This window comes from Nycticebus coucang, chromosome 1 (genome assembly GCF_027406575.1).
Source record: "Nycticebus coucang isolate mNycCou1 chromosome 1, mNycCou1.pri, whole genome shotgun sequence".
Lineage (NCBI taxonomy): Eukaryota > Metazoa > Chordata > Mammalia > Primates > Lorisidae > Nycticebus > Nycticebus coucang.
In genome coordinates this window covers 157,299,992-157,444,170 of record NC_069780.1, presented here as the reverse complement: position 1 = coordinate 157,444,170, position 144,179 = coordinate 157,299,992, and the positions used below count along the sequence as shown (strand labels likewise).

The 144,179-nt window shown below is 38.7% G+C and overlaps 1 protein-coding gene and 1 pseudogene across 1 annotated transcript; both read right to left on the bottom strand.

Annotated features, from left to right (window-relative positions):
• Positions 1-38,476: 38,476 nt before the first annotated feature.
• EMB (embigin) lies at positions 38,477-115,865 on the bottom strand. The gene is made up of 9 exons (XM_053590947.1): positions 115,452-115,865; positions 104,419-104,508; positions 66,985-67,171; positions 66,669-66,757; positions 57,170-57,297; positions 48,896-49,172; positions 48,046-48,079; positions 44,723-44,777; positions 38,477-44,184 (listed from the first exon to the last, which is right to left on the bottom strand). Exons 1-9 carry the CDS (start codon positions 115,741-115,743, stop codon positions 44,167-44,169), a joined length of 1,170 nt encoding a protein of 389 aa, XP_053446922.1. The 5' UTR covers positions 115,744-115,865; the 3' UTR covers positions 38,477-44,166.
• A 3,221-nt stretch (positions 115,866-119,086) lies between these two features.
• LOC128585731 (zinc finger CCCH domain-containing protein 15-like) lies at positions 119,087-120,480 on the bottom strand (annotated as a pseudogene).
• Positions 120,481-144,179: the final 23,699 nt, after the last annotated feature.

Sequence of the window (144,179 nt, the reverse complement as noted above, 5' to 3'; positions counted from 1 at the left end):
AAAAAAAAGGGAAAAAGCCAAAGACTTTAAGCCGTTAATTAGATCTATTTTTTTTTTTTTCAAATTCCTGCCTCATTTATCTTGTTTTTATATTTATTATTTCCACTTGTGTGTTGCTTTTCATTTTTTAACTAGCTTTTTGAGCTGGGGATTACATTAATATTTAAATTTTTATTTTTATTAGTACAGTAATATGTCACGTAACAATGGGAACACATTCTGGAAAATGTGTCATGAGGGTATTGTGGCATTGTACAAACCATACAGAGGTTTGTATGGTTACAAACCTAGGTCATATAGCCTCCAGTAGCACCTAGGCTGTGTGATATAACTCCTAAGCCACAAATCTGTGCAGCATGTTACTAAACTAAATACTGTGAGCAACTGTAATGTAATCCTTACATAGAAAAGGTACAGTAAAAATACAGTATTATAATCTTCATTAGACGACCATCACATATGCAGTCTGTCAATGAAACATCATTATGTGGCTCATGATTGTATAAGCATTTAAAGCTATAAATTTTCCACTGATCATTGCTTTAAATTCATTTTGTAGATGCTGAGATGTAATAATTTTTTAAACCTTTCATCATGATATAATTATAGGTTCACATGCAATTGCAAGAAATAATACAGAGATCCAATATATCCCTTATTTAGCTTCCCCCAATGCTAACAGCTTACACAGCTATGTTATAATATCACAGCCAGGAAATTAACTTTAGCAAAATCTGTCAATCTCATTCAGATTTCACCAATTTTGTATGCATTTCTGTGTGTGGTGGTGGTGGTGGTTATTTTATGCGTCAACTTGACTTGTCAATTAAGGGATGCCTAGACAATAGGTAAAACATTTCTGGACGTGTCTGTGAGAGTTTGTCTGGACAACATCAGAATTTAAATCAGTAGACTGAGTAAGCAGGCATCGTCCAATACATTAAGGGCCCAGATAGAATTAAGAAGTAGAGTAAGGGAAAAATTACTTTTCCTTCTTGGCATGGTTCATCTGTCTTCTCCTGCCTCAGACGTCAGAATCTGGTCACAAGCCTTCAGACTCAAGGACTTAACACCTGCAACTCCCCTCACCAGGTCCTCAGGCCTAAGCCTCAGGCTGGAAGTCACACCATCAGCTCCACTGGTTCTGTGGCCTTCAGATTCAGACTGAATTACACAACCAGGTTTTCTGGTTCTCCAGTTTGCAAACAGCATACCATGGGCCCACATGTATGGAGTGAGCCAACTCCCACAAGAAATCTCCCCTTACATATGTATATATACCCTATCGATTTTGCTTCTCTGGAGAACCCTGAGTCATGTGTGGGTCTGTATATAATTCTATGCAATTTTACCACATGAATGGATTTGTGTGATTACTACCACAGTGGAACAGTTCCATTATAAGTATCCCTTGTGCTACCTTTTTCTAACCACAATAAATTACCTTTCTCCCCTTTTCCCTACTCTTTATTTGGCAACAGCAAAGTATTCCCAATCTTTATAATTTTGTCATTTCTAGAACATTATGTAAATGGAATAAGGTACTATGTAGCCTCTTGAGATTGGCTTTTTTTTTTGGCAGTTTTTGGCTGGCACTGGGTTTGGAACCCACCACCTCCAGTATATGGGCACCCTACTCCTTTGATCCACAGGCACCGCACTTGAGATTGGCTTTTTTTCTCCACTCAGCCTAATGTCATGAGATTCATCCAAGTTGTTATGTAAAAAGAGCAATTTCTTTCCACTGCCAAGTAGTATTTCAAGGTATAGATGTGCCACACTGTACTTAACCATTCTTCTACTGAAAAATCATCTGGATTCTTTCTAGTTTCTATCCATTTTTAATAAAGCTGCTTACAAACATTCACGTAGTAGATTTTGTATAGACATAGTTTTTTGTTCCCCTGGAATACAGTCCCAAGAATTAAACTGTGGAGTTATACAGCAGTTACATGGTGACTTTTATTTTTAAAAAACCTGCCGTACAACTGATCAATTGTTTCCCTCCCAATATAGTCATTAGCAAAGTTACTTTATTAACTGATATATGTTACTATATATAACTATGTATATGTATATATGATTCTTGCACTTGGTTTCCAGATTCCTCTCTTGTTCACATTGGATGTGAGATCCTGTTAAATGCCTTTGACATTCAGAAGATCACCTACCCAAAACACACATCTACACAAAACGTGTGCATGAATGTTCATTACAAATTTGTTCATAATATCAAAAAAAATGTAAGAAAGCCACAAATGTCTTTGGACAGGTGAATAGATAAACAAAATGAGGTATATCCATACAATGGAGTTTAACTCACAGTAAAACTAACACCCAACAGCATGGAAAATTTCAAAAACAAGATAGTGTGTGTTGGAAGCCAGACACACAAAAATTACATATTGTACAATTCTGTTTATATGAAATACTAGAAAACTGAAACTAATCTATAATGACAGAAAACAAGTTATAATATTACTTTCCAGGCCAGGAGTTGGGGAAGGTTTGACTGTAAAGGGTGACAACAGACAGGCAAGGGTGAAAGAAATATTTTGCATTTGGGTCGTGATAATTGTTAATGGGTAGACACGTTTGTCAAAACTCATCAGACTGTACGCTTTAAATGGGTGAACTTTATTTTATGTAAATTACACCTCCGTGAAGTTGATAATAAAAAGAAAAACTTGCCATACACTTATCCAGACTGATGGTACCACTAAATATGCCCATCAGCATATAGGAGTGATTCAGTTTCTCTGCATCTCATCAGTATTTGGTGATATAAACATTTTTAATTTTAGACTTTTTAGAAGATGTGTAGCACTAGCTCAGGGCAGTTTTAATTTTCTTTACTTTTTTTTTTATTAAATCATAGCTGTGTACATTGATATAATCATGGGGCATCATTCACTAGCTTCACAGACTGTTTACCAAGTTTAACATGTACCCTTGTAAGATGCACCGCTGGTGTAAACCCACCTCCCCCCTCCCTCCCCTCCCTTTCCCCCTTCCCCCTATTCTTAGGTTGTAACTGGGTTATACCTTTCATGTGAAAACCCTGAATTAGTTTCATAGTACGGCTGAGTACATTGGGTACATTTTCTTCCATTCTTGAGATACAGCTCCATCCATGTAAACATGAAAGAGGTAAAGTCTCCATCTTTCTTTAAGGCTGCGTAATATTCCATAGCGTACATATACCACAATTTATTTATTTATTTATTTATTTATTTTTTTTTTTGGTTTTTGGCCGGGGCTGGGTTTGAACCCGCTACCTCCGGCATATGGGACTGGCGCCCTACTCCTTGAGCCACAGGCGCCGCCCTATACCACAATTTATTCATCCATTCGTGGATCGATGGGCACTTGGGCTTCTTCCATGACTTAGCAATTATGAATTGGGCTGCAATAAACATTCTGGTACAAATATCTTTGTTATGATGTGATTTTTGGTCTTCTGGGTATATGCCCAGTAGAGGGATTACAGGATTGAATGGCAGATCTCTTTTTAGATCTCTAAGTGTTCTCCATATCTCTTTCCAAAAGGAATGTATTAATTTGTATTCCCACCAGCAGTGCAAAAGTGTTCCCTTTTCTCCACATCCGCGCCAACATCTCTGGTCTTGGGATTTTGTGATATAGGCTAGTCTCACTGGAGTTAGATGGTATCTCAAAGTAGTTTTGATTTGCATTTCTCTGATAATTAAAGATGATGAGCATTTTTTCATATGTCTGAAGGCCGCTCACTTGTCTTCTTCAGAGAAGTTTCTCTTCAAATCCCTTGCCCAGCCTGCTATGGGATCCCTTGTTCCATTCTTGCTAATGCGTTTGAGTTCTGTGTGGATTCTGGTTATTAAACTTTTGTCGGAGACATAACCTGCAAATATCTTCTCCCATTCTGAGGGCTGTTTTGCTTGCTTTACTTACTGTGTTCCTGGCTGTGCAGAAGCTTTTTAGTTTGATCAAGTCCCAGTAGTGTATTTTTGAAGCTTCTTCAATTGCCCAGGGGGTCCTCCCCATAAAATACTCACCCAGACCGATTTCTTCAAGGGTTTTCCCTGCACTCTCCTCTAGTATCTTTATAGTTTCATGTCTTAAGTTTAAATCTTTTATCCAGTGAGAGTCTATCATAGTTAATGGTGAAACGTGTGGGTCCACTTTCAGTCTTCTACAGGTTGCCAGCCAGTTCACCCAGCACCATTGGTTCAATAGGGAATCTTTTCCCCACTGAATGTTTTTAATTGGCTTGTCAAAGATCAAATAACGGTAAGTAGCTGGGTTCATCTCTTGATTCTCTATTCTGTTCCAGACATCTACTCTGTTTTTGTGCCAATACCATGCTGTTTTGATCACTATCGGTTAGTAGTATTGTCTGAGGTCTGGTAGTGTAATTCCTCCTGCTTTGTTTTTATTTTTGAGTAACGTCTTGGCTATTTGAGGTTTTTTCTGATTCCATATAAAACGAAGTATTGTTTTTTCAAGATCTTTAAAGTATGACAGTGGAGCTTTAATAGGGATTGCATTGAAATTATATATTGCTTTGGGTAGTATGGACATTTTAACAATGTTGATTCTTCCCAGCCATGAGCATGGTATGTTTTTCCATTTGTTAATATTTTCAGCTATTTCTTTTCTTAGAGTTTCATAGTTCTCTTTATAGAGATCTTTCACGTCCTTTGTTAGGTATGCTCCCAAATATTTCATCTTCTTTGACACTACTGTGAATGAGATAGAGTCCTTAACTGTTTTTTCAACTTGGCTATTGTTTGTATATATAAAGGCTACCGATTTATGAATGTTGATTTTGTAACCTGAGATGCTGCTGTATTCCTTGATCACTTCTAAGAGTTTTGTAGTAGAGTCCCTAGTGTTTTCCAGATATACTATCATATCATCTGCGAAGAGCAAAAGTTTGATCTCTTCTGACCCTATATGGATACCCTTGATCGCCTTTTCTTCCTTAATTGCAGTGGCTAAAACTTCCATTACAATGTTAAAAAGCAATGGAGACAATGGGCAGCCTTGTCTGGTTCCTGATCTGAATGGAAATGATTCCAATTTAACTCCATTCAATATGATATTGGCTGTGGGTTTGCTGTAGATGGTCTCTATCAGTTTAAGAAATGTCCCTTCTATACCAATTTTCTTAAGTGTTCTGATCATGAAGGGATGCTGGATATTATCAAAAGCTTTTTCTGCATCAATTGAGAGAATCATATGGTCTTTATTTTTTAATTTGTTTATGTGCTGGATTACATTTATAGATTTACATATATTGAACCAGCCTTGAGACCCTGGGATAAAACCAACTTGGTCATGATGTATAATTTGTTTGATGTGTTGCTGGATTCTGTTTGTTAGGATCTTGTTGAATATTTTTGCATCTATATTCATTAGTGATATTGGTCTATAATTTTCTTTTCTTGTTGGGTCTTTTCCTGGTTTGGGGATCAGGGTGATGTTTGCTTCATAGAACATGTTAGGTAGTCTTCCATCTTTTTCTACCTTTTAGAACAGGTTGAGTAATATAGGTACTAATTCCTCTTTAAAAGTTTGGTAGAATTCCGACGTGAAACCATCTGGTCCCGGGCTTTTCTTTTTAGGGAGGTTTCGTATGGTTGATGCTATTTCCGAACTTGAGATGGGCCTGTTTAACATTTCCACTTGATTCTGGCTAAGTCTTGGAAGGTGACATGCTTCCAAGTATCGGTCAATGTCCTTCAAATTTTCATATTTCTGAGAATAGAGTTTCTTGTAATATTCATTAAGGATTTTTTGGATTTCTCAGGAGTCTGTTGTTATTTCGTGTTTGTTGTTTCTGATTGATGAGATTAGAGATTTTACTCTTTTTTTCCTGATTAGGTTGGCCAAAGGTTTATCTATTTTATTGACCTTTTCGAAAAACCAGCTTTTTGATTTATTGCTCTGTTGTATTATTCTTTTGTTTTCAATTTCATTAATTCTGCTCTAATTTTGGTTATTTCTTTTCTTCTACTGGGTTTGGGGTTGGAATGTTCTTCCTTTTCCAGTTGCTTGAGATGTCCCATTAAGTTGTTAACTTCCTCTCTTTCTGTTCTCTTGAGGAAGGCTTGCAGTGCTACAAATTTCCCTCTTAGAACTGCCTTTGCCGTGTCCCAGAGGTTCTGATAGTTCGTGTCTTCATTGTTGTTTAGTTCCAAAAAGTTGGCGATTTCTTTCTTAATCTCATCTCTGACCCAGCTATCATTCAGCATAAGGTTATTTAACTTCCATGTTTTTGTATGAGTATTCAGATTCATGTTGTTACTGAGCTCAGCTGTTATTCCATGGTGGTCCGAGAAGATGCATGGAATAATTTCTATTCCTTTAAATTTACTGAGGTTAGACTTGTGACCTAAGATGTGATTGATTTTGGAGTAAGTTCCATGGGCTGATGAGAAGTACGTGTATTCAGTTTTGTTGGGATGAAATGTTCTGTAGATGTCTGCTAAATCCAAATGTTAGATGGTTAGGTTTAAATCTAAGATTTCTTAGCTCAGCTTCTTGTTGGAGGATCGATCCAACACTGCCAAAGGAATGTTGGAATCTCCGACTATTATGGAGCTGGAGGAAATCAAGTTGCTCATGTCTGTTAGAGTTTCTCTTATAAATTGAGGTGCATTCTGGTTGGGTGCATAGATATTAATAATTGAGATCTCATCATATTGAGTATTACCCTTAACAAACATGAAGTGACCATTCTTGTCCTTCCTTACTTTTGTTGGTTTAAAGCCTATTGTATCTGCAAATAAAATTGCAACACCAACACCTGCTCCAGTGTAGCTCCCTTCCGGCCAACTGTCCTCTCTCCGCTCCGATACCCCAGAGTCTGCACCGACTGGCTGCAGCCCAGCACTGTCTACACCCCTCGAGCAATTGCCCAAGAGCCTGGACCCCTGGGGGACAGGCCTCCAGACCTTGGAGCGAGAGCAGAGCGGAGCGGAGCGCAGGGAGTGCTGGGAGCCTGGGGTTGAGGGCAGAGAACACACACAGCTGTACACAGTTTTATGCCTGGCTGTATTGTCACCAAAATATGGCTGTTGCACTGTGCCTCAGGGAACTGCCACTCTGGTGTGGTCCCCTCTCCGCCAACCGGGACTGACCTCCAGACCTCAGTGTGAGTGAAGGGGAGCGCTAGGAGCTCAGAATTCCAGGTAGAGACTATATGCAGTTTATACAGTTTTATGCCTGGCAGGAGGACACCGTGGCACCCTAGTAGGGGAGGTAGGTCCAGTTTTTAGAGGGTCTGTCCTGTGGAGTGGAGTGGGAGGACCTTTGAACTCTGTCCGATTGTTTGTGGGGCACTCTGAGCTTTTCTCATGGGGGAGGGGACTCCCATCTGCTTGGTGATGGATTTTGTACCTTTTGTTTGTATCCTTGTGGTTGCAGCTTGCCTCAGCGGGGTTGACATGCGTTCTTCAACCTTCTCTCTTAGTGAAGCTCAAATCCACCAGGTTACTTGCTGAATTTTTGTCCTTTAACTCTCCTACTGGACGGGAGCTTCTGTGGAAAGCTGGCTTCAGTCAGCTATCTTGTCTCCTCCCAGCAGTTTTAATTTTCATTTCCCTAATGGTAAATGATGTTGACCATCTTCTCATGTTATTATTTTCCATCTGTATATCCTTTTCTGTGAACTCAAGCTCCACATATTTTCTCAATTTTCTAATTGGGTTTCTTTTTTTTTTTTTTTCATAGTTGGGTTTGAGAGTTTTATTTTATAAATTCTAAATATAAGCTCTTGGCTGCCTGGCTAGCTCAGGCAGGAGAGCATGAGACTCTTAAACACAAGTTTAAGATATGTGATTTGCAGATCTTTTCTCCCAATCTATAACTTTTCATTTTATGCTCTTTACAAGGTAAGGCAAGAATTTTCTGTGGAGCAAAGGTTTACAACTTTGGTGAGGTCTATTTCATCTATTTTTACTTCTATGGAATATACATTTGATGTCAAGTCTAAGAACTCTCACCAAGCTCTACATCCCAAAGATTTTCTCTTGTTTTCTCTAAAATTCTGTGGTGTTACATTTTACATTTAAATTCATAATCCACATTGATTAAATTTTGGATAAGGTGTGAGATTTTGATTGAGGTTTGTTTGTTGCCACAGATGTTCAATTGCTCCAGCACCATTTGCTGAAAAGCCTGTCTTTCCTCCACTGAATTGCTTTTACATCTTTGTCATAAATCAGTCCACAAAATTATGCATCTGTTCCTTCTAACACTGCAATCTTGATTACTTTTGCCATATAGAAGGCCTTAGTATCAGATTAAATCATTCTTTCTACTTCATTCTTTTTTTCCTAAACCTCTTTTAACTATTCTTGGATTTATTGCTTTTTCATATAAATTTTAGAACATGTTTATCTGTCTCTACAAAAAAAAAAATCCCTGGCATTTTTTTTTTTTTTATTAATAGAAATTGCATTACACCTATAGATCAGTTTGGGGAGAACTGACTTTTTTTTTTACTATAACGAAGCTTCAAATCAATTAAAGCAGTATGCTTCTTCACTTAATTAGGTCTTCCTTGATTTTTTTCATCAGGATTTTGTAATTTTTACCCAACAGATTGGGTGAAAAGTACAACAGATATTGTACTTTTAAAAATTTGTACTAAAAACAAACACAATCATATCATTTGTAAATGGGGATAATTTTTTCTTTTTTTCCACCTGTAAGCATTTAAATTATTTTGCTTACCTTATTTCACTGACTACAGTGCTATCATTATTTTTTAAACTTCTATAATCTTAGTTTGATTATCCCCTTTCACCAACATATAATCATGTCTTCTATATCGCATTTTGATGCTTTAACATCTAGAAGCTTTGCTGGACAAAAAGAGACCGCCACTCTCAGAAACTAGCTAATTCCTACACACAGCAAACAACTCACCTCTGTGCATACCTTCCATGTGCAAACCAGCCAATCCCACACTCCCATCCACTTCCTTTATTGGGCTCTCACATCTGGGCCCCACAGTCCACCTGCCCTAATCAGGGCCAAGTACCAGACAACTGGGAACTGTCACTATGTCCCAGAGCCCTCTAACATTTTTCAAACTAGCCCATCCAAAACCTGCTTACTCTGCCTTGCCCATTGCTCTCTGTGGAAACCACAAAAAAAAAACTCTTGCCCACATCTTCCCAGTGCCTCTGCCTTCCAACCATCATGATGCTTCCTTGTGCACCCCTCCTCTGGCAAGCACCCTGCTCTTCTTAAGATCTGTGTGTATAGCAAACCATCTTCTCAACATCAGTCCTTTCTTGATCTCTTAGCCTTTTTATACCTAAACAATAATGAAACCTATATTTTAAACCTGTGTTTTTAAAACCACAGAAGAGTTGTTCAGTAGAGGGTTCTTTTTTCTGTTGCAAAGACCTCTTGGTTTTTACATCCTATAACTAGTTTCTAATTTATTACACTGTTATAAAATGTTTTTTTTGTTGTTGTTGTTTTTGTTTTGCAGTTTTTGGCTGGGGCTGGGTTTGAACCCACCACCTCCGGCATATGGAGCCAGTGCCCTACTCTGTTGAGCCACAGGTGCCACCCTAAAATGTTATAAGTGTGTTCTTTTTCATCAGGATATAGAGATCAATATCTAAACTATAAGATCTGGCCTACCGGGTTTGGTTATACAGGTTTAGTACACACAACCTACTGTCATTTTAATCTGAGAGAAATACGTAAAAGCCTGTGGCTTTTAGGATGTTTCTACCAACGTCTTCTTACATCACCGTAGTGTCCATTTTATAAAGGTAGTTTTAATATTTGGTGTGTAGATATTCATACTGATTATATTTTCACTTTGAATCTTAACTTTGAAAAAAAAATGTCTTTCTTTGCCTTCTTTGATATGTTTTGACTTGAATTCTATTTGACTGACATCAGAATCACAACCCATTTGTTTAGCATACCTTTGTCCATCGCTTTGTTTTTAACCCTTATGAATACTTTTCTTCAGGTTTATTCTTATGGACATCGTACAGTTGAGTCTTGCTTTGGAAGTTAAGCTGAGAATTATTTAAGTTCTTATTAATTGTTATTTTTGCTCTCTCTGTGTGATACGCTTTCTTCACTTGTTTATTTTAAAACATAACTTTGGATTTTTGTCCTCACTGTTACCTTCACACATTTTAAGTGCTATTTTGTCCTGACAGTTACCTTTATACATTTTAAGTGCTCTTTTGTCCTGGTTTTCTTATTTAATCTTTTACTAGATGGTTTGTCACGTTGGAATGGTGTCCTTTGACTATTCTTTCTGCCTACACAGCAGTTAATGAGTTTGTCCTACTCACTGATGCGTTCTTTCTCACTCCCTTCTCCCATTTTCAGCTGTATTAGTCCTACTATCAAGAGATAGAATATTTGCATATTTAACCCTTATCTCTGTCTTTCAGTTTTAGACCTTCAATTAACAAAATTAAATGTTTACCTGCAATTCTTTTGGTCAGGTTTCCTGTAGTTACCTCTTGGTTGAACAAAGCTCATCTTCTCTTAGATTCCTCAAGAAATAAACCCTAATATCTTCAATGTTTTCCATTTTTATCCGTAGCCTTGACCCTCGAAGGAAGTTTGCCTAAGAGAAGAAGCCTTTGTTTATAGGTTCTATCTTTGAGTATCCTGAAATGTTACTCATTGTTTTTATATGTTGCTTTGTGTGTTGCTAAGAGAAAATTGATATTAGTCTAATTTTCACAAAATACAGTTATTGGTTTGCTTGCTTATTTTTTTATTTAGACCCAAGGGGGCTGGTAATATTTTTATTTCTTTTAGAAATTTAATATTTTTATTAAAATAGAATACATTTATAGTTTGATTATTCTGAATTTATTTTCATGGGTAACTTGGAAGCCCTGATGATTTATGTCTATTTCATTTCTGGAAATGTTTCTGTCTTATAAATAGTAGTTTTATTTCAGTATTTGTTTTTTGTCTTCAATAACTTCAAATTGTATTTGTGTAGACATTCCTTGCTTGTCTATTGGTTTCTCTAACCAACTTTACTTTTTTCTTGTCTCAATTTTCATTCTCTTTGATGTTTTATGTTTCTTATAAAACATAAAACATCTTATACTTTAGTTTATGTATTACATAATTTCTTTCTCTTTTTTTCTGTCTTTCCTGACATCAATCCTCTACCATTTTATTTATGTGTGGTTTTGGTACATTTTGATCTTTTTATAAATTGCTAATTTAAGGTTAATGGAGGGTTTGTTATGGCAAAATGTCTGAGACTATTTAATTTATTTCAGAATGTTGGTTACAATTTATTTCTGCCATATGCATAGGGAGGGAGATTTCATGAGCTAAAATTGTTTTATTCTCATTTTGTTGTTTTTTTTCTTATATTGTCTTTGTGGCAGTCAAAACTTGTCTTGCCTTTAATGGACAGACTGTTGGTTTAATGTGGTTTTGAGTACAGTAGAGCCTCCATAGTTGACCACCTCCCTACATTGACCTCCTCCTTAAGTTGACTTAATTTTAGAAACTGAACACGCATCACATGTACATGTCAGTACAGTAGGCCTAGTTTCTTATGTTGACCACTTCTGTATGTTGACAAGTTGATTACAGTCCCTTTGGAGGTCAACTGCATTTTTATTTTTTTATTTTATTTTTTATTTTTTTATTAAATCATAACTGTATACAATGATATGATTATGGGGCATCATACACTCACTTCATATACCATTTGACACATTTTTATCACAGTGGTTAACATAGCCTTTCCGGCGTTATCTCAGTTACTGTGCCAAAACATTTACATTCTACATTTACCAAGTTTCGCAAATACCCCTGTAATATGCACCACAGGTGTGATCCCACCGATTCCCCTCCCTCTACCCACCCCCCCCTTTCCCACTTCCCCCTATTGTTAAGTTGTAGCTGGGTTATAGCTTTCATGTGAGAGTCCCAAATTAGTTTCATAGTAGGGCTGTGTACATTGGGTATTTTTCCTTCCATTCTTGGGATACTTTACTAAGAAGAATATGTTCCAGCTCCATCCATGTAAACATGAAAGAGGTAAAGTCTCCATCTTTCTTTAAGGCTGCATAGTATTCCATGGTATACATATACCACAATTTATTAATCCATTCGTGGATCGATGGGCACTTGGGCTTTTTCCATGACTTAGCTATTATGAATTGGGCTGCAATAAACATTCTGGTACAAATATCTTTGTTATGTTGTGATTTTTGGTCTTCTGGGTATATGCCCAGCAGAGGAATTACAGGATTGAATGGCAGATCTATTTTTAGATCTCTGAGTGTTCTCCATATATCTTTCCAAAAGGAATGTATTAATTTGCATTCCCACCAGCAGTGCAGAAGTGTTCCCTTTTCTCCGCATCCACGCCAACATCTCTGGTCTTGAGATTTTGTGATATAGGCTAGTCTCATTGGAGTTAGATGATATCTCAAAGTAGTTTTGATTTGCATTTCTCTGATGATTAAAGATGATGAGCATTTTTTCATATGTCTGAAGGCCGTGCGCCTGTCTTCTTCAGAGAAGTTTCTCTTCAAATCCCTTGCCCAGCCTGCGATGGGATCCCTTGTTTTTTTCTTGCTGATGCGTTTGAGTTCTCTGTGGATTCTGGTTATTAAACCTTTGTCAGAGTTATACCCTGCAAATATCTTCTCCCATTCTGAGGGCTGTCTGCTTGCTCTGCTTACTGTGTTCTTAGCTGTGCAGAAGCTTTTTAGTTTGATCAAGTCCCAGTAGTGTATTTTTGAAGCTGCCTCAATTGCCCGGGGGGGTTCTCCTCATGAAATACTCACCCAGACCAATTTCTTCAAGGGTTTTCCCTGCATTCTCCTCTAGTATTTTTATAGTTTCATGTCTTAAGTTTAAATCTTTAATCCAATGAGAGTCTATCTTAGTTAATGGTGAAAGGTGTGGGTCCAATTTCAGTCTTCTGCAGGTTGCCAGCCAGTTCACCCAGCACCATTTGTTAAATAGGGAATCTTTACCCCACTGAATGTTTTTAATTGGCTTGTCAAAAATCAAATAGCGGTAAGTAGCTGGATTCATCTCTTGGTTCTCTATTCTGTTCCAGATATCTACTTCTCTGTTTTTGTGCCAATACCATGCTGTTTTGATCACTATCGATTTGTAGTAAAGTCTGAGGTCTGGTAGTGTGATTCCTCCTGTTTTGTTTTTATTTCTGAGTAATGTCTTGGCTATTCGAGGTTTTTTCTGATTCCATATAAAACGAAGTAATGTTTTTTCAAGATCTTGAAAATATGACAGTGGAGCTTTAATAGGGAGTGCGTTGAAATTATATATTGCTTTGGGTAGTATGGACATTTTGATAATGTTGATTCTTCCTAGCCATGAGCATGGTATGTTTTTCCATTTGTTAACATTTTCAGCTATTTCTTTTCTTAGAGTTTCATAGTTCTCTTTATAGAGATCTTTCACGTCTTTTGTTAGGTAAATTCCCAAATATTTCATCTTCTTTGGCACTACTGTGAATGGGATAGAGTCCTTAACTGCTTTTTCAATTTGACTGTTGTTGGTGTATATGAAGGCTACCGATTTATGAATGTTGATTTTGTAACCTGAGACGCTGCTGTATTCCTTGATCACTTCTAGGAGTTTTGTAGTAGAGTCCCTAGTGTTTTCCAGATACACAATCATATCATCTGCGAAGAGCGAGAGTTTGATCTCTTCTGACCCTATATGGATACCCTTGATCGCCTTTTCTTCCCTAATTGCGGTGGCTAAAACTTCCATTACAATGTTGAAAAGCAATGGAGACAATGGGCAGCCTTGTCTGGTTCCTGATCTGAGTGGAAATGATTCCAATTTAACTCCATTCAATATGATATTGCCTGTGGGTTTGCTGTAGATAGCCTCTATCAGTTTAAGAAAAGTCCCTTCTAGACCAATTTTCTTGAGTGTTCTGATCATGAAGGGATGCTGGATATTATCAAAAGTTTTTCTGCATCCATTGAGAGAATCATATGGTCTTTGTTTTTTAATTTGTTTATGTGCTGAATTACATTTATAGATTTACGTATATTGAACCAGCCTTGAGACCCTGGGATAAAACCAACTTGGTCATGATGTATAATTTGTTTGATGTGTTGCTGGATTCTGTTTGTTAGGATCTTGTTGAATATTTTTGCATCTATATTCATTAGTGATATTGGTCTATAATTTTCTTTTCTTGTTGGGTCTTTTCCTGGTTTGGGGATCAGGGTGATATTTGCTTCATAGAACGTGTTGGGTAGTCTTCCTTCTTTTTCTACATTTTGGAACAGGTTGAGTAATATAGGTACTAATTCCTCTTTAAAGGTTTGGTAGAATTCTGACGTGAAACCATCTGGTCCCGGGCTTTTCTTTTTAGGGAGGTTTTGTATAGTTGATGCTATTTCTGAACTTGATATGGGTCTGTTCAACATTTCCACTTGATTCTGGTTAAGTCTTGGAAGGTGGCGTGCTTCCAAGTATCGGTCTATTTCCTTCAGATTTTCATATTTCTGAGAATAAAGTTTCTTGTACTATTCATTAAGGATTTTTTGGATTTCTGATGAGTCTGTGGTTATTTCGTCTTTGTTGTTTCTGATTGATGATATTAGAGATTTTACTCTTTTTTTCCTGATTAGGTTGGCCAGAGGTTTATCTATTTTATTGACCTTTTCAAAAAACCAGCTTTTTGATTTATTGATCTGTTGTATTATTCTTTTGTTTTCAATTTCATTTAATTCTGCTCTAATTTTGGTTATTTCTTTTCTTCTACTGGGTTTGGGGTTGGAATGTTCTTCCTTTTGCAGTTGCGTGAGTTGTCCCATTAAGTTGTTAACTTCCTCTCTTTCCGTTCTCTTGAGGAAGGCTTGCAGTGCTATAAATTTCCCTCTTAGAACTGCCTTTGCAGTGTCCCAGAGGTTCTGATAGCTTGTGTCTTCATTGTCATTTTGTTCCAAAAAATTGGTGATTTCTTTCTTAATCTCATCTCTGACCCAGCTATCATTCATCATAAGGTTATTTAACTTCCATGTTTGTGTATGGGTATGCAGATTCCTGTTGTTACTCAATTCAAGTTTTATTCCATGATGGTCCGAGAAGATGCATGGAATAATTTCTATTCCTTTAAATTTACTGAGGTTAGACTTGTGACCTAAAATGTGATCAATTTTGGAGTAAGTTCCGTGGGCTGATGAGAAGTATGTGTATTCAGTTTTGTTGGGATGAAATGTTCTGTAGATGTCTGCTAAATCTAAATATTGGATGGTTAGGTTTAAATCTAAGATTTCTTTGCTCAGCTTCTTTCTGGAGAATCGATCCAACACTGCCAAGGGAGTGTTGAAATCTCCGACGATTATGGAGCTGGAGGAAATCAAGTTACTCATCTCTGTTAGAGTTTCTCTTATAAATTGAGGTGCATTCTGGTTGGGTGCATAGATATTAATAATTGAGATCTCGTCATATTGAGTATTACCCTTAACAAATATGAAGTGACCATTCTTGTCCTTCCTTACTTTTGATGGTTTAAAGCCTACTGTATCTGCAAATAAAATTGCAACACCTGCTTTTTTCTGATTACCATTTGCCTGAAATATGGATGACCATCCTTTCACCCTGAGTCTGTATTTGTCTTTTAAGTTGAGATGTGACTCTTGTATGCAACAAATATCTGGCTTGAGTTTTTGTATCCAGTCAGCTAACCTATGCCTCTTTAGAGGACAGTTTAAGCCATTCACATTGATGGAGAGTATTGATAAGTCTGGTGGAATTTTGGGTATCGAGTTTTTCAAAGGTCCAGTGGACATTTTTAATCCTTTCGCCAGTGTGGAAGTTGGAGTTTGATCCGAAGTTTCTGAGTGAGTTTACTTTTGTGGTATAGGATTGGGTTGGTCATTGTGGAGGATAGGTCTGAGAACATCCTGAAGAGCTGGTTTACTTATGGCAAATTTTTTCAACATATGAATGTCATTGAAGTATTTAATTTCTCCATCATAGATGAAACTCAGTTTAGCTGGATACAAGATCCTGGGTTGAAAGTTTTTTTGCTTTAGGAGATTAAAAGTTGATGACCAGCCTCTTCTTGCTTGAAAAGTTTCAGCAGAGAGATCTGCAGTTATTCTAATATTCTTACCTTTGTACGTTATAGTTTTCTTTCGCCGGGCTGCTTTGAGAATCTTCTCTTTCATGTTAACTTTAGTGAAGCTAATTATGATATGTCTGGGAGATGGCTTATTGGGGTTGAATCGTGCTGGGGTTCTGAAGCTGTCTGCTATCTGAATTTCAGATTCTCTAGGCATGTCTGGAAAATTTTCTTTCATAATTTCATGTAGAAGGGCCTCTGTGTCCTTGGCAGCCACTTCATCATTCTCCGAAATTCCTATAACCCTTATGTTGTTTTTTTTCGAATTATCTGAGAGCTCTCTGAGTGAGTGATCCGTTTTTGCTCTCCATTTCTCTTCCTCTTTGAGAGATTGGGAGCGTTCGAAGACTTTATCTTCAATGTCAGAAATCCTTTCTTCTGCTTGCTCCATTCTGTTACTGAGGGATTCTACTGTATTTTTCATATCTTTGAGGGCTGTAAGTTCTTGTTTCAGTGTGTCTAAGTCTTTGGTGGTTTTGTCTTTAAATTCGTTAAATTCTTGAGACAATTTTTGAATTTCTCCTCGAATTCCTAATTCCATTTTATTAATCTTGTCTGCAAACCAAATTCTGAATTCGACTTCTGACATCTCAGCCAGTTGTTTATGAATGGGATCTTCAATCACATCTGCCGTATCTTTTCTTGGGGGGGGTTGATCTATTCTGGTTATTCATGTTACCAGAGTTTTTCCGCTGATTCCGCCCCATGGTTTACTCCCTTTGGTTTTTCCCCTGGTGTTTTATTGAGGGCCGTACAGTGTTGTGGCGTGAGAAACTGGGGCCCTGTCTGGTGTGGTGGAGCAAAGTGGTTCTGTCTTGTTTTCAGCTGGTTTCTGTTCGATCCTATTGCAACTTCTACTCTGGCTTGAAGTCTCAGCTGTGTGGAAAAATCAGCAATTAAGTCACCCCGCCTGCCCACCTCTGGCCCCAGTTGGAAAAGGAGAATCAAACCTTCCTACAATCGCACACCCAGGGCACCGCCTGAAGAGTCCTCAGTCTATTAGCCCAGTTCAAAAGGTCCGAATCAACTGTCTCAATCGGCACTTGTCTCGGGTGGAAGGGTTCAAGAGGTCTCTGGGAACTGGATCACAGGGGCCTGGTGACTCCTCTGACACAGCTCACCCCAGTGCAGCGTGGAGTCAGGAGGAGCCACCCAGCAAACAGAGCAGTCTGGGAAGGTTGACGTCTCCTTCCCCACTTTGCCCCTCTGTCGGACCCAGTCACTGGTATCTCTGCAGATGGCTAACCTAGTTGCCTACAGTGAACAGACACTCCAGGGGTTTGCACCTGCCTGAATCGCAAGGAAGTCTGCCAGGCCCCCGCAGACTGCCGCTATCTAGCAGGAGGAGATGGGGCCTGACATCTTTGAGTGTTTGATGCAGGTGATGGGAAGGAGGTGTTCACTCAGGCTTAGCCCCGTCCCTGATGCATGCTGCTAACAGAACAGAACAGAACAGAACAGACAACTTTGTGAGGTTCTGTCTCTGTTCCTGTCGTCGCCTACAGGAGACGGGCTGTTTTGAGTTCAAACGTCTTTGCTGCTGGAGAATTGCGTCTGAACACCTCTCTGGGTCGGCCCCGCCCTGGAGGCTTCCGGGTTTGTGAGCCGTGTCACTGGTGGCCTCCTCTGGTTGCCCAGGGAGACAGGGGGTGTGGCCTCAGAATATCCAGAAGTGAGCGTTCTGCCGTTAAAGAAAAAACGGCTGTTGATCTACCTCCAGGGAACTGCTGCTCTGGTGTGGGCACTCAGGCGACCCTTTTCTCCTCTGTCCCGCACCCCAGAGCCAGCACTGAGCGGCCGCAGTTTGTGCTGGGTCCACACCCCTTAAGAGATCCCCCAAGAATCAGAACTCTTGGAGGATGGGCCCCCAGACCCCGATTGGGAGTGGGGCGGGGGGAAGCTAGAGTTTCATTCAGTTTCACGCAATACTACGGTCCGGGGAGGGCTCCTGCACTGCACCACAGGGAAGTGCCGCCAAGGCTTGATTTCCCCTCAGCAGAGTGCCCTCTCCTCGCTCACGTGTCCCAGAGTCAGCGCTGACGTGACACAGCTCAGGCACTGTGCACTCCCCTCGAGAAATCACCCAAGGAGCCGAACTCCTGGGGGATAGGCCCTCAGACCCCGAGTGAGAGTAGGGGTTCTCAGCTCTCAGCGGGGAGGCCAGAGTCTGATTCAGTCTTGGGCCCCGTATGCCCGGGGAGGGTTGCTGCACTGCACCGCAGGGAAGTGCCGCGAGGCGTGTCTCCCCCTCAGCCCGGTGCCCTCTCCTCACTCGGCGCGCCTCAGAGTCAATGCTGACCAGTCGCAACTCGGGGACTGTCCACTCCCCTTGAGAAATCACCCAAGGATCCGAAGTCCTGGGGGACAGGCCTCCAGACCTCAGTGGGCGGGAGGGGAGCGCCGGGGATTCAGGGTTGCCGGCAAAGGATTTTCAAAGTTTTATTCAGCCCTATGTCCGGCAGGAGAACGCCACGGCACCCCAGTAGGGGAGGTAGGTCCAGTTTTTAGAAGGTCTCTCCCGTGGAGTGTAGTGGGAGGGCCTTTAATTTCTGCCCGCTTGTTCAATTGTGGGGCTCTAGAGCCGGTCTCATGGGGGAGGGGGACTCCCGTCCGCTTGGTGGTGGATTTTGTACCTTTTGTTTGCGTCCTTGTGATCACAACTTGCCTCAGCGGTGTTGATGTGCGTTCTTCAGCCTTCTCTCTTGGTGGGGCTCAAGTCCACCAGGATACTTACTAAATTCCTGTCCCTTAACTCTCCTTCTGGACGGGAGCCTTTGTTGAAAGCTGGCTTCAGTCCGCCATCTTGTCTCCCACCCCTCAACTGTATTTTTAAAGAATGAGCTTCCCCCTTCTTTTTAGGGTAGGAAAATGAAATTTCTTTAATTGATGGCATTTAGGAGACAGATGGTGTGTTTTAGGTACAGAATTTTTTTTCTTTTCTTTTGTTTTTCAGTATCCTAAGTTTCTACTTGTTCCTTGTTCTCTTAACTGCACAATTTTCAAAATCCACCTCCCTCTTCTTTTTTACTATTTTCCCCAGAAGCAAAAACTTTCCAAGACTACATCCTTTAAAGTTCTTTATGAGTATCCAGTGCATTGATATACACGAGCTCTTTTTCAACATTTTAGCGCTTATCACAGACTTTCTTTTCCCTGTAGAAAATTTTTGTTTGACCTTAGGGCTCCTTTCCCTTTTGCTTCTTTCCCTTGGTTTTTCAAGACACCTGCCCCTTACTCTCTGCAAAGGTTTATGGGAACTTAAGCAATAACTCCGCTAAAAAATGATGCTTATTTTTCTACTTATATGTAATTTGAAGTGGTAATGTTCTGTTTTCTCCTTATATAGAAGACACGAGATTTGTGTGGTATTCTTTGTTGTTCCTGTTGATTTCTATGACTTCAAAAATATGTTTGGGATTTGAATTTAAGTGACCAGCATTACTCTGAATATCCAGCCTCAATGCATGTACTTTAAGAATGATATTTTGTGTTTCAAGTATAAACTTACATACAGAAGAAAATATAATCTCTGCAGGAATTCATTCAAAAGCCTTCACAATATAGCTCCAATTTATTTTTTTCAGGTTAATATGAGGGTACATATGATAAGGTTACCTTCGTAGTAACCTAGTTTACTTACTTACCTAGTTTGCCTTCGTAAAGTAATGTTTGTACTTTTACTTTTGCTGGGTGATCAAACAACACTTACTCCCAGCCCCCAATTCTATTTTCCATTTTAATGATCTATGCCACAATTTTTAACATTACTTAATTTTATCTTACAGAGGTTTTCTCACCTCTGTATCTTTACGGTGCTTTCTCCTTCCCCCAAAATGCCTCCCATTGACTTATTCACTAGTTTAAAATATTATTTGACCATTGTCTTTCCTTTTAGTTTTAATTAAATTATTACTTTATGATTATATGGAGAAAAATCAAATCAGGGGTCATTTCCCACCCTTGAGATTGGTACCACTTTGTGGGATGAATATATGCAACATACAAGCAAGGGAATGTTTTTCTGTCTTTCTTAAGATAATTTCTCTGGAAGGAATAAATTCAACTACATCAATAGTCTATGATTCATCAAAATTCAACTCCCACATAGCATCTTGGTAACGTATGGTAACCTTTTTCTTGGTAAACATTGTGATTATCAAGTTTCAATTCCTGCAATGTTTCATGTTCTTCCAAAGAGATATTTTAAAGGCACAGGACATTTTAAATTTTCAAGAGCTTGTTTTTGTTTCTTTTCACAGCATGAAAGTTTTTTTATTCTTGATTAACCACTACAGGAGATATAATTAGCAGTTTAGATGCCAATTTTAATTTTTAAATGGAGGATACGCTTTTCTATAATGGACACAATTTTATATTTTCCAATTTATGATTATAGATGTTGACCTCCACCATCAATTGTATTTATAAAGTAGAGTGTTCTTTGGATTATATATAAACATCTACAGCAGAATGAGAAGGAAATGAAACTATGGGGAAGTCTAATTTGCTGACAACCTAGTGAGACTTTATTAAGGCTGGATGTGGTGGCTCACGACTGTAATCCTACCAGTGTGGGAAACTGAGGCAAGTGGATTGCTTGAGCTGAGGAGTTTGAGACCACCCTGAGCAAGAGCAAGATGGTATGTCTACAAAAAAATCAGAAAAATTAACTGGGTGTTTTGGCATGCATCTCTAATCCAGCTACTTGGGAGGCTGAGGCAAGAGGATGGCTTGAACCCAAGAATTTGAGGTTGCTGTTGAGTTTTGACAGTACTCTACCCATGGTGAAACTCTGTCAAAAAAAAAAAAACATTATTAAGAACTTTTGAAGCAACTACTACATTTTAATTCCTAACCATTCTTACACTAGGTAAGTCTAGGTTGGCCTGATCTAAATAAATGAAATTGATGGAGCTTTAGAGATCCAACTGATAGTGTAAATTTGATGCAATTGGGGTGCTTTTTCTTTACTGAGGAACTTCCTAAAATAATTCTATTAAAATCCAAGGCACAGTAAAATGAAGATGAGACATACTGAACCATCATTATTCTTCTCAGGCTTGATATAGGCAGATACCACACTATCGACTGTATGGCCCCTTACAAAGTCGTCTCAGGAGTCTTCCTCTTTACCTGCCCCTGGCCCTCTAAGCAGTGCTTTCACAAATGAATTTTTTCAATAAAGGAGTGGAGGAAATAATCGTAATCAATAGAATTTCCCTAATACATCTTATCAGGCCATTGTGCAAATACCTGGCCTTGCAAATACCTGTGCAAATATCAAGATACTAAGCACATTAGGTCATTTTAAAAATCAAATTTAAAGCTCTTTAGCTGATGAAAAAATAATGACTTATTCTGTGGCTTCTTTTTCTTTTTCTTTTATTATTAAATCATAGCTATGTACATTAGTGCAATCAAGGGGTACAATGTGCTCGTTTCATATACAATCTGAAATAATCTCATCAAACTGTTCAAAGTAGCCTTCATGGCATTTTCTTAGTTATTGTATGTAGACATTTGTATTCTGCATTTAGTAAGTTTCACCTGTACCCATTCTAAGATGCACCATAGGTGTGGCCCCGCCTACTACCTTCCCTCATTCCAAAACTCCCCCCTCCCTTCCCTTCCTTTGGCCCTTTTTCCATATGCTTGTGCTATAGTTGAGTTATAACCTTCATGTGAAAGCTATAAATTAGCTTCATAGGAGGGCTGAGTACATTGGATACTTTTTCTTCCATTCCTGAGATACTTTCCTAAGAAGAATATATTCCAGCTCCATCCATGTAAACATGAAAGAGGTAAAGTCTCCATCTTTCTTTAAGGCTGCATAATATTCCATGGTATACATGTACCACGATTTGCTAGTCCATTCATAGGTCGATGGGCACTTGGGCTTCTTCCATGACTTAGCAATTCTGAATTGGGCTGCAATAAACATTCTGGTACAGATGTCTTTGTTATATTGTGATTTTGGGTCTTCTGGGCATATACCTAGTAAAGGAATTATAGGATCGAATGGCAGGTTTATTTTTAGATCTCTAAGTATTCTCGAAACATCCTTCCAAAAGGAATGTATTAGTGTACATTCCCACCAGCAGTGTAGAAGTGTGCCCTTTTCTCCACATCCACGCAACATCTCTGGTTTTGGGATTTTGTTATGTGGGCTGCTCTTACTGGGGTTAGGTGATATCTCAAAGTAGTTTTGATTTGCATTTCTCTGGTGATTAAGGATGATGAGCTTTTTTTCATGTGTTTGTAGATCGTGTGTCTGTCTTCTTTGGAGAAGTTTCTCTTCAAGTCCTTTGCCCACCCTGAGATGGGATCACTTGTTCTTTTCTTGCTAATACGTTTGAGTTCTCTGTAGATTCTGGTTGTTAAACCTTTATGGGAGGTATAACCTACAAATATTTTCTCCCGTTCTGAGGGCTGTCTGCTTGCTTTACTTACTATGTTCTTGGCTGTGCAGAAGCTTTTTAGTTTGATCAGGTCCCAGTAATGTATTTTTGATACTGTTTCAGTTGCCTTGGAGACCTCCTCATAAAGTATTCACCCAGGCTGATTTCTTCAAGAGTTTTTCCTGCACTTTCTTCAAGTATTTTTATAGTTTCATGTCTTAAGTTTAAATCTTGTATCCAGTGAGAGTCTATGGTGAAAGTTAATGGTGAAAGGTGTGGGTCCAGTTTCAGTCTTTTACAGATCGCCAGACAATTCAACCAGCACCAATTGTTCAATAGGGAATCTTTTCCCCACTGAATGTTTTTAATTGGCTTGTCAAAGATCAAATAACGGTAAGTGGCTGGATTCATCTCTTGGTTCTCTATTCTGTTCCAGACATCTACTTCTCTCTTTTTGTGCCAGTACCATGCTGTTTTGATCACTATCGCTTTATAGTACAGTCTCAGGTCTGGTAGCATGATTCTTCCTGCTTTGTTTTTATTGCTGAGTAATGTTTTGGCTAGTCAAGTTTTTTTCTCATTCTATATAAAAGGAAGTATTATTTTTTCAAGGTCTTTAAAATATGACAATGAAGCTTTAATAGGAATTGCATTAAAATTATATATTGCTTTGCGTAGTATAGACATTTTAACAATGTTGATTCTTCCCAGCCATGACCATGGTATGTTTTTCCATTTGTTTACATCTTCAGCTATTTCTTTTCTGAGAGTTTCATACTTCTCTTTGTAGAGATCTTTCACGTCCTTTGTTAGGTATACTCCCAAATATTTCATCTTCTTTGGCACTACTGTGAAAGGAATAGAGTCCTTGACAATTTTTTGGCTTGGTTATTGTTGGTATATATAAAGGCTACAGATTTATGAGTGTTGATTTTGTAGCCTGAGACATTGCTGTATTCCTTGATCACTTCTAAAAGTTTTATAGTAGAATCCCTAGTGTTTTCCAGATATATGATCATATCATCTGCGAAGAGTGAAAGTATGATCTCTTCTGACCCTATGTGGATACCCTTGATCACCTTTTCTTCCCTAATTGCAATGTTAAAAAGCAATGGAGACAATGGGCAACGTTGCCTGATTCCTGATCTAAGTGGAAATGATTTCAATTTAACTCCATTCAATATGATATTGGCTGTGGGTTTGCTGTAGATGGCCTCTATTAGTTTAAGAAATGTCCCTTCTATACTGATTTTCTTAAGTGTTCTGATCATGAAGGGATGCTGGATATTATCAAAAGCTTTTCTGCATCAATTGAGAGAATCATATGGTCTTTATTTCTTAGTTTGTTTATATGCTGAATTACATTTATAGATTTACGTATATTGAATCAGCCTTGAGACCTTGGGGTAAATCCCACTTGGTCATGGTGTATAATTTTTTTGATGTGTTGTTGGATTCTGTTAGGATCTTATTGAATATTTTTGCATCAATGTTCATTAGTGATATTGGTCTATAATTTTCTTTTCTTGTTGGGTCTTTCCCTGGTTTAGGGATCAAGATGATGTTTGCTTTGTAGAATGTATTGGGTAGTATTCCTTCTTTTTCTATATTTTGGAAGAGGTTTAGTAGTATAGGAACTAATTTTTTAAAGGTTTGGTAGAATTCTGACGTAAAGCCATCTGGTCCTGGGTTTTCTTTTTAGGGAGATTTTTTATAGTTGATGGTATTTCAGAACTTGATATAGGCCTGTTCAACATTTCCACTTCATTCTGGCTAAGTTTTGGTAGGTGGCGTACTTCCAGGTATTGGTCGATTTCTTCCAGATTTTCATATTTCTGAGAGTAGAGTTTTTTTGTAGTATTCGTTAAGGATTTTTTTAATTTCTGAGGGGTCTGTTGTTATTTCGTCGTTGTCATTTCTAATTGATGAGATTAGAGATTTTACTCTTTTTTTCCTGGTTAGGTTGGCCAAAGGTTTATCTGTTTTATTGATCTTTTCAAAAAAACAACTTTTGGATTTATCAATCTATTGTATTCAATTTCATTTAATTCTGCTATGATTTTAGTTATTTCTTTTCTTCTGCTGGGTTTGGGGTTGAAATGTTCTTCCTTCTCCAGTTGCTTGAGATGTCCCATTAAGTTATTAATTTCCTCGCTTTCCATTTTCGTGAGGAAGACTTGCGGTGCTATAAATTTCTTTCTTAGGACTGCCTTTGCAGTATCCCAGACGTTCTGATAATTTGTGTCTTAATTGTTGTTTTGTTTCAAAAATTTGGTGATTTCCTTCTTAGTCTTGTCTATAACCCATCTATCCTTCAGCATAAGGTCATTTAGCTTCCATGCTTTTGTATGGGTATGCAGATTCCTGTTGTTATTGAGTTTAACTTTTGTTCTATGATGGTCTGAGAAGATGCAAGGAATAATTTCTATTTTTTTTAATTTGCTGAGGTTGGATTTGTGGCCTAGTATGTGGTCAATTTTGGAGTATGTTCCGTGGGCTGATGAGAAGAATGTGTATTCAGTTTTGTTGGGATAAAATGTTCTGTAGATGTCTGTTAAGTTCAGATGTTGAATGGTTAAGTTTAAATCTAAAATTTCTTTGCTTAGCTTCTTTTTGGAGGATCTATCCAGCACTGCTAGACCGCTGTTAAAATCTCCAACTACTAAGGAACTGGAGGAAATCAAGTTGCTCATGTCTGTTAGAGTTTCTCTTATAAATTTAGATGCATTTTGGTTGGGTGCATAAATATTAATAATTGAAATCTCATCATAATTAGTATTGCCTTTAACAAATATGAAGTATCCATCCCCATCCTTCCTTATTTTGGTTGGTTTAAAGCCTATTGCATCTGTGAATAGGATTGCAACACCTGCTTTTTTCTGGTTTCCATTGGCCTGGAGTATAGATGACCATCCCTTTACCTTGAGTTTATATTTGTCTTTTAATGTAAGATGTGATTCTTGTATGCAGCAGATATCGGGCTTGAGTTTTTGTATCCAGTCAGCCAACCTGTGCCTCTTTAGAGGACAATTTAAACCATTCACATTGATTAAGAATATTGATAAGCCTTTTGAGGGTCCGGTGGACATTTTTAGTCCTTTTGTGACTGTGGAAGTTGGAATTTGATCAAAATTTTCTGGGTGGGTTTAATTTTTCTGGTGGAGGATTACACTGGTCTTTATGGAGGATAGGTCTGAGAATATCCTGGAGAGCTGGTTTAGTTATGGAAAATTTCTTCAACATGTGAATGTCGTTAAAGTATTTAATTTCTCTGTCATAAATGAAACTCAGTTTAGCTGGGTACAGGCTCCTGTGTTGAAAGTTATTTTGTTTTAGGAGATTAAAAATCGATGACCATCTTCTTCTAGCTTGCAATGTTTCAGCAGAGAGATCTGCAGTTATTCTAATATTCTTCCCCTTGTAGGTGATGGTTTTCTTTCATCTGGCTGCTTTCAGAATTTTCTCCTTCATATTAACTTTAGTGAAATTGATTATGACATGTCTGGGGAATGTCTTCTAAAAGTTGAGTCATGTTGGAGTTCTGAAACTGTCTGCTATCTGAATTTCAGAATCTCTTGGCATGTCTGGAAAGTTCTCTTTCATAATTTCATGGAGAAGAGGCTTTGTGCCTTGTGAAGCCACTTTGTTGCTTTCAGGGATCCCTATAAGAGGAATATTGATTTTCTTCAAATTATCCCAGAGCTCTCTGAGAGAGTGATCTGTTTTTGCCCTCCATTTCTCTTCCTCTTTGAGAGTTTGGGAGCATTCGAAAGCTTTGTCTTCAATGTTAGAAATCCTTTCTTCTGCTTGCTCCATTCTGTTATTGAGATCTGCGTTTCTCAGATCTTTGAGGGCTGCAACTTCTTGTCTCAATGTGTCAAAATCTTTGGTCATTTGGTCTTTGAATTTGTTGAATTCTTGAGATATCTTTCGGGTTACTGCTCAGAATACCAGTACGATCTTATTTGCTATCCAGATTCTGAATTCTATTTCTGACATCTCAGCTATTTGTTTGTGCGTGGGATCTTGTGCTGTGTCTGCCTCATTGATCCTTGGGGGAGTTGATCTACTCTGATTATTCATATTGCCAGAACTTATCCATTGATTTTGCCTCATGATTGTTTTTTCACTGTTGCCTCTAGTTGTCCTCAGATTTGGGGAGATGCTTCTCCAAGATTAGACCCCAGTAGGATCACTCTATTGTTGCTGGTTCTTTGTAAAGAGTGACCCTGTGTAGCTCCTCTGGGGCTGCCCCAGCCAGGGAGTTCTGGTTGTGGGAGCAGCTCTGGAGTGTGATATACTCGGGTCCAGCAACAGGGCATGGGTGGGTGGGTGTGCACATGGTTCTGGGAGTACCTGGGAGTGACTTTGGCTCAGCGAGCCCAAGGCTCCAGCAGTCTCTGGTCAGGAGAAGGGCTCTGCACAGAGGCAGGACGTCTCCAGAGGGCATGCAGCTACTAGAGTCCCTGGCCAGATGAGCAGGCCAGTGTGGAGGCAGGGAGTGTACAGGAGGGATGACGCAAGGTTGTGAGGCTCCCAGAGTTCCTGGTCAGGGTGTGCGTAGGCACAGTGGGCATAGCTTTTAACAGGGTGTGGGTGGGGGCAGATCACTGATCACATTGCAGCTCTTACTGAGGTCCAGGCACTGATCACTGATTGTGCACAGCTCTTACGGAGGTCCGGGCGCCAATAGCTGATTGTGCACAGCACTTATGGAGGTCTGGGCCGAGAATGAGCAAAAAGTGGTGGAGGAAAAGAAAGCTCAGTTCAATAACTATGAGTTCTGGAGTCTGAGAAGTCCAAAATCAAGGTGCTGATAGATTCAGTTTCTCATGAGGGCTCACTTTGTGATTCATAGATAACAACTTCTAGCTGTGTCCTCACATGGTGGAAGGGTCAAGGCAGCTCCTATGTCTTCTTTTTCTTACATTTTTCTCTCATTCTACCTTGCCCACAAACGTGCACAATGCCAATGACATTTTCATAGCCAACTTAGAAGATATGTCTGTTTGCAAACAAAGCATAATTTTTTTCTCTGTGGTTAAATCTGTACAATTTTAAGAACATTTGGTAGGAATGCTTAATATGAAAAATTGCAGGAAAACAGTCAAAACTCTTAAGTAACTTTGCAAGATTATCTTTCCTATTGCCATTAGTAACCCTCCATAAAAATTACTTTTTTTGTCTTTCCCTGTCTTTCTTTCTCTCTCTCTCTTTTTCTCTTTCCCTTACTTTCTTCCTTTTGTCCTTTTCTTCTTTCTTTTTTCTTTTTTTCTTTCTTCTTTCAATTATAGTCTGATTTCTCACTAGAGAGATAATTGTATTAATTGGAAATTAAGATTAAAACCATTTTGCCATGAGACTCTTCTCTTCAGTGGATAACACTAACTGCTAATGTACCAAACATGTATTAATTTGTTCCACCATAAATTTTCACCCAAGCTTTATATGTAAAATACAGATAGAATTTCCTTTCAATGGAATTTAATGAGCATTTCCTTACAGTGGTGCTACAAAAAAAAAAAAAGATTTCTATATTTTTGCTTGACTTTGTATTTTTTGAAGCAAATGTTAAATGAATGATCAAAAAAATAAAAACTGATACTTGGATTAAATCCCAAAGTAAATCTTATAATTTCAAATATATTAAACAATTATGAAGATGACTATCATCAACTTTTTAGTTGGTCTCCTTGCTTTAACTTTCTTTTTTTTTTCTTGAGACAGAGTCTCGCTTCGTTGCCCTTGGTAGAGTGCCATGGCATCATAGTTCACAGCAACCTCAAACTCTTGTGCTTAAGCGATTCTCTTGCCTCAGACTTCAAAGTATCTTGGAGTATAGGTGCATGCCACAATGCCAGGCTACTTTTAGAGATGGGGTCTCGCTCTTGTTCAGGCTAGTCTCAAACCTGTGAGCTCAGGCAGTCCACCTGCCTCAGCCTCCCAGAGTGGTTGGATTACAGGTGTGAGCCACCATGCCCAGCTCCTGCTTCAGTTATTGACTCCTCCACTCTTCATACCTAGTTGAAGGGATTATTCAATTAAATCATAAAAATCAGCTGTGTCATGCTTGTACTAAACACCATTGGATGGAGTCTTGTGTCAGAACCTTCTCAGTTTCCCCCAAGTCCTCTGTTTATTCTTTCCTGGAAATTGAACCACTAGTATGTTCATAAATGACTAGAATAAAAGCTACATTTTCTACTTTTTCTTAAACATTCACGAGCATAAAAACCAGACTTTTATACCAACAGAACAGACAGCTCAGAAATAATACTATGGATATACGATCTATTGATCCTCAACAAGGGTGCTAAGAATACATGGGGAAAGAATAGTTTCCACAACAAATACAGAAACCTGGATATCTTAATGGAGAAGAATGAAATTAGACCCTCTTCTTACACTATAAACAAAAATCAGGTCTAAGTAGATTAAAGACTTAAAACAAAAGATCCAAAACTATAAAACTCTTGTAACACATAGGGGGAAAGCTTGACATTGGGCGTGTCAATGATTTTCTTTGTATGACACAAAAAACACTGGCAATAACAACAACAAAAAAACAAGTAAAACTACATTATACTAAACTGCATCTGTATAGCAAAGGAAACAATCAACAAAGTGAAAAGACAATCTACAGAATGAGAGAAAATATTTGCAAACCATATATCCATCCAATAATGGCCCAATCTCCAAATATATTAGAAACTTCAAAAATTCATTATAAAAAAAAATAAAAATGGCAAAGAACTTGTATAAACATTTCTCCAAAAATGGCCAAAAAGTATATGGAAAAGCATTCAATATTGATCATAAGAATAAAACAAATCACCTCATACCACATATGATGGTGCTTATCAAAAAAAAAAAAAGAAGAAAGAAAAGAAAAGAAAGAAAGAAAGAAAACAGATATTGCTAAGGATTTGAAAACAATATTGTAATTATTATACACTATTCTTGAAAATAGAAAGTGTTGCTGCCCTTAAGGAAAGCAGAGTGGAAGTTCCTCAAAAAAAAAAAAAAAAAAAATTAAAAATGGAACTACCATATGATCCAGCAATCCTACTTTTGAATATATTGCTAAAAGAATTGAAATTAGGATCTATGTATTATTCACAATAGTCAAGATTTGGAAACAACCTAAATGTCCACCAATAGATGACTTGGTAAAGAAAATCTGATATAGCCATACAATGGCATATTATTCAGCTTTAGAAAAGACAAAAATCATACAATAGGTAAGAACATGGATGAACCTGAAGAATATTATGCTAGTGGAAAGATAAATACCACATGAGACTATGATTCTATTTATGTGAGACATCTGACCTCCCATAATAGTCAATCTCATAGAAACAGTATGTAGAATGGGGATTTCCAGAGTCTAGGGGGAGGCAGAAATAGAAGCTTGCTGTTCAAAAAGGACAAAGTTTCAGTTCTGAAATATGAGATAAGTCCTAAAGACATACTATGCAACATTATGTCTTAACAATCCTGTGTTGTACACTGATAAATTTAAGAAATTGTTCCTACTACAATAAAAATAAATATTAAAACTAAATAAATAAACTTCACTTTCTCTTTAGACAATCATACTTTTTTTTTATAATGTTTTAAACTACCATTTTTATATTTAGGACAAAGGTTTTCATCTGCTTTTATTCAGGAAAATTTGGAGCACGACTTAGGTAAAATTAGATTATAATTGGGTCATTGTTTGAGGAATATCAGGAGGTTTTAAAAGCATAATTTTTTTATTTGTTACATAGTAGATTAATGCTTTCTCTACTACCCACCTTGGAAAAGCAAATAGCCTGGCTCACAGTGTCATCAGACAGGAGTTGGTCTCACTTGTAAACAATACTGCTGAATGCTATTGCTAGCCCCAAACTGTCTCCTGCCATTGCAAATCATTACGAACTCTGAATAATCACTCTTATCTCCTGCTCCACATTGCAGCTACACTTATTCAACAAACAAATATATGAATAAATATAGTTAACAATAGGACGGTAACATGAATACAGATATTTACTCTAGTGTTTTGTGTACATAGATATATTTGTCCAAGTGTCCAAGGTTTTAATTCAAACTTTATAATCTATTTACAAGATAAAATTACCTTTTATCCAACATATAATGTTTATTGTAGCTGTGGGTAGATACACTGAGAGATTTAATATATAATATTTCTTTTGTAAGTAGCTGCAATAATACAGAATTAAAATGCTTATGTTCAGAGGATCTTTGTCAAATTTATACATAAATATTGTCAATCATTCCCATGAAGCGGAATTTTTAAACACATACAATTTAAATATAAATAACAAACTTATTATTTTCTTTTAACAAGCAATAAGTAGTGAAACATTATAATCTGAGCACATGGGCTTATAACTGATCCTACACTTTGTTTATTATACCAATGGTTTTAGCTGATTTTTAGGTTGATATTCTACCTGTACTAATAATAAAGAAGTAAAAAATCACAACCATATTCTTCTCTAATACTAATCATTTAATGCTTAGACTACTCAACTGATTCAAACTTTCTTAAATATTCTGTTTTTAAAAAATTACAGATTGGTAGAAAGTTGCAAAATTAATACAGAGAGGTCACATTTACCCTTAACTTAGTTTCTCCCAATGGTTGCATCTTAAGAAATTATAGCACGATCTCCAAAGAAGGAAATTGACATTGGTATAATATTTGTGTCAGTTGTTTTTTTTTTCACATAGGTAGATATACATAATCCCACCAAGATATGAAACCAAATCATTACCACAAAGATCTCCCCTTTGTAGTACATCCATTTCTGTTTCCCTTTAGCATTCCTGACCTCTGGCTACCATAAATTTGTTCTCCATTTCTGTAATTTAAACATTTCAAGAATGTAACATCATTAGGTCTGGAGGAGGGTAAACAGGTGGCAAGGAAGAGGCTAAGAGTGGAGAGCAGGAATCAAATTGTAGCTAGGAACCAAACTCCAGATAGGAACAGGTTCCCAATGGAAAGATACACAGTAAAGAGTTCCTAGTGCCCTTTAACTGACCCAGGGCTCATTAGCATCTAATTAGCATAGCATGGGTGGAGCTTTTGTGAAGGATTCTAGGGAAGACACATGTAAAAAAGGAAACTTATGCCTCTATGGCCAACCTTTTATATAACCCGTTACATAATCCCAACCTGTCAATCACCCCTGAACGCTGGAAGTGGCAACCAATCCTGCCTGGAGAAAGGCGGGAGGAGTGGTGAGCATGTGACAGACAGCTTGTACCCAGATTTTGCGGGCTTTCGTCACTGGTGGAGACCGACCGTTCCTCCCTCTCTGAAATGTATTTTCAGTTTGCCTCACTTGGAGAAGCTCCCTTGTTTGCTTTCACTTTGCAGAGTTTCATTCTTTTTCCTATAAAGAAAAAGTGATTTGGTGATCACAGTCATCAGCTCAGCTTGGTTATCAACACTCAGCCAGGCTGAGCTAGAGGACCTGCAGCCTCCTGCTTGGCCATTTTCGTGCTGGCAGCAGGCAGAGGAACCAGAGAGCTGGAGGGTAGGCAACGGGGGGGCGGGCTGACGCTCCCACCCCCACCGGAGGCTCCAATAGCCAAAGGAGTGGAACAGCTGCTGGGGAGACACAGGCACCTCAGTGTCTCCTTCCCTTTACTCTTGTGACTAAAAATGGAACCCCCATTTCCTATGCCTAGGTCAATTTCATGTAAGTTTCCTAGGCCTTAATTCCATGAATGGACTGTGTCCTTCATTAATACATTCATTCACTTCTCAGCAGCAGAAGGAACTGTGTCTATTCATTGGTACATTCATTCATCTAGACCCAGTGGAAGACTGTGTCCATTCATTTCCTGGCCAAGGAACCCGTTCACCTATATATACCACCAGATGAAGAGAGACAGAGCTTTTCTCCCGGACTTGGGTCTTCTCTCCGGGAGTTTTAGTGTTTTCGTATTCTTTTCTGTAAATAAATTCTGTCTTACCACTGATTTGTGGTCCGTGGAATTATTCCTCAAATCACCGAAACCAAGAACCTGAAATTCCAGTATCACCCATTCTTGATGCCAAGGAAGGAGAGGACCAGGGAACATTCAGACAGACCTAACTTTTGGTGCCAAAACCCAGGACCGCCTCTCACTTCTGGAACCCGGGTAAGGTAGGATGATGGAGTTACGTGTGTTTGTTAGAGGCTGCTCGTTTATGTTGCCCTACGTGACCACATTTGGTCCCCTGAGTTTTCAGAATCTCTGTGAAAGAACAGTTTTGCTGACAGGCTAACAAGAAAGATAAATTTCTAACTGGGAGCCAAAAAGTAAATTTACCCAGCCTCTGAGGTATATAATATGAATATCACTCTGCAGAGATGTTTGCCCAGCAATTAAAAGAAGCAGAGCATACAAGAAGGTATAAATCTTCAGTAACATTCCCCAGAGCTGGTAGAAGTCTCTGGAAAGGGGGGAGGAAAAGGGTAGACCATGTGAAGGACTGTCTGCAAAAATTAACAGAAAGGTCTTCTTGAATATTGTTTAAGCATCCTTGAAAAAGTTCCTGAGCAGACAGTGTAAGTATGAAGTCCCTACTTTGTTAAAAAGACACAGTACTAAATGCCTCCTACTATCAAGAAGAAAGAAGAAACTAATTTCTGTGATCAATCTGCCATGTGAGGAACAAAAAGCCAACTCAGCAGCTTCACAGCCATTTTTGTTATTAGGATGTTAAAATCAGACCAAAAAAAGGAGGGCATTTTTGCCTTTTAAAAACACCAGCTACTTTTTCTGAAATTCCCGGCACTTCCTTCTTGCTCTAGCCACTCTTTTTCCCTCTTTTTTTTTGATCTCTTCTTCTCTTTTCTCTCTTCCTTGAGAAAATAAACTTTGACAATTATTTCTCCACTCACCCTGAGCACCTACCAAATTTCTTCCCTTTCACTCTGTTTCTCCCCCTGTCTCCACCCTCAGAGTGGAAGATAAATTGTAAGCCCCTGTGTATGCCACAACTTCTCTAATAAAGCTTTTGCTCACTCCTTTTCTAGTGTTTCCACACTCTAGCCCTACTGGGAAAAGCTGTACTCTGTATGTTGCAACATTGTTTCCATGTGTTCTGGTTTTTCTTTGTTGGCCTATGGCTTTCTCAGCTCCACAAACCTTAACTTTGAAAGTTTTGGCCACTAGTGACTTTCTTTGAGGAAAAGGAAGGGTGGAAACCTTGTACTTAACTAGTTCTCTGTCAAGCTCAAGGGCTTCCCTAACCCCTGAGTCTAAAGCCTGTTCAGGGAGCCTGTGGGAGCAATACGCATCTGGGGGACTCCTCACTAGGGTACCTCCTCAGCAACGGGAATGAATAAATAAGCGTCTAAAAACAAAAAGAACTTATTTTCTTTTGTGTCTCATGACTGGAATTTGAAGAAAAATTAAATCTGTTTGTGTGATTTTTTGATAAGTAGGATTAATTTGCGGTATTGTTGGTTTGGTGAAACCTGCTACATCTTCTGAGTTATTGGTGAAAATGCTGACGTGTTTAATGTTGGGGGTTTTATTAGGGAGAACTTCTGGTTTTTATAGGCTACAGAAGAATAAATTAGACAAACATAAATACATGTTTTTATGGACAGTTTGAGTTTCCTATTTTCTAGGGGTTTTGCTGAAATTTAAAGTTCCTAAGGATGGAAAATCTGATCAATGAATGTGGTTCTGTATATGGTGTGTACCAAGGAATAGGATGTGTTGTGAAAGACACAAAAAATGTGTTCTCATTGAGAAAATATATATATATAATTTTATCTAAATCAGAGATTGTTTTAAAGTTGATTCAAAGTATGGATTTGGAGGGAAAAGACAACTGATGAGGTAGAAAGAGAAATGAGGATGGAAATTTATTTTTGATAAAAAGATTGAACAGAGAGGAATGGTTTTGTACCTGTGGTTTAAAGGAAGGAAAATGTGAGGCAAAAACAAAGTTCAAGTATGTCACTGAAGGTCTGTGTAAGTCAAGAGAAGGTTTGTAAAAGGGATTTAGAAAGAATATTGTTATGTTAGAATGGCTATAAATAAAAAGACAATTCCTGATGGAAAAAATGCTCATTCTCTCTTCTGCCTCATTTAAAGCTGCAATTGCTAAGTTGCTGTCTAAGAAAAAGGAAAAGGGATCTCAGCATCTTTTCGTGCATCCCTTTTCCTGTGGTTACTAGTAAAGGCCAGCATACAGTGGGAGGCTGTTTGAGCTTTGACCTATGAGGAGGTGAATGCTAAAGGGCATCCAGGGGCAGGGGAGCACCAGGCTCAGAGTGGAAAAAGAAGATGATGGTCACAGGCCCATGCTTGTTTAGTAAGGGCAAGTCATGCTGTCTGCAGTCCCTGAAATCTACCTTGTGGTTTCAGAGGAAAAAATATGGGACAGGAAGCTCCAGCCATGTGATATATTGTATATGACATCACAATGGGGAATTCCTTCACAATGTGTGGGAGGGACCCCTACAGGGATGGCACCACACCAGCGTGACAGGGTTGATCTGATGGAATGCGGGAAGTCCTTCAACAGGCAGTCTACTCCTCCTTTATTTTCCTATAGAAAACCATGGAGGATGGTGCTTCAATTCCTATGAATTCACCCCTAGCATGCTTGTTGAAAAATGTGAAAGCCCTTAGATTTGACAGGCTTCAAAAACAGAACATAAATTCTTTTGCAACACACCATGGCCCCAATACCAAGTGCCAGATGGAAAAACCTGGCCCATGAATTGGAGTCTTAACTACAAAAAGACCTCTTTTGTACAGAGGAGTGGAAGAGGATAAGAGGTTCCCTATGATAAATAAAAGCTGTGAATTTTGTATGGAAAAACATCAAGTCAAAGGGACAGGAAAAGATCAGAATGTGTCTTTGACTCCAGAAAGACCTCCAGCTTTAGAAAAGAAATCAGATGAAGATGAAGGGGGCTGTGGCTGTTGCTTCAGCCCCAAAGGAGCCTCAAATATATGGTTCCATCTCTCCTCTTTAACTCTTCTGAACTCTAACTTGCTTCCGATATGTCCTCTGCAGAAGTACCAGGCCCCACAGGACAGTCAGTGAGGGTCCATGCTCTATTCTCCATGGAGGATCTCAAAATCTAAAATTCCAGAAGTTGCCACTGGGACCCCAGGCAGACACAGCTCAGCTGCTGTTGGTGGCCCCCACTGTCTACAACAACCAAGATTTGGAAGTAACTCCAAGGGACTGCCAAAAGTCGAAATTATTAGGGGAAGCTGTTGCCACAGTGGCTCCCCTGAGCACTCCAAAGGGATCTGAGAATGGTGCCAGAACTTACTGCTGGTGTGGAAAACCTGGACCCTGTCAGAGGGAATGTCAGGCTGTCCCCAGAGGGATGGGGGGGGGGGGGCAGGGAAAGGCATGAAGCCCAGGAAGCCCTGTCCCAACTATAGAAATCATAGGGAGTTGAGGAGGAGCCTAAACCCTGATGGCCATGGTCATAGATAATCAAGCCTAAAGGTACCTGGGTTCAACATAGGCTCCTGCTTATACCGTCCAGATCAACGTGAAAAACCCCAGGTAACCTTGGATGTGGTCAGTAAGCAAATACATTTTTTTTTTTTTGTAGAGACAGAGTCTCACTTTATCACCCTCGGTAGAGTACCATGGCATCACACAGCTCACAGCAACCTCCAACTCCTGGGCTGAAGCGATTCTCTTGCCTCAGCCTCCCGAGTAGCTGGGACTACAGGTGCCCACCACAACGCCCAGCTATTTTTTGGTTTGCAGTTCAGCCGGGGCCGGGTTTGAACCCACTACCCTCGGTATGGGGCCAGCGCCTTACCGAAGGAGCCACAGGCGCCACCCAGCAAATACATTTTTTGATTGACATGGAGCCACCTATTCATAAAAAGCCTTGGTGAGTCTCTGTTATCCTCTGGTGTGGCTGTGGGTATTGATGGATACCCCACCAAAAGGTATAATACTCTTGCTTTATTATGAAGCTTGGAAAGAATATTAGTAACTCATCATTTTCTGCCTATCCCTAAAGTTCTAATTTATTAGGAAGAGACTTTTTAGTCAAACTGGGTCTCCAATAACAACTACATCTTCATACTATTATGTTGATATATAACCTGAGATAATTGTAAGAGGGAACAAAAATTACTTACAGGCCTAGAACATGTAGACTTGTTCTCTGGACTGACAAGAAAACAAGGGAAGGCTATGAGGGTTCTTCTAATAAAAGTGACCTTCAAATCAGAAATTTCTTTTCTCTGTAAGAGACAATATCCATTGTCCCCAAAGGTGTGACAAAGAATTATCCCAATAATACAGTTGCTGGAGGTTGGGATGTTGGTGGAATGCTCATCTCCTTATAATACTTTTACCCTGGAAAAAAACCAATGAGAAATGTCCAAGATTTAATAAACATTAATGAGTCAATAATTCCCTTCCATTGGGTGGTCCCAAATCCATATACAATTATTATCCAGATTCTACCAGCAACAGTGTCTTTTTCAGTTATACAAACTAGTCAATCCATTAAATCAGGGTAGTCGTCCTTATGTTAGCAAACATTGTTCTTGGTCACCACCTAGCTTTGGATTCCATTCTGCCAGAAAAAGGAGGTGTTTGTGCAATTAAAGGTGCCCCTTGTTGTATGTATATAAATTATTCAGGAGAAATTGAGATGAAAACTCGGATAACCTTAGATAAAGGTACCTGACTAAATAAAAATTTATTCCCTACCTCTGTAACAATTTGATACCAAATAAAGGACTACCTTTCTTCCCTGTCATGGTTACTTCCTTTTGTGGGACAATTAATTTTAATAATTCTTGTTCTAATGTTGTCTTTGTAACCTCCTGGTTAAGTCTATGTCTTCTGGACTCTCCACAATTCCATGTGGAGCTTACGTTAGCCTGAGAATTCCATCCTATTCCTGGGCAAGAACCCATAGGACTTGTCCCTCCAATGCCCTTTGAGCCACTGGACCTCACTTCACCAACTTACATCTTTGACCTTCCCATAGGAACCATAGAGCTTGAGGAATGGTGCACCCTTGTTCAGCTTGAAGCAGCTACAGAAGATGGACCTTTGCCCTTAATCTCCCCAAATTTTCAGGCTCCATGTCTCTTGGGGGAATATTTGGTTTGGCCAAGTTTAAACAGGTGGCAAAGAAGGGGTTAAGGGTGGAAAGTAGGAACCAATTTGTAGTAGAACCTAACTGTGGATAGTAACTGTTCCCTGGTGGGAACATGCACAGTAGAGCTCTCAGTGACCTTTAACTGATGTAGAATAGCTTGGAGGAGCTTTTGTGAAGGATTCTGGGAAGGACTCATGCATAGAAAGGGAAACTGGTATATGACCAACCTTTTATTTCAACTGTTTTGTAACTCTAACCCATTAATCACCCCCAAAGGCAGGAAATGATAACCAATCCTGCCAGGAGAAAGACAGAATCAACTAGTGAGCACATAAAAGGCAGTGTGTGCTCAGACTCCAGGGTCTTTCTCCACTCCCAGGAACATATTTTCACTTTGTGTCACTTTGTGTAGTTTCCTTCTTCACTTTCACTTCAGACAGCTTCTTTTCTTTTCCTATAATAATCTGTTTGTGTTGGATTCTCAGTATCTGTGACCACTCCATCATTGGCTTGATTCTATGCCAGCATTCATTCTTTACCCTGGCAACATCCAGACAGACCTAACAGTATAAATGGAGTACTATCTCTTGAGCTTTCTTCACTTAGCAGAAGAGAAGGTCTTTGAAATCCATGTTGCATATTTCAATAGTTAGTTTCTTTTATTGCTGAGTAATACTCTATGGTATGGATATAAGCACAATTTGCTAAAATATTCTAAGATACTTTGTTTGCTTCCAGGTTTGAACTTTTATATCCAAACTGCAATGAACAGTAACAGTTTTGTTGTTGTTGTTGAGAGAAAGAAAAGACAAACCACGCACTGGGAGAAAATATTTGCAAACTACATACAGATCTCACCAAGGACTCATTTAGAATACATAAAGAACTCTGAAACTCAACAGTAACAGCAAAGCAAACAATCCAACAAGAAAATGAGCAAAAGACATGAAGAGACATTACCCTACAGAGGATGCATGGATAGCAACATCACGAGCCATTAAAAAAATGGAAATTAAGATCGCAATGAGATATCACCACATATGAGAATTGCTAAAATAAAAAATAGAATACTCAACACTGATAAGGGTGCACAGAACTCATGTTTCACACATTGCTTGTGGAAATGTACAGACTCCCTGAAAGGTTGCAGTTTCATTTTTTGTTTTTGTTTTTTTCCAAGTCTATAGAACTCACACAAGTTTAGCAGTTTCTTAAAATAATAAACATGTATTTACCATATGACAAGCAATCTCACACCTGAGCATTTATCTAGATTTTTGACCTTCCACTAAAAGCCTTCCTTGGCTTCTAGTCCAATGATAGCAAAATACAATTACGTTTTTTAAATTCATTTCACATGGCTTAGAACACACACAGTTCTTTGTTAGCCATTAATAATTTTAGCACATATTTAATTGTCTTGGTTAAGTAAGAGTCAAATATAATACATAGTGAAATATTCTAGAATCTTCTCTAATTTTTTTTTTTAATTTTTCCCTTGACTGTTAGAATTGTTGAAGGAATATTGATTGTCTTCTGTATCAGCAGACGTTTACATAGAATGGAAACTTTGAAATAATTTGTAACCATTTTCATTGATGCAATCTAAAATGACACTACAAAATTTTTACAAATTTACTCAGAACAAGCAAATTTGCTCTATGCATTAATTTCATTATAAATGTCCATTTTTTTCAAGGCCAGACTGGCTTTTTTAAATGTACCAAATAAATTTTGGTACATTTTAAAAACTGCTTTATGACTGATTTCTGATTTGATGTGTCAAAATAAGTCCCAGTTCTAGATAAGTTTTTTCGTTGAACATGAGAAGGATAAATTTTTTATGAGTAAATGCAGATAAAATAATGAACTTTTTCTATCATTGAGTGTCTTTATAGTCACTTTTAAAACAGTATCAAAAGTTAAAAATTTGAGAATGTATTTTCCAATTCTTTACTTATAATTCAAAATGTAAATTTTATCGAATTTGGTTACATATTAGATATAACTTTTGAGATACACGCAACAGAAAAGTTTTTTAAAACATTTCCTATACAGACATTTTCTATGTTGCTTCCACATTACAGAAAGGCATGGATAGAAGACATGTATGCTAAAGAAGGAAAACATTACAGTCACTGGGAAATTATATGACAATAAATCTGTGGTCTTTGATTTAAAGACACACAGGTTATGGTCACATTTCTATCTTAAAAATTACAAAAGCAGTTAGTGTCATGTTTTGTTATTCTTTTATTAAATAGCATTATAGCTAATTGTATATGCAATTACTCTAACATTTTCATTTGTTTATCAAATAGACTTTAAAAAAATAAGAAATTGTGCTAAGTTATTTGCTGAAGTAAATTAAAAATTAAATAGCAAAATAAGTTGTTAGGAATAAAGTTTTTAAACATAATAACACCAAAACAATATATAGATTTTAACCAATCCTCTAAGTAGGATTCCTTAGCATTTTCTGATTGGAGCAATGAAGGAGTAATTAATGTTACAGCTTAAATATAGCTTGAAAGTAATTTTGACAATGTTATTCACTGATTTCATAAGCAAATTTCATTGTGTAAATCAAGCACACTCAAGCATTCCTGATTCATTAAGAATTGCGGACATTATGATGACATACTAATCAGAAGATATACAAGCCCACAGAATTGTTCAGTATTCTATGGGCCAGCAAAACATAACCTTCTTTGCCAGCTTCTTTTACAATTTATGAATCATACTTTTGAATGCCAGTAAATCTTAATATTAGATCATATTAGATACTTTGGGTATTAAAGTGATAAAACTTGAGGCTTCCTAATTTATCTCATTATAGGCACTTATCTGTAGTGAAAGTCATAAATAGCTATTTCCTACATTTGCTAAAAATGGCTATTTCTTGTAAAGTTTATCTGTTTATCATTCCAACTTGCTGCAGATGTCACTGCTGTGTCTAGGTTGGGCCATCCATAAAGCACTTAGTTCTTCCCATGGGCTAAAAAGTGTGATATCTGCCTGGTGTCCTGATGAAATCATACATAGCACCATCTTTTGTTTTCAGTGTTTAGATGATAAATTTTATCATCACTCTCACAATTGGTAAGTAAAACTAGAAAAAAATAAGAACATAAGAAAAAAGAGCCCTAAAACAAATGCGTATTGATTGCCCAGCACCACTGCAGGAGTGCGGAAGCATATGTCCCATTAAGCTTGAGCATAGGATAATAGACCTTATGATACAACTGACCCGCTAAAGGAATCAATTTACATAAAAAATATATTTCATAGATAATAGCCTCACTTTTTAAGAAGCTTGTGATTAGCAGGCCAAAGCTGTTCAACGTGGTGATTAAGCCTCTGCTCTGGAGCCAGACTCCTTGGATTGCAATCCCAGCTCTGAACACTTACAGACAAGAAGACTCTTGGCAGTTTACTTCATCTCTCTAAGCTTGAGTTTCCTCATCTATAAAACGGTAGATGATACCTCTTTTAGTATGGGAGGATGTGGGGTTTGAATGAGATAAAACATTTCAAAGCATTTGCACAGTGCCCATCACATGTTATGCACTCAACAAATGCCTGTCATTGTTATTTAATAATATGATATATCCTTAATGAAAAACTCCATTGGTAAATAAGACGTGTAACTGCCCTTCTAGATACAGTACAAATATATTCCTAATATCATACAAAACAATTTCTTCCCTCAACTCTAGAATCAATTTATGGTTAGTTAAAATCAAAGCAGGTACATGTATCTTAAGATTCTGAATAAGTCTTCTATTTTTCATTCATTCAGTGTTTATTTAGAGCATAGAGCAAGTAGGTCATTGTGACTTTTAATTAATATGAGAATACACACTTGAACTTATTCCCATCTAAAGATGAACAATGGCAATTCTAATTCTTTGCATAGACTTATTCATTTAGAGAAGATTTATTTTTCTATTGAGAAGTATAGTGGATTTTCAGTAATCATTTTGCATAAACCTATTTAAATGCCTCAAAGATGAAGACCCAGGGAATAAGTAAGCAGAAGTGACATTTTTTAAAAATGAATTTAGCAAAAGAAAGTGCTTCCAGTGATCAAAACAAATCAATAAAACTTTTTTAAAAATTGTATCACAATGAGTTCTAGATTTGGGCCAAATAACTAGATGCTGAGGGAAAAGAAAAAAGACTACAAAAGATTTATACTTTAGCATAAACTGAATGTGAAAGTATCTGGGAATTTTATGACATCATTAAGTCTGCTCATTATGCTGAAAAACCCTGTTAGCTGGAAAGATTAAGAGAATTTCCCAAGGTGCCTAATATATAAACTTGGAGTAATTTTCCTGCTTCAGCTTTTCTACTCCTTAGAATTTGTAGTCAATTTATAATTGGTCATTATTAGTTAATCCACTTACCATCTCCACGAGGTTAGTTAATGGAAGCAGTCTATTTTTAATTTAACAGTGGTAATTTTCCAGAAATCCTCCAGAGAGACTCTGAAAAGCCAAAACCAACTTTAATTTTGGAGTACTTTTTCCTGCTTAAAGTTACTGAAATAAATTGTCTGTGCTAGAAAAAGTAAATAGCAACAATTGCCACTTAAAAATTCAATTTACTACGTAAATATTTCAAATTATTTTACCTTTGGGCAGTAATTTTTCTTACTTGAAAACTATTTTAGTCTAACTAGTTAGTGGTGGCAAGATGGAAGGATGCGTACTGCAAATGAGCTTCCTTTTTTAGGGAGTATTTTCCACTTACCCCATTACAAACACTGCTTTGCTGTATTGACTTAGTCAAATAGCAGGTTGACTAATGTTTCACTGAATTCAAATTATTTAGATTAATTATGCTAACTGGTCACCTGCTATCATACAGCTATCACCCAAGATAATGTTATCGAAATAATAATGAATTAAACTGAAATAAATGTATAGCTCTGAGAGACAACAAAATGAAGTCTGGTGTTATGAAAGGGATATATTCTAGTTTAATAAACTTGCATGTGCATTTAATATGCTTTACAACAAAATACTGCATTCTGTGACAGCAATAGAATAATGAGCAGTTTCCAAGTCACTATCTCATATTATTTGTACTAGTAATATTGGTAAACACTAAGATGTGATATGATTTTCACTAAAAACATGTTACCTGAATTAGCCAATACATGGTCTAAAGTTCCATAAAATGTTTCTTTTGGAATCATTGAATTCCTCTTCCCCATGTTTTCATCCCTTGCCACCAAGAATCATGGGTTCCTTGCCACTGTCTCAAGCTCTTCCCTCTTTGCTTCTGACTGTTTTAACTGTTGCCCCACAAGTAGGGGGGCACTGGACCCACCAGCACCAAGGATACCCATCAGGTTTTACATAATGGCCTTTGACCTCATCTAATAACCTGTAGCATCAATTTAATTACATTCAAAGCCACCAATAATTTTTTGCATCTATTCAGATTTTATTTCATTTTATTTTAGTGAGTTTTAAGATATTTCAGTTATATGTGCGATGCAAACTATGTATCTCATTTTTGAAGGTAAGTGTAAGGCAGTCAAAACAAACACAAATTTCTTTAGCACTTCTAGATTTCAGTCAAAGAAATCACTATTGTAAATCACTAATAATACATTTTTAGATAATCAAATAGCCAAGAATACCAGGAAAACAGGAATCAAATAAAAAGATACCAGAAAACCATGAACCACAAAAGCATCATTGCAGCATTGTTGCATCAGGGCAATGTAGGCCTGGACCCTAAAACATCAATACCTTAAGAAGTCCAAACCCACAGATAAAAAACAACACTGTGCTTTAAGAAGCACTTTAGTCTGGTGTGGGAAAGCAGTGGTTATAAGTGGATTAAACACTGGAAATTTTGCTTCTGTAGTGAAAGAGCTTTGGGGCAAGCATATGGTTTTATTTTCTTGCCTATGCAAACAGTTCTCAATAAGAAGTTTGTTTTGCTGTGGAGACTGTAGAGAAACCATCACAAGCAGAGGCAGAAAGCATTTATTCCCTACTGAAGACATTTATTTCAATATCACAGAAGAATTAACTTTACATGAAAATTGTTACAAATACTTCTATACATAGAAAGCATGATTGGAGAAAAACTTCTTAAGACAAATGGAAAGAGCATTCTCTGTAATGAATTCTTTGGTTATAAACCGGTCTTGAGTGACGTTGATTTTATGAACTATTAAGTGATTTTGCTGGTACATATTCTCTGTGTTCCTTGAAGACCAGAATAAAAATAGTTACCCTGGGTTATAGTTCATAGACCATATTTACTACAATTTACCCTGCATTAATATCAAACAATGACAGAATAAAAATATATCTTTAGATCTGAGATAGCATATATAATTTATGAAACTACAGCTGAGCATGATGCAAAGTTTTCATCCTTAAAAATAAAAACTCAGATTCTCTTAACAAGAAAAATAAACAAAGCTGCAATACAAATTCTTTGGACTTCTTCCTGTGGTCCTTGACATGTTGCTTTGCATTCACTGGCCTGCAGGTTCCTGAGTTAAATAAAGCATAATGAAATGTCATTAGTATTCATGGATATTCTATAATTACTACTCAAGCAAAGCAAAATTGCTGGGAAGTAAGGGATCTAACCTACTGGCCAAAACAAAGAGCTCCTACTGTGATGTGGATAAACTAAGAAACTTCTAATTCAGTCAGTAAAGGAAATTAGCTAATGTGGGTGAGTTCATAATACCAACTATACAGGAATATATAAGAATGAAATGACAGTAAAATCAAGAAACTTTTAGAGGAAAATAAAATAAACCTACATGAAAAATTATAAAAAAAGCTGGTCCATGGTGATAAAAGAAAAAAAAATACGTGTATATAGACAGTGCAATAGACTTATTAGGATCGCTAGCTCCTAGTTCTCTGGTAGAAAAGGGTAATACTTAATCTTTGTGTAACTACACAAGCACATAGTAAATGATTAGGTTTTTTTATGACACTAAAAGAAAAAAAGTAGCTGGATTAACAAACTGCATATTGAACTTTACCATTTTCTTTAGAATATCACTCAGAACTTACAGTTTTTCTGAGCCTTGGAGCATTATTTTCTACACCATTGCTATCATCTGATTTCCTGTTTTGAAAACAAAAGGGAAAAACCACAAGATGTTTACATTGCATAAAATAAAGTCAGGATACTATTTATATCATGGCTAATAGGTTAAAGTATAAGATGTCAACAATTAAATTCCTTCTTCTAAAAATGTTTTACTCTAAGTATGTGGGTCATTATGAAAGTTTTGAGATACATAAAAATCAAGAAATGTAAAATCTGTGTGGATGGAAACAAATGAAGCCCTCTTAGCAACACTGATAAGCCCAGCAAGTTGAAATTTGCATCAATGAATCAGAAAGGACCCTGTGAACTGTGTTTCTTGGAAATAAAATAATGGACCAGCACACATAGTCTGTCTCAAAACTTTCATAGTGACCTACATAATTGATTTTATTTTTGTTCCATTGCTTGGAGAGGAGCTGTTGCCACAGATATTAGGGTGACAAAGGCTTGTTTATTTTATGCACAGGGAAAATTGCTTCTTCCCAAGGATGAGTGGTAGACTGTACATATTACCATAACTATATGTTGTTTTGAAACATGCAAGGTAATAGTCAAATAGGAGCTCAGCCAACATGTGTGATTTTGGTTCTGTAAATTGATAAGTTTATTACATCGAATTAGAGGTTAAACATGATTCTCCACCCAATCAATATTCTTTAGAGCAAGATTACATATATAGACATCAGATTCCTGGGAATGACTAAAACTAGCAATGACTATACATAATGAATGTCCTTCAAGTGTCTTAGGGGCATACTTAGGGTCTTTAAGTCATTACCACTAGATAATAAATTGAACCACCCCATCAATTATGTCAGAATTGGGTTGGGAGGGTATGGGTCCCTATAGGTAGGATTATGTAGATTAAATAATTGAGTAGATCTTCACTGAACTCCCTTGAAGTCATCAACTTGTTTTGATGTTATATGTTTACTGCTATTTTTCAATTCATTTTCACTAAATGACTCATATATATTCATATATAAACTTATATATAAACATTCCTTATAATATAGTTTATATTTAACATACTAAAATATTTTTTACCAAAAACAATTGATCTCCTAACTAAAACTTCTTCTTCTTATTTTTTTGAGGCAGAGTCTCACTATGTTGCCCTCAGTAGAGTGATGTGACATCACAGCTCACAGCAACTTTCAACTCTTGGGCTTAAGCAATTCTCTTGCCTCAGCCTCCCAAGTAGCTAGGACTACAAGCACTTGCCACAATGCCCTGCTATTTTTTTTGTTTAGCAGTCCCAGGCCAGGTTTGAACCCACCAGCCCCAGTGCATGTGGCCAGCACCCTAACCACTGAGCTATGGGCACAAAGCCCTAACTAAAAATTCTAAAAGGGACATTCATATGGGGTTGCCCTGAATGGGTTCAAGTACCCTTGGTATATTTATTTATTTATTTATTTGAGACAGAATTTCATTTTGTTGCCCTGGGTAGAGTGCTGTGTTGTCACAGCTCACAGCAACTTCAAACTCTTAGGCTCAAGTTATTCTCTTGCTTCCGTACCCTGAGTAGCTGGGACTACAGGTACTTGCCACAACATCTGTCTATGTTTAGAGATGGGGTCTTGTTCCTGCTCAGTCTGGTCTTGAACTCCTGAACTCAAGCAATCCACCCACCTCGGCCTCCCAGAGTGCTAGGATTACAGGTATGAGCCACTGTGCCCAGCCTTCCCTTGATATTTTTAATAAATCTAAAAATATTGAAACAACCTAACGATGAAAAAAATTAAACACTTTCAGTGATTTCTGTGGCTCAAAAAGGATGGGGAAAATGATGTACATTATCCCAATTTTCAAAGAAAAGAAGGAAAGTCCATTTTTATACTACAGATTGAAAAGGTTTGACATTGCTCCTAAGACACTCCAAAAGAAAAAAAAAATTAAAGAATACAGTAGGCCAAATAAGTGAAAATTCAATTATTCAGAAGTGATTATGCACTGTACATGGTGTTGGCACCATCCTTTCAGAGAGTGTCTTCAACCAACCACATGCAACCTCCAACTGTGATCTCGGAGGAATGGTTAGAGACACCCAGGGCAGGCTAAGCAGGAAGAATGCAAGAATGCAGGTAAGGTTGTAACTATTTTCAAATATGTAAATGTCTGCCAAGTTACAGGGGACCACTAAAATGGAAACGGAAAGATTAAAAGCGCAAACCAACATAAGTATAATGTCCACATGCTCCAGGAAGAGAATGGACTGCCTTGGGTGCCCACCCTTTTCCCCATCTGGGGTTATGAGATTCCTGATGTAATTTTTCTGTGCTCCTAATTTGGAAGTTCATGTCTTGCTGGTGAACTGTTAATATGTGTACTCAGTAAACACGACTATGTGAATAATGTCCACAGATATGTGAATGACAACTGTCAGCCCCTCTCCTGCCATCCATGGCTATAGGACTCACACCTCAGATCGCCCATTGGCTGAAACTCCAACTGTGCTAGTAACAGTTGGTCAGGCCTCCCATTTCTTCAGTTTCTTTCAGCAACGTTAATCTGGCCTCATTTGCATGGTCTCCAGCGCTTAGCCATGTTGCTCAGACTTTAATCTCAGTCTAAGGCACTTTTGGTCACCAGTCTCTATGGCAACTCCTGCCTTCCCCAAAACAAATGACATCCCTTGTCATTTTATTCCCAGCCCTCCTCATGCTCAACTCTAAACATAGGGGTTTGTAAGAGGACTTGTAGCACACTTGGTGTTCTCTCACAAATAATGACTAACAGAATTCTAGGCCAGTGATTTTCAACATGATGGAGAATCAGAGCAACTAATAGATGTTTTCAAGAAATACAGATGGCCCCAACCCCACTCCCAGAGGTTCTTCTGATCTAAGAGATTCAGCAAGGGTAGAGCAACTGTATTTTTAAAGAACCTATGTCTGAAGTTGAGAATCTCTCGTTAAATAAATAATGCTTCCTTATGGGTCATTACACACTTTCTGTGCATCAAAGCTTGTGCTAAGCATTTGTGCATGTACAACAATATCCATTCAACCCAACACCTTTATGTGGTAAGAACTATTATCAGATCCACTTTGTAGAGGAGAAAATGGAAGCACAGAGACGTATAAGCACTGGAGATGGATTCTGAGGCAGGCAGGTAGACCAGGATACCACTCTTTACCACATGGACGTGTACATAAAACAATAGACAAAAACAATAACTCTTGTGATTTTTCTTTCCTAACTGCAAACATTTCATCCAATTTCATATTCATTTGTATTGTACTCAAGTGAAAAATAATTTGTAAATAATAATACTTACAGTTGTTCAATTTGTTCAAATTCTTTCCCACTGTCTGCATAACAAAAGAAGAACATGCCTATTAAGTTTGGTTTATTATTTTATGGAACATATTTGTTCAATCAAACCTCCCCCTGAATAAGAAGTCACTGTGCTGTTTGTTCTTTCTATAATGAAGAGTCATTATAGAGCTGCCTTTGACAGGAACACCTCTCTCCCCACTTCTTCTTTATCTGGACTCTAGATCTGTCTGGCATTAGGGAGCAAGCATAGTATAGTTACCTCGTATGTTTGAAAATATGATTTAGTTAGTTTGTCATTATTTAAGTTGTTAAAATTTAGTAAAAAATCAGGGAAGAATTCAAGATGTAAAATCCATTTCCTCAAAGGACCATTGTTTTCTTACCCCATAACCCATCAAGCACAAGCTATAAACTACAAAATACAAAAATAAGACACTGAAGCACAATCTGTCTTATGAGAGCTCCGGAATGTTTGACAAAATATTTTCTAAATGAATTATATAAGTAAAAGAATAATTATCTTTGAGACCTTTTGTATACTTTTCTCATAGACCAGTGCCCAAATCACGTATCACCCAATTTGTACTTAAGTACAAATAAGCACCTACAAAAAGGGGAAAATGGTATTTTTTTAGTACTAAACGTTTTTTTTAGGAATTGAAACAAGAAGACCACTGATGTAGATTCCTTGCTCACTGTCACCACCCTTACCAACATAAGTACTGCCCCAAATATGAAAAATGGATTTTTCTCAAAATCCCTAAAGTCACTGAAATGCAGTGAGTTGTAACACTTATTATAATAGGTACTTATCATAATTAAGTAACAACATTATAAAGAAATCCTACCTGAGTGCTGTTGTTTCTTTTGGGTGTACTTTTCACAAAGCAGAATAATGGCCACTAAAAGAACGACCTCAGCAACTATTGCAAGAAATGGTTTGAGGGGCACCAAATAGCTGAGCACCACAAGTTCAATGTGTTCTTCGCTCTCGCCTAGCTGGAACAGCGCATGGCACCGGTAGGATCCCCCATCTTCCTCCAGAAGCTGTGTTATCTTGAGCCTCGTCTCATTAGCATATGTCCCATTCACCACACGCTTATTCTGCTGACTGCCAACAGGAACCTACGGTCAGGAGACATTAAATCCATTTCTGTCAGACTGCATAAAAGTCACATGTTCTATATGATATAGTTTTGAGCAAAAGCTGTAAGTAGTGCCAAGAAAACTGATTACTAGAAAAAGGCATATTTAAAAATTATAGGAAGTCATATATAATGCAGCTTAAGCCTTATCAGAGTTTGATCCCCAGGTAGTAAAGGAAAAAAGTATACTTTGCTGTAAGGATTTAGCACTGAATGTTGAAAACCACAAAAATCTGACTAGGCCATCATGGGTTAATACTATATAAGAATTTAAACCAGGAAGGAAGCTCCCTCTCTACATTGTGTGAAGAAACAGAAAGAAGGTGGCCTTCTGCAACCAGGGAGACAGCCCTCACCAGAACTCATCCAGAATGAGACCTGCAGTGAACACTAGAACATGATCAGTGCCCTAGAGCCAAATGTAGCTGAATTCAACTGAGTCAAACCAATCTTGAGAAGTCTGGATATTCCTGTGCCATGACATGCGATCAACAGAAATACTCTGGCAATATGAATAATCAGAGTAGATCAACTCCCCCAATGAACAATGGGGAAGACACACCACAAGATCCCATGCAAAAACAAATAGCTGAGATGTCAGAAATCGAATTCCGAATCTGGATAGCAAATAAGATCGATCTAGAATTCCAAGCAGTAACCCAGAAGATATCTCAAGAATTCAACAAATTCAAAGACCAAATGACCAAAGATTCAGACATATTGAGACAAGAAGTTGCAGCCCTCAAAGATCTGAGTAACACAGTAGAATCCCTCAGTAACAGAATGGAGCAAGCAGAAGAAAGGATTTCTGACTATGAAGACAAAGCTTTCGAACACTCCCAAACTCTCAAAGAGGAAGAGAAATGGACGGCAAAAACATATCACTCTCTCAGAGAGTTCTGGGATAATCTGAAGAAAGCTAATATTCGTCTTATAGGGATCCCTGAAAGCGATGAAGTGGCTTCACAAGGCACAGAGTCTCTTCTCCATGAGATTATGAAAGAGAACTTTCCAGACATGCCAAGATTTCTGAAATTCAGATAGCAGCAGACAGTTTCAGAACTCCAACACGACTCAACTCGAAGAAGACATCCCCAGGCACATCATAATCAATTAAACTAAAGTTAATATGAAGGAGAAAATTCTGAAAGCAGCCAGATGAAAGAAAACCATCAACTACAATGGGAAGAATATTAGAATAACTGCAGATCTCTCTGCTGAAAAATTGCAAGCTAGAAGAGGATGGTCATCAACTTTTAATGTCCTAAAACAAAATAACTTTCACACAGGATCCTGTACCCAGCTAAACTGAGTTTCATTTATAACAGAGAAAAGAAATACTTTAATGACATTCACATGTTGAAGAAATGTGCCATAACTAAACCAGCTATCCAGGATATTCTCAGACCTATCCTCCACCACAAAAGTAAACCCACCCAGAAAATTTTGATCAAATTCCATCTTCCACAGTCACAAAAGGATTAAAAATGTTCACCAGACTCTCGAAAGGCTTATTAATATTCTCAATTAATGTGAATGGTTTAAATTGTCCTCTAAAGAGGCACAGGTTGGCTGACTGGATACAAAAACTCAAGCCAGATATCTCCTGCATACAAGAATCTCATCTTACATTAAAACACAAATATAGACTCAAGGTGAAGGGATGGTCATCTATACTCCAGGCAAATGGAAAGCAGAAAAAAGCAAGCGTTGCAATCCTATTCGCAGATGCAATAGGCTTTAAACCCACCAAAATAAGGAAGAATAACGATGGACACTTCATATTTGTTAAAAGTAATACTCAATATGATGAGATTTCAATTATTAATATTTATGCAACCAACCAGAATGCACCTCAATTGATAAGAAAAACTCTTAACAGACATGAGCAACTTGATTTCCTCCAGTTCCACAGTAGTTGGAGATTTTAACACCCCTTTAGCAGGGCTGGATAGATCCTCCAGAAAGAAGCTAAGCAAAGAAATTTTAGATTTAACATTAACCATTCAACATCTGGACTTAACAGATATCTACAGAACATTTCATCCCAACAAAACTGAATACACATTCTTCTCATCACCCACGAACATACTCCAAAATCAACCACCATCCTAGGCCACAAATCTAACCTCATCAAATTTAAAAAATTAGAAATTATTCCTTGCATCTTCTCAGACCATCATGAAATAAAAGTTGAACTCAATAACAACAGGAATCTGCATACCCACACAAAAGCATGGAAGCTAAATAACCTTAGGCTGAAGGATAGACAGGTTATAGACGAGATTAAGAAGGAAATCACCAAATTTTTGAACAAAACAGCAATGAATACAAGAACTATGAGAACCTCTGGGATACTGCAAAGGCAGTCCCAAGAGGGAAATTTATAGCACTGCAAGCCTTCCTCAAGAAAACGGAAAGAGAGGAAGTTAATAACTTAATGGGAAATCTCAAGCAACTGGAGAAGAAAGAACATTCCAACCCCAAACCCACCAGAAGAAAAGAAATAACCAAAATGAGAGCAGAATTAAATGAAACTGAAAAAAAAAAGAATTATACAACAGATCAATAAATCCAAAAGTTGGTTTTTTGAAAAGATCAATAAAATAGATAAACCTTTGACCAACCTAACCAGGAAAAAAGAGTAAAATCTCTAATTTCATCAATCAGAAATGGTAAAGATGAAATAACAACAGACCCCTCAGAAATTCAAAAAATCCTTAACGAATATTACAAGAAACTTTATTCTCAGAAATATGAAAATCTGGGCGGCTCCTGTGGCTCAGCAGGGCGCCGGCCCCATATACCGAGGGTGGCGGATTCAAACCCAGCCCTGGCCAAACTGCAACAAAAAAATAGCCGGGCATTGTGGTGGGCGCATGTAGTCTCAGCTACTCAGGAGGCTGAGGCAGGAGAATCACCTAAGGCCAGGAGTTGGAGGTTGCTGTGAGCTGTGTGACGCCACGGCACTCTACTGAGGGCAATAAAGTGAAATTCTGTCTCTACAAAAAAAAAAAAAAAAGAAAGAAAGAAATATGAAAATCTGAAGGAAATCGACCAATACATGGATGTACACCCCTACAAAGACTTAGCCAGAATGAAGTGGAAATGTTGAACAGGCCTATATCAAGTTCTGAAATAGCATCAACTATACAAAATCTCCCTAAAAAGAAAAGCCCAGGACCAGATGGCTTTACGACAGAATTCTACCGACTACTACCTATATTACTAAACCTCTTCCAAAATATAGAAAAAGAAGGAATACCACAGAAACATTCTACGAAGCAAACAACCTTGATCCGTAAACCAGGGAAAGACCCAACAAGAAAAGAAAATTATAAACCACTATCACTAATGAGTATTGACACAAAAATACTCAATAAGATCCTAACAAACAGAATCCAACAACACATCAAAAAAATTATACACCATAACCAAGTGGGATTGACCCCAGGGTCTCAAGGCTGATTCAATATACGTAAATCTATAAATGTAATTCAGCACATAAACAAACTAAGAAATAAAGACCATATGATTCTCTCAATCGATGCAGAAAAAGCTTTTGACAATATCCAGCATCCCTTCATGAACAGAACACTTAAGAAAATTGGTATAGAAGAGACATTTCTTAAACTGATAGAGGCCATCTAAGCAAACCCACAGCCAATATTGTATTGAATGAAGTTAAATTGAAATAATTTCCACTTAGATAAGGAACCAGGGAAGGTTGCCCATTATCTCCATTGCTGTTTAACATTGTAATGGAAGTTTTAGCCATTGCAATTAGGGAATTAAAGGTGATCAAGGGTATCCACATAGGGTCAGAAGAGAGCAAACTTTCACTCTTCGCAGATGAGTTGATTCTATATCCGGAAAACACTAGGGATTCTACTACAAAACTTTTAGAAGTGATCAAGGAATACAGCAATGTCTCAGGCTACAAAATCTATACCCATAAATCTGTAGCCTTTATATATACCAACAATAGCCATGCCGAAAAAACAGTCAAGGACTCCATTCCTTTCACAGTAGGAAGATGAAATATTTGGGAGTTTATGTAACAAAGGACATGAAAGATCTCTATAAAGAGAACTATGAAACGTTAAGAAAAGAAATAGCTGAAGATGTTAACAAATGGAAAAACATACCATGCTCATGGCTAGGAAGAATCAACATTGTTAAAATGTCTATACTACCCAAAGCAATATATAATTTTAATGCAATTCCTATTGAAGCTCCATTGTCATATTTTAAACATCTTGAAAAAATAATGCTTTGTTTTATATGGAGTCAGAAGAATACCTCGAATAGCCAAAACATTACTCAGCAATAAAAACAAAGCAGGAGGAATCAGGCTACCAGACCTGCGACTGTACTATAAATCTATAGTAATCAAAACAGCATGGTACTGGCACAAAAGCAGAGAAGTAGATGTCTGGAACAGAATAGAGAACCAAGAGATGAATCTAGCTACTTACCGTTATTTGATCTTTCACAAACCAATTAAAAACATTCACTGGGGAAAAGATACCCTATTTAACAAATAGTGCTGGGTGAACTGGCTGGTGATCTGTAAAAGACTGCAACTGGACCCACACCTTTCACCATTAACTAAGATAGACTCTCACTGGATAAAAGATTTAAACTTAAGACATGAAACTATAAAAATACTTGAAGAAAGTGCAGGGAAAACTCTTGAAGGAATCAGCCTGGGTGAATATTTTATGAGGAGGACTCCCCAGGCAATTGAAGCAGTATCAAAAATACATTACTGGGACCTGATCAAACTAAAAAGCTTCTGCACAGCCAAGAACATAGTAAGTAAAGCAAGCAGACAGCCCTCAGAATGGGAGAAAATACTTGTAGGCTATACCTCCCATAAAGGTTTAATAACCAGAATCCACAGAGAACACAAACATATTAGCAAGAAAAGAACAAGTGATGCCATCTCAGGGTGGGCAAAGGACTTGAAGAGAAACTTCTCTAAAGAAGACAGATGCATGATCTACAAACACATGAAAAAAAGGTCATCATCCTTAATCATCAGAGAAATGCAAATCAAAACTACTTTGAGATATCACCTAACCCCAGTAAGAGCAGCCCACATAACAAAATCCCAAAACCACAGATGTTGTGTGGATGTGGAGAAAAGGGCACAATTCTACACTGCTGGTGGGAATGCACACTAGTATGTTCCTTTTGGAAGGATGTTTGGGGAATATTTAGAGATCTAAAAATAGACCTGCCATTCGATCCTATAATTTCTTTACTAGGTATATACCCAGAAGACCAAAAATCACAATATAACAAAGACATCTGTACCAGAATGTTTATTGCAGCCCAATTCACAATTGCTAAGTCATGGAAGAAGCCCAAGTGCCCACTGACCCACGAATGGACTAGCAAATCGTGGTACATGTATACCATGGAATATTATGCAGCCTTGAAGAATGATGGAGACTTTACCTCTTTCATGTTTACATGGATGGAGCTAGAACATATTCTTCTTAGCAAAGTATCTCAAGAATGGAAGAAAAAGTATCCAATGTACTCAGCCCTACTATGAAGCTAAATTATAGCTTTCACATGAAGACTATAACCCAACTATAGCACAAGACTATGGGGAAAGGGCCAAGGAAGGGGAAGGGAGGGGGGAGGTTTTGGTGGAGAGAGGGTAATGGGTGGGGCCACATCTATGGTGCATCTTAGAATGGGTACAGGCGATTGCACTAATGTACACAGCTATGATTTAACAATAAAAAAAAAATAAAAAGAATATGGGGAAAGGGCCAAGGGAGGGGAAAGGGCCAAGGGAGGGAAGGGGGGGGAGGTTAGGGTGCAGGGAGGGTAATGGGTGGGGCCACACCTATGGTGCATCTTAGAATGGTACAGGCGAAACCTACTAAATGCAGAATATAAATGTCTATATACAATAACTAAGAAAAAGCCATGAAGGCTACGTTGAACAGTTTGATGAGAATATTTCAGATTGTATATAAAACCAGCACATTGTACCCCTTGATTGCACTAATGTACACAGCTATGATTTAACAATAAAAAAAGCAGATATCCAAAAATAAATAAATAAATAAATAAATAAAAAGAATGAAAACCAGAAAAAGTCCAGTCATCTGGACTTTTTGAACTGGTTTCACGTTGTAGCTCTGCCTAGTTCCTCAGCCAAGTACCGCCTCCTCCACAAGCACAGGCACACACTGGAACAACTCCCAGCCCTGAAGCTACTATTTCTGATCATTCCTACAAAGGAAGATCACTCGCCTAAACATGGGAGTTCCCCAGGCTTGAACTGAAGTTGAAATTTTCAGGCCTTTGGAGTTAATGTAGAAGAAATGGTAGGAACCCCTGTGGGCCTGGGATCCAAGGTGGGCCACACCCCTTCTGTTCTTTCACATAGGAAATTATCTCTCTCAGGCAAGCTGGCATCTGTGACTTGCTGGAGTTTCCTCCAGGCTCACAAGCACTGCACTAAGCTATGCTGAGACTGTTTTATTTAATCTATTTAAATTAAATTTTAATCCCAGGCCGTTTGGTGCCTTCCCTGCTCTATCACTCAACTGTTCTGTGCAATAAATGCTAATTTGCATACAAATATTCTCAGGGGTTATCTGAGGAAGAAATGTCTATGAGTTTATTATTTGTCAAAAAATTACATGGACCCGGCTCCATGTGCACTGTCTGGGATGCTTATTACAAATGCACCCTCTCTGAATCAGAGCTGATAAATCAAAGTGCTGCATTTTTAATAAGTTCTCAGGTGATTTTAATGATGCACATGGTTGATCTACATTTTGGAAAAAAGAAAACCACTTGATCTAAGGTTGGACCTGTTCTCAAAGCTTAATATAATTAGATTTAGGCTACTGTTTTTCACATATTGCTATATCATATTTGCATAAATAAAATAAGTTCTGTATTTCAAATACCAGTCTATATTTATTTTTAAAAATTTACATGTTTTAAAAAAAATTTATATAAACACATGATTGCTTTTCCTGATCAACAATAAGACAAGCAGACATATTAATAGTTTAATATACTTACGGGATTTAGTTAGAGCTATTTTATTGAAACAAACCTATGTTACCACAGATAAGTCACTCCCTGAGTCCCTTACCTGTTGTCTTTCAAGAGTCTATCATAGAACTGATTTTGTCTAAGAAGGAATTTCATGTTTCATGGTAAGATCTGCATGCACTACCTCGTTTTCCTTCTAAAACTGTAGCTTGCCTTTAACGGGATTTTGATTCCAATTGCTCACTGGCAGCAGGCCAAGAAGAAGGTGTCGCCTAAAGCACAATGTCCTAAACTTTCCTGTCATTAAAGGATATTTGGAAAGAAGAAAGGAAACCAGAAGTGATTTATTGAATACTCATGTTTTTCTTACTGTCTGCGCTATAAATAGCCATTTCTCTTAGAAAAATAGGAATTAAAATCAAATGACTTTCCTTAGATATCTCGAAGTCAAATAAAAAAAAAAAAGGCCAATGGTATTTACTGATCGAACCCAGGATTTCAGTTACCAATTTTTCATTTTTTTTTTCTAAAATGGTATATTAATATTTCAGGAGAGAGAAGTCAGAAAAGGTGATTGGCTTTTTAAATAGTTATTTTCATGAAATAAGAAAAAAATTATTTTTGATGAGGTTATTGGCCAACTAAACTGGCCAACTAAAAATGAATTGTAACTTCTTTTCAAATATTTTTTTTAAATGTGAAATCTATAAAACAAAGTACCAGCTAAAGAAACATGAAGAGTAACTCCAGAAGTATAATGCAACATGCTGAAAACATCAAATGACAACTCCACTTATCACTGTTCTGTCTTTATAAACACATACCAACGAAAGAGATAAAAGAAGTATAAATCGTCCCAGAGATTCTGAGTCTCTTACAGTCTTGTTATTTATAAAATGAATGGGTTTTTGTTTTCTTCAAATCAAAGATATATGATCTTACCTGCACACTCCCATTACTGCTGTACCAGGTCCAATTTAAAGGAAAACAATCTTCACATTTACATGTCAAGACAGTAGAATCCCCCACGTAAGAGATCAATGGCTTATTTTTTCCATGAAGTTCAGGTACTAAGAATAATTTAGAGAGATAAATGTTACTGAAGCAGTTGAAGAAAAGGGACTGTATTAAATTTGAAGCAGTTTTCTCCTTTAATTTTTCATTAATACATGATTTTATGTAGTTTCAGTTATATATAAAATGAAACTAATTTACAGTAGTTAGGGTGTAATCAGTAGTGGTAGTAATAATAGTGGTTAGATAGCTCCAATATCATTGTCTCCAATGTAGAAATGAAAGAAGGCCTTCTGTTGAGCCTAATAACAAAAGTGTTATGATAAATCACTACGTGTTTTAGACAAGAAAGATGCTGCAGCTTTTCCAGACTCTTCTGTCTTCTCACCTACTAAGATACCTGCGAGTAATTACTCCCTTCAAAGTTTTAGACTTGGATAGTCTTTGAGTGAGAAGACAAAAATTCCATGATAAGAAATCTTCAGTTGATACAGATTTATGAAAAGCCAGCAAAGGGTTGGAGAAGGTAGAACATGAGAAAGTAATAAAAGAAAATTAACAGAAAGAGAACAGTGTCAGAAAGAAAATGAGATTAAAAAACACTTTCATGTGGTTTTTTAAAAATAAAACCCTGATATTCATTATAATAAATTTCTTAGTCAAGAAAGTTTAAAGCAAACACCAATAGTAACAATTTGAATAAGCACTGGATTTAGAAAAATTAAGTTTTAAGGATGGAAATAACTTGGTAAAGGAAATTAAAACGTTAGAACATAAGCAACATTAAGACGAAGCCAATTCAAAAAGGGTGCATAGTGAAATCAGTTCCTTCTGATTGATCTTGAAGGATATATTATAGAATGCACACTTACACTGGAGATATAGAAAAACAAAGATTACTTTTGTTTTCTTTTTATCAATTCTAACAAACTTTGTCTTTTTTTGTTACTTTTGTTTATTCAGTTTGCTAGCTGTGAAAGAATGAATGAAATTATGTCTAAACTTTTAATACTATGTTGACAAATTTTATAGATTAATATTCACTTGTTAATATTAGATTTCATATTTGAGGTGGTTAGGGTTAGGAATAGAAAGATCAATTTTAATAGCTAAAGTTAGGCTTGTAGATTAAATACATTTTCCAAGTGCTCCTGAGTTTCTACCAATCAAGGTATTTGCTGGGTATGTGAATTGTAACGATGAGGAAGAGGAAAATAATTTGGTAATAACTGAAAGTGAATGTATGATTTTTATAACCACCAAAAAAGGGGTTAAAACTGAGTTGAAGAACAGGGTTTCTGTCCTGAGTCGATTAGTATTACAGTGGTGAGTGATGCGAATTTTCTCTTTTTCCTTATGGTTTTAAATAGGCCTGAATTGTTGGATCCAATACAATTTATATGTCTTTCTCCCCTTCATCAGGAGTGCTGAATGAGGCACCACTAATCATAAAGAGATGCAAACAGGGGAAAGGAATGTCACCCATGAAGGCAAAAATGGTGCAGGTAAACATAAGAGGGGACAGAGCAATCCATAAGGCAGTGGTTCCCCATGTTTTGAAGAAAATGAATGTTCTACAATTTCACGCAAACCAAAGATGTGAACTACCAATCAGGACTTGTAATCCCCCCACAACCAGATTATGAACAGCTAGTAAGGGACTACTAGGATGCTCCTCAGGGAGGCGACAGGTGAGGTGGGTGTGCGTGACTGAGTTCAGTAGCTGATCAGTCACCCCTGCCCAGAGAAACTGGTGAGCCGACTTCACCAAAGACACTGCGAGCTCTCCCTCGGGGTGCTACGCTTTCTCTCCCCTGGCCACCATCAGGCTGAGGGACTCTGAAGAATGCGTGGTCAATACATGTCCATGTCAAAGGCCAAAACATGAGTGTCTGAGGGAGTCAAGACCATGTGACAATTATGAGACAAAAATTTGGGTCCAGGAAATATTTGACTTAGAATTACAGTTTTGCTATCATGTGTAGAACACAAATGTCCCAGTGCTATAATTGAGTAAATGAGACGAAAGCTATGCTGATTAGTATGATGTAAGCACTCCAATTTGTACAAATAATCAACACACTGAAATGGGCATAAATGTATTTATGATCTATGTACAAAAGACTTAATAAAAAAAGGAAAAAAAGAATTACAGTTTGGGTGTTACTAGTTTTGAGGGCAGGGGCTTGTCCTACCCATCCTACAATATTGTTGCATATAATTAAATAAGATAGCATAACAGAAAAAGTGGTTGGCACCTGGTAAACACCACAAAATTCGAACTTTTGTTGTGATGACTCATTGGGATTGCTTTTTTATTTATTTATTTATTTATTTATTTATTTATTAAGCAGATTCTTACTTTGTTGCCCTCGGTAGAGTGCCATGGCCTCACATCTCACAATAACCTCAAACTCTTGGGTTCAAGTGATTCTTTTGCCTCAACCCTCAGCTGGGACTATAGGCACCCGCCACAATGCCTGGCTATTTTTTGTTTGTTTGTTTGTTTGTTTGTTTAGCAGGGTTGGAACCTACCAGGCCCAACCCCAACCACTGAGCTACAGGCACTGAGCTGGGATTGCTTTTCTTAATTAAGCTTTCTTACAATTTGTAATGCCCATAGCCTTTCTCCACAGTGATCATTAGCCAGCTTAACGGGATGGATCGTCTTCTTGGGGAAGAATGATTTCTAGAACACCTGGCCATATGATGCAGAAAAGAAACAAGACCTAGAAAAAAAGAAGAACTGGACATTCATCTGAAAACATCTCATAACCACAGGACTGTGTGCAATACATCCAAGAACAAGGAAAGGGCTCTAAATTCAGCCCTTGGTGGACTGCCTCGTCCATCTGAGAAAAGATATTAAAAGAGTAAAATGATGAAAAAGAGGAAATGAATTCAGAAGAGACAGGGCCCAACAGAAAAATGAAGAAACAGTAGCTTTGAGATGCTGGTGATGGTACCAATCCAGTTTTTCGAATACCATGTGGTAAAAGACTTTCAGTGAAACTCTAAAACAAATGTTACTGTTTTACCCACACATTCATTCTAATGCCCGGCTAAAGCTGTAGAATGAGAATATGTTTGTATAAGCATTATAACTTAAGTATAAATCTGAACAATTTTAATCAGGGTGCCTAATTATTGCTTCTTCCCTGTAAGAATAAAAGAAATTGGTTAAAAAGTTTAAAAAATATATGTTCCCAGACCTATGTAGTATATGAAGGACAAAGAATACATGAAATAACTTGACATAGTATTTTAAAACCTCAAAAGAAAAGGGAAACAGCCTATCCATCACATATTGTTTTTATAAGAAAAGGCAGAATAAAGCAATAATACTTTGATGCAATGACCATGAGCTAAATTTTTAAATAAGTGGGTAACTGCAATCTCTTATTTATAAAAATTCCTCTTTGTAATAAAAATAAATAATAAAAGTACAGAGATTGTCTCTCATAGAGGTGTTCTGCCCTGAGTAGGTCAAGCTACTCTTGCTGGTGTTGTTCAATTTTCTCCGTCCCCCACTTCTTCAGAGCTCATCTGTAGACCCAGACAGCCCCATAATTGGGGAAAATAACCAGTGTAAGAAAATTGGCAGTGACTCTTGGATCCAAGAGAACAGACCATCCATTAGTCCTCATATTAACTTAATAAGTAACTTAACCTCATTTTTTTAATGATAAGACAGGATTTTATTAGATAGAACAAGATAGAAGGAAGAAAACACACCAGAGCCTCTGGCGAGGGAGGAGACACAACTGGGAAAAACCCCTTAAGTTCTTGAGAAACAGGAAAATGTTTAAATGACAAAAGTTGAAAGCCTTGATTAGGTCAAACCACACAACCTTTTATTCTGCATTGTTTTTCTGAGAGCAGAACCAGTTTCTTCACCAGATATGAGAGGCTGTGGCAATGATGGATACTGGTCTGTGGACTGAGGTTTCTGTTGATCTATATATAAATCTTTCCTCTCATTCAACCTTCCTAATTTCCAGCCCTAGAGAGGAGGATTTTTCTGGATTGGTCATATTCCATGGTATTGATTAGAACTTTTTCCCCTAAAATTGGGAATTTGGAGGCAGAAGGACCACAGCCCCACACTCAGTATTATTGTATTTTCTAGTTCAGGAGGGTGTGTCTAGAGTAGTTAGGGCCACACTGAATTTGGGTTGTGAAGGAACAGGCTAGTCTGCTTTGTGTTGAGATAAGACCCAGCTGAGAGAAAGGCAGCCAGCCAACCATGGGCCAAGCCTTCCAAGGATTTCTACAGCAAGATTTGTCCCAAGGCTGGTCAACAGGAAAGTGGTTTCCCCTATTTGTGCATATTCCCGTGTCTTAGACTTTGCTGTGAGGGGGAGTGACTGGACCACGTGACAATTAAGTTATTCTTGAATATTCTGACAAAGCACTATCAAACACAGTGTTTTCCAACATTTTTTATCTCACGGCACTCTTGAACCTATATCAACTTCTATGGCATACTTAAATTATGTTGATCCAAAAAAAAAAAAAAGTTAAAAAAATGAATATGCTTATTGTGCCTTGAACTTCTTTGGAAAATAATTCAATTAATAATCTCTAAAAATTTTCACAGCACACCTAAGATCCCTTCAGGACACACTGGTTGAAAATCTATCAGCTCAATACATTTTCTAAGCATACATCTTTCCAAAAATACCAAACAGCTGGTGTGGTTTTATTAATTGGTGAAATATGAGACTGTAGAAGCATTTGAGGGATAAAATCAGCCCTGTTTTAGAAGCGTTAACTAAAGACCTGCAGATAAAGCCGGGCTGGGGGGCTGGCAAAACAGGGATTCTTTTCTGAAGCCCCAAGCTTCCTTCCAGAGCTCAGCTGGAGTGGAGCCCAGCCTGCTGAGTTCCACGTGGAGACACAGAACTCCTATCAGCGCAGCTCTGGGACAGTGCAACGACGTCTCAGGCCAGGCTCGCCTTAACACAAACACGGCTTTGAAGTGCAGGCGCCGTGTTGGGCACCAGTGAAGGGCACAGTTTCTGCCTTCCCAGGTTGTTTATCTCCCAGATACCCCATTTCTCAATCTCAGCATGCTTCTTTCTGGCAATTCGATCATGCTGTAGCAGGAAAATTTGTGTTGAAATAAGATCAAAATATTGAAATTTACCTCTCGGTGAAGAATAAAAAGTGGAAGAATGACAATGCGTGGGAGGAAACCACAATAGAAAATATGCCGTTTTTCAGAAAGTCTCTGTGAGGCACATGCTTGGAAAGCAAAACGACAGCTGGAAGGGGTTTTGCAACAAAATCTTAGGTGTTCTCTGAGATTTGGGGAGGAACACGATTATGCTATTAAACCACTCCAATTAATGTTAAGATCAGGCTGTAGAACTGCAGATGACTGACAATGACCAAGGGATGACACAGGGAAGCTGTGACCAGAATTCTGCTTTCTTTGCATCTCTTCTGTTTTCTTGACTGTCCCCCTAGATTAATGGCTAAAGCAACATAAACCCTTCCTCTTCTCTGCTATGTACTGCTGATAACCATATCCTCAAAGACTGCTTACTGAGTTTCACCAAAAGGATACAGGACTTACAGCTGGTTCTATGATTCTACTTTTGCATACTTTTGGATACTTTCAGGGAAGATGTATTGCTGAGCCATGACAGATTCCATAGCATTTTGTACCATCAAATCTCACCATGACCTCCAAGAGTTCTTGTTCTTTGCCAATTAAATGTCTGCATACTTTCTACTAAGAGAGTTTAATGTTTGTGCGTATTATGTGAATATTCAGAGTAGTTTTCAGCAGCTACTCAGAATACTTGAAAGTGTTACCACCAGCACAGAGCAGTGGCGACCTTCCAGGGTGCACTTGTGCCATCTCCCCTGTCCTGGTGTCAGAAGCTAAACACGCAATGGCAGCAGGGCGTTGTTTTGTTTTGTTTTTGCCTTGTACTAACCAGTGATGTTGAGACTCTTTTACCATCTTCTAGAAATACCTCACCTGGCTCCCATAAAGACAGAAGCAGGGACTTTGCTGAAGAATCATTCTGAAGGTTCAGACTCATGCACTATAGTTGACTCATGTAGTCAATGGCAGAAAAAAAGTTTTGGCTCAATTTAAAATAGGGGACAAAACAGACTTTCCATCTACATTTAATTGTAATGCTAAAAAGATAATTGCTCTCTTTAGGGAAAAAACCATAAACACACCTGATGTAGAGAAAGAATATCATATGAGGGCGGTGCCTGTGGCTCAGTCGGTAAGGCGCCGGCCCCATACACCGAGGGTGGCGGGTTCAAACCCGGCCCCGGCCAAACTGCAACCAAAAAATAGCCGGGCGTTGTGGCGGGCGCCTGTAGTCACAGCTACTCGGGAGGCTGAGGCAAGAGAATCGCTTAAGCCCAGGAGTTGGAGGTTGCTGTGAGCTGTGTGAGGCCACAGCACTCTACCAAGGGCCATAAAGTGAGACTCTGTCTCTACAAAAATAAATAAATAAATAAAAATAAATTAAAAAAATAAAAATAAAAAAAAGAATATCATATGAAATCACCATTCTATAAGCCTTAAAGAGCTAATTAAGTAACTATAACACGAATTACTCTGTAAATGTCTTTAAATTCTACTGAACTAAAATTATTTCTCCAAGCAGTGTTCAGTTCAGATGAATTACAGAGAACTGTTTTACCAAGAAAGAGCTAGAAGGAACCACCTTATTAATTTTATAAATATCTTTAGATTATAGTATATACTTAAAAATCATAATAGTGTTAAATGAGCAGTCAAGACAAAATAGCCAAAGTGCTTTAAGCAAACTGGAAACAAAATAGTCAATATTCAATGACTCTTTGCATTCAGTAAAGACTTGGTTTAAAACTTAAGCCCTGTGTTAGTGTTCCTGGCCCCAGCTAGCATCATCTCAGTTATCTCAATATTGCTGAGGAATTAAGAGTCCTTCCCTAAGAACATTTGCCATCAAATGTACTGGTATGTTGAAAAGTAAAATGTGTTTGTTTGTTTGTTTGCAGTTTCTGGCTGGGGCTGGGTTTGAACCCTCCACCTCCGGCATATAGGACCGGTGCCTTCTCCTTTGAGCCACAGGCGCCACCCTAAAATGTGTTTGTTAACCTTCACATTATAGACAAGAATGATTACTTCCATATTATAAAATAAGTAACTTATTACAAGACACCTAATCAGAAAAACGTAATATATTTAATATTTAAACTTTAAGCAGGCATGACTAGCACATATTACCAGATAACAATGCTATTCTGAAGGAAAAATAAAGAAAAAAAGAACAACTCAGTATTGAAACTCCTGGGAGCAGTTTAAGTCGCAAGCTTTGATGAGCATCTCCTTGGGACCTATAGGTTTTCTTTCCATACTTTTAAAAGACTTAATAAAATATGATTATGGGGGTTTTGAATACCTGGGTGTTTAATACTCTTTGCTCATTTGGAAGAAAGAGAGAACAAAAAGAAAGAAAAGAAAAGAGAAAAAGAGGAAGGAAAAGAAGAATGAAGGAGAGAAGAAAGGAGGGAAGGAAAGAAGGAAAAAATGGGGCAAAGATAAGGAAACAAGAGAATAAGAGAATAGGACAGGAAGGGAAGGCAAAAAAGAAGAAAAAGGAATGAAATGCAGAGGGAGAAGGAAACAGAAAGGAAATGTACACAGTGTATCCTCTCCTTCACTGGGTTCAATTAGACAAATAGAGGAAGGAAAGTTAAGAAAGAATATACGTGATCAAAACAATCGAAGAATGGTACTAGTTATCCGCCTTTGGAGAGACAAAATGTATAAATACAAGGATTTGTTATCTGTACCAACTTGGAGTAATTCCAAAACCATGCAAAGGAAGTGAGTGTGTGAGAGACTGCAGTGAGGATGTAAGACTGAACCACCTTAGCCCAGGCAGGGATGGAGCAGGGCTTCCTGCTACTGGTGGGGCCTTGGGGATGGCGTCTATTCTCAATCAGACAGGAGAGCTTGCAGGAAGAGTAGAGAACAATTTCCATGTTCCCTGCCCAATTAACGCAAAACAAAGCCCAAAGTAGTTCATATGATAACAAATTCCATTTCCCAAATACCAGTGCAGATACCATAGTTCACTAATTCACCACAAAATATTTTTTCATGAAAACAATTGTCCAACTCAAACAACTAACTTTTATTATGAGATTGAGACCTTTGACATTTCAGTTTAATGACAATAACAGTAAAATACTTTGGTTTGTTTGTTCCCATGGTAGAGAGCTGTGGATGACATTCTGAGGTTTGTATATATTTTTAAATGTCCTTTCTTGTAGAGATAAAAAGAGGGCAATCCTCTGTGCATCTCCAGATTTATTTTTAAATTTTATGAATCTCTAAAATTCCATCTCCTGAAGCCACTGATACAGAACATCAAAATAAATTCTCACACAATGGGAGCATAACAATTTAGAAATTTGGAGGACTGTTTTCTTATATATATATATATATATATATATATATATACACACACACTTTTATTTTACTTTACTTTACTTTATTTTACTTTATTTTTTTGAGACAGAGTCTTAAGCTGTCACCCTGGGTAGAGTGCCATGGCGTCACAGCTCATAGCAACCTCCAACTCTTGGGCTTAAGCGATTCTCTTGCCTCAGCCTCCCAAGAAGCTGGGACTACAGGTGCCCACCACAACACCCAGCTAATTTTTTGTTGTCGTTGCAGTTGTCATTGTTGTTTTAGCTGGCCTGGGCCGGGTTCAAACCTGCCAGCCTTGGTGTATGTGGCCACACCCTACCCACTGAGCTACGGGCACCACCCTAGAGGACTATTTTCAAAGCTTTGGAGAATATCCTCCTAAGCAAAGTATCACAAGAATGAAAAAATAAGTGTCACTCAGTACTAATATGAAATTATTACATTAACAAATACATGCTCAGATTAAAAAAAAACTAAATTAAATTCAAATGGGGGGGTCAGGAAGAGGGTTGGGTATGTTCCCACCCAGCGGGTATGTTGCACAGGTGCACAGCACACTCCTGGGTGAAAGGCACAGCTGCACTGCAGACCTCAACCTTACAGAACTAAGGTAGGTAACCTAATCATGTCTACCCTCATATTAACCTAAAATTAAAAAAAAAGCTTCAAATTTTAGAGAATAAATAAATAAATTCAAGAGACTGATATGATGTATAAATAATGTGGTAGGGTGGCCTTTTGAACTAAAACCTGTGCTTTAAATTGGGGAGTGGAAGGAATCAGGAGGGAGCTAGACTGCGAGATGCAAGACCATTATGAAGGCCGCCTCTTGTGATTCAGTGGAAAAGATTTTCCTTCAGTTGTTTTATGCTTATTATTGTAATGATAATTTAAAAATAGGGTGAGACTTAGAAATCTAAGAACAAAATGCCAAAGATATTAATTATTCCCCAAGTTATTAATACTGACCTTTGAAATTAAATGTTCCCCTTAGTACTTTTTCTTCTTGAAAGAGACAAGAATAACTTCCCATTTGTTTGCTATTACTGATGGTTAACCTAAAGATAATACAAGGTATTAATAACAGCTTAGTTCTCAAAAACCTTCTCAATGAAAAGACATAACCATTAATCAAAATGCAAAAATAGAAATCCAGTAAATATGCAAATTTAAATATTAGCATAACATGCAGATGACTGCAAAGGAAAGAATGTTTAGTCAACAAAAATATTTTGAATGGAGCTCATTTTTCCTAACAACAGAGGTTTCAATGTTTTATACTCACATGTATTGGGTGTATAGGATGTTTCCTGTTGCACTGGTGGAATAATTATTAACAAGTACTTCATCACCTTTTTTCCAAGTCACATTCACTGAATTCAGATCTCCAGATGTTGTCAACCGGCACATGAGTTTTATAGTAGAAGGCCTGTCTAAAGTGATATTTTTTTCTATTGGCATAGTGGAATATTCTATTAGCACAAAGAAGACAAAATGTGAAAGTTACATTTGGGTGAAATTCAATATGTAATACATTTTAAGTTATTAACAACAGCATTCTACCAACAGTTTCTTTTTTTTTTATTAGAGTCAGAGTTTCACTTTGTCGCCCTCAGTAGAGTGCAGTGGCATCACAGCTCACAGCAACCTCCAGCTCTTGGGCTTAGGCAATTCTCTTGCCCCAGCCTCCCAAGTAACTGGGACTACAGGGGCTCACCACAACGCCCAGCTATTTTTTTGTTGTTGTTGCAGTTTGGCCAGGGCCAGGTTATGAACCCACCACCCTCGGTATATGGGGCCGGCGCCCTACCCACTGAGCCACAGGTGCCACGTACCCACAGTTTCTTAATATAGCATTCATTTGTCTAAGGAATTATTTCTCTGTCAACATATGGTTCCCTTTCTTATTCTCTTTCCTAGCCACACCTGAAGACAAGTTCTGATTTAACAGCAGCAGAATCACAAAAGCCCAGGGCTGTGGTATTTATCTCTTTAAAATCTCTATAGCTGAAAAGGATACAGAATACAACCAAGAGCACACTGTAAAGCGTGTGGAAACAGCACGACTGTAAAAACGAACACACGGGTGGAGTGGGAATGAGGTGACGCCTTCACTCTTTTCAGTAACCATGTTGTTGGCAGTTACTCCAAGAACATTTTGTGTGTAATGTGGATTTGAGTGATACACTGTATTTTACCATTCCCGGTCTTGAGAATCTGTAGGGGCTAGATACATAGATTTAAGACACAATTTAAATAAACATCCTGTGGTTCTGAATTTTAACTGAACTTAAAATAATAGTGTGAATTCATGAGGTGTTTATCTTAGAAGAATACGTACACACACACACACACACCCCACTATATGCACCGTAGAAGCTCTGTAAATTGACCTCCCAAGGGACTGTAACAAACTGATCAACAACAGAGGTGGTCACCATAAGGGACCAGGCCTACTGTACTGACACATCCATGTGCGCATGTCTGTGAAGATTAGGTCAATTTAAGGAAACGGCCAATGTAGGGAGGCGATCAGCTATTCAGGTTCTACTGTGTAGGAGTGTGTGCGTGTACACACACACACACACACACATATACACGTGACACAGAAAATGCTAAAAAATCGTATATACATTGTAAGAAAAGAAAAAATTGCAATTACCCAATAACAAAAAACGAATACAGGTCGTGTTGAGCACCGCTTGTGACTGCAGAAGACTAACATGACTTGAGTAATTTCACACAGTTTTTACCTTTTGTAAACTGTTTTCTCCTTTCCTTTTTTTTTGGGGGGGGATGCTTTGTATTTTGAAGGGGTTCAAAATATGCTACTGTGACATAAATATTCTGATCAGAAGCCATTTGAGTTTCTGAAGCCTCTTCTCTGACTAAAAGGAGAACTTCCCAAAAGAACTAAAAAAAAAAAAAAAGCCTCAATTGTCTTAAATGTCCGTCCCAGAAACAAGGAAGTCTTCACACCACACCTCAATAGACACTGTCACAAAACTATCAGCTCTCCCATCTATTCTCCAAAGCGCTCATTTATCTTTCCAAAAAGTGATTTGTTTTTACCTAAGTGGACTTTCTCGCCCTCCTATTACTCTATTAAGATCATATATAACCCCCAAATTCTAACTGCTCCTTTGAGCCACATTTTTTTCTAGAAACTCCTATACACATAGTATTAAATGTGTTTTTTCTTGCCAATCTGTCCTTTGTCAGTTTAATTCCCTGAACTAAAGATAGTAGAGGAAAAGTTTTTTCTACCTGACAGTTTGGTCAGGAGGATGAGATGGTTGGGACTCCCTGTGCCACACCCAGAGTCAGAGCCTGCACCTGAAATTTAAGCTGTCAAGTGTGAGCTTCCCTCACCATCTCCCAGATTTCTGCTCAGGAGTCAGTCATGTGAAAGCAGCAAGAGCCTCTCATCTTTTCTTTCTTCTGTTTAATCCTCAGACTCTCAACAACTACCTCTGACAACACACCACTACACCCACACAAACACACAAACATGCCCCACTTATAAAGGATATATAGAGCCGATTTTAATTAAACCGTGGGAAATAGGTCAGGTTCAGTGGCTTATACCCATAAGCATTTGGGATGCTGAGGCAGGCAGACTGCTTGTGGCCCGGAGTTTAAAACCAGCCTGAGCAACAGCGAATCCTCATGTCTACAAACAAACAAACAAACTAACAAAAAAACTAGCTAGGCCTGTTGGCACACACATTTAGCCCCAGCTACTCTGGAAGCTGAGGCAGGAGGATCACGGGACCTAAGAGTTGGAGGCTGCAATAAGCTATAAGCTATTATGACACACACTCTATCCTGGGCAATGAAGAGTCTGTTTCAAAAAAAAAAAAAAAATTATAGGAGCTTTATGCAGAGCACTGAGAACCAGGAAATAAAGGAAAAATATCAAGCAGGTACCTTGCTTGCCCCATACTAACTATACTACTGGCTAACAAAATAGTAGAGAAAGAAAACTTTCTCTTCATAGCATTCCAGCAAATAAATAAAAAGGAAAGCATAGAATATGCTATAAAGATGTTGTAGCCTTAGTGGATCATGATTCTAGGCATTTTGCATCAACTGCAAACTGTGCCTCCTGAGCAGTGGTTCTCAACCTTCCTAATGCCTCCTAATGCTGCAGCCCTTTAATACAGCTCCTCATATTGTGGTGACCCCCAGCCATAAAATTATTTTCATTGCTACTTCATAACTGTAATTTTGCTACTGTTATGAATCATAATGTAAATATCTGATATGTGGGTTGTATTTTCTCTGTTACAAAGGGGTCACAACCACCCACAGGTTGAGAACCACTGCTCTTGAGGAAGAGTACCCCACAACCTAGGAAGTAACCTTGTCAGATAGGGAGAGAGGGTGCCTTTAAACTGGTTAACTCTCTAGATCCAGTTTTCAGTTTATAGAATGTACAGAGAATGGAATAACACGTTAAACCGTCTCATGAACATCATCAGCAAAATCCAGATTGTGGGAAAACTCTACAAGGTGACTGATCTGTTTTTTTCAACCAATAAATTTAAAAAGAGGGAGAGTGCTTACCAATCTAATGGGCACAAAATAAGGGTACACAGCACAGCCCCTGGGTGAAGGGCTCAACTACCACTTGAACTTCACCTTAGAAATGCAAACAACGTAACCTAATGATTTGTACCCTAACATTACTCTGAAATATAAATAGAGACAAAGAGAAATAACTATATTAAGAAAACCTGAAGATTATCAAGATACTTTTAAAAATGGCTATAAAGTAAATTCAAAACTAAACTCTAGTATTTAGGGATGTACACCTGGGTAATAAAATATAGAAAAGCAGGGAATTGAGAATAAGAATCAGAATAGCGGTAGTTACTCTCAAAAGGAAGGGAAGGGGCTATATGTGGGAGAGGGTGCTATATTTTTTTTATTAAATCATAGCTGTGTACATTAATGCAATTATGGGGCACCATGCACTGGTTTTATATACAATTCGAAATATTTTCATCAAACTGGTTAACATAGCCTTCATGGCATTTTCTTAGTTATTGTGTTCAGACATTCATATTCTACATTTAGTAAGTTTCACATGTACCCTTGTAAGATGTACCTTATGTGTGTTCCCACCAATGACCCTCCGTCCACCCATCCTCCCCCCTCCCCACTCCTCCCTTTCCCCATATTCTTAGGCTATAATTGGGTTATAGCTTTCATATGAAAGCTATAAATTAGTTTCATAGTAGGGCTGAGTACATTGGATACTTTTCTTCCATTCTTGAGATACTTTACTAAGAAGAATATGTTCCAGCTCCATCCATGTAACATGAAAGAGGTAAAGTCTCCATCTTTCTTTAAGGCTGCGTAATATTCCATGATGTACACATACCACAATTTATTAATCCATTCATGGGTCCATGGGCACTTGGGCTTCTTCCATGATTTAGCAATTATGAATTGGGCTGCAATAAACATTCTGGTACAAATATCTTTGTTATAATGTAGAGGGCGCTACATTATATAAGAAAACTTCCCAAGCTCTTCTACTACTCAATAATGGTATGGTATGTTTAAAAGAAAAGAAAGAACATGAAGGAAATATTATTATCACTTTTAATTGCATTTAAAACTTCACAAAATGCTTCCTGAAGCAATGACCAGGTGCAAAGTTTGCAAACAGTAAAGTGCTTTGTAAGCACACACTTGAAATAACTGCTCATGTAACTGCAAAATTGCTGAATTGAATTTATGCTAAGGAAAGAAAAATAACCTTTGATGTCTCTAGAATATCAGATACTGCCAGAGACTACCTGTTCCCTGAAATTCTTTTCACTTGACTTCATTCTCCTAGCAGACTTTAAACATTTGGCTCACCCCTTCCAACTGCCCCTCAAATGTTGGTGTCACTTGGTATTTTGCTCACTGGTATTTTTACTTCTCAATTTAGACTCCTGCATTGTACTCAATTTTTACCTCTCATACATTCTTGCAAAACTCTAAGCCTCACTCAACTTCTTTCTTGATTGCAGGGCCCACAGCTCCAGGTGTCTACTGAGCATCTAAATCTGGCTACCGCAGGGGTATTTCAGACTCAGTGTGTCAAAAGGGAGATCCATTAGCACTCAGTGATCTGCAACTCGGAATCACATGCTGTAGTGTTCAGTTGATTCTACCTCTGGAATGTCAGTCAAATTTGTCCAGATTTCTTCAACTTTACTTTTTTTTTCTGTTTTTTCATCAGGCCCAGGCGAATGACCTCCTAACTCTTCTTGGCTACTTTCTCTTCCTTCATCTATTTGTTATAATGACACCAAAGTGGTCCTAAAAGTAAAACTCAAAAAGCATTTAACTGCCCTGAGTAAAAACTTTTCATTTGCAAAACAAAGTATCTTTACATTAGACACCAAAGTTTCCCTATTTGTAAAATGCAACAACAGTTATTTCATGAGACTGTAGAAAGTGCTACCGTAAGAAGGGTACTAGTAACATAATTTATCAATTCCTCAATAAATGCCTACTTCTCACCACTATCTCACTGGGAAATACAATAATTAGCCTAACGTATATGGTGATAAGAGTGAGATGCTGATTATATTATTTAATCTTCACAACAGCTTTATGAGATTTATGAGGTAAGTATCATTGTTATCATTCCTCCTTTACAAACAAAGCAGAGAGGTGGCTACTTTGTCTAAGATTCCACATTTAGATAATGGGTAGCACTGAATATCATACTTAGACAAGGCTAAGTCCAGACTGTCATAACCAATGGGATATATGCCAACTCTCAAAGACGTGAAATTGCCATGACAATGAAATTAACTTTATCACCCTCAAATTATTGAACTAAGATTTTAAGTAAAAGAAAATATTAAAAGAATATAAAATAAATTTATAACATAGCAATGTACATTTTGATTGTAATGATAGATGAATGCTGTGATCAGCTAAACCCTCCTTTACAGAATTTAAAAGGCAATGTAGCCTTTCTTAGTGCAAGCTAATCCTCCAAGCCTTAATACAAGCTCTTACTGTTATTCTAATTGTTTCCAATAATAATTTGCAGGTGCTTCTGTGGCTTGCTTTCCTTCCACACAAGAAATCACAGCATCAAAAAAAAAAGTAAAAGAATTTCTACCTTTTACATATTTCATGGTTAGCCAAAAAACTAATGTGAGCTCAATGCATAATGTTTAACTTCCCCAATATTGCACAACTACAAGATATTTCTGCTGTTTTAGATTGTTGCAAAAACCTGCATGACATTCACATTTCTAAGAGTACAGAAATGTGTGCAGTTACTAAAACATATTTTCAAAGGACTGTTCTTAAACCATATAGTAATTTATATTTGTCTAAGTATGTTCTTTATTTCAAAATAAAAATTTTAAAAGTATGTGGACCTTTCAGCAATTTTCAATCTTCAGAGAAATGATATTTAGATTTTCTTGGGTCCATTTAGAACCTGATCTCTTTAACCATTCACTAAAAATAAAAGTTGACTTATTTATGTTTGAAAAAAATGATAAAAGTCGATTAAAACTTGTATAGTATATATACATATATACATATATATATATATTTTTTTTTTTTTTTTTTCTTTTGCAGTTTTTGGCTGGGGCTGAGTTTGAACTCGCCACCTCGGGTTAGGGCCCTGCTGGCATATGGGGCCGGCACCTTACTCCTTTGAGCCACAGGCGCCACCCTGTATAGTATAGTTTTTTTAAACATGTTTTACTAAAAATAGTCAGGTGAATTTCAATGTGTCCAACATGAAACAACGCTGACTGAAACTGAGACAGAAACTATGCAGCCCAATCAGCTTCACCACGGAAGTCAAAGAGGTTCCTGTTACGTCCTAAACCACGATGAAACCTGCAGAATCCTTATTGAAACAGTCAGAAGGCCACACTGACATGAGGCCAACACCCAGTGAGAAAGTGAAGAGATGAAAAAAAAATGTGAAATACTCTTAACATTAATGTTATGCTTCTTACCATGCGAACTTGAATTGACTTTATAAAATACCTCTTTTGAATAATAATATCTTAAACTCCGTATCTAAAATCTATGAAGACCCCTGTTCTTTAAGTCCTGTAATTTTACCTCTCTCCCAAAACAAATTTCATACTAAAGTGAAGAAATATGATTATGTTTTCATTGAATCTGTCAACAAGTTATTTATATGACCTCAGATTAGTGCAATGTGATATATCCTAAAATATTGGTGGTTCCTTAATTCCATAACCTTAAAATGTAAAATCACCAAGGTGCACAGAAAAACCAGAAAGGATATAAATCTGACTTCAGTAAAAAGCATACATATGTTTTTATATACTTTTATATGTATATAAAAATCTACAGGTCTTCCTTTGGGAATCTCTAAAGATCTGCAAGTTATGTAGCTAACATTTCATGAATGCAGCCTATTCTCAGACTTTCAGGACATTTCAAGACACAGACATCTTCAAAAGGAAGAGAAATGATAGAAAATGTGGATGGCTTCTACACAAATGGAGCCAGATTTACCAAAATAATTCACTAAAGATTTAGCAATATTCTGGGAAAAAATGTGCTAACATTGTTCAAGAGAAGACGCTGGCTTCCTCTTATTAAATAAAGCTCCTGTTGGTCACTATTTGACTCCAATTCAATTAGTACCAGGTACTAAGATATTTAATGAATATTTCTCTACTTTCTAAACTGATTTAAAATCCTTTCAAAGAAAAATGAAATATAATAAACAATTCTTTTTTGTTTGTTTGCTTTTTCTTTTCTTTTCTTATTTATTTTTATTGTTAAATCATAGCCATGTACATTAGTGCAATCAAGGGGTACAATGTGCTGGTTTCATATACAATCTGAAATATTCTCATCAAACTATTCAACGTAGCCTTCATGGCATTTTCTTAGTTATTTTATGTAGACATTTGTATTCTGCCTTTAGTAAGTTTCGCCTGTACCCATTCTAAGATGCACCGAAGGTGTGGCCCCACCCATTACCCTCCCTCCACCCTAACCTCCCCCCTCCCTTCCCCTCCCTTGGCCCTTTCCCCATATTCTTGTGCTATAGTTGGGTTATAGCCTTCATGTGAAAGCTATAAATTACCTTCATAGTAGGGCTGAGTACATTGGATACTTTTTCTTCCATTCCTGAGATACTTTGCTAAGAAGAATATGTTCCAGCTCCACCCAAGTGAACATGAAAGAGGTAAAGTCTCCATCTTTCTTTAAGGCTGCATAATATTCCATGGTATGCATGTACCACAATTTGCTAGTCCATTCGTGGGTCAATGGGCACTTGGGCTTCTTCCATGACTTAGCAATTATGAATTGGGCTGCAATAAACATTCTGGTACAGATGTCTTTGTTATATTGTGATTTTTGGTCTTCTGGGTATAAACCTAGTAAAGGAATTATAGGATCGAATGGCAGGTCTATTTTTAGGCCTCTAAGTATTCTCCAAACATCCTTCCAGAAGGAACGTATTAGTGTGCATTCCCAGCAGCAGTGTAGAAGTGTGCCCTTTCCTCCACATCCACGCCAACATTTCTGGTTTTGGGATTTTGTTATGTGGGCTGCTCTTACTGGGGTTAGGTGATATCTCAGAGTAGCTTTGATTTGCATTTCTCTGATGATTAGGGATAATGAGCTTTTTTTCATGTGTTTGTAGATTTTGCGTCGGTCTTCTTTAGAGAAGTTTCTCTTCAAGTCCATTGCCCACCCTGAGATGGGGTCACGTGTTCTTTTCTTGCTAATACGTTTGAGTTCTCTGTGGATTCTGGTTATTAGACCTTTATCGGAGGTATAACCTGCAAATATTTTCTCCCATTCTGAGGGCTGTCTGCTTGCTTTACTTACTGTGTTCTTGGCTGTGCAGAAGCTTTTTAGTTTGATGAGGTCCCAGTAGTGTATTTTTGATACTGCTTAAATTGCCTGGGGAGTCCTCCTCATAATATATTCACCCAGGCTGATTCCTTCAAGAGTTTCCCTGCACTTTCTTCAAGTATTTTTTTTTTTTTTGTAGAGACAGAGTCTCACTTTATGGCCCTCAGTAGAGTGCCGTGGCCTCACACAGCTCACAGCAACCTCCAACTCCTGGGCTTAAGCAATTCTCTTGCCCCAGCCTCCCGAGTAGCTGGGACTACAGGCGCCCGCCACAACGCCCGGCTATTTTTTTGTTGCAGTTTGGCCGGGGCCGGGTTTGAACCCGTCACCCTCGGTATATGGGGCCGGCGCCTTACCGACTGAGCCACAGGTGCCGCCCTCTTCAAGTATTTTTATAGTTTCATGTCTTAAGCTTAAATCTTTTATCCAGTGAGAGTCTATCTTAGCTAATGGTGAAAGGTGTGGGTCCAGTTTCAATCTTCTACAGGTTGCCAGCCAGTTCACCCAGCACCATTCCCTTGTTAAATAGGGAATCTTTTCCCCACTGAATGTTTTTAATTGGCTTGTCAAAGATCAAATAACGGTAAGTAGCTGGATTCATCTCTTTGTTCTCTATTCTCTTTCAGACATCTACTTCTCTGTTTTTGTTTCAATACCATGCTGTTTTGGTCACTATCGATTTATAGTACAGTCTCAGGTCTGGTAGTGTGATTCCTCCTGCTGTGTTTTTATTGATGAGTAATGTTTTGGCTATTCAAGGTTTTTTCCTGATTCCATACAAAATGAAGTATTATTTTTTCAAGATCTTTAAAATATGACAATGGATCTTTAATAGGAATTGCAGTAAAACTATATATTGCTTTGGGTGTTATAGACATTTTAACAATGTTGATTCTTCTCAGCCATAGCGTGGTATGTTTTTCCATTTGTTAACATCTTTAGCTATTTCTTTTCTTAAAGTTTCATAGTTCTCTTTGTAGAGATTTTTCACGTCCTTTGTTAGGTATATTCCCAAATATTTCATCTTCCTACTGTGAAAGGAATAGAGTCCTTGACTGTTTTTTCAGCTTGGTTATTGTTGGTATATATAAAGGCTACAGATTTATGGGTGTTGATTTTGTAGCCTGAGACACTGCTGTATTCCTTGATCACTTCTAAAAGTTTTGTAGTAGAATCCCTAGTGTTTTCCAGATATACAATCAGATCATCTGCGAAGACTGAAAGTTTGATCTCTTCTGACTCTATGTGGATACCCTTTATCTCCTTTTCTTCCCTAAATGCAATGGCTAAAGCATACATTACAATGTTAAAGAGCAATGGAGACAATGGGCAACCTTGCCTGGTTCCTGATCTAAGTGGAAATGATTTCGATTTAACTCCATTCTATACGATATTGGCTGTGGTTTGCTGTAGATGGCCTCTATTAGTTTAAGAAATGTCCCTTCTATACTGATTTTCTTAAGTGTTCTGATCATGAAGGGATGCTGGATATTATCAAAAGCTTCTTCTGCATCAATTGAAAGAATCATATGGTCCTTATTTTTTAGTTTGTTTATGTACTGAATTACATTTATAGATTTATGTATATTGAACCAGCCTTGAGACCCTGGGATAAATCCCACTTGGTCATGGTGTATAATTTTTTTGATGTGTTGTTGGATTCTGTTTCTTAGAATCTTATTGAGTATTTTAGCATCAATATTCATTAGTGATATTGATCTATAATTTTCTTTTCTTATTGGGTCTTTCCCTGGTTTGGGGATCAAGGTGATGTTTGCTTCGTAGAATGTGTTGGGTAATATTCCTTCTTTTTCTATATTTTGGAAGAGGTTTAGCAATATAGGTACTAGTTCTTCTTTAAAGGTTTGGTAGAATTCTGACGTAAAGCCATCTGGTCCTGGGCTTTTCTTTTTGGGGAGATTTTGTATAGTTGATGCTATTTCAGAACTTGATATAGGCCTGTTCAGCATTCCCAATTCATTCTGGCTAAGTCTTGGTAGGTGGTGTACTTCCAGGTATTGGTCAATTTCTTCCAGATTTTCATATTTCTGAGAGTAGAGCTTCTTGTAGTATTCGTTAAGGTTTTTTTTGAATTTCTGAGGGGTCTGTTGTTATTTCATCATTACCATTTCTGATTGATGAAATTAGAGATTTTACTCTTTTTTTTCTGGTTACGTTGGCCAAAGGTTTATCTATTTTATTGATCTCTTCAAAAAACAAACTTTGGGATTTATTGATCTGTTGTATGATTCTTTTTAATTCTGCTCTGATTTTGGTTATTTCTTTTCTTCTGCTGGGTTTGGGGTTGGAATGTTCTTCCTTCTCCACTTGCTTGAGATGTCCCTTTAAATTATTAACTTCCTCTCTTTCTGCTTTCTTGAGGAAGGCTTGCAGTGCTATAAATTTCCCTCTTAAGACTGCCTTGCAGTACCCTAGAGGTTTTGATAATTCGTGTCTTCATTGTTGTTTAGTTCCAAAAATTTGGTGATTTCCTTCTTAATCTCATCTATAACTCATCTATCCTTCAGCATAAGGTTGTTTAGCTTCCATGTTTTTGTATGGGTATGCAGATTCCTGTTGTTATTGAGTTCAACATTTATTCCATGATGGTCTGAGAAGATGCAAGGAATAATTTCTATTTTTCTAAATTTGCTGAGGTTAGATTTGTGGCCTAGGATGTGGTTGATTTTGGAGTATGTTCCGTGGGCTGATGAGAAGAATGTTTATTCAGTTTTGTTGGGATGAAATGTTCTGTAGATGTCTGTTACGTCCAGATGTTGAATAGTTAAGTTTAAATCTAAAATTTCTTTGCTTAGTTTCTTCTTGGAGAATCTATCCAGCACTGCTAAAGGGGTGTTAAAATCTCCAACTACTATGAACTGGAGGAAATCAAGTTGCTCATGTCTGTTAGAGTTTCTCTTATAAATTGAGGTGCATTCTGGTTCGGTGCATAAATATTAATAATTGAAATCTTATCATATTGAGTATTGCCTTTAACAAATATGAATTTCCATCCTTATCCTTCCTTATTTTCGTTGGTTTAAATCCTATTGCATCTGTGAATAGGATTGCAATGCCTGCTTTTTTCTGCTTTCCATTTGCCTGGAGTATAGATGACCATCCCTTCACCTTGAGTCTATATTTCTCTTTTAATGTAAGATGAGATTCTTGTATGCAGCAGATATCGGGCTTGAGTTTTTGTATCCAGTCAGCCAACCTGTGCCTCTTTAAAGGACAATTTAAACCATTCACATTAATTGAGACATTTTTTTCTGGTGGATATTTTTAATCCTTTTGTGACTGTCGAAGTTGGAATTTGATCAAAATTTTCTGGGTAGGTTTACTTTTGTGGTGGAGGTTACGCTGGTCTTTATGGAGGATAGGTCTGAGAATATCCTGGAGAGCTGGTTTAGTTATGGCAAATTTCTTCAACATGTGAATGTCATTAAAGTATTTAATTTCTCTGTCATAAATGAAACTCAGTTTAGCTGGGTACAGGATCCTGGATTGAAATTTATTTTGTTTTAGGAGATTAAAAGTCGATGACCATCCTCTTCTCACTTGCAAGGTTTCAGCAGAGAGATCTGCAGCTATTCTAATATTCTTCTCCTTATAGATGATGGTTTTCTTTTGTCTGGCTGCTTTCAGAATTTTCTCCTTCATATTAAGTTTAGTAAAATTGATTATGATGTGTCTGGGGGATGTCTTATTTGGGTTGAGTCATGCTGGAGTTCTGAAACTGTCTGCTGCTATCTGAATTTCAGAATATCTTGGCATGTCTGGAAAGTTCTCTTTCATTATCTCATGGAGAAGAGACTCTGTGCCTTGTGAAGCCACTTCATCGCTTTCAGAGATCCCTATAAGACAAATATTGGTTTTCTCAAATTATCTCAGAGCTCCCTGAGAGAGTGGTCTGTTTTTGCCCTCCATTTGTCTTCCTCTTTGAGAGTTTGGGAGTGTTCGAAAGCTTTGTCTTCAATGTCAGAAATCCTTTCTTCTGCTTGCTCCATTCTGTTACTGACAGATTCCAGTGTGTTTCTCAGATCTTTGAGGGCTGCAACTTCTTGTCTCAATGTGTCAAAATCTTTGGTCATTTGGTCTTTGAATTTGTTGAATTCTTGAGATATCTTTTGGATTATTGTTTGGAATTCTAATTCGATCTTATTTGCTATCCAGATTCTGAATTCGATTTCTGACATCTCAGCTATTTGTTTGTGCATGGGATCTAGTTCTGTGTCTGCTCCATTGATCCTTGGGGGAGTTGATCTACTCTGATTATTCATATTGCCAGAGTTTTTCTGCTGATTTCGCCTCCTGATTGTTTTTCACCATTGCATCTGGCCGTCCTCAGAGTTGGGGAGGTGTCTCTCCAAAATTAGACCCCAGTGGGATTACTCCATTGTTGCTGGATCTTTGTAGGGAGTGACCCTGTGTAGCTCCTCTGGGGCTGCCCCAGCCAGGGAGTTCTGGTTGTGGAAGCAGTTCCAGAGTGTGACACACCCGGATCCAGCAACAGGGCAGGGGGTGGTGCCCATGTTTCTGGGAGTGCCTGGTGCCCAGTGACTTTGGCACAGAGAGCCCAAGGCTCCAGCAGTCTCTGTCCAGGAGAAGGGCTCCATGCAGAGGCAGGGAGGGCTCTGGAGGGCACGCGGCTACCAGAGTCCCTGGCCAGAATGAGTGGGCTGGTGTGGAGGCAGGAAGGGTACAGGAGCGAGGATGTAGGGTTGCGTGGCTTCCGCAGTTCCTTGTCAGGCGGGCGGATGCCCAGCGGGTGCGGGTCACAGGTCTGGGGGCCACAGCACAGCTCTTACTGAGGTCTGGGCAGGTGCCAATCGATATATTTTCTTTTATTACTTTGTATACATCTGAGACCAGAGTTAATCTGTCTGCAGACACACATGCTCCTTTTCCTCACTCATTGTGGTAGTCTTTCCAGAATCAGTCACGGATCCTTTTCATCCCCATGACCAGCCTGAGTTGAAGCCAGGAATTCTTAAATTTCTTTTCTGTTGGTAGCACTCCCATGGGCAGTAGTTCCCAACCTTTTTCAGCACAAGGGACCAGTTCCCTGGGTGACAATTTTTCCATGGACTAGATATCCTGCAAGTTCTAGCACAGTGTGAAGCAAGAAATGCATAATACACAATTATGTGAATTCTGGGCTTGTATATTTGTTTTCAACATTGTAATATTTGAGAAAATTGCATTGAATGATAATCCAACAATTAAATATATTTTGCTACTGCATAGAGACTATAACAGTATTATAACTATTGTTTATATGCAGTATAGGAAAATTATAGCAATGGTTACATTGTTTTAGTGATCAAATAGGTTCTTTTGCCATTATTTTCAAATAATTAGCACAAAGTTAATCTAACCCTGTAGCAGTAGACATTTATCATTATTTTATTTTATTTTTATTTATTTATTTATTTACTGATTTTTGCAGTTTCTGGCCAGGGCTGGGTTTGAACCTGACACCTCTGGCATATGGGACCAGCACCCTACTCCTTTGAGCCACAGGCACCCTCCGACATTCATCATTCAGAATTTGAACACGTTTCCCCTCCCCACCCTTTAACTACCTATGGAATTAAGTTATCCCTTCTTGGCTGGGAGCGGTGACTCATGCCTGTAATCCTAGCACTCTGGGAGGCTGAGACTGGTAGATTGCTGGAGCTCAGGAGTTCAAGACCAGCCTAAGTAAAAGCAAAACCCCATCTCTACTAAAAATAGGAAGGCATGGTGGTGCATGCCTGTGGTCCCAGCTACTTAGGAGGCTGAGACAAGAGGATTGCTCAAGCCCAATAGTTCGAGGTTGCTGTGAGCTATGACACCACAGCCCTCTACCCAGGGTGACAGAGTGAGACTCTGTCTCAAAAAAAAAGGTATCTTGGGGAGGCGGAGCAAGATGGCAGCCGAGTAACAACTTCCTTGCATCTGGGCACCGTGAGTCTGGGGAGATAGGACTCCAGGCATCTCTGGCTGGTGGGAACTGCCTATCATCACTCCTATGAAGATACAGGGAGTCAGCGAGAGACTTCTGGACCCCAAGAGGAGGACTAAAACAGTGGAAAACCGGCAAGTGGTCGTGTGTGTTCAATCCGTCTAAACCCGCCCACAAATGTAAGTTCAGTAGCAGCGAGACTGAAAACCAGAAAGACCTTACCTGTGAACTGATTTGATGTCCTTGGACTTGGCACTGAGTTGAACTGCCTTGGGGAAGGCCTGAGCGGGAGTGCGGAGAACTTTGGCCTTTGTCTAGGGCCCCAGTCTGAGCCGCTGAGCCAGACGGAGCTAATAGTGTTTGGCGGTGGGTCACACGGATCCATTGTCAGTGATCTGCCCCGGCAAGCTCCGCCCTCAGAGTCGCAGAGCTAGAAACGGGTGGGAGCTGGTAACCCAGCAACCAAGTAGCCTAAGGGTGGGGTTTGAGCCGCCTTGCAGCCCTAACCCTCAGGGGCAAAGTGAGACCGGTTTTGGCACAGTGGGTAAGTGGATAGCCACTTCAGTAGCGATTCCAGCGAGAAAGCTGGGAAAGCTTCCGCTCAGCAAGTTTACAAGTTCAAAGTGCCTTTTAAGTAGGCTGAAGAGAGATTTAGGGTGTCTACCTGCCGGGGTTTGAGAAATCAGCAGCCTCCAGTCGTATCAGAACTGTGACTAACATCTCATACCCCATAAGACCACGTGTTGCCCAGACAATATTCAATAACATATACAAACTGCTTTGTTTTCGGTTGTGTATTTTTTTCTTTTTTTTTTGTTTGGTTGTTTTTTTTTGTTTGTTTATTTTGACGTTGCTGATGTTCTTTTCTTTTTTTAATTTCAATCTTTTCCACACAGATCCCTTTTTCTTTCTCAATTTTCCTAGGTTAATTATAATTTCCCATTGCTGCCTTTTCTAATAACTTCAACTTCATTTTTGCTAGTGTTTCTACCCACATAATTTGGTTTTTCACCCAATTTTATCCCCATAAAGTTTTCTGTTTCCTTCTTTTGGTTTGATTTATAGCATTTTTGTCTTTCCTCTCTACTTGGTGGAGGTGGGGTACTGTGTCTGATCAGGTTAGCAAAGAGCTGCTGACCTCAAGGGAACCACGCAACTGGGCACACCCAGAAGGTGGGGTTTTTTAAGGTTGTGTCAAAGTACCCTACTGTACACCTATATTGCCCTGTCTCCCTCTTTCTGTGCCTCTCTTCTTTTTGTCACTATTCCTTATACCCACCCCCTCTCCTTTCTCTATCTTTCTTTTTTTCTTATCACTCGGTCCTCCTTTCTTTCATCCCCTTTTTTTGCTCTTCAACCTTCTCACCTTTCTGGTCCTGTAACCCTTAGTCCACAGGCACAAGAACTTAAAGAGCAAGAGGAAGTGAAAGGAAAATTAGGGCAAGGAAACAGATAAAAGAAATCACTCATGAGGAAGAATCAGCAGAAAACTCCAGGCAACATGAAGAACCAGTTTAGAACAACCCCACCAAGGGACCATGAGGTAGCTACTGCAGATGATTCCACCAGTATAGAAATGTTAGGAATGACAGAAAGGGAATTTAGAATACACATGTTGAAAACAATGAAAGAAATGATGGAAACAATGAAGGAAATTGCTAATAAAGTGGAAAATAACCAAAAGGAAATCCAAAAACAGAATCAAATAAGAGATGAACAATATGAAGAATATAAAAAGGATATAGCAGACCTGAAGGAACTGAAACAGTCAATTAGGGAACTTAAAGATACAATGGAAAGCATCAGTAACAGGTTAGACCATGCAGAAGAAAGAATTTCAGAGGTAGAAGACAAAGTTCTTGAGATAACTCAGACAGTAAAAGAGGCAGAAAAGAACAGAGAGAAAGCAGAACGTTCACTGTCAGAATTATGGGACTTTATGAAGCGTTCCAACATACGAGTTATAGGAATTCCAGAAGGGGAAGAAGAATGCCCCAGAGGAATGGAAGCCATACTAGAGAATATTATAAAAGAAAATTTCCCAAACATCACCAAAGAGTCTGACACACTGCTTTCAGAGGGATATCGGACCCCGGGTCGCCTCAACTCTAACCGAGCTTCTCCAAGACACATTGTGATGAACCTGTCCAAAGTCAAGACAAAAGAAAAGATTCTGCAATCTGCCAGGAGTAAGCGCCAGTTGACCTACAGGGGCAAATCCATCAGAGTGACCACAGACTTCTCTAATGAAACTTTCCAAGCAAGAAGACAATGGTCATCTACCTTTAATCTACTTAAACAGAACAATTTCCAGCCCAGAATTCTGTACCCTGCTAAGCTAAGCTTCAAAATTGATGGAGAAATCAAATCATTTACGGATATACAAACATTGAGGAAATTTGCCACAACAAGACCAGCTCTACAGGAAATACTTCAACCTGTTCTGCACACTGACCACCACAATGGATCAGCAGCAAAGTAAGAACTCAGAAATCAAAGGACAGAACCTAACCTCCACACTGATGCAAAAGATAAAACTAAGCTTTGGACTCTCACCAAATAAGATGAATAGAATACTACCACACTTATCAATTATCTCAATAAATGTTAATGGCTTGAATTCCCCACTGAAGAGACATAGATTGGCTGACTGGATTAAAAAACACAAGCCATCCATTTGCTGTCTGCAAGAAACACACCTGGCTTCAAAAGACAAATTAAAGCTCCGAGTCAAGGGTTGGAAGACAATTTTTCAGGCAAATGGAATTCAGAAGAAAAGAGGAGTTGCAATCTTATTTTCAGATACATGTGGATTTAAAGCAACTAAAGTCAAAAAAGACAAAGATGGTCACTTTATATTGGTCAAGGGAAAACTACAACAAGAAGACATTTCAATTCTAAATATTTATGCACCCAATTTAAATGCTCCCAGATTCTTGAAGCAGACCTTACTCAGTCTGAGCAATATGATATCTGATAATACCATCATAACAGGGGACTTTAACACTCCTCTTACAGAGCTGGACAGATCCTCTAAACAGAAATTAAACAAAGATGTAAGAGATTTAAATGAGACCCTAGAACAACTATGCTTGATAGACGCATATAGAACACTCCACCCCAAAGATAAAGAATATACATTCTTCTCATCACCCCATGGAACATTCTCCAAAATTGATCATATCCTGGGACACAAAACAAATATCAACAGAATCAAAAGAATTGAAATTTTACCTTGTATCTTTTCAGACCATAAGGTACTAAAGGTGGAACTCAACTCTAACAAAAATGCTCGACCCCACCCAAAGGCATGGAAACTAAACAATCTTCTGTTGAATAACAGATGGGTGAAGGAAGAAATAAAACAGGAAATCATTAACTTCCTTGAGCATAACAACAATGAAGACACAAGCTACCAAAACCTGTGGGATACTGCAAAAGCAGTTTTGAGAGGAAAATTCATCACTTTAGATGCCTACATTCGAAAAACAGAAAGAGAGCACATCAACAATCTCAGAAGAGATCTTATGGAATTGGAAAAAGAAGAACAATCTAAGCGTAAACTCAGTAGAAGAAAAGAAATATCCAAAATCAAATCAGAGATCAATGAAATCGAAAACAAAAGAATCATTCAAAAAATTAATGAAACAAGGAGTTGATTTTTTGAAAAAATAAATAAAATAGATAAACCATTGGCCAGACTAACTAGAAATAGAAAAGTAAAATCTCTAGTAACCTCAATCAGAAACGATAAAGGGGAAATAACAACTGATCCCACAGAGATACAAGAGATCATCTCTGAATACTACCAGAAACTCTATGCCCAGAAATTTGACAATGTGAAGGAAATGGATCAATATTTGGAATCACACCCTCTCCCTAGAATTAGCCAGGATGAAATAGACCTCCTGAACAGACCAATTTCAAGCACTGAGATCAAAGAAACAATAAAAAAGCTTCCAACTAAAAAATGCCCTGGTCCAGATGGCTTCACTCCAGAATTCTATCAAACCTTCAAGGAAGAGCTTATTCCTGTACTGCAGAAATTATTCCAAAAAACTGAGGAAGAAGGAATCTTCCCCAACACATTCTATGAAGCAAACATCACCCTGATACCAAAACCAGGAAAAGACCCAAACAAAAAGGAGAATTTCAGACCAATCTCACTCATGAATATAGACGGAAAAATTCTCAACAAAATCCTAGCCAATAGATTACAGCTTATCATCAAAAAAGTCATTCATCATGATCAAGTAGGCTTCATCCCAGGGATGCAAGGCTGGTTTAACATACGCAAGTCCATAAACGTTATCCACCATATTAACAGAGGCAGAAATAAAGATCACATGATCCTCTCAATAGATGCAGAAAAAGCATTTGATAAAATCCAGCATCCTTTTCTAATTAGAACACTGAAGAGTATAGGCATAGGTGGCACATTTCTAAAACTGATTGAAGCTATCTATTTCAAACCCACAGCCAATATTTTACTGAATGGAGTAAAACTGAAAGCTTTTCCTCTTAGAACTGGAACCAGACAAGGATGTCCTCTGTCACCTTTACTATTCAACATAGTGCTGGAAGTTCTAGCCAACACAATTAGGCAAGACAAGGAAATAAAGGGAATCCAAATGGGAGCAGAGGAGGTCAAACTCTCCCTCTTTGCTGATGACATGATCTTATACTTAGAGAACCCCAAAGACTCAACCACAAGACTCCTAGAAGTCATCAAAAAATACAGTAATGTTTCAGGATATAAAATCAATGTCCACAAGTCAGTAGCCTTTGTATACACCAATAACAGTCAAGATGAGAAGCTAATTAAGGACACAACTCCCTTCACCATAGTTTCAAAGAAAATGAAATACCTAGGAATATACCTAACGAAGGAGGTGAAGGACCTCTATAAAGAAAACTATGAAATCCTCAGAAAGGAAATAGCAGAGGATATTAACAAATGGAAGAACATACCATGCTCATGGATGGGAAAAATCAACATTGTTAAAATGTCTATACTTCCCAAAGCTATCTACCTATTCAATGCCATTCCTATCAAAGTACCTACATCGTACTTTCAAGATTTGGAAAAAATGATTCTGCGTTTTGTATGGAACCGGAATAATCCCCGTATAGCTAAGGCAGTTCTTAGTAACAAAAATAAAGCTGGGGGCATCAGCATACCAGATTTTAGTCTGTACTACAAAGCCATAGTGCTCAAGACAGCATGGTACTGGCACAAAAACAGAGACATAGACACTTGGAATCGAATTGAACACCAAGAAATGAAACTAACATCTTACAACCACCTAATCTTTGATAAACCAAGCAAGAACTTACCTTGGGGGAAAGACTCCCTATTCAATAAATGGTGTTGGGAGAACTGGATGTCTACATGTAAAAGACTGGAACTGGACCCACACCTTTCCCCACTCACAAAAATTGATTCAAGATGGATAAAGGACTTAAATTTAAGGAATGAAACAATAAAAATCCTCAAAGAAAACATAGGAAAAACACTGGAAGATATTGGCCTGGGGGAAGACTTCATGAAGAAGACTGCCATGGCAATTGCAACAACAACAAAAATAAACAAATGGGACTTCATTAAACTGAAAAGCTTCTGTACAGCTAAGGACACAATAACCACAGCAAAGAGACAACCTACACAATGGGAAAGGATATTTGCATATTTTCAATCAGACAAAAGCTTGATAACCAGGATCTATAGAGAACTCAAAGTAATCCACATGAAAAAAGCCAACAATCCCATATATCAATGGGCAAGAGACATGAATACAACTTTCTCTAAAGACGACAGACGAATGGCTAACAAACACATGAAAACATGTTCATCATCTCTATATATTAGAGAAATGCAAATCAAAACAACCCTGAGATATCATCTAACCCCAGTGAGAATGGCCCACATCACAAAATCTCAAAACTGCAGATGCTGGCGTGGATGTGGAGAGAAGGGAACACTTTTACACTGCTGGTGGGACTGCAAACTAGTACAACCTTTCTGGAAGGAAGTATGGAGAAACCTCAAAGCACTCAACCTAGACCTCCCATTCGATCCTGCAATCCCATTACTGGGCATCTACCCAGAAGGAAAAAAATCCTTTTATCATAAGGACACTTGTACTAGACTGTTTATTGCAGCTCAATTTACCATTGCCAAAATGTGGAAACAGCCTAAATGCCCACCAACCCAGGAATGGATTAACAAGCTGTGGTATATGTATACCATGGAATACTATTCAGCCATTTAAAAAAATGGAGACTTTACATCCTTCGTATTAACCTGGATGGAAGTGGAAGACATTATTCTTAGTAAAGCATCACAAGAATGGAGAAGCATGAATCCTATGTACTCAATCTTGATATGAGGACAATTAATGACAATTCAGTTTATGGGGGGGGAAGCAGAAAGAGGGATGGAGGGAGGAGGGTGGGGCCTTAGTGTGTGTCACACTTTATGGGGGCAAGACATGATTGCAAGAGGGACTTTACCTAACAATTGCAATCAGTGTAACTGGCTTATTATACCCTCAATGAATCCCCAACAATAAAAAAAAAAAAAAAAAAAAGGACTCCCGCTCAGGCCTTCCCCAGGGCAGTTCAACTCAGTGCCAAGTCCAAGGACATCGAAACAGTTCACAGATCCCTTTTTCTTTCTCAATTTTTCTAGTTTAATTATAATTTCCCATTGCTGCCTTTTTTAATAACTACAACTTCATTTTTGCTAGTGTTTCTACCGCTATCACTTGGTTTTTCACCCAATTTTATCGCCATAAAGTTTTCTGTTTGCTTGTTTTAGTTTGATTTATAGCATTTTTGTCTTTCCTCTCTACTTGGTGGAGGTGGGGTACTGTGTCTGACCAGGTTAGCAAAGAGCTGCTGACCTCAAGGGACCCACCCAACTGGGCACCCAACCCCCAGAAGGTGGGGTTTTTTAAGGTTGTGTCAAAGTACCCTACTGTACACCTATATTGCCCTGTCTCCCTCTTTCTGTGCCTCTCTTCTTTTTGTCAATATTCCTTATCCCTACCCCCTCTCCTTTCTCTATCTTTCTTTTTTCTCTTATCACTCGGTCCTCCTTTCTTTCATCCCTTTTTTGCTCTTCAACCTTCTCACCTTTCTGGTCCTGTAACCCTTAGTCCACAGGCACAAGAACTTAAAGAGCAAGAGGAAGTGAAAGGAAAATTAGGGCAAGGAAACAGATAAAAGAAATCACTCATGAGGAAGAATCAGCAGAAAACTCCAGGCAACATGAAGAACCAGTCCAGAACAACCCCGCCAAGGGACCATGAGGTAGCTACTGCAGAGGATTCCACCTATACAGAAATGTTAGGAATGACAGAAAGGGAATTTAGAATACACATGTTGAAAACAATGAAAGAAATGATGGAAACAATGAAGGAAACTGCTAATAAAGTGGAAAATAACCAAAAGGAAATCCAAAAACAGAATCAAATCAGAGATGAACGATATGAAGAATATAAAAAGGATATAGCAGAGCTGAAGGAAATGAAACAGTCAATCAGGGAACTTAAAGATGCAATGGAAAGTATCAGCAACAGGTTAGACCATGCAGAAGAAAGAATTTCAGAGGTAGAAGACAAAGTTTTTGAGATAACTCAGATAGTAAAAGAGGCAGAAAAGAAGAGAGAGAAAGCAGAACGTTCACTGTCAGAATTATGGGACTTTATGAAACGTTCCAACATACGAGTTATAGGAATTCCAGAAGGGGAAGAAGAATGCCCCAGAGGAATGGAAGCCATACTAGAGAATATTATAAAAGAAAATTTCCCAAACATCACCAAAGATTCTGACACACTGCTTTCAGAGGGCTATCGGACCCCAGGTCGCCTCAACTCTAACCGAGCTTCTCCAAGACACATTGTGATGAACCTGTCCAAAGTCAAGACAAAAGAAAAGATTCTGCAAGCTGCCAGGAGTAAGCGCCAGTTGACCTACAGGGGCAAATCCATCAGAGTGACCTCAGACTTCTCTAATGAAACTTTCCAAGCAAGAAGACAATGGTCATCTACCTTTAATCTACTTAAACAGAACAATTTTCAGCCCAGAATTCTGTACCCTGCTAAGCTAAGCTTCAAAATTGATGGAGAAATCAAATCATTTACGGATATACAAACATTGAGGAAATTCGCCACAACAAGACCAGCTCTACAGGGAATACTTCAACCTGTTCTGCACACTGACCACCACAATGGATCAGCAGCAAAGTAAGAACTCAGAAATCAAAGGACAGAACCTAACCTCCACACTGATGCAAAAGATAAAACTAAGCAATGGACTCTCACCAAATAAGACGAATAGAATACTACCACACTTATCAATTATCTCAATAAATGTTAATGGCTTGAATTCCCCACTGAAGAGACATAGATTGGCTGACTGGATTAAAAAACACAAGCCATCCATTTGCTGTCTGCAAGAAACACACCTGGCTTCAAAAGACAAATTAAAGCTCCGAGTCAAGGGTTGGAAGACAATTTTTCAGGCAAATGGAATTCAGAAGAAAAGAGGAGTTGCAATCTTATTTTCAGATACATGTGGATTTAAAGCAACTAAAGTCAAAAAAGACAAAGATGGTCACTTTATATTGGTCAAGGGAAAACTACAACAAGAAGACATTTCAATTCTAAATATCTATGCACCAAATTTAAATGCTCCCAGATTCTTGAAACAGACCTTACTCAGTCTGAGCAATATGATATCTGATAATACCATCATAACAGGGGACTTTAACACACCTCTTACAGAGCTGGACAGATCCTCTAAACAGAAATTAAACAAAGATATAAGAGATTTAAATGAGACCCTAGAACAATTATGCTTGATAGACGCATATAGAACACTCCACCCCAAAGATAAAGAATATACATTCTTCTCATCACCCCATGGAACATTCTCCAAAATTGATCATATCCTGGGACACAAAACAAATATCAACAGAATCAAAAGAATTGAAATTTTACCTTGTATCTTTTCAGACCATAAGGCACTAAAGGTGGAACTCAACTCTAACAAAAATGCTCGACCCCATCCAAAGGCATGGAAATTAAACAATCTTCTGTTGAATAACAGATGGGTGCAGGAAGAAATCAAACAGGAAATCACTAACTTCCTTAAGCATAACAACAATGAAGACACAAGCTACCAAAACCTGTGGGATACTGCAAAAGCAGTTTTGAGAGGAAAATTCATCGCTTTAGATGCCTACATTCGAAAAACAGACAGAGAGCACATCAACAATCTCAAAAGAGACCTTATGGAATTGGAAAAAGAAGAACAATCTAAGCCTAAACTCAGTAGAAGAAAAGAAATCTCCAAAATCAAATCAGAGATCAATGAAATTGAAAACAAAAGAATCATTCAGAAAATTAATGAAACAAGGAGTTGGTTTTTTGAAAAAATAAATAAAATAGATAAACCATTGGCCAGACTAACTAGAAATAGAAAAGTAAAATCTCTAGTAACCTCAATCAGAAATGATATAGGGGAAATAACAACTGATCCCACAGAGATACAAGAGATCATCTCTGAATACTACCAGAAACTGTATGCCCAGAAATTTGACAATGTGAAGGAAATGGATCAATATTTGGAATCACACCCTCTCCCTAGACTTGGCCAGGAAGAAATAGACCTCCTGAACAGACCAATTTCAAGCACTGAGATCAAAGAAACAATAAAAAGCTTCCAACTAAAAAATGCCCTGGTCCAGATGGCTTCACTCCAGAATTCTATCAAACCTTCAAGGAAGAGCTTATTCCTGTACTGCAGAAATTATTCCAAAAAATTGAGGAAGAAGGAATCTTCCCCAACACATTCTATGAAGCAAACATCACCCTGATACCAAAACCAGGAAAAGACCCAAGCAAAAAGGAGAATTTCAGACCAATCTCACTCATGAATATAGATGGAAAAATTCTCAACAAAATCCTAGCCAATAGATTACAGCTTATCATCAAAAAAGTCATTCATCATGATCAAGCAGGCTTCATCCCAGGGATGCAAGGCTGGTTCAACATACGCAAGTCCATAAAGGTTATCCACCATATTAACAGAGGCAAAAATAAAGATCACATGATCCTCTCAATAGATGCAGAAAAAGCATTTGATAAAATCCAGCATCCTTTTCTAATTAGAACACTGAAGAGTATAGGCATAGGTGGCACATTTCTAAAACTGATTGAAGCTATCTATGACAAACCCACAGCCAATATTTTACTGAATGGAGTAAAACTGAAAGCTTTTCCTCTTAGAACTGGAACCAGACAAGGTTGTCCTCTGTCACCTTTACTATTCAACATAGTGCTGGAAGTTCTAGCCAATACAATTAGGCAAGACAAGGAAATAAAGGGAATCCAAATGGGAGCAGAGGAGGTCAAACTCTCCCTCTTTGCTGACGACATGATCTTATACTTAGAGAACCCCAAAGACTCAACCACAAGACTACTAGAAGTCATCAAAAAATACAGTAATGTTTCAGGATATAAAATCAATGTCCACAAGTCAGTAGCCTTTGTATACACCAATAACAGTCAAGAGGAGAAGCTAATTAAGGACACAACTCCCTTCACCATAGTTTCAAAGAAAATGAAATACCTAGGAATATACCTAACGAAGGAGGTGAAGGACCTCTATAAAGAAAACTATGAACTCCTCAGAAAGGAAATAGCAGAGGATATTAACAAATGGAAGAACATACCATGCTCATGGATGGGAAGAATCAACATTGTTAAAATGTCTATACTTCCCAAAGCAATCTACCTATTCAATGCCATTCCTATCAAAGTACCTACATCGTACTTTCAAGATTTGGAAAAAATGATTCTGCGTTTTGTATGGAACCGGAAAAAACCCCGTATAGCTAAGGCAGTTCTTAGTAACAAAAATAAAGCTGGGGGCATCAGCATACCAGATTTTAGTCTGTACTACAAAGCCATAGTGCTCAAGACAGCATGGTACTGGCACAAAAACAGAGACATAGACACTTGGAATCGAATTGAACACCAAGAAATGAAACTAACATCTTACAACCACCTAATCTTCGATAAAGCAAACAAGAACTTACCTTGGGGGAAAGACTCCCTATTCAATAAATGGTGTTGGGAGAATTGGATGTCTGCGTGTAAAAGACTGAAACTGGACCCACACCTTTCCCCACTCACAAAAATTGATTCAAGATGGATAAAGGACTTAAATTTAAGGCACGAAACAATAAAAATCCTCAAAGAAAGCATAGGAAAAACACTGGAAGATATTGGCCTGGGGGAAGACTTCATGAAGAAGACTGCCATGGCAATTGCAACAACAACAAAAATAAACAAATGGGACTTCATTAAACTGAAAAGCTTCTGTACAGCTAAGGTGACGATAACCAAAGCAAAGAGACAACCCACACAATGGGAAAGGATATTTGCATATTTTCAATCAGACAAAAGCTTGATAACCAGGATCTATAGAGAACTCAAATTAATCCACATGAAAAAAGCCAACAATCCCTTATATCAATGGGCAAGAGACATGAATAGAACTTTCTCTAAAGACGACAGACGAATGGCTAACAAACACATGAAAAAATGTTCATCATCTCTATATATTAGAGAAATGCAAATCAAAACATCCCTGAGATATCATCTAACCCCAGAGAGAATGGCCCACATCACAAAATCTCAAAACTGCAGATGCTGGCGTGGATGTGGAGAGAAGGGAACACTTTTACACTGCTGGTGGGACTGCAAACTAGTACAACCTTTCTGGAAGGAAGTATGGAGAAACCTCAAAGCGCTCAACCTAGACCTCCCATTCGATCCTGCAATCCCATTACTGGGCATCTACCCAGAAGGAAAAAAATCCTTTTATCATAAGGACACTTGTACTAGACTGTTTATTGCAGCTCAATTTACAATCGCCAAAATGTGGAAACAGCCTAAATGCCCACCAACCCAGGAATGGATTAACAAGCTGTGGTATATGTATACCATGGAATACTATTCAGCCATTAAAAAAAATGGAGACTTTACATCCTTCGTATTAACCTGGATGGAAGTGGAAGACATTATTCTTAGTAAAGCATCACAAGAATGGAGAAGCATGAATCCTATGTACTCAATCTTGATATGAGGACAATTAATGACAATTAAGGTTATGGGGGGGGGAAGCAGAAAGAGAGAGGGAGGGAGTGGGGTGGGGCCTTAGTGTGTGTCACACTTTATGGGGGCAAGACATGATTGCAAGAGGGACTTTACCTAACAATTGCAATCAGTGTAACTGGCTTATTGTACCCTCAATGAATCCCCAACAATAAAAAAAAAAGAAAAAAAAAAAAAAGAAAATCAAAAAAAAAAAAAAAAAAAAAAAGGTATCTTTTCTCTATACCCCACTTAGGACTAGGGCTTGGCCACTAAACTGATCATCTTCTCCCACACAGGGCTTTAAAATTAAAGAGAAAGATTTAAGGACCTAGAAATTAATCACAATAGCAATGGTGTCTTAGTTTGTTTGCATTTGTTACAAATTACCTGAGCCTTGGTAATTTTAAAGCAAAGAGGCTTTTTTGGCTTATGGTTCTGCCGGCTATATGAAAAGCTTGGCACTCACACCTGCTTCTCATGAGAGCCACAGGAAGCTTTTACTTGGAGGAAGGCAAAGGGGGAGCAGATACATCACCAGGCAAGAAAAGAGGCAAGAGAGGAAGAGATGACAAGCTCTTTCAACAACCCTCTCACATGAACTAGCAGAACAAGAACTCACTCGTTGCGTCAAGGAGGGCACCAAGCCATTCATAAAGAATCCATCCCCATGAGCCAAATGCCCCCACAGGCCCCAGCTCCAACAACGGAAATCAAATTTCAGGGTGAGACTGGGAGGGAACCAATATCCAAACCACATGAAATGGCAAGTGTCTAGCAGTGAGAGTGCATCATTCTTGATTTACCCATTTATTCAACATTTATTTACTAAACACCAACTACTTGTATAACTGGCCTTGCAAAATGACCACAATTGTTTTTGTTCTCTCCACAACATCTCAGAGTTTCAGAACAGTAGATCCAAAAGAGCAGAACATTGTAACCTCCTTGCTTAATTAACTTCTCCACAGAACTTCCTAAGGACTCCCAGACCTCACCAGCAGCCAGCTGACTCCTGAATCAGACCACCTGCAGACTCTGTGACTACAGGCCCACCCAATCTGACCCACATTCCATAGCCCACAATAAAAGTCCTTGCCCTTAGTTGGTTGGGAGGTGGATTTGAGAAATATTTCCCATCGATCGCTTTCAATAAGCCCTTTCTTATTGGCTTGGCTTATCCCTTTCTTCCCAGGCAATGCTCATTGTTTCAGTACAATTAATAGAAAGCCTCATTATCTCATTGTCTTTCTGTGTGGTAAGCAAACGGACCTCGATGGACCTCCTCTGCATTCAGTAACACACCTTTCATTTATCCATTCATTCAATGATTTTACTAGAAACCTACCATGTGTCTTTATTCAAGACTCCAGTGCCAGCAGCAACATCGTAAGCATATTATTTCATTGTGCCTTGCTGCCCAGGTCTTAGAATACCCGGTCCCTGGCACTGCACAGTTTTCTCCATGCCCAGTCTTCCCCTTTTGTTCTTAGAACTATAAATCACATTTTTATATGTTTCCTTGTTTCTTTTGCATTTAGAAATCAAAGGCATCTCATGCCATCATAACCTGCCTCCTGATGGAAAGTTCTTATTTATCTTGAACCATTTTGCACAGCACACATTCACTGTAATGCGATGGAAGAAGGATCAGCAAATGAAAATGTACTATCATCAGATTCCCCGGTGTAAGGAACCCTTTACATTCTGAAATGGAATATTCTAATGGCTTTCAAAATTATTTTAGTAGAACTATTTCAGAAATGAATCTGAGGAAATCTCAAGTAGAACCCCCCGCCCCACCGCCACACACACACACACACACACACACACACACACTATATAAAACTGATAAACATGCCGTACAATTAATCAAGACTGGAATGGTGTAAAAAACATTCAGGACTAACTTGTTCATGCCCTTGTCTTCTTTCTCCATCATGGTTACAGCCTATAGAACAAAGAATATAAAAAATAACTAGATTTTGTCAAAAAAGAGCTAAAGACAGAGATGTCAGGAACCCAACACATTGAGATAAGGGCACATAAATACCTAATGGAAATTGGAAGTGTGACCTACATCAAACTGCAAGTGCCTACAACATGATGTCAGTCCTTGAGATTCTGTCTTATATCAGTGGTTTGAGTCTCATGGTATCCACTTCTTAAGTGTTAAAAATACACTCAGGCCTCCTCCCCCAGACTTGGATCCTATAGGCCTAGGTGTACGCTTTTTAGTAGACGCTCAGGTGACGATGTCACGTCACATGCCTCCTTCACAGACAGCGCTCCTCTATCTGCACACCATCCCCAATAGTCTCTACCACACCATCTTTATCTGTTCACTTTTCAGAACTTGGCACTGATACTATCTGTTTAATTAATTTGTTGAATTATTTATTCATCACTTCTCCCCACTGAAATAAAAACTATATGACATTAGCAGGAGGGGAGCAGAAAGATAAGTCCATAGTGTTCACCACTGTAAAACAGGCTTTCAATAAATTTTTGTTGAGCCAATTTTAATAATGCAGGTGGCCCTTGGAATACAATATCAGGGGTCCTCAAACTACGGCCCGCGGGCCACATGAGGCAGTATGATTGTATTTGTTCCCATTTTGTTTTTTTACTTCAAAATAAGATTATGTGCAGTGTGCATAGAAACTTGTTCATAGTTTTTTTTTTTCTAAACTATAGTCCGACCCTACAACGGTCTGAGGGACAGTGAACTGGCCCCCTGTTTAAAAAGTTTGAGGACCTCTGTGTCATTTCCCTAGGCAGATAAGGTATCCTGCCTTTGACTGAAGGTTCAGTCTTATTAAAACTCTGTACTGTGAAGTATATAAGGAATTTAAGGCAGAAAGTATTTGAAGAAATATGCAAGAAATGTTTAAGAAGTTCTTGTCTCACATAGTTGGTTCACTTATAGGCGCAAATAAATTTGTTCAGTACACATGTTTTTATATGCTACATGTGTTACAGAGGGATTTAAAAATTGTTCATTCTAGATGGGGAGATACGGTTCAAACATAAATAACTACAATTAAGTTTAACAGCAAGAGACACTCTAAATCACAGATGACAATACAATATCATAAAAATGTTAATTCTCCTCAAAATTAATCTAGTGAGTCTGTGAAGAATCAGTCAAAATCCATGCATACTTTTTATGGAACTTGATTTTTTTTTTTTTTTGTAGAGACAGAGTCTCACTTTATGGCCCTCGGTAGAGTGCCATGGCCTCACACAGCTCACAGCAACCTCCAACTCCTGGGCTTAAGTGATTCTCTTGCCTCAGTCTCCCGAGTACCTGGGACTACAGGTGCCCGCCACAACGCCCGGCTATTTTTTTGGTTGCAATTCGGCCGGGGCCGGGTTTGAACCCACCACCCTCGGTATATGGGGCCGGCACCTTACCGACTGAGCCACAGGCACTGCCGTGAAACTTGATTTTTAAAAGTCTACATAAAAGAATAAAAGTCAAAAAAAGAAAGCCTATTTTTCAATAATATATAAAGATATAAATGTTTTAAAATCAGTATTAATGATCTATAAAATGTCAAGAAATCAATGGCGTAAAATAGACAGAATTTGGGTTGGCGCCAATCACTCAGTGGTTAGGGTGCTGGCCACATACACTGGGGCTGTTGAGTTTGAACCCAGCCAGGGCCAGCTAAACAACAATGACTACTGCAACAAAAAAAACAGTCAGGCGTTGTGGCAGGTGCCTGTAGTCCCAGCTACTTGGGAGGCTGAGGCAAGAGAATCACTTAAGCCCAAGAGTTTCAGGTTGCTGCGAGCTGTGATGCAACAGCACTCTATCCAGAGCAACATAATGAGACTCTGTCTCCATCAACAACAACAAAAAAAAAAACAATAGAATTTTTAAGATTGCAAGCCAAAACTTTTTAGTGGGTCAGGAAATCAACTTAGTAGTTATCATTGGATTTGTTTTAGAAGAGAAGAGAAATTAGCAGAGTAAATCTGTCTCTTAGGTATGGGTGTTGAGTGAACGTTTGTTCTGTATGCGTGTGAATGTGTGAGTGATGAATCAGGTTACAACACAAAATTCATTTCTTACTTTGGGTTGCACTTTAATAAGTTTAGAAAACACTGGAAGAATAGAAAAACAGAACAGAGTTTGGCAATCAGAAATATGATTAGAGCAATTATTTCAAAGTCATTAAGAAAAGAAGAATTGTTCAGTTAAGGTTATTAAGACATTAACTACCTGTATAAAATAGTAACAATAAAGTTAATTTCCTATCACATAAAAAGAAAAGGGTGAGAAACTATAAAAACAGTCAGAGAAAGCAAAATGAAATTTCCTCATAATAAAAAAAAAGTCAAAGTTTAACAACTGGGAGAAAATACTCGCAACTTCTAGAAGAAGTACAGAATTGGCATCCAAAATTCACACCTAACTCCTTTAAATAAATCTCAAAAGTAAACGCAATAGCAAAATGGATACAGGACATTAACGGATAAACACAGAAATACAAAAATACGTAACACCCACACAGAAGCATGGCTAAGGCCAAAATGCAAATCAAAACAAAAATAACGCAGCTTTTCACACTCACTGGCAAAGACAAGAGAGTCCAATAATATCAAGGAGAGGGAGGGATAACAGGGAAATTATACTCAAATATGTCTGTGGAGATAAAGGACAAACTTTCTAGGTACTGTGAAGGGCAATTTGAAAGTACCTATTAAATAAATATGTACCTAATTTCTAACCAAGCAATTCTACTTTGTGATATTTATCCTAAAGAAGTACTAATAATTATGCCAAGTAAGATACATGTAGAGTATTCCTTGTTATGTAAGTTTATAACAAAAAAGAACATATGCGCAAACTACCGCCCATGAAGAGAAAAGTGTCTAAGTAATGTGGTGCATTTCTACTGTGCAAACAAGTAAAGAAAGAAGCTAGATCCATGTGTCATATGGCAAGATCTCTAAAACTGGTATTGCATGACAGAAAGCGATTTTCAGAAAAATACATATGGACTTATACCACTAATATGAAAAAATAAAAAATAATTCTGAAGCCCCAGCATGCTGGAATAAAATCCTCTTGCTGATTGCAAAAAAAAAAATAATTCTGAGAAGGAAAACTATGAAAGGGGCTTCAAGGAGCATGGGACAAGGGCCTGGCCTGATGAACAAGGAAGTCTGGAGGGCCCGCAAGAATGTGGGTGTGAGGTAACCGGTGACCAAAACAAAGAGACAGAAGTGCATGACCAGTCGCCAAGGGCAATTCTGCCTGGAGGCTCAGAGAGGCCAATGAAAGGGAGAGGGTGTTGATCCATCCCTCTGCACAGCCTTTCTGCCTGGGTCTCTCACCTTTTCTCCATCAGGAGAGGCACCCGCTTCCAACTCTCTTTGGAAGTTCTCTAAACTTTCCCTTTGTTCTTAAATAAAATTTCTCTTTGTTACACTGAAACTTGGGCGGGTTACCTTTACTCTGTTCACGCTGTCTGTGCTACTCCAGTTTTATTTTCTGTTTCCATACCTTTTTGCTTTCAATTACTGCCATGTCAGAGGAACTGTTGTGCTCAGCCAAATAACTGAACCAGGTCAACTGGGTTTGGGGAACTGGGACCCCCAGTGAATATTATACAGTTTCTATAGATAAACACACAGAGCATGAGAAAGAAACACGTTGAACAGAGGTCAACACTGGATAAGAGGAGAGAGAACACAGACATGGTAGATAGTTCAACAGGACTTAGATAATGGTCATGTTATTTTATTTGGCTATTTTTCAGGTCTGAGGGTTTTTTAAATAGCACAATATTCATTTCTTGTGTTTCTCATGTTTTGAATATTTCTTCTTTTATATCCCTACCTAGTATTTCTATGATCTGAAGACCTGGAATGTCTAATCCGATTGCTCCTTGGCTCTCAGCCTTAGAGGCTGCTTCATTGTTTTTTGTATTTTTGCCTTGGGACACGTTGGGACACGTTAGGACGTGTGTCAGTAGGGACTCCATAGCCAGGGTGAATAATACATCCATACACAGACATTTTTCAATTGCTTTTTTGTGGAAATATTACCCGTCAGGGGTCATTTTGTGTTATTTCTCAACTTTGAGGCTGTACAAATACAGGTCGCCCATAAAGTTTGTGTGCAATTTAAAATAGTTGTCTTGAAATGCAAGCAATGTCAATTTGCAATCCAAACCTTATTGAGAACAGGTCCATATGCTTGAATAATCAGGGGAATCTCTTGGAGTTTGGGGTGATTTTTTGTTTATTACTTTTTTTTTTTTTTTTTTTTGTAGAGACAGAGTCTCACTGTACCGCCCTCGGGTAGAGTGCCGTGGCATCACACGGCTCACAGCAACCTCCAACTCTTGGGCTTACGCGATTCTCTTGCCTCAGCCTCCCGAGCAGCTGGGACTACAGGCGCCCGCCACAACGCCCAGCTATTTTCTTGTTGCAGTTTGGCAGGGGCTGGGTTTGAACCCGCCACCCTCGGCATATGGGGCTGGCGCCCTACTCACTGAGCCACAGGCACCGCCCTGTTTATTAAATTTTTTAATGTTACTTTTACATGAGCGATAACAGTGAGTTGTCAGTGCAAAATATGTCAAATGGTCATCCTATACTGCCTGCTGATTTTTTTTTCCCCTAGATCAAACCTTTCACTGTCTTTGTAGCATAGCAAGAAGCAGCGCTTTCTAGAGATTTTCACTTTCAACTCCTTCAATGAATTTAAGGCCTCATTTTTGTATTTCTGTTTTTTTGTTTGTTTGTTTGTTTTTTTAGGACCAGATAGAATTTGTTGACAGGTAGAAAGATCGATAAGCATAAGAGGGAAATAAAAGAGGGGGAGCAGATCCCCTGGCAGCAGAGGGGGATCTAAGTGGAAAGCCCCTGTTGTTATGTTTCTGTGCCTCTTAAAACTCAAGTGTCTAAGCAACAAACAGGAACCTGACACAAAAGTAATTCACAGGTCTGGGGTCCTGATCACCAGTTTTGGTCAGTGGAAACTGTCTTCACTTTTGTGTACTTAGCTATATATTTAAAACAATGTTTTATTACATTTTAGATATTTGTAGTTGTGGCAAGTAGGTTTGTAGATTCTGTTATTGACTCTAATGCTGGAAATAATGTTTTAATATTTTAAAACCTGAATTCATCTTTACTTACCTGGTTACAAATTAATAAAAAACAGTAATACTTATCAGAGAAACAAAAACAGCGATTCTCTAAATGTGTTTTATTGACGATGGGGCTTTTGACCCAATTCTCAAAGACAAGCCAGATGTGAGCACCAGATGGATGGAGGGAAGAGAGGGGTCCTGTGTCTGTGATTCAGCACCATCATCCCACTTTGCAGTAAGAGTCTTTATTAAATGTTAACCATGATGATATATTAAACCATATGTCTTCCCACATGAAGAGGGGATGGGGAACATTTGCAGGGCTTTTTATGTGAAGAACAGTGGGGGTTTGGCTGGGCTCAGTGGCTCATACCGGTAATCGCAGCACTGTGAGAAGCCAAGGCAGGTGGATAGCCTAAGCTCAGGAGTTCATGACCAGCCTGAGCTAGAGTGAGATCTTGTATCTAAAAATAGCTGTGAATTGTGGTAGGTGCCTGTAGTCCCAGCTATTTGGGAGACTGAGGCAGGAGATCACTGGAGCCCAAGAGTTTGAGGTTGCTGTGAGCTATAACACCACTCTACTAAAATCCAGGGTGACAGAGTACGACACTGTCTCATAAAAAAAGTGTGGGTAATTTTCAACTGCGTATAATTGTCCCTCGCAGGACATTTGGCAATATCCAGTGATGTTTCTGGTTGTCGTGACTTAGGGGGTACTGCTCATATCTGATGGGTAAAGCCTAGGAATGCTGCTAAACAGCCTGCAACACCCAGACAGACCCCACAACAAAGACTTATATGCCCCAAAGGTCAGTATTTCCACTACTGAGAATCCCTGATGCAGAGCAGAAGTCATTGGCAGCCCCTGGTGTTGCGACAATGGGTCACTCTTCCCCTTTCTCTTTCTCTCATTGTCAATGTTATGCCTTCTTTTTTTTTGCAGTTTTGGCCAGGGCCAGGCTCGAACCCGCCACCCCCGGTATTTGGGGCCAGCGCCCTACTCCTTGAGCCACAGGCCCCACCCCAATGTTATGCCTTTTTCTCTGTACATCAACAGTCTATACTTCAGATTTGATGAAAATCTTTCTAAAAACTATCATAAACATTTGCACCTCATTGGAACTATTTTAGAATCTCTGCAACCAAGGGTCTGAACAGACAAAGACAGGGGATCCTTGCTTCTTCTCTTCTCCATCTTCTCAATCACCCAACCCTAGAATCTGAACCTCTTCACCTCCTCACTCGAGCAACATGGATGTCTTTCCATACCTTAACTGATCCTTCCAGACCTTACATTGTGCCTTAATATGACCTTCTGCACTTCCAATGTTTGCTTATGTTATGTCCATGGATCATGAGGACTTTTCCAGGACAGCTGGTAAACCAGCATGGTAAATAAAATGTGCCATTGGGTTAACATGGAAGAACTAATACCAGTATTACCAGGCTGGTCTCCATGGTTAAACTATAACACACCATTTGAGATACTCAACACTAATATAAATAATGAATTCCAAAAACTACTGACATTGGAAAATTTAGTATGGTGGTGTAAAAACAGTCCCTTATAAAGGATAGGTTTTAAAAACCCAGTGGTAGCAAAGAGAAAAAAAATACTTTTAATTTTCATCAAATCAGTTATACTTCCACAAACTAAACAAATGCAATTTCTAAAACTAATCTTTTTAGAAATAAGGCAATTAAAATAACTTTACTTTTGTAGTCAGCCTTCTTAAAATAGATATAATTGTTTTTAATGCTATTCAAAGAAATGAGTAATTGGATGTTAAGAAAGGCTGCAAAGCATAACAGTTAATGGCATAGATTGCCTGGGTTCAAAACCACAAGTTCCAACTTATAACCTGTGATTATGGACAGTTCATTGCATTTTTTTGCACCTCTCTTTCCTCGTCTGCAAATTACAAATATATTATTTGTAATAGTATTCACCTCATAGCGTTTTTATACAGATTAAGTGGTATTTAGAAATATGCACACAGTACATAGTCAACATCGTGTGTCTGTAAAACAAACAAGCCCGTGTATGTGGACAGCATGATCAGGCTGTAGTCAGCCAATTATGAGAGTGTCCTGCATTTTAATGTTTGCTCAAATTTACAGCAAGCTCAAGTTCAGGGGCCTATGAGCAAGAGGAAAGCCTGACCAAAGTTTGCTCGAGCCAAGGCAAAGTTTAAGGAATGGACATTTGTGAACAATCATTCTCTGTAGGACTATAGTAATACTAGTTTAATACCAGTTTATACTTTCATTAGAATAAAAGAATAGCTAGTAGTCAAACCCTTTGAACAGGTTAAGTGACTAAAAAGCCAGCCTGGCATCAATTAAAATGTCTATTTCTCGCTCTCACCTTGAGCACTGACCCTTTGTTTCTAGGCCCCAGCTGTACTGCATAAGAAGTGCCCCACTGCCAACGTTGTCAGGCTACTTAAAGAATTTGCAAACTGGGTGACGCGTGTGGCTCAAAGGAGTAGGGCACCGGCCCCCTATACCAGAGGTGGCGGGTTCAAACCCAGCCCCGGCCAAAAACTGCAAAAAAAAAAAAAAAAAAAGAATTTGCAAACTTAAGTTTTCCAAGAGTTTCTTTCTCTCACCTTTTTTTCCCTCCAGCTTTGCGGGGATGGGGACGCAAGAAACATTTTATCCTAGCAGACGTAAACAGCTTCTCGAACATGCAGAGCGTAAAAGAACAAGTAACAACAAAGAAGCACAGAAGTGTTGCAACTATTTTTTTACAAAGGAAAAATGAGCTACATATATTGGGAAAGAGACATTTGGGAACAAACGAGAACTGCAGGAAGTCATAAAAATGCCCCACCAAGAAGCACAGTGCAAACATTCCACTGGCATCCGACTGGGAGACGCACAGGCCCTCACACACAAATACACCTTCTATTCACGTTGAACACACGTGAAGAAACAGTTCTTAAGACTCAAGGACAGTTAAAAAGTGGACATGTATTTTGGAAGAAAAAAGGTACTTATTGATTTAATAAACAAGTTCATAATATTTTAAATTCCAATTATATAATTTTACTATTGTTGTTACTAAACAGATTAATGACTCTTATGAATTAAAAATACTGAGGTTACTTTTGAAACACTGGAATTCAAAACTGTGAAAGAAAAAGCAGAGCTCAGTTTAACTTTGGAATTTTTCGCTTGTTTTTCCACAACACAGCCACTGACTCATTTGAGACCATCTTCAATTTCTCAGGCTACAGGTTTTCCAGCGGGACACATGATTTTGCCTCATGACATAGATGTTAATATTAATAGATGTACCAGCAGGAATTGATAAAAACATAAGAGTATCTGCAAACCAAAATTAATCTTCTCTTAATCTCAGCTATTCCCCTACCACATCTGGAATGGCTTCCTCCTCTCTGTATCCAGAGCATCCAGAGATGTCCTGACCACATTAGATTTTCTTCAGACTAATTATAATTGTTCCATACACAATAGTTCACCAAACTATGAACAGGCATTAGTACTTCATGAAGCAAAAAGCAACAAGTTAGTTAAAAAAAAATTAAATCTCTTATTTTGGCATTGTGATATTTGCAATATGGTACATTTACCAGTCAGTGATATGTTATGAATCTCCAAGGAACGGTTAGAGTATTTTGCCATCATGTCTTCTTGGACAGGTAGAGTTGTAAAAGGTGAATCTGTAAGAGAAAGAACATGAGATTACACAGTCTTACCAAGGCTAAATAATTATCTAAAAGTCCCTTTGCAACAGCTACAATGTTATTGTACACTATGAAGGGAAAACGGTGTTTTCAGGAAGCTCTAAAGCTTACATGCTTCAAAGATAGTCAGAAATATATTGGGCGATTAGATGTGACAAAATTTCTGATTTTTTTCCATATTCTTCTTATACCTGAAAGTCCTTACTGATTTGGCAATCTAAATTTTATCTTTAAGCTTCTTAAATAAAAATAATTTTATTTAAGCTTTTTAAAATAAAAACTTCCATTTTCTTATTCTACAATTATAATTGCTTTACCAAATATAAATAAACTACAGACACTGAGGACCAGAGTGCAAGAAAAGAGAAAGACAAGGACAGGCAGAAAAGACGGGAGAACAACGAGGAACGGAGGGCATAAAAAATCAAATCGAAAGCCCTGGACATTACAGCACAGATGATGAAACGGTCACTCGGTGAGTTCAGGCTACTTGTTTTCCAGCTATGGTTACAGTGAGGCACATCTTCCAACTCCCCGAGTTGCCTCTATCATTTCTCTCTCCTTTCGAAAACCTTATTTAAAAAAAAAAAAAAGGTTTCCATTTCCACCCCTCCCTCTGCTCACAGCTTTGTATACTACCCACTGTTCGTTTGACTTTTGTGCCCCAGAATTTACCTTCCAGGAATAGTCTCCCAACTCTGTCTAACAAGTGGAACAGGGGCTTGTATCATAAACTTGGCTGCATTCTTTAAATATTCTGTTCACTGTAAATTAAACCTGAGCCTTTTTTGTTGCTTTCTTTTATTTTAGACAGAGTATTTTTATTTTAATACTCTGTCTAGAAAGTTATTCCCGGTCTAAGATTAGATTAGCAGTTCTTTCTTATACACGTATGAAAAGTGTTATCAAAGTTGGTATTTCTTTTGTTGCCGTAGCTTTATATCTGCTTTTCTTAATATTGCCTAATAAAAAAGGTACCTAGCAGAACCTAGCTCTCCAACAGGCTGTGTTCCAAAGGTCTGATCATCTCTAACACAGCTTTGGAAGTTGAAATGTATTTTCTCATAAAATAATCCTTTAATAATATACTTAAATCGCACTACCCTCTGACAGAGATTATACAGGAAAATATGTCCTGAGTTTCTCACTGGGCTATCTGGAATGCAAAAGCTTTCCTCCACCTGCATCCAATATTCATTCATTCATATTTACATTCTCCCTCCTCTCACCTCTCTCCTTTCCTCTTTCTGTCTCTAAAATACACATACACACACATAAACACTACTAAAAAGGCTCTCATCAACGTTATTTTTCTAATGAAAATGTCTTTTTTCCCCCCATTCTTAGGGATAGTTCACCCGGAGGTTGTATTCAAGAGGAAATACTTCAGAAAGATCAAGGCAGATGCTATTCACTTACAGTAGGAAGCCAGGAGGAGATGGGTGGGAAGGAAAGAGTCCTATCACCTGCTCCATGAAGATTTGATAGCTGTGCTTCCTGGCCAGTTAGTACTCATTTCTCGGCCTAGTCCACAACGGAGCAGAATGCCATCTTGAGGGGTTCTGACCACACCCTTTATTCTTAAACAAGCCCGTAATTCTTTTGAGATTATCCATCATCGTGTTTTATTATTATTATGCACACACACTATCAGTAAGAGTGACATAAACTCAAAAAATGCTTCCTATCATTTTTATTCATATTTCACTTAAGTGAACAGACTGAGCACCTGATACAAACTTGACACTGATGGTAAGAGGCTGAGTAAAGTCCGGCTCTAAAGGGCTACATGGATTGTAATAATAGGTGTTTAGGTTCATCATTGTAACCAAGAGTCATTAAAATTTGAGAGTAACAACCATCCACACATCGTATGGACTAAACTAGCCTGTGTATTTTACACACGTTGGCACACGAGCTGCAGTGTGGAGCCTGACCTTAGAGGTGGAATGAAGGTAAAGATAATGCCACAGAGATACGCTCTGATGCTGGCGCTGTGTCCCCAGTACTGACCACCAGGACCAGCCCACCTGGGGCCTGCATTAGAACAAGAAGACAATGCAGTTCTAAGCTTGGCTCGGGCAAAATCTAAGCTTTCCAGCAGTTGAAAGAATAGGAATGGAAGGAGAAACCAAGCTTCAGGAGGGAGAGAAGTCTGGGCAGTTCCAGGATATGCCAGCCGTTGAGGCCATTTCCAACTGCCAGTCACAAATCAAAAGCACAATCATCCCTAAGCCAACACCACCTGTATGCTAACTTCATATTCCCTTTAAAGTACCTTGATCAGGCTCCAGCCTTCACTGAACAATCCCTGAATGCAGAAGAACATGTGTAACTGTGGCAATTTCTGCCTTGGGAGACGTCCCTGGAAGAGGGAATACACACAAACGCCCTGAGTGGAAAGGCAGGACAGACCACAGACACGTAGGGGTAGTAAGAAGGAGAAGCCCTTTGTTTAGATATTTTTTAACTAAAAAAGTGAGAACGTAAACCTTCTTGTTTTCAGTTAGAGAATGACTGGCAGGTGGCTGATTCCACTAACATTGGAGTTTTAAAACAGCTGGCAGGAGATTCAGGCAGATGTGGTCTGAATACTTCCCTGAAGAGATTAGATTGAGTCACAAAACCAAGTATAAAATGGAGAGACGGGAATCCTGAGTCCTAATCCAAGTTCTGTCACTGATTTGTTACTTAGGGTTTCGAAATACGATGCACCCAGCTCCGTCTTTGACAATAGGTTTCCACTGAAAACCTCATTTCATAGGGGGAAAAAAGAAGGATCACAAAAACTGCATAAATGCGTGTAACGGTGCACGATGATAACATGCACTCCTCCAGCTATCATACTCGCCCCTTTCTTTATCATTGCTGGAAATGTTCTACCTGGCTTCTTTTAGTGGCAAAAATGCTAACATAAAAGAGTAATGTCAAATAGTTATTCTGAAGATTAAAAAAAGTTTGTTGTTGTTTTTTTCCTTTTGCAGAGGAGATGAGGTATAAGACTTTTGCATCAAAGAACTGAATAACATTCTAATTTTCACTTATTACTGTTTCATGTGAAATAGCAGAATGGTCCCTGCTTAGATGTTTTCCACATATTACATTTTAAAATAGGCATTGCTGGAACAGACTACAATTTATGCTCTTAACACTTTCAAATGAAATAATCATGTTACAATTCTACTCAAAATATCACGGTAACGTTTTCATATATTTCATTTGGGGGCTTCATTTAATTGAAATAAATTAGAAAGGAAAAAAGAGGTAACACTAGAAAGCTGCATTGGGTTTTAGCATTTGCTTTTGCTTAAAGCAGGAAATAAATGCATTTACATCTCCAATTAAGAATAAACATTTTCTCTAAATTCCCCCAAATCTCTTTGTTATATTTTAAAATTATGGAAAGGCCTAGACTTCATTAAGAAAAGGTATAAGAAGCAAGCATTATTAAAATAAATATAATTCTTTCTCTTTATGTCTCTATGTATTGATTACTATCAATATCTGAACTAAAATTATTTTAATAAAATTTAATCTTTAAAAATCTTAATTTTAGGGCAGTACCCATAGCTCAGTGGGTGGGATGCCGGCCGCATATACCAAGGCTGGTGGGTTTGAACATGGCCCAGGCCAGCTAAAACAACAATGACAACTGAAAGAAAAAAATAGCCGAGTGTTGTGGTGGGCACCTATCGTCCCAGATACTTGGGAGACTGAGGCAAGAGAATTGCTTGAGCCCAAGAGTTTGAGGTTTCTGTGAGTTGTGACACCAAGGCACTCTACCCAGGGTGACAACTTGAGGCTATGTCTCAAAAAAAAAAAAAAATTAATATTAAAGTTCTGATACATAGTACATATGTGTGCTTCACAATTACAGAAACACTACAATTTAGGAATGAATAATATATACTATTTGTAAAATGAAGATTTGGAAATCAGAATGTATTTCCTCATGAAAGCAATATTATATATAACCATGAGATGTCATGCCAAATCGTAAAAGCCATTTGTACCATGATATGGCTAAGCTGTGACTTTAAAAAACCTAGTTACCAGGTAAAATACTGCCTATAAACAATGCATTTAGAGTTCTATTTCTGGGTTCTAGGAATATGCCCTGTCCATCCCCTGTCCTTAACTGCAATTGGACAAAGAAAAGAGAAGAAATATGGCTACTCTGAGTCCTGAAAATCATACTTCAGAGAAAGTGCATGAAGAAAAGAAAAAAGAAAAAAAAAGGATTTGTCGAGAAAAGTCAAGTCATTCTGAAGAGGCCATTTTGTAAGTCAGACTTTCTAAGTCAGGAACAGATAACAGTATATAGAAAACTCTAGATATTTGATACTTAATATGGGAACTATTGGGTGAGAAGGTCATTTATAGACAATTTTTCTTTAAAAAGTCTAAGGATAAGCATGGTATGGGCTTTTTCTTGCCTTGTAAAACTACATTTAAAACCTAATCATGGAATAGAAACAGATTGTTCTTTCATTATAACACATTTTACAATAAAATATATTTCCAAGTTCAGTGTGAAATTCTGTACTGTTTCAAATCACCTCTACATAGTTCATTAGGATCCTTTCACAGTAAGTCTTATGCCAAATACAACTCTAAATAAAAAGTAAAAACCCAAAAGTGTAGCTAAGATATTTACTCCTTCTAAAAACAGTAGGTATTTTAAATATTTCCCTTGCTAGGTTAGCCTTTGATAAGACTTGGATTCCATTGAGTGGTTCTCCACTGGGGATGATTTTGCCCCACAGGCAACATTTGGCAACGTTGGAAGGCATTTCATTTGTCACAAGTGAGAGAAGATAACTACATTTACTTAGTAGGTTGTATTCGTTTCCATAACAAATTATCTTAAATTAGGTGTCATTTAAAAACTACTACAAATTTGGCGGTAAAAACAAGTTTATTCTTTCACATTCCTGAAGGCTGGGAGTCTGACAGCGAAGCCATACTCCCTGGGCAGACTCCCAGACTCCGGCGAAGGACCCTTCCTGGCCTCTGCCCGCATCTGGTAGTTGTCAGCAATCACTATAGCTGACTGCTGCATCACTAATCCCTGTCTCTGTCTTCATGAGGTCATCGTCCTTCTGTGTGTGTCTATGTCTGCACATCCAAATCTCCCTCTCTTTTCTTTGATAAAAACCACAGTCACAGGGATTAAGGCTGACTTTACTCTAGTATGACCTCATTTTAATGTATTACATCTGCAAAGACCTTACTCCTAACTAAGGTCACTTTCACAGGTACCAAAGGTCAGGACGTAAATATACAAGGGGTCCGAAAAAAAAATGTATGCACGTTTTAAGAGATGTTATCTATTTATTACTTTTCTTTTTTTTTTTTTTTTTTTTTTTTTTTGTGGTTTTTGGCCAGGGCTAGGTTTGAACCCGCCACCTCCGGCATATGGGACCTGCGCCCTACTCCTTGAGCCACAGGCACCGCCCTATTTATTACTTTTTAAAGTTGAATTGAGTTGCAGTAGCAATATATAGTATGACATCCGCAGCAGTTGTTGTAAATGCAGAGGTCAACATGATCTGTATTCATCTTTTGTTATTGATATATATTGAGTATTACAATTTTAATACAATGTTTTTCTTTCTTAAAATGTGTAAACGTTTTTTGGCATCCACTGTATTTGGGAAGGATAAATAATTCACTATGTATGTAGAGGCCAGAGTTACTGCTAAATATTTTGTAACAATAATCCCCACAACAAAGAATTATCCAGCCCAAATGTCAATAATACCAAGGTTGAAAATCCTGAGTTTGAATATCTTCAACATATTTTTAACAATCTTCAAATGGCCTCAGGGCCTAAGGTCATTTTATATATAATTTAGGTGCAGATATTTTAAAGCATAAACATTTCTTGCTACCCTTCACTACCAACCACATCCTCCTTCCAAGGACCTATTCTGAGGACCTTTTAGGAAGAAAAACCACTTGCCAGATAGAGTGCTGAAATGCAAACCAGGAAACCAGTTATAGCTATTAGCTAGCTCACTGTTCTTGGCTATGATATCATATGAAAGCACTTTGGGTTTCAAGATCAAATAAATGAGATCTCTAAATTCCCTTTCAGGTTCTCAGAACTGTATTAACTGTTAAGGCTATATAAATATCCTGGTTTGAGATTAAGAACACATTACTTATGATCATCTTAAGTCTTATGATCATCTTCAATGAGAAAAAATAACACTTTTTAAAGATAACATCTATTTGTTCACCAACATTTGAGGCAGTTTGTTTTGTCTGAATAGCGACGATGTTCTATTAGTAGTAGTGAGTTTATTTTTAACAAAGTGTTGTAAAATTTGTTCCTTTACATCAGCATGTATGTCATGTGTTGTTTATTTCTAAGATGTCCTTATATTGTGAAATATGTAAGGTCATCTATGAAAAATTAACTTGAAAAGATTACAATCTAGGACAAACAGCCTCAACACATGCAACTTGTTTCTGTTCAAGGGCACATACTCCTTTGGAAAATGGTACCTAAGAACATAAATCGATGACCATTTTTCAACTATAATTTTATGTTTTATAAAGTGTAATTTTACTTTTTTTCTTTTTTTATTTGAGACACAGCCTCAAGCTGTTGCCCTGGGTAGAGTGCTGTGGCATCATAGCTCACAGCAACCTCCACCTCCTGGGCTCAAGCGATTCTCCTGCCTCCACCTCCCAAGTAGCTGGAACTACAGGCGCCCGCCACAAAGCCTGGCTATTTTTTTTTTGGTTGCAGCCATCATCATCGTTTGGCGGGCCCCGGCTGGATTCGAACCCGCCAGCTCAGGTGTATGTGACTGGCGCCTTAGCCACTTAAGCCACAGGCGCTGAGCCTGTAATTTTACTTTTTGTTGTTGTTGTTGAAGTTGTCATTGTTGTTCAGCTGGCCCGGGCTGGGCTCGAACCGATCAGCAGTGGTGCATGTGGCCTACGCTTTAGTTTAATGCCTTACCTTAATTCGGGTTTTCTCAGAAAGAACTGAATTAATTCTTTGTTTCTTTTCAAATAGAAACTTAGTTTCAATGTCAAGATCAGAACATTTTTTCTCCTGAACCACATGCCAGTGAGTAAGCTACTGTCTTGACCACCCACATATCTCTAGAACATTGCTGTATATTTCATACAAAGGACATTCCCCTACACAGATCCCAATACTGCCACTAAAATCAGGAAATGAACATCTATGCCACACCATTTCATCCTCATGCCCCATTTTTGTTTCAACAAAAGTCCTTATATTATACTCATAAAATATTCTAGCTCAGAATGGCCTGTTGCCATTAGCTGGTTGTTTCTCCAGCCCTTCCTGACCTTGAGGCTTACCAAGCAGAACTCCCAGGAGAGTTCTGTTATGATGATTAGATTTGAAGTAGGCACCTTGGAGAGGAATATCACAGAGGCAATGCTGAATTCTTCTCCTTGAATGCTATTAGATGGAATACTTTTGTGTGTATGAGTTTTTAGTGATGATTTTCACTTTGATCATTTGTTTCTCAAGCTTTTCCACTGTAAAGGTACTCTTTTTCCCTTTGCATTTGTAGGGAGTTACTTTGAAACTATAATATTTTGTGCTTCATTAAATTTCCATTGATTCATTTAATTAATTTTTATCAGTATGTATTCAGGAATCCATTTTCTAAGAAGTCCTGGTTGCTATTTGTAGGAATGGTATTACAGTCTAAGATCTACATGCTAAGTATACTCAGAACTATTGGGAAATCACTGCTCCATCTCAGTGGAGAGAACTAATAATATACGCATGAACATTCACATAAACACACATACAGCATACATATAATGTAAGTAGTATGAATATGTGTATATATGATATGCAAGCTATAACACCCCCCCCAGGCTTGGCCTCTGATACCCCGATCTGGGCCTTTCTGCTCCACCTGCCAAGTAAGGATGCCTCCCTGCTCTTCCCCCACTCAATGTCTATTCAGGGAAAGATGGGAGGCAGAGGAAGAGCAGGAAAAGTGGTGAGGGTGACAGAAGAGAAGGAAGAAGAGTCAGTTGAACTAATTCTGAATAAATGTTTAAGGGTAGGCTTATAGTTAATTTGTTCTTTCAAACAGTTTAAACACTTTCAAAGATTAAAAACTACTAGCACTCTCTTCTGAGATATGGACTAATAATGTCAGATACCTGTGGGTGTCAAATTATATTTGTTTCAAAAAATAGTATTACTAGGCAGCTGCTCTGTTGCTCCTTCCCGTAGACTAGGGAAGGATGTGGAACAAGACAACACAAAAGCCAGGTCCTCTGAGAGTTAAAATGATCATTTCAAATGACCGCATGACAAACATTTCTCAAAAGAATAAATATGACCCATTGCCCTAACTTCTTTCATGTAACATTGGTAATAATTATGTTTAAATATTCCTATTTATGTAATATTTTCCTTTACAAAGATATTTTGTATTTCTTATTTAATTGAAGAACCCTACAAGAGTCCAGGTGAGTCCCTTTGCCTAACTTTATTCCAAGATTCAAACTGTGTCCGTATTTCCTTCAGCTCCAATCAAACATTTAGACTGTGTTCTCTGTCAGTGGTTCCAGATTTTCATAGACATACTCGATTAGCACAGAGGGACAACTCAGCGCTGAGCATTGTGTATAAACATTGTGTTTAAGTACACAAGCGTTGGATTGACCAATGCCAGATTTCCTGCTCCACTGCTTAACTGAGTGTGTAGACTTGGGCAATTACTTAACCTAAGCCCCAATTTCCTCATCTGAAAGCCAGGAATAATAAAAGCTAACTCATAGTACAATGCCTGGCACATAATTGTTACATAGTAAATGTGATAATTTATAGCCATTTTTATTGTGAAAATTTGGCTCAAAGTCTTAGGTTAACTATATATCTATCTTCCAGTACGTATTTAAAGCATCTGGATAAAAAAATATCGGGTAAACCTCACAGTATCGTTTAGCAAACAGGAAATTGAATTTCATAGAGATCGATACAGTATGTTGAAAACAAGCTGAGGTTGCCCATTAATTTTTAATTCTGGCTTCAAATTAGATACTAACTTCATGCCTTTTATCTGAAACACCATTCCATAATTTTAGCTTAAGCAGAGATACGAGGATAGCTTTCACACCATATATAAACACAGATATCCTCCCCCCTTGCGTCCCACTGACTTACCCCTTCATTTATCCTACTTTTTAATTTGTTTCCTATTTTTTTCCCTTTAGAAGTCTGCTCTGGATAGCAATTTAAATGACAGAGTAAGCATCTATCTAACAGCACATTCTTGGGCCATATTATTTTATGCAACTGTTTTCCACCTGCTAAGAATCATATGCAGAGCTGTTAAAACACCTAATATGCAGGCCATAACCAGCGATTTTGAGAGTAGGATCCAGGCATCAGTATTTTTAAAACTCTCTGGTAATTATGACATACAGCCAAGGAGAACCAAAGTTCTAGGACTAAACCAGAATACACTGGTTCTCAAAACTGGAATACTCAGAAGGGAGTAACAGGTCATAAAAGAATCGGGGATAACCCAAAGCGGGGAAAATGTACTGGACAATTCTTTACAAGTGGGATAATGGAAAAGAAATATAGGGCAAGGCAATTAGTTACCCATAATATTTTACCCAAGTTGTTAATTAGGCCTTTTAAAGGCCATATAAAAAAATCAATAGTCCTGGGGCGGCGCCTGTGGCTCAGTCGGTGGGGCCCATGTGCCGAGGGTGGCGAGTTCAGACCCGGCCCCGGCTGAACTGCAAATCAAAAAATAGCCGGGCGTTGTGGCGGGCGCCTGTAGTCCCAGCTACTCGGGAGGCTGAGGCAAGAGAATCGCTTAAGCCCAGGAGTTGGAGGTTGCTGTGAGCTGTGTGAGGCCACGGCACTCTACCCGAGGGCCATAAAAGTGAGACTCTGTCTCTACAAAAAAAAAAAAAAAAAAAAAATCAATAGTCCTACCTTTTGATTAATCTTTTCTTCTTTATGGTATGTTTCAAAACATCTACATGCTATAAGCTCATGAAAATAAATTCTCACGAAAGGTTGAAAACTTTGTGTGGAATAGTCCTGATCCTAGTTACCACGGCCCTTACACACCAGCCTGAGAGGTTGCTGTGTTCTGTTATCCTTACTGGCTGCTATCGCTTAAAGGTTTACAACACAGAAACCCGAATTACAAGGTGGGTTAGATGGACTGTTCTTAAAATAAAAACAGTTATAAACAGGTGATGTAAAACGGCCAATTTGGTGTTGGCTTTGACAATGGTTTGCACATAAATTTCTCAAAATGTCTTAAACAAGCAAACGAAAGGAGGGAAACAACCCCGCCCCCCCAAACTCTGTTTACAAAGACTGGTGTGAAAAGAAGATACACGAACGTTATCCTGTAAGTCGTTACGGCTTTGCTTGGTTACTTGGTCACGACTTTTTGCTCCACTCAGCTCTGAGGAACATCCTCAAAGCCAAGGCACCTGCTAGGAGGAAAGAAAGAGGTGACACTTGGGCATTACTGTCCATTCCAGCGACAGGAGCAGGCCTTGGGGGATGCGGCTTCCAGACGTGCTGCCACATTGGCACCTGCCAAAGTCTAGGGAGGGCCCCCCACCCACACACTCATCCTGCCGCCTGCGCCTGGGAGAAACCAGACGCTGCCCTACCACCCACGCCTCCGACTCTCAGGGCGCTGCTGGCTCCAGATACACTCCTCGGAGCGGAGGAGCGCGAGCCGCCCTGCCCCGGCTCCGCTTAGGTAACCCCAGTCTGGCCAATGGGAGCCGCCGCCGTCCGCGCCCGCGCCCGCGCCCCACGGCGCGCCTCGGCCCGCCGAGGAGACCCGAGCCCCGCGTCCGCGGAGACCCGAGCCCGCGCGCTCCTCCGCACGCTCCTCCACCAGCCCTCCCGGCCGTCCCACCTGGGTCCTCGCTGTCCGCCAGGCTCGGGCGCGCTGCTACGAGAAGGCAGAGGAAGGGGAGTCCCCGCAGGCCGAGGACGGCGCGCATGGCGCGGGAGGAGCCGCCGCGGTGCTGCCGCAGCCCGCTCCGTCGGCTCGCTGCCCTCGGTGTCCCGAGTCCCTGTGCACACTCGCCGATGGCCCAGGGCCTGCTGACAATCCCGGGGGCGGACGCGCGAGAAAGGCGGAGTGGGAGGGGCCGGGCCGGCTGCCCTGCTCCCCCGGGAGGCTCTCGCTGCGCCCGGCCCGCCATCAATTATGCAGCCGGCTGCCGGCTCGGGCACGCCCGGATGTGCGGTGCCTCCTCCAGCCGCATCCCCGCGGGCCCCCACCCTCCGGGCTGCAGCAGGGCGGACCCGGAGCTCGCTGAAGTGCCTGGAAGGTGATGCTCAGCCCACCCTCGGGGGAGGTCGTAGCCTCTGCAGGTCCTCTGAGGCGGCATTCACTTATTTACCTTGTGGGACAGATGAGAAGAAGGGGAACCCTTTTCTGCTTCTTTGATGAGGGATTTCTTATCTTATGTTTGCGCTGGATTAAGATTCTATCCAGCTGCCCACAGCCTGGACTAATCTTTCTTTGCTCTGCCCACCAGTCACACACACCCTTTCTTCCAGTCTCTGAAGGCTTCGGCGCTTCGCTCTAAAGTTTCAGAATCCCAAGGACCCACAATGTGTCTGATTTTATTTTACTTTTGTTTGCTTAGCCTAACAGCTTTGGGCCACCACTTAGAACTCAAGAAACAAAAACTAAAGTCGATACTTTGTAAACCACATAAAGCTGTGGACCTTTGTTAAACTACGCGGTGTTTAAGATGATGCTGCCCCTTACCCAGTCAGGCTGTGGTTTGTAATTTTCAAAGCCCCCAGCCGAATGAAATAAAACAAGTAACGTCTAGACCTTTATCTGGGAATGGAGGAGAAAGCTACATTGTAACATAAAAACATCTTGAGATTTGATGACTGTCCAGAATGTTGTAACACATTAAAATATACTGGCAAAGTCTTTCTCACGAGCTCTGTTCTCTCTCCCTTTGTTTTTTGAAGGTTAGCTTTGACAGCCCTAAATTCAAAATATATCCCCGTCAAACAAACAAAAAGGGGGACTGAAAAAAACGTTAGATAAAAATTTTGAAAACTGATCTGTTTAGCAAGAGCAATGTTTACTCCAGACAGGAGTAGTTAATTTTTAATTGGCATGCATTACTAAAAGATGACTCTGTTTCTACTTTAGCATTATATGTGTAAAACTTTGAAAGGAATGTACATTACTCACATTGGTGAGAGCATATGAGTGATAGAATTCGTGCAATATTATCTGCCAAGTGCAGACACTGTGTTCAAAATAAGCTGAATGAGTGCATTGCACAGAACATGCGCGCGTGCACATACACACGTTAGTTAATATAATGAATTATTTATCTGTGAACTACAAGTCTAAGGAAAGCCTCTTCTCAGTCACAACATTATGATTATGATGATAAAACCTTTCAAACAAAGTCTTTTAAGAGGCATTGAAGGACTAAAACTTGTACACTGTGACCTCTCAGCACTTGGTAAACCCAAATGACCTAACCAAGCCTGCTAACTCACCTCTGTCTTGCTGCATCCTGTCTCAGTCTGATGACAAACATTTCTAGACACCCTGCTAGACTTTTAACAGTAACCTCTTTTATCAAACCAAACTGATTGACCCTTCCCAATTAGTGCTATAAAATCCTTAAACATAAACGCACCTTTCTTCAAATGAGCTAACCATTGGGAGCCCAACATGTTCCCATAGGAACCTTCCCCTTTGTCCTCCTCAGCCCCTCCCCCTACTCCACCTCCTCTCTTCCTAAGACAAAGCACACAAAGGACCTCGTTAGCCAACCTGAAAGCTCTAGCCAAAAGACTGTAACTCTCCAAAGCCCTCTGGGCCAGCTGGAATTTGCCCACCCCCTGCGGCCTCATATAAAAGGGGACTCTAGGGCTGCGCCTGTGGCTCAAGGAGTAGGGCGCTGGTCCCATATGCCGGAGGTGGTGGGTTCAAACCTAGCCCCGGCCAAAAACCAAAAAAAAAAAAAAAGGGGGGGACTCTAACTGTCCGGGAAACTGCAGACACAGATGCTCTCTTTGCACCCCAGGCATGTGGTCCCTTTTCGATAAAGCTGTCCTGAACATCTCCACTCCCTCCCAATCTCATCTCTAGGCACCACCCCTGACACCTTTCACTGACCTTATTCACAGAAAAATTTTCCTCTGGGTAGATACCTAGTAATGGGGTCATGAGGTCAAATGGAAGGTCAACTTTTAGCTCTTTGAAGATTCTCTACACTTCTTTCCAAAGGGGCTGTATTAGTTTACAATCACACCAGCAGTGTAAAAGTGTTCCCTTCTCCACCCATCCACATCAGCATCTGTGGGATAGGTATACCCTGGAATACCATACAGCCATAAAGAAGAAGGTGACTTTACATCTTTTGCATTAACCTGGATGGAATTGAAGAACAGTCTCCTTAGTAAAGTATCACAAGAATGAAAAGCAAGTATCCAATGTACTCAATACTAACATGAAACCAATAGAAAAACAACTGCATCCTCACACACACAAAAAACACAATTAAATTCAAGGGGTGGGGGGGAAGGGAGGAAGGGGAGGTTGGTAAGGTCTCACCTGATGGGCAGAATGTAAGGATATACTGCATACCCACTGGGTGAAGAGCTCAACTACAACATGGACTGCCTGACAACTCTCATATGAACCTCAAATTTAAAAAAAAGAAAGGAAAATTTTCTTTTCAGTTGAATCAGCCTATTTATGAACAGGAAGAAGTGTCTTGCCCAAACTGATATTCATTCCCACTGTTGGTTTTGTTGTTAGAGCAAAAAAAGTTGCAAAAGAAATATAATGCTTGTTTTTCTAAGCATTTTGCAAGTATTTTCACCATTGTTACTGTTCTATATTTATATATTTGATTTTTTTTTAGATTTTAATGTATTATGATCTTTATTTACAATGTTATTGGCAAAAAAGAAGAGGGAAAACTTTTACACAGTTTAACACAGAATATTGTAGCTGATTTTGTTGGATAAAAGAAGTTCCATTTTAAAGGTTCTTCTAATTGCCCAAAGACATACAATACTGAATCTGCATATTCAGTTTCCTTTTATGAAGTACAGCGTTCTTGTTTTAGGCGTCTTTTAAACATATAAATACTAAGAAAATTTAAAAATTCATTAAAAACTATGTCATATAAAAGATATGTTAAGTGTAAATTTATGTTGTTCCTGGTAGTAACACGCCCAACTAAAACCAAAAGCTGACAAATCGGTTACACTTCCTACTTGAGTGGACAGTTACAGCAATCAATCATTTTCTGAATAACCATTGTATTTTCAATTTATCATGAACTACTCTGAGCTTACTATGAGTTGTAGTTATAGAAGAGAAGACATAGGGAGAATATTTTTTTTTTTTTTCTGGAGGAAGAGGAAGCTAATGCTTCCAGAATCAGCATGGGAAATAAATATCCTGTTCATTCTGGGCAGAAAAAATTAATGTAGTCAATTTCAACTCAAGCTGAGCAGACTTAATCTTTTTCAGTGACCTGTTTGGTGTCATTCTTCTAAGTCAAGTGTGTTTAATTCTTCTTTTAGTTCATCCAAATCTTCCGCAGTACAAATATTTTCATCAACAGAAACATCATAGATGGCTCCATTTTCCTGTCGCTCAATTTCATCGTCCTCTTCAAAGTCATTTCTTTCCCCATTTTCAGCCCTACCTCCAGAGGCTTCACTTAATTTGTTTTCTTTGTCTGAAGCACGTGTGCTGAATCTTTTTAGGCTGGCTACAATAATACCTATCTTGTCTACATCTTTTGGGATATATAGGCTTAAATCTAAGTAATTTACGCTTACTGAATCATCAACCTTATCACCACTTGTTCCCTGACTGTAATGAGTGTCATCTGCTTCCTCCTCATCATCATTGAACAGTTCAGGACAAAATTCAAACACTTCTTGGCCACTGATCATGAATGCTTTTCCTGCTTCGAAGTTGGCTTTCCTTATGTTCATAACTTGCTCAAGTTTATCAGTCTTTTCTTATCTTTTTCTTTCTTCCAAACAAAAACAGATTCCAGAGTACTAGAATGATATTGGTAACATTTGGACCTAGGACAGAATGCTCTCTTTCAATTAGATCTTCTCATGAAATTTCATTTTCATTCTCTTGTTTCTTGTTATCATTTTTCAACAGAAATCCAGGAGGAAGTGCAGGATGATACATGCAAATATCACCCCCTCCAGGGCATACCCCAAACCAGCCATACTTGTTGTTTTCAATAGCTGCAAGAAAATGCTTGTATACTATTTGAGGTTTTGGTTTTCTCTTTTCCGCCTCACCAAGCTTCTTGTTCACTACTTCTTCCAGCTTTTTCTCATGTCACTTATTCATAGCATCTTTTTCAGGTTCTTCATCTTTTGCATTGATGTAAACACTTCTCTTTTCACATTTTCTATCCAGAATCAAGCCATGTGAAAACTTACACTTATCTCTTTCAGTACAAAAATATTAATATAGTCAATTTCAACTCACACTGAGCTGACTTAATCTTTTTCAGTGACCTGTTTGGTGTCATTCTTCTAAATCAAGTGTATTTAATTCTTCTAGTACACAGATTTGGAATCTGCACAACCACAGATTTGGAATCTCATTTTTCCTTTTTTTTTTTTTTTTTTTTTTTGAGCAGCAACTACAGGATTGAACAGTTCATGACGTTGCTGCAATTCTGTCTTCTTCTTATTTTTCTTCAGTTTCTTTTCAGCTTCTTTCTGTGCTACCTGATATGGATTTTGTTGACCAAATTTAACTTGATATGTGACAGCCTTGATAAACTTCTGTTGCTTTGTCCCTTTCTTATTCTTTAAACTAAAAGTTTTATTTTCGATAATCTTCTTTCTCTGCTTTGCCTTTTGCTGCCCCCAGCCCAAGCCTGTTTCTTGGGGGACATTGTGGAGACAGATGACACCAGCCACACACATAAGTGCAGCTACATACTGGCAGGTGTTATAGCCCTGGGGCAGAAGAAGGAGAAAGACCAGGGTACTGACTTTTTTTTTTTTTTTGGCTGCCTTTTTTTTTTATTGTTAAATCATAGCTGTGTAATTATAGTGCAATCAAGGGGTACAATGTGCTGGTTTCATATACGGTCTGAAATATTCTCATCAAACTGTTCAATGTAGCCTTCATGGCATTTTCTTAGTTACTGTATGTAGACATTTGTATTCTACCTTTAGTAGGTTTCACCTGTACCCATTCTAAGATGTACCATACATGTGACCCCACTTATTACCTCTTCCCTCCCTTCCCCTCCCTTGGCCCTTTCCTCATAGTCTTGTGCTATAGTTGGGTTATAGCCTTCATGTGAAAGCTATAATTTAGCTTCATAGTAGGGCTGAGTACATTGGATACTTTTTCTTCCATTCCTGAGATACTTTGCTAAGAAGAATATGTTCCAGCTCCATCCATGTAAACATGAAAGAGGTAAAGTCTCCATCTTTCTTTAAGGCTGCATAATATTCCATGGTTTACATGTACCACAATTTGCTAGTCCATTTATGGGTCAATAGGCACTTGGGCTTCTTCCATGACTTAGCAATTATGAATTGGGCTGCAATAAACATTCTGGTACAGATGTCTTTGTTATATTGTAGTTTTTGGTCTTCTGGGTATAAACCTAGTAAAGGAATTATAGGATCAAATGGCAGGTCTATTTTTAGGTCTCTAAGTATTCTCCAAACATCCTTCCAGAGGGAACGTATTAGTGTGCATTCCCACCAGCAGTGTAGAAGTGTGCCCTTTTCTCCACATCTACACAAACATCTCTGGTTTTGGGATTTTGTTATGTGGGCTACTCTTACTAGGATTAGGTGATATCTCAGAGTAGTTGCTCCACTCTTTCAAATGCTCCATATCCTTTAAAACCAGCTGATCTACTCTCTTTTTTTTTTTTTTTTTTTTTTTGAGACAGAGCCTCAAAGCTGTCGCCCTGGGTAGAGTGCTGTGGCATCACAGCTCACAGCAACCTCCAACTCCTGGGCTTAAGCCATTCTCTTGCCTCAGCCTCCCTAGTAGCTGGGATTACAGGCGCCTGCAACAACACCAGTCTATTTTTTGGTTGCAGCCATCATTGTTGTTTGGCCGGCCCAGGCTGGATATGAACCAGCCAGCTCAGGTGTATGTGGCCTTAGCCACTTGAGCCACAGGTACAGAGCCTGATCTACTCTCTTCTCTGTACATATTTTTCTGACCTTTCTGGTCCAAAGTGACCAGCATTTCCATGGTGAAATAAATATGGTCACAAGCACTCTGATGCTCTCCTCATCATAAGGGCCACTGAAGGGAAGAAGGTCTTGTATTTTCTCCCCTTCACATGAGTGGGCTCTGTGACTCTAACCCACTGAATATTGCTAAAGTAACACTGCCTGGGCTACCAGCTCAAGACCATGAGATCTTCCATTTCCCTTCTCTTGGGACCCTTGCTCTTTAGAAGATAGCTGCCAAGTAAGAAGTACTACTATTCTCCCCTGAAATCACCAGGCTGTGAGAAGCCCAAACTTCATGGAGGGCCCTGTCAAAATAAAATCAGATCAAGTAAGAAAGGAATATCAGAGTTTACTGTGCATACAAAAGAACAGTTCACAAACCAGGGCACTTCAGATCAAAACTGGTAAAGAATATTGATTCACAACAATTACAGCACAGCTTATAAAGCACCAGTGAGGAAGTGCATTGATCTCTATTGTGACTGGCTATTAAAAATGCTTAGAGCAACTGGGGCGGTGGCTCACACCTGCAATCCTAGCCCTCTGGGAAGCCAAGGTCAGTGGACTGCCTGAGCTCAGGAGTTTGAGACCAGCTGGCGCAAGAGTGAGACCCCCATCTCTAAAAAAAATAGTTGGGACACAAATATAAGAGGGTCCTTACCTAACAAAAGCAATCAGTATAACCTGGTTCTGTGTATCCTCAATGAATCCGCAACAATAAAAAACAAACAAACAAAAAAAAAAAAAACCAGCCAGGTGTTGTAGTCAGCACCTGTAGTCCCAGCTACTCAGGAGGCTGAGGCAGGAGGATCTCTTGAGCCCAAGATTGTTAGGAGCTGTGATACTATGGCACTCTATCTAGGGCAACAGAGCGAGACTCGGTCTCAAAAACAAACAAAACCCCACAAATACTCTCAGGGCAAGTAGAGCTATGTAAGCATATTTGTCCATAGCTGACTGTCAACAACCATTTAAGACTATTGATAGAACATAATGTACAAGGGAGATTATCAATATGGTTAATAGGAGGATGATACCAACAGCTTGAAAAATACCCTGGAGCCAAATCCCCAAGAGCTGAGATTTAACCAGCTAAATAGTTCAATTGATTGTGCCTCCCTAATTGGGTGTAACACTCGGGTCTGATCTTTCAGATCTTTACAATTTGGGGATACAATTCCTGACTTCCTGACATTAAAACAGCACTTTTCTCTTTTAAGAACAAAGGTTCCTCTTTGTCAAGCTTTGGGTAGCAAGAACTCTCCTCTTTGGAGTACAACTGATATTAAGCTCATTTTAGAGTATGTTTTTTTCAAGAGCTGCAGAAATGCAGATGCAAACCTTTATAGTCCAGCCATTCCTACTCGAGGGAACAGCGCCTCTAAGGACAGAATGAAATCCAGTCCTCTTCTACATCACTGAATTTGGAACCTCACAAGAAATTCTTTTGGGGGCAGCACCAGGGGCTCAAAGGAGTAGGGCACCAGCACCATATGCCAGAAGTTGCGCATTCAAACCCAGCCCCAGCCAAAAACTGCAAAAAAAAAAAAGAAGAAGAAAGAAAGAAAGAAAAAAGAAAAAAAAGAAATTCATTTTGGGGGGTAAGGTGTTCCTCTATGTGTAAATAATTCCAAATTAAAAATAGGACTAGCATTTAGAAAGTTATATCTGGTTATTAGGAGTGAGAGTAACCCAAACACAGTGCCCAGAATTAATAAAACTGCAAAGAACTAATTATACAGTGTTATTGAAATAAAAAGGTTTGGAGGGTTTTTTGTGTTTTTGTTTTTGTTGTTGATGTTGTTGTTGTTTTTCAGACAGAGTTTCACTGTGTCACCGTAGGTAGAGTGCCATGGCATCATCATAGCTCACAGCAACCTCAAACTCTTGGGCTCAAGTAATCCTCTTGCCTCAGCCTCCTGGGTAGCTGGGACTTCAGGTCCTGGCCACCATGCTCAGCTAGTTTTTCTGTAGACACAGGTTTTTGCTCTTGTTCAGGCTGGTCTTAAACTCCTGAGCTTGAGCAAGCCAATTGCCTCAGCCTCCCAGAGTGCTAGACAAAGAGTTTTAAAGTTGATCCTACTACCTACAAATTACGTGTGATATGAAGATCAGGATTATTTTTTGTCACATTGCCATTTGTACATTGCCCGTTCAAATGACTGGTGTGGTTTACACTAGGATAGCCACCAAAGACATTTCAATGGATTTGGTAAAGCAATCCATGCATATCCTTACCAATTAGTAAGACTACTTTCTTTCTAGATACAGCCTGAATTTTGATCTATCCAGTATACAAAGCTGTTGTTGATCTCATATAATTGTATTATACAGGTATTCCATTTGCCTACAGAGTTTCCATTAAACCAATGTCTCCTTTCAGTGAGTAATTAAGGGTTTCATTGTCATTTTCTGTTTTTTAGGTCTGTGTCATTGTATGTGAGTCCAGTCTCCATCATATGAATCAAACCAGCAGGACTGATAACAGAGTGAGCTGGCGATCTCACCTAAATCAGATCCAATACCATTAAGGTTTTCTACACAGAGAGAAAAGTTACTAGTAACAATTTTATAGGAGATGTGGGCCATTGTTGGGCTTCTAATGTTTCTTCTCATTGCCAAACCAACTGGGCATGAGTATTGTTTGAATGATTTGATTTGCCAGGGTAATGATGCCAAACTTTTTCATGTTGGTAACCCAGCTTGAATGAGAACTTACTCTACTATTAACCAAGATTCTTCCCAAGCATTTCAATGGCTACATGACCAGCAATCATTCTGGTTCATAAGGGAGGCTGTGTGTTGCTTCACTAAGGTAAAATTTAGTGGGTATTCAGTCTGTGTGATGAAGAACCCTAGCAGGAGTTGAAATACAAGTTGAAATATTTTGTGTTGGTTTAAAAAGTAGCAAAGTTACTGCTAACCTAGAAAGATAAAAGGAAATCCAGTGAGTTCATAATCTATGTTCTTCGGAAGAAGCAGTCTACCTCGTGTTGTCATTTGCTTCTGGAAAAAAAGTTTTTTCTTGGACATCCTTCCTTGTAATTTAGCTGTAGACTGACCAGTCTAAGAGTCCAGGGTAGCTCTGTTTAGTTAAGAGACATGAGCCCTATGTTCAATACCCTGTAATTTGTATGTTGGTAGATTTTTTTTTACTTCTTTGTGGCCCTAGGAACCATCTCATTTTCATATTTGAGTTCTGGGATACTTCTGGTGATAACCTTGGTGATACATATTTGTTTTTTGTTCCTATGAAGCAGGGGTAGGGAAAGTGAAGCCAGCTTGCTTCTAAGCTGCCTGTTTAGAACTGAAAGCTTGAGGTGGACATTGAATGAAGTTCATTTGCAAGTGTTCAAATCATTGTGATGGTGACTGAGTTATTCCTGGGGCCACTTTAATGGTCTTTCCAGGATTATGGGTTTGATAAATTAATAATGATTATAAACATGTCTAGCTAGCCGGGTGTTGTGGCAGACACTTACAGTGCCAGGTACTCTGCAGGCTGAGGCAAGAGGATGGCTTGAGCCCAGGGGTTTGAGGTTGCTGTGAGCTATAATGCCACAGCACTTAACCCCAGGGTGACTCAGTGAGACTCTATCTCAAAAAAAAAAGAAAAAACAAAGACATGTATAGCTATTTTTGAAGTCTCCCTATCAATATTTTATGAGGTTGAATCATTTGATCAGCTCCATGATAAGTAAAAGTATGGATAGCTCATGAGGAATGGCAACTTTAGGGCTTTGGTAAGTATCAGACAGCTGTCTAGCAGTCCCAGAATTCCTCAATCATTTTACATCCCTTACTTATGCAATCTTTCCCCCACCCCCAATTTGTAGGGCATATTTTTATCATCATTGTAAGTGTTTAATTCCCTTTATGTCCTGGATGGATTTTATTCAAGGTGAGTGGTTAGTTAGTTGAGACTGGTTTTTTGGTGGCAACTCTAGCATGGAAATTAGTCATGCCATTTGGCTGATATTTGGGATATCATTTGTGACTATGAGTCTCAGTTTTGATGATAGCCACTTCTGAAGTCCACAATCATACAGAGAGAAAATCAGCAACCTAAGGCCCATTCTTTATAGGCATATGATCTGATATCTAAGAAGCCTCTCTGCTTCAGTAGCAAACCAACATCATGGGTAACTCCAAAAACATGGCCAGTATCAGTATAGATACATATATTTACAGCCTTGTCTTGTGCTATTTTATAGGCTCAGGTAAGGGCAAATAATTCTGCAGTTTGGGCTAAATTGAATTTGGAAAGAATTTCTCTTTATAATAATTCATTTGGGGTTGTAGCTGTCTACCCAGCTTGAGATTTTCCTTCACAATTCATGGCATAGGAGCCCTCAACATGAAGAATCAGTTCTGTACTTGGAATGGGACTTCGTTTAAATCCTATTTGGGAGCCAAATTTTTGAGAAATCAATTTGACACAGCTGTGAGCCTCTCCATCATCAGGTAAAGGTAAGAGAGTAGCACGATTTAAAGAGTGATGACAAAGAATATGCAGATTTGAAGGCGACAGGAGCAGAATCCCATAAAATGTTAGCCTACTGGCTGAGAAATGCCGCCTGCAGTTAGTATTTTGCAAGCTTTCTATAGCAGAAGAAACTTGGAGGCATAAGTTGTTGCCTGACCAAGTTCTGAAGAAGAGTCTACAATGTTGGCATCATAGCTACTGTCCTTATGCAATTTGAATATACCCTAAATACCAGATCTAACTATAGTCTATCCGAGACTATGGGTCTATTTTGTCTGTCATGCTTTTGAATGAGGACTCCCAGAGCCTGATCATTTCATTCATGAACAGAGTGAAGGCCTTAGAATAAGCCTAATCCAGGAGGATTTTGCAAAATCTGTTTTAGTTCAGTAAGGGCCTCCTCATGTTTTTTTCTTCCAAGGAAGAGTTTCCTACACACTATTTTTAGTTAGTTCATAGAGTGGAAAAGCTAGGAATAGGATCTGTAATAGCCTGCAAATCTGAGGAATCCTTCAAGTCGCCTTTTAGTCACAGGTTGAAGATATTTTTAAATAGTATTTATTTATTCTGGAGACAGAACAATTCCTTTCCCTGAGAAGTCATGACCTAGATAGTGTACTTCTTGTGAAAATCAAAGCTTATCTCAAGAGCCCCCATGGCCCTTTTAAGCCAGTTGTTCGAACAGTTATGTTAAGTCAATTTATGAGTCTTCTTTAGTTGAGGAACAAAGACATACATTATCTGTATATTGAATCAAGGTAGAATTTCTGGGAAATTTCAGTGTTCAAATCCTGATGTAAAACTTATAAAACATATGAGTGAGCTTTGGTTAATGCTTGTGATATTACTGTCCAAGTCCCCTGAGGATTTTTCCAAGTAAAAGCAAACAGACATTGGCAGTTTTTGTCCACGGGAATATACATACACAGGTACAGAATATAGAATATGAGGGCTGTCCATAAAGTATTCAGCCATGTCACATGAAAAATAGAAACCTGCATGGCTGGATACTTTCCGGACAGACCTCATATATGTCTACTACTGTGAACTGCAAGCAAAGTATTGGGATTTGGTACCACTGGGCTGGTATTACAATTTTATTTACAGCTCTAAAGTCTAAGGTTCTGTGAAAATCTGCCTCACTGTCCATGGGATTTCTTGACAGGTGAGATAGGGGTATAGCAAGGACTAGTGTGTGGAGTTACTCCAGGATTTATTAGGTCCTCTATTTTCCTAACGAGGCCCTGTACTGCTTCAGCCTTCAGAGGGTGCTGTCCAGGTAACTTAGGAAGCAGTTTAAAAAGGTCAATTAGAATTTTAACAGGTTCCATGGTTTTAATCTTTCCCACAGCTGCAGAAGAATGTCAGAAATTTCAGAAAGGTATATATTTGTACATTTATGGAATGTAATGGTCGCCTTATTATAGTCAATTTGGGCCTGGAGAACCCAGTGTTTTAACATTTGATAAATCTGAGCTTTCTGAGGTCATTTCTCCGGAAGAGAATTTTATGGGACTCCCAATTAGGAAAACAGATCTCTGTCTAGGAGATTCACAGGAAGGCATGAGTCTCGGGAAAAGGGCCAAGGGTGGCAATTATGAGTTTCTATAAAGGAACCCTTTGAACTTAGTTTGAAACACTCACCACCAAGATATTTTTACTACTCTTTAAACTCATGGCAGAGTTTAAAGCAGAAAGAGTTGCTCTGGTCCCTATCAACACAGTACAAATTACTCCATTTATTTTAAGTTTGGTTTCTCATCATTGATGTAAAGGAATTGTTGGAAGCAGCTTACTAGGCAATCCCTTGGAGCCCCATCAACATTGAGAGTTGTTGAAAAGATGTGTGGGTTGTTCCAGTTTTCTTTTACTTAGCAAGAGGTAGTGTTTTTGTCAATGCTCCTTCTGCTTTCCAGTAACCATAAGCATCTCCATCAATAGGGGCAAATTGGGATTAGGTTTTTAAAAGACAGGTCAAAGTCTCTGCAACTGCTGCAATTGTAGTCCTTGGTTTATTTGCCTGATGGTTTCTTTTCTAATCTAACATCTGTTCTACCAGATGTTACAGTTCTATTAGGGGAGTTACCTCCCATTGTAATTTAGGTTTCTTTAGTAAGTCACCGTGTGTAGTCTCCTAAAAAAATGTGCTAATACAGCTCATCATCCTCCTGGCTTTTAAGGCCAGAATACTTACTGTGTGAAATTTTCCTCTGTGTGGATTTGATAGTCTTCAGCAGACTCACTCTGTTTACAAGATTGGATTACAGCCCAGTCTATTCTTATTGGAAATACTTGGCGGACAGCTTCTAATACATATTGATCCATCTTTATGGCCCTTTGTATTCCCCCATTTAAAGGCAAGCTTAGTATGATCCTCAAGACATCTAGTAGGATTATCCCAACAGGATTTTTCTAGCCATCTTCAATTATCTCCTGTGCCTACTACCATTTGGATGAATTGATGCAAATCAAAAGCATTGGCTCATAAGTTTTCCTAGGAGAATTTTTAATTCTTCTGTAAATTTTGTTTGATTTCTTTTGGATCACAAAAATCTTTTATAATGGCTTAGGATTCTCTGGAAGACCAAGGTTTAAATTCAGCTCTTTCAGGTCATTGGAGGGACTAATTTGTTGTGGAGGTTCAGTGGAAAAGAAAAGAGATCAAGGGGCTAATTGGTTCAAAATAATCATGCAGTGGAGGATAAAGAGAAGCAAAGGGATCCACAGGAGGGTGGTCTATAGAGTCAGCCTAAGTTTTAGCTTTTAAAGTATTATTGTATTTGTGCATTAGGAAGATTATTTTGTAGAGACTATTTTGAGTCATTCTATCTTTTATAAGCTTCTGTATATCAAAGAGTGTGTTTCATTGTTTCTGAGAGGTTGCAGTTCCTTTCTTTCCAATAGTATCCCCAATATGAATGATTTTATCTAAGTTAAAGGTTCCCCAAAGTGACCACTGCAGTCTCAAATTACCCTTTGTTAAATTCTTTCTTTCTTTCTTTATTTCAAATAAAGGCCCATGATCCTGATCCATAGTGGATATATGCATAAGAAGCAGAGGTTTTAGATCAAGGAAGGAAAGGAGTCATGGACCAGGTGGAACCTGTCTTTGCCTTAAATAATCTAAAATGAATGTATGTATAAGGAGCCTTGAGGCAAGACAAGCCTCCTGGTTCCTGGGAATGAGGTGGAGTGAAGATAGAACTACTTGAAAGTCCTGAAATCGAGAGATCCTGGGGAACCAGGCACTGGCCAAGTTCTACCCCAACTCCAGTTTCCAGTAAGTATTTATTGAGATTCAAACAAAGAAATATAAGAGAAAAGGTTGCAATAAATGTTACACTGTGTAGCAGGATGTGCAGAAAGTGCCCACTTAACTGTTTCCCTGTGTTGATGTATCTAGTGTGGGGAACAAGAGCTTTGACACCTACTATTTATTGGTCTGATTGGTAGCTAGCTGCCTTAACTAAGTGATTAATTTGTTGTGTTTATGGTGGAATTGTTGCTGCTGACACACATGCTCTATTCTGCTATGCATATGTCTACAACTTTGTTGCATTTCATGCGCTCTGCTCTGTGTCCCAGGTCAGCTACTATTGCTGCTGCCCTGGGCATCCTGTTCCCTTTGCACATCTTGAGATGTCTTCATTTAGTGTTTCCTATACATATCATTTATGACTCAAGATATCTTTTCCATTACAGTCACATAGCAAGCATTAACCATAATGAATATTACAGTGATTACATAGGAAAAGATATAGCAAACACCATTTTATAAAGGAGATTCATACAAGGAACAACTGAATTTTGTTCTCCCATATCACCTGGTAATTCTACTGCAGTCCAAAAACACAGAGAATAACAGATTTTCTCCTTTTACAGACGAAGGGAATAACAGTTTTGCTCCCCTTAAGACAGAAGAAACTTCAACGAGGCACAAGTATGCTCAACAAAGCACAAATAAGCACAATAAAATTGAATACCTCCAAATACAGAGAGCAGATCTTGGATCTGAGAGACACCCTTGAACTCCATGGAGAGCAGGGAAAGAGTGAGTGTAATGGGCTCTGTGGGCTCTGACACCTGGTTACTCATCACCTTTGGAGCTTATCAAGGGCTTTCTTGGATCTCACTTCTGACACCAGAAACTGTTCAAAATAAAACCAGATCAGGTAAAAATAAAAAAAAATGGAATATAAGAGTTTATTGTACACACAAAAGAATGGTTCACAAACCAGGAGACCTCAAACTGAACATAATAAAGAGCTCTTCGCTCACAAGAGTTATAGTACTGCTTATACAGCATCAGTGAGGAAGTACAGTGATCTCTATTGTGATTGGCTACTAAAAACTTACATCCCTTTCAGGGCAAGTAGAGCCGTATAAGTTTATTTGTCTATAGCTGATTGGTTTATTTTTATCATACTGACAAGGAAGGAAAGCTTAGGTTTTTTTTTTTTTTTTTTTTTTTTTTTTGTAGAGACAGAGTCTCACTTTATGGCCCTCGGTAGAGTGCCGTGGCCTCACACAGCTCACAGCAACCTCCAACTCCTGGGCTTAAGCGATTCTCTTGCCTCAGCCTCCCAAGTAGCTGGGACTACAGGTGCCCGCCACAACGCCCAGCTATTTTTTGGTTGCAGTTTGGCCGGGGCCGGGTTTGAACCCACCACCCTCGGTATATGGGGCCGGCGCCTTACCGACTGAGCCACAGGCACCGCCCAAGCTTAGGTTTTTTATTGTTAGAGTTTGTGTTACTGGGAAATTAGGATAGCTTCAGTTTTAGTTATATGGCTATGGATGGTTGATCTAGGAGTATGTATAAGCTCTAGCCTCCTTTTGGGTTCTTTTAACAGCTCCGAACAATACAATGTTATATAAATAGAAAGAGAGAGACCAAGGAGCAGTGAGGTGCCAGATTTGTGAGGGACTCTTCTTTGTAGCTGCAGACAGGTGAGGCCCCAGCTGAGTACCACTTCATCATCCCACTGGTACTCCTTGGAGCAGAATTGCCCAACTAAGCTTTGCTCAAACTCCTGACACACATAATTGTGAGACATAATAAAATTGTCTTTGTTTTAAGCCACTAAATTTTGGGTAGCTTGTGTCACCACAATACACAATCCAAACACTGTCCTCTAAACTCATAGTGTCTTTAGGATTAATTTGACAATTAATAATGTATACAATCTTGTGGTTTGATCTTCATTGGGGGTATGATTTCAATTTAAATATTTTATTGCTATTTAATTTCCTGCGATATTATGTCTTCTTTCCTAATGAGATTACAATCCCTTTTAGTCCCTGTCAATAGTTGTATAAATAATAGTTTTGATGTACTCTGTTTTTATTTATTTAAAAACTAGTATGAGGGCTGGGTGTGATGGATCACACCCGTCTGAAATCTCAGCACTTTGGGAGGCTGAGGTGGATGGATTGCCTGAGCTCAGGAGTTTGAGACCAGCCTGAGCAAAAGCGAGATCCCATCTCTAAAAATATCCAGGCATTGGGTGGCACCTGTGGCTCAGTTGGTAAGGCGCCGGCCCCATATACCAAGGGTGGCGGGTTCAAACCCAGTCCCGGCTGAACTGCAACAAAAAAATAGCCGGGCATTGTGGTGGGCGCCTGTAGTCCCAGCTGCTCGGGAGGCTGAGGCAAGAGAATTGCTTAAGCCCAGGAGTTGGAGGTTGCTGTGAGCTGTGTGATGCCACGGCACTCTACCCAGGGCCATAAAATGAAACTCTGTCTCTACAAAAAAAAAAAATATATATCCAGGCATTGTGGCAGGTGCCTATAGTCCCAGCTATTAGGGAGGCTGAGGCAAGAGGATCTCTTGAGTCCAAGAGTTGGAGGTTGTGTGAGCTGAGATGTTATAGCACTCTACTCAGGGTGACAAAGTGAAACTCTGTCTTAGAAAAAAAAAAAAGAAAGAAAGAAAAAAAAACTAGTATAGAAAAAAACTTTTTTTCTTTCCTATTTTTTTTTTTTTTGCAGTTTTTGGCAGAGGCTGGGTTTGAACCCCCCACCTCTGGCATATGGGGCCAACAGCCTACTCCTTTGAGCCACAGGTGCCACCTGAAAAAAAAAAAAAAACTTTTCTTTTGCAAGAGTTTGTGTTGTGTTCATGAAAAAATACTATAAAACTTATTTTTTTCCCTTTAGACCACAAGAAAATATTGAATGAAAACTGTGTGACAGGATGCTGGAAAGATGTGGAAATGAGAGTGCAAATGTGGACATGGATTATTTTTTATTGAAAAACATATTTGAATATAAAAATTATTAGAGAAAAACATGTGTCAGATATTGAGCACCATATAAAATACTAAAATAAAGGAAAGAATTTATAAGTCACTCTTTAGTGGAAAACAAACCAAATTACAAGTCCTGAGATAGGAAAAGCAAAATTCTTTGATAGTCCCCAAGACACCTGCCCACTGGTACCACACCTCTCCTTGAGTGCAGGCAGGCCAGCGAATTGGATGGGGTCGTCACTATAGTGATTAAGTCATATCTGATAAAAACTCCATTCTAGTCAACTGGACAGAGAAATTCCTAGTGGGAGAGATGCACTCCTGCTTGTCTGAAAGAAGTAAACAGCCACATTATGCACTGCCTTTGGAAAAATGTAACCTCCAGAAAGTAAGCATCTCAGCCCCCAAAACTCAAGGAAGTGAATTCTGCCAACAACCAGTGAACTCGGAAGAAGCCTCAAAGTCACAAATGAGATTGCAGCCCCAACTAACACCTTGATTATAGCCTTTTCAGACCCTGAGCAAAGGACCTAGAAACTACACCTGGACTTTTGACTCACGGAATCTGCCGGAGCATAAATTGTTATTTTAAGCCACTACATTTGTGATAATTTGTTATGCCGCAATAGAAAACTGATACAGACTTGCCCTCAGCTGTGATTCTCGTTGCACTGCAAAAAAATGGTTCTGTACTTGAAACAAAGCCAGTAAGAAGTATGAAAGAGGGCGGCGCCTGTGGCTCAAAGGAGTAGGGTGCCAGCCCCATATGCCAGAGGTGGCGGGTTCAAACCCAGCCCCAGCCAAAAAACTGCAAAAAAAAAAAAAGTATGAAAGAAAAATGAAGTACTCAGGTTACTTCTGATGCTGTTACAGTAAATTTATGAAAATTTCTAGAGCTACTCAGCTGGTTGTATTTTTCTAAGTTGGAACCTATGACTAACTGGCAGTCATCCGCCCTCCTTCTCTACTAATACATCCTGTATGTATTATATACCCTAAACAGTGTAAACAATCTATGACGAGTCCTTAATCTCAGGGTAGAAGGTTTCTTCTACACCCCAGGAGATCAATCATACACTGGACTAAACTAGGGAGTATTATCTCATTCCCCTTGGTGATGGTGTGCCTAGAGGGAGCCCGTCACTAAAGAGATGCAAGAGCAATCTCCTGTAAGGGGATTTCCTCATTATGGAGGGAAAAAACCTCACATTAAAAAACAACAACAACAATTTTTTGGCTCACTTCCCTGCCTCCTTCCTGCTTTCAGTAGAGCCATGATGCCTGGATTGGCAGTGACGACTCTACAATCACATGACAAGCCAATCTTTCTAAGATTAGTAGAGAAAAAGGAAACAAGAGCCTGGATCCTCATTGGTATCATCAAGTGCTGAACAGACCTGAGATGTCTACCACCAGACCTTAACTGCTGGTGGCAGCGTCGTCATCTGGGTTTTTGAACAAAGGCAACCAAATGCGTGTCTGTCTATTCTGGGACTTTCTGTGGTTTGCCTTAGTTTAAATATAAAGCCTTACAAGTCCCATTCTGCCTCCACACAGTCTCCTCCTTCTATTTCCTACCACTAATGACTCACCCTTTCTGTGAAGATAATATCCAGCATCTAAGGTCTTTCATAGTATGGGCCTTAAATAACTCTTTACCTTACCTTTCAACTTCTGCAGCTCCCCAAACTCTACCTATCCAGAAATACTTGAGGTTCTCCCAAAACCTCATTGACTTTTCCTCTGATTATTTTCCTTTTCTTCTTTTTGTATGTTTGGAATAGCTTTGCCAATAGCTCTGCTGACTAATTCTCAGTTCAATTTCTATTTTTTTTTTTCAGACATTAGTCTCACTATGTCGCCCTAGGTAGAGTGCCATGGTGTCACAGCTCGCAGCAACCTCAAACTCTTGGGCTCAGGTGATTCTCTTCCCTCAACCTCCCAAGTAGCTGGGGCTGCAGGTGCCTGCTACAACAACCAGATATTTTTAGAGACAGGGTCTCACTCTTGCTCAGGCTGACCTTGAACCCACGAGCTCAGGCAATCCACCTGCCTTGGCATCCCAGCATGCTAGTCAGTTCAATTTCTGTGTGTCCTTTTCTCCAGAAAGCTTCTCTAATTGTCTGACTTCAGGAGCTTCTTCTTTGGCTTCCACAGCACGTTGTACGCACCAGTATTTATCTCATCTCTTAGCACAGAATGCTGTTGTCATTAGTTTTATCTCTGTCAATTAACGTCCCCACCCCCCCAACCCCCACCAAGTTCTCAGACAATATCTGCTTTACTTTTATGTGCTGTCTGGCACACACCTGTCATTGCACACTGATTTCTTGTAGAGATGAATAAAAAGAATGAAATGCAAAGGCTACAAATAATTACACTTTGAAAAATAACCACCTCCTGGAGTATCTCCCACTCAGCTTCTCTCCCCAGACATGATGAGAATATCCAGGGAGATTCCAAATCTCTGCAAACATTTCTGTTGACTCATCTCTTGTCTAAAGCCAGTGGCAATCTGGGCTCACTGTCCCACACCTAGCTTTAAACTTTACACTTTGGCAATATGTTTGTGGGTTTCCATGTAGAGCATTTCTATGTAAAACAATTAAATATTATTCCATTCTGTGGAATTTTAACTATGCATTTGCCAAGTCCCAACAGATTGCATTTAGGCTGATTTTGGTGCTCTCCATTTACATACAAAGAATTCAAAAATTATCATTGTACATTTCTTTAACAGGTCATATGAATATATAAGTATAATTGTAGAAATATTTGTTTGTCAAAAAGTACTTGTGTTTTGGGGCGGCACCTGTGGCTCAGTGAGTAGGGCGCCGGCCCCATATGCCGAGGGTGGCGGGTTCAAACCCAGCCCCGGCCAAACTGCAACAAAAAAATAGCCGGGCGTTGTGGCGGGCGCCTGTAGTCCCAGCCGCTCGGGAGGCTGAGGCAAGAGAATCGCGTAAGCCCAAGAGTTAGAGGTTGCTGTGAGCCGTGTGACGCCACGGCACTCTACCCAAGGGCGGTACAGTGAGACTCTGTCTCTACAAAAAAAAAAAAAAGTACTTGTGTTTTAAAATTTGATCGATATTGTCACAGAACATTCCTTAGAGATTGTATTACTTTGCATTCTCACCAAGAAGAGGACCCATTTCCCGATACCAGTGCCTGCAGGTTAAATTTTTAACCTTTGTCAATATGATGGATGAAAAGTGGCATGAATTTCCAGTTTACTTTGGGTTTTTTGTATGTTTGTTTTTTATTAAATCACAGCTGTGTACATTAATGCAATCATGGAGTACAATGTGCTGGTTTTGTATACAATTTGAAATATTTTCATCAAACTGGTTAGCATAGCCTTCATGGTAGTTTCTTAGTTATTGTGTTAAGATATTTATATTCTCAATGAATCCCCAACAATAAAAAAAAACGTTATAAAAAAAAGATATTTATATTCTACATTTAGTAAATTTCACATGTACCCTTGTAAGATGCACCGTAGGTGTAGTCCCGCCAATCACCCTCCCTCCACCCATTCTCCTCCTTCCTCGCCCCTCCATATCCCTTTTCCCCATATTTTTGAGCTATAATTGGTTTCATAGTAGGGCTGAGTACATTGGATACTTTTTCTTCCATTCTTGAGATACTTTGCTAAGAAAAATGTGTTCCAGCTCCATCCATGTAAACATGAAAGAGGTAAAATCTCCATCTTTCTTTAAGGCTGCATAATATTCCATGGTGTACATATACCACAATTTATTAATCCATTCACAGGTTGATGGGCACTTGGGCACTTAGGGATCTAAAAATAGATCTGCCATTCAATCCTACAATTCCTCTACTAGGTATATATCCAGAAGACCAAAAATCACACTATAACAAAGATATTTGTACCAGAATGTTTATTGCAGCCCAATTCATAATTGCTAAGTCATGGAAGAAACCCAGGTGTTTGTTTTTTGAGACAGAGTCTCACTCAGTTGTTCTGGGGTAGAGTGCCATGGTGACATAGCTCACAACAACGTCAAACTCTACAGGTGCCTGCAGCAACGCCCAGTTATGTATGATTTTTATTATGAGTTTGGGTAAGTACTTTTTATATGTTAAAGAATGATGTGCAAAATTTTGTTGCAAACAACAAAATCCAGTCTGACTAGTTCAGCCAGAAATATAATCTCTTAAAGGTGATTAGATGCTACCTGAGATTGTTGAAGAAACAAACTCAAGGATAAACTTCCAGGAGCACTAAAAACCATGCTGTAAACTGGCCTGATATGGATTTCAATGGTGCTTTCTCCAAACGTGAAATGCCAGGGACTCTATGCCCCACATCATCTTCCGCCTCCATCTCTGTCGTCACCTGTGATCACTACCTGTACTTACAATTCCGGCTGCCGCCTACACCAGCAGAATGGGAGCCCTGCTTTCTCACCACTAAATCAGTCTCACTAAGGTGTGTCTGCAGGATGAGGTCTAGGATACCTGCCTGAAATCAGCCACATTTGAGTTCTAACCTCAGAGGTGGAAGGCAAAATTCATAATATAAAAATGTCCCCCAGTACAGGGAAGTTTTCAGAATACGGCAAGAGACCTTAACCATATTAGTATCTGTGCTCCCTGCTATCAAAAGGCAACTTTCTTCACACTTAGTCTTTAAACAAAAGCAGATGCTCCCTCAACAGAGTATACTTTCCCCCCATTTCCAGGGCAAACACCCCCGACTTGTACAGGTCCTGAGGGAGGAGCAGGTGATATGTTCATTTGCCACAGTCTTCTGTAACATTCACTGAAGTAAGCTATTTTAACTGAAATTGTTTAATATGACCATTTATTTCCATTCCAACAACTTCCCTTTAAGCACACTTCATCACATGTCAGATGGCATGGTAAGAGGAAGTTAAGGGTATATTTATGACAGATTTGTTATAACAGTTTCTGTTTAGCAGTCACTTCTATGTAGAGACAAGTGATTTTTAGCCAAACAAGCATAGAAATGGCTTCAGAGTACACAGAACTTCTACCCTGTAGCTGAGCATTCTAACATGACGCGCAGTGTCACTCGGCACCAGAGTTAAGTACAGAGGATGCCAGGTTACAAATATATGGAGCCAGGAGCTGGTCCTGGAAAATGCTGCCAGCTATCAGACTAGTTAAATTTAAGGGAAGGTTTCCATTCTCATCCAAATTAGTAAGAACTGAAGTTTGTCTTATCTAGGAAATATTTTATAACACAACATCCACAGTTACAAATGCACCAGGACTATTTTTCTTTTATGATGGTAATCGTGTGAAACAGACTGTATCAGAAAAGGAGGGTTAGTGGGAAGAACTCGTGTACCTGCCACACTGCAACTTGTCTTGACAACACACTCAACACAAACACGAAATTCCTTTCCTATTATGGGGGATCAGAAACTGATACCCCAAAATGTGGCATTTGACGTGCTGAACGGAAGAAGCCTCTCAAGTTCCCTCTGTCCTTCCCGGCCCTGGCTGTCAAGGCTCTCTCTCCCAAAGCACAGGATAAAGTTACTCTCTAAGATACTTTATCTGCCTAAAGTCAAGACCTGAGATAAAAAAAAAAAAAATTAATTCTGGTCCTTTCCCTGGGTTTTCATTAACTAAACTCATATCACAGAAAGTCTGAAGTCTGTCAACACACCTGGGCAGCCTTTTGTCACAAACCATTGTCTGTTCTGCAGGCCAAATAGACTTTGTCCCAGCCCAGTGTATGTTCTTCAAGCCCATTAAATTCCCCTTAAAACCATTCACTACTCCTTTGAAATCATCCACACTTCCCCATCTCCCTTTCCTCTAAAAAAAAAAAATATATATATATATATATTTATATATATAAACATCTATATCCCATTGAAATATTGGGCAGTCACTGTATAATTCTAAATTCTAAATAATCCTCTAAAAAAATATATAGAGATGTATAAACATCTATATTCCATTGAAATATTGGGCAGTCACTGTATAATTCTCCTCTGTACACACTAATAAATTGATATGCTATTTTCCCATTAATTTGCCTTTTACACATATTAATTAATTTTTCAACAAACCTTCAGGAGGTGAAGGTAAAATTTTCCCTTTGCCCCAAACTACAATCCAATCTGGTTACCCCTGACCATCAGCTACTCTGGTTTCAGTTTCTTATTTGGATACATAACATAATTCCAAAGAGGGCTGAGCTCCATCTGCGGTAACTGAACAGATCACTCGCAGCTTACCCCGCTGAGATGGCAACTTTTGTTCTTGCCTTTCAGGTCTTTGTGATGATGAGAGCAGGGTGTCCAGGTGACGGGCAGTTCTATGTTACAGTTAATGAGATTCTTTCTGTGTTCTCTGCTGGAATTGTTTCCTCTCTGTGAACCAGAAACTTTAAATCCACAGAATCCAGAGTTGCAGGGATAGGAAATACAAATTTCCTATTTTCCACTGCTTAGTTTCTGAGCTCAAATACATTTTCTGGTTGTATTAAAGAATACAGTATCCTGAAAGATGGCCCTCTATCCTCTCAAAGCGTCACATCTGAACTGCCACTTCAGCTGTGTCATCAACAGGTAGTTCTGTTCCTCCATCAGATTGACAACGTCTGGGTGATGTGGCTGTAATATGACCAGTGGATCCCATGGTCCTGCACCCACTCCTGCACCTTCTTTGCTAGAAATTAATGCCTTGGTCTGTTACAATGTTGTGTGGGACTCTGGGTCAGTGGATCAAACACTTTATTGGCCGTGGGGGAGAGGGGCAAATGGAGACTCTGCAAGCAGGAAAGACAAACCCAAACCCCAAATACAAGTCTATTTCTGTTAAAATGAATTGCTGTCTTTTCCAAGAGCTGCAGGGGCCCCAGGGGGCAATGTAATGAAGCTAGTTGGCCTCTTCAGGTGGTGGTGCCCTATCAGAAATACAGCATTGGTCTCTGCTATTGACAGATTGAAAAATTCAGCATCGTCTGAAACTAGATCATCCTTCGTGTTATGGGCTGAGTTGTGTCCCCTCAAAATTCACATGTTGAAGTCCTAACCCCAGTAATTCAAAATATGACCTTATTTAAAAATGGGGTTGTTGCAGATATAATTATTAATAGGTCAGGATAAGGTCATATTGGAGTAATGTGACTGGTGTCCTTATAAAAAAGAATATCATATGAATAGGCAGAAAATCATACAGAGGGAAAATGATATGAAGACACAGGGAGAAGGCCATCAACAGACCACGAACTCCTGAGACTCCTAGGATCTAAGAGAGGGGAATGGAACAGATTCTCCTTCACAGGCTTCAGAAGGAACCATCTTTGCTAACACCTTGATTTTGGATTTCTGGTCTTCAGTACTGTGAGACTCTGCAGTTCTGTTGTGAAGCCACCCAGTTTTTGGTACTTTGTTGTGGCAGACCCAGGACATTAACATACTTGGCTAGTAGAAAATCAGAACAGAAAACAAAACAAAGATACAAAAACATTTCATACTTGTAAAAGCAGGCTAAGTAGTAACAGTGAAGTATTCTTTATTTGATGTGAACACCATGCTTAGCTTCTTTCTCTGCCACTGTGTTACCTCATTTCAAGTGACCACTGTCCCTGCACAGCCTACCTGACATTAACCCACTCAGTGGCCATTAACAGGAAATACAAAGACATCCCACGCCGCCCATTCCCAAATGTCCACCCACAGGCACTTTTCCAGACCCCCTTTACCTCACATTTTATATGTTTTCCATTCTAGGTTCCTGACCAATTGACAAAGTCATTTTTCACTGTCCATTAGCCTGTGCACAGTCCAACCTTGGGTCCCTCCTTTTCCTTCATAGTTAGATGTGATTGACCTTGTTAAAAATTGTACGTAGAGGCTACCCGATGTTGAGGGTGGAGGGAAAGGGAAATAGCAATAGATACAAAAATCACAAGAGAAAAAGACAAAGGGGGAGCAAAGCAACAATAATAATATACAAAAATTATCAGCTATAAAATACATTTGTATAGGCTTAATAAGCCCAATAAGTCAATATGCATTATAAACACTGAATGTTGACTTACCAATAAAACCACAAAGTCAAGTAGAGATTTTGAAATACAAGGCAATTATTCAACATTAGATAATATATTCATGTAATTTTTTCTTTTATATTAACAGAGAAAATGTATAATTATCTCTATACAAGCTGAAAATGTATTTGATAATAATTCAGCAGTTAGCTTTTATTAAAGCCACAAAAAAAAGCTCTCAGTAAGCTAGAAATAAAAGAATCTTCTTTAATGTAGCTGCGGGTATCAATCAACATCAAAAAATATAATTGAGAATAGAACACAGTACGAATTCCAATTAAAAGAAACAAAATACATCATACCTTCCCTGGTACTATTCAACAATCTTTCATGAGTATGAAATGTTTTTGTATCTTTGCTTTGCTTTCTGTTCAACATATGTAAAACCTAATACTATGATTTGGAAATTTCTCACTAACTGAGGAACTCTGAACTGTCAAGAAACACACATTTTCAAATTTTGTTTGCCACTTTGGCATGTGCATATGACAGGGCTAGTCAGATGCACTCAAACAAAACCTTGAACCAGTAAATAATGCCATGAGACAAAGGCAGATGTGAAACCACTCTGTCTTCCTACGCAACAAGATGTAATAATACAAGTGGGAGCTGAGTGTCAATGCTGTCCTAAGCCAGGGGTGCAAGTGGGGGGCCTACTGTTCCTCACTACTAATAGCAGTCATAAGTTAACCAGATGGATTTGTTTTGCATTCAATTATTCTGCTGCTTAACCTACCTGTTTTCAAAATGTAGTTCTCTATTTTTCCCTTGAACTAATCTTTTTTTGCCAAAATTAACCAGTCTAATTTATCCTATTGTTTGAAACTAAATACTATGATTATTACATAGAAGTTCTAATAAATAAGAAATTAAATAAGAAAAACAAATATTGGGGAGAAACAATAATCACCATTAATTAAAATTGACATTATTTTCCTCATAGAAAATCCTGAAAAATCAATAGAAAAACTATTAGGATGAGTTAAATAATTCAATAAGGGGGTCAGTTAAAAAATAATGTATTTGTTAGTAATGTTTTATTTACAGAAATAAATAACAATTGCACGTTTTATAATGCATTTAACAAAGGTAAAACAATGATATGCTTATGAATATATTCAACTAAAATTGTGAAGGAAAAGTTAAGATTTTCCAAGATCCAATGAAATGGAAAAGTATTTGAGAGGTCAAAGACCAAAAATAGAAGATTATTTCAAAATGTGAGTGAAAGGAAGTGGAGTCCAGGTTCTCTGTGGGCAACGCAGTCTTTATTTCCACCCTGGTATGGGAGAGCTGAGTTCGAGAAAGAAGTCAGCACGTGAGTTAAGGTGGATGGGAATTTAAAGGAAAGGGGCAGGGATTGTTGCAGTCACTCTTTCCTGGGTGGGACGGTTCTATCTGAGCGAGTCTCTATTTGGGTGGGCTGGTTCTATTTGGGTGGATCCCTCCCTACTGATTTGACTCTATCAGTATTACAAAATAGAAAAGAGGTTTGGCGCCTGTAGCTCAAGTGCCTAAGGCACCAACCACATACACCAGAGCTGGCGGGTTCGAATCCAGCCCGGGCCTGCTAAACAACAATGACAACTACAACCAAAAAATAGCTGGGCATTGTGGTGGATGTCTGTAGTCCCAGCTATTTGGGAGGCTGAGGCAGGAGAATTGCTTGAGCCCAAGAGTTGGAGGTTGCTGTGAGCTGTGATGCCACTCTCTCTAGCCAGGGCGACAGCCTGAGACTGTCTCAAAAAAAAAACAAAAAAAAAACAACAATAAATGAAAAAGACTCAAAGATGCCAAATCTCCCTCAGCTAATCTGAAAATTCAATACAATTTCTCTTAAATTCCAAAATGGCTTTTTTGATCACACACACAAAAAAAAATTGACTCTAAAATATTCCTAAGATGTAAAGGTAAACAAAACCAAAGAAAAAATTTAAGACTATTAAAGGAGAATTTGTCCTAATAGATATCACAATAATCTATAAAAATATAATAACTTCAACAGTGTGATGCTAATACAGGAAAAGACAAATGGGTTAAAGATTAAGAGCAGAAAGAAAAAAGACTCACATACACATGAGAATTTGTACCTGCCAAAGAATGTGACATTTCAAAACAGTGGAGAAGAGACAGATCATCTGCCAGGAAGGCTATATTAACCAGTGTGATGAAAATATGTCAAATGGTCTATAAAACCAGTGTATAGTGCCCCATGATCGCATTAATGTACACAGCTATGATTTAATAAAAAAAAAAGAAAGAAAAAAAAGACAGATCATTCAATAAATGACATTTTACTTTAAAAAAATCTGCCCGTTTTGATGAATAAATTTAGATCTCTCTCTTACATACTGTATTAAACAATAAATTCTAAACTGCTTAGAGTTCTGAAGAAAGTACTATAAAATTGTTCAAAAGCTATAGGGGAATTTTTAAATTAGGCGGAGGATAAGGAAAACCTTCATATGCATAAAATTTAAGAATAGACGAAAAGAATAACAGTTTTTGCTGCATAAAATTTAAAAGAAAATTTACACACTATGAAAGACACACCACAAAGTAACAAAATTGCAGATTGTGAAAGTACTTGTACGATATGATGCCTACAAAGGGTGACATATTGGCGCCTGTGGCTCAAGGGGTAGAGTGCCGGTCCCATGTGCCGGAGATGGCGGGTTCAAACCCAGCCCCGGCCAAAAACCAAAAAAAAAAAAAAAGCACAGAAAAACGCAAAATGTAAAGACATATAAATGAACAGTCACTTCCAAGTGGGGGGGGGGGGGAGGGCGTCAGAGAATGGCCCTGCAGTTGTTTTGTTTTGGTATCTGTTTAGGCAGAACAACAAACACAAAACAAAACATCGGTGGGTTTATACACACACTCTGGGATGCAACTATTCAAGTATAGTCTTAAAAATTGGGGTGATAAAGTAGTCACTGCAGTTTCACAGCTTTCTCTGCCAGGCTCCAAGCACCACAAATCTGAGTTTATGGCTACTGTAACAAGCTGCCACATGGACCAGAAACAAAAAGGAGAGACAGAGCCATCAGCAAAATCACTGGCAGAGACACAGCGTGAAAAGTGACCAGAAAGTTCATCCAGACGACAGGGTCTGTGGAGGGGCCAGGTGCCACACAAATGCTGTAGGATCTCAGTGTTTTCCAGATCGCTGAGGGGATGAATTATACTCTCCATCTGTTTGGGGCTCAGCAGGGCTCCTCAGCCAAGGGAAAAGAGTTCTATTATCCTGGCAACACTTTGAAGAAAAATTTTGGAAATGCTGGACCCTTTTTTGGAAAAGCAAGTAAACAGCATAAGTTTGGGGTTGATCAGGGTAACAGTGTGAAAATGAGTTGGTGCCAACAACCCAGAGAGAATCTGCAGAAATGTGCCACAGCCAGGGAGTCAGGAGGGCCAAAGAACAGAACCTGCAGCAGCAGCACTGGAAGGCCATGCCACTGGCCTCTCTGCCATCGTAGGGTCCTCTCCAGAGCCTTGATCAACCAGGCAGGCACAGCTCCTTAATCTTGCAGTCCAATGTGTAAATAAAACTAGGGCACTTTACTCAAAGAGCATGAGAAAGTTCCA

Coding starts and splice junctions, on each gene's coding strand:
- EMB (XM_053590947.1), bottom strand. CDS start 115,743: ATGGCGGGCCGGGCGCAGCGAGAGCCTCCCGGGGGAGCAGGGCAGCCG. Junction 104,509..115,451: donor GGCGGACAGCGAGGACCCAG/GTGGGACGGCCG, acceptor TTTCTCTTACAG/ATTCACCTTTTACAACTCTA. Junction 57,298..66,668: donor GGGAACATTTAATTTCAAAG/GTCAGTATTAAT, acceptor AATTATTCTTAG/TACCTGAACTTCATGGAAAA.